Source organism: Mustela putorius, unplaced genomic scaffold, assembly GCF_011764305.1.
Source record: "Mustela putorius furo isolate JIRA1106 unplaced genomic scaffold, ASM1176430v1.1 tig00003962_pilon_pilon_pilon, whole genome shotgun sequence".
Lineage (NCBI taxonomy): Eukaryota > Metazoa > Chordata > Mammalia > Carnivora > Mustelidae > Mustela > Mustela putorius.
The window spans coordinates 1,481,700-1,619,849 of NW_025422106.1; the positions used below are offsets into that span (position 1 = coordinate 1,481,700).

The window sequence follows — 138,150 nt, forward strand, 5'->3', positions numbered from 1 at the left end:
AGTGTTTGTCAAATTGCCTCTTGCTGTTACATACCACCACATAGCATTGCTTTTGTTAATATCCCCTAAACAACTTGGGCAAATTGTCACTGCCAAATGTTTGGAATAAGTAAATACTGTCATTTTCTCCTGGCAGTGTGGTTGGTGGTGCCAAAAAAAAAAAAAAAAGTTTTGCAGTTGAGTTTTTATTATAAAATGTCATGCGGAGAGAGCAGAAAAGCGAACTACTGGTAAACTTAAAAGTTTGTTCCATAAGAATTTTGCTCTCAAAGGTGTGGTTTCTAATGATAATGCATCCTAGAATTGTAGAATTTTCAATGGAAAGGGAAATTTTAAAATTAAAACTAAGTTAAAATTTAATAAATAATAGCATAATAAATAAGTAACAATTTTCTAGTCCAACTCTTTCATTTGTCAGAATAAACAGAAGCCCTGAAGGTTAAGTGACTTATTGAAGGTCATTCGTTACCAAGACAATGCTTCTAGAGCAGTGTTTTTCCTTGGCCAGAATTTTAAAATGCAAGTTTCCATTTTAATTGGATCATATGTTGTAGTGCCTCCATTTTACTTTTTTTTAAGACATGGAAATTGAATACAATATCATAAATCAAAACTCTTAAGTTAATCTTTCTCTTTGTTTATTTGTAAGCTAGCAAGGAAAGTCAAACGTAGAACAGTTACGATGGACTTTTCACGGGAACAGGAACCACAGATTTGGGGCCCAAATCTACTCTGGATTCCACAATATATGGTTCCTTCAACCCTAATCAGACCCCTTCAAAAAAAAAAAAAATATATATATATATATATATATATATATATATATTGAAAGTTTTTTCCCCCCCAGACGAGGAACATTTGACAATATAAAAGACATTTATTTGGGAGTGAGAGACAGATTCCCCCCCCCCCAATAACAAGTAAGATGAGGTATAGCTACCCTATTTCAACAATTTATAATTCAGCCAGTCACAAAGAATGAGGACTATATATATATAACTATTTCTCTCTTGAAATGAGAAGCTGGGCCACAAATGGTATGGAGTGGGGGGAAAAAATGATAAATCTTAAAAATTCAAACGACAATTTCCTTCTTGCTGGGGAGCAAGACAAGGGCCACCACACAAGCTCACACTGCGGTCTGTAAAGACAGTGTCAAAGTGACTATTTCAGAGATGAAGATATACAATGTGCTCTTGAACTTACAAGGGGCCCCCTGCCTGTGAGAGGGAAAGGAAAGAACATATTTTAGCATCATCTGTTGCATTTACACCTAAAGAAAGGCTGTCACGATGAGTATCTGAGCAGTTCTCCATGGTAACTTTAATGAGTCTACATTTCAGCTAGGTGTCCTCAACACCCTCTATCCACAGCTGGAACGCACACAGCATCTGCCAGGCGTGCCCACGAATTCCTGAGGTCCCCACGGAGGGCCTCTGCGTCGGAGCTCAAAAAGCCCCTTGCTCGACAGTGGTTAACCATATCCGGAAAGCTCTGGAAGAGGTCTGCCGGGTAGCAGGACCGGTGCTGCTGCTAAGAGGCCTCTGGTTGGACTGGAGACCAGGAGCTGCAGGAAACCCAGAAACAGGGCTCAGATGGGAATACCCAGGACGCTCTCAGCAACCCCGTATTGGCTACGGATGAACAAATGAATGCGTTCCTCTCTCCTCGCCACCAAACCCCACAGCTGGAAAGAACTGACGTCTTCCCCCAGACCCCACACCCAAGTACATTTCATTAGCTACTTCATCTTCCGGTGAAAATGAGACACTAATTAATTAATGCAACTATGAGAGCTTAATTGCAAACCACTCTGCCGACATATAAAGATGTGTTTTACCTTTAATTACCAAGGGGGATGGGGTGGGAACAACAGACAGCTTGGAGTCCGAGCACCTACTAGGAGATAATAGTCCCCACCCCCCCGCACCCCCCTCCCAATCCATTCTCTCTAAAAATGCTTTGCATTGTGGGTTTTATGTTTCATTGTAAAAGCTTGTTATTTTAAATTAGGTCTCAAAGAAAGAAGTTGGCATTTCTTATTCTTTGCAGAGTGGTCTGAGAAAGGCTATAGGAATGCATCGGAGGGGGGCAAAATAGGATAATAAGATCTCTTTCAATTTTGTTTTTGAATCAATACCCGGAATAACGACCAGAAGCAAATATCCACCGGTGCGTCAGCAAAGCAGGATGCTCGGGCGGTCAGCTTCATCCTGCGCTGGGTTCAGAGGGCTCCCCGCCGCAGCTGCAGGCCCCTAGAGCAGATAGATAATGTAGGACAGAATGACCAGGCCTATGATGGCAAAGAACATCAGGATGAAAATATCCAGCATTATGGAGTCCTTGGCTGGGGAAGCCTCTGGATTCCGGGCAAACGTGAGCTGTGACCACGGAGGTTGCAGCCCGGGGAGAGAAATGGCTCCCTCTTCCCTCCACGGCTCCGTCTTTTCCCTTCCCCCTCCCAGGGCCGGAGACGAAGGGATGCTGCCGCTCCATCAGCAGCCTCCCTCCCCTCCAACCCCCCGCCGCCCCCCAGCCAACCAATCACGAAGCCCGGCAGCGGGTAACCAAGGCACTGCTCGATTTAGAGCCGGCCGAAGCGCAGAGGCTCAATTTCTCCGCAGGAACCCAATCCCAGCCCTTCGTATCTAAATGGAGCCGGCATGATAGGGACGGAGGGGGAGATCTGATCTCTATCCGGATCCCCCAGGAATGCATCCTCCTGGCTGCTCTCCTTCTGCCTTTGTCCTCTAACACGTTGGTGGCCAATTATCTCGGAAAAATAATGGCTGGACGTCGGGCCAGGGGGGGCCATGGGCGGGTTGTAAAGGTCGCGGTGTGAAGGGACATAGACAGGGGTCTCGTGGGAGTCCCAGTTGGCCTCTCTGGGGTTGGATTCCTTTACCGCACCCCGGTTGTTAAGTTCAGCCTCCCTACAACTCTTGCACAGATGAGGCTCAGAGTCGGTCAGGAACTTGACTGATGTTTCACTGGGGGGGGGGGGTTAGTGGTCCAAGATGGAAAAGGAGGCTTACACACTCTGGAGTCCATATTCCTCTCTCGCCTCCGCCCCTTCCCGCACTGGCCCACCTTTGGTGTCCGACATGCCCCTCGGCCCTCCCGACGCTGCTCAAATCCCTCCGTGCACAGTGGGAGCCCCGGAGTCTCTCCAGCTAACTCCGTCTCTCTTCGTGGTCCTGACCCTCGTCCTCGTTCTCGTCTGTGTCCTGTTCCGAGAGCTCCGCGCAGTGTTCTACCCAAAGAGCGCGGTGTGGGCTCCTAGGCCTGTCCCTGGGCGGGGAGAGAGTCTAGGTAGGCAAATCAAGTGATGCCTTCTGAGGAGAGAGGGGAACAAATGTTTTATTTTTTTTAACTGGATGGTGGGTACTCAGTTCTGTCTTGTGTTGTTTTTATGTCTTTTTATATCTTAATTATTCCCTAGTAAACTGAAAACACTCCCCGTGTCATCTCTGAGGCCTGGTGTCCTCAGTTCCACCCTAAAGAGTTGTTTTGAAGGCCCCCAGGGTGGGGTCAGGGGAATGAGGGCATTAGGGACCCTTTGCACAGGCTCTGCGGAGGGAACTGAGGCCCCTTCTGGAAGGGGGTCTGGAAACTGCTCTCACCAGCCTGTGCCTAGAAGGTAGAGCCCAGAGCTTTCTGTGAGCAGGGAGTGGGGTCACCCCTTCCAGGCAGACTGCCCCCTCCGATGGCTCTGGTGAATGAAGCCTCCTGAGAGGGAGGACTGCAGCTCCGCACACGAGAGAGGGCAGGCCAACAGGAGGCCAGATTTGTCAACTCATAACCCCTCTGCTGGGAGAATATTAGTCGGCCTGCTCCTTTGGAGAGGGAGTGGGTGTCCATCCTGTCTTTAACGAGCCGACCCCCGCCTCCAACACTCCCTACACCTCTCCAGCCCTGCAGACCCACTTTTGTCCTTCTCCCTGTGACCAAGGCTCAGGAAGGGCCCTTCCAACTCCGCCATGGCTCTCCCAAAGCCAGAGCGCCCTCCTGCCGTGCCCACAGTGGGAAATGCCCCTTTCCACAAGGCAGCTGGATGGCTTCCTTCTCTACCACGGTCCCCTTCCCAACGCCACAGAAGGGAGGCCACCGGGCCTTCTGATGGGGGATCAGACCCAGGGCACCTGGAGCAAAGGACAGAGTGGCGGGGGAGTGGGTGGGGACAAAGATGTGAGGTGCGGAGAGCAGGGGCGCAAGGCCCACTGTGGCAAGGCAGAATGGAGTGAGGCTGCGGGTCCTGAGACCTTGGGCCCAGCAACATGCTATACAACTTGTGCCAAATCACAGCCCCCCTGGGCTTCAGAACCCCATCCGTCGGTACCCAGCTGATGAATACTGCTTTGGGCTGGTAAGATGGCTTCATCTAGTCTTATCCCACCCAGATGGTCCCTCCATCATTTCCATCCTCACACAGCACCAAGCTCTTTCCAGATGCTGGGCAGTGGCAGAGGGCACAGTGCCCCGGGGCTGAGCTGCTGCATTAGGGCAACAAAGATTTGTTGAGCAGCAATGGGTCTGGCCCAGGACAGACCCTGGGGCTTTAGAGGAATTAGATCCATCCCCTGCCCCAGGAAGGCACTGGCTCGTGCAGAGACAGGTGCGTAACTCAGGAGGTCAGACAGGAAGAGGGAAATAACAGCTCAGGGATGTTTTGGGAGTGTCACCAAGCTGGGCAGAGAGATACAGCCAGGAGCCAACTGGCTGGAAAATTCTGCACGAGAAGCAGGTGCCAAGTCCCCATCCCAGAACCGACTGCCGCGCCAGGCTGACAGCTTTCAAACCAGTCATCCCCTCCCTGAAGGGCATCAGGATTCTCAGGAGGGTGCCAGGCTAAGGCCCTGAACACTTGGCACACGTGCACATGCACACACACACCTGCACGTGCACACACAGCAACACTTCAGAGCCAGAGAGAAAACCAAGTCCACAGGTAAAAATTATACTTTTATTATTTGAGTCACCAGGAGAAAGATTCACTTGTTGTGGTCCAAGTCAAATGTTGAGAATCGTTAATAGGCCAGAAAGAGTTGATCCCAAGCACAAGCCCACGAGGGAGGGGACCAGAACAGACCAAGAAAAGACAACCACCCCATATAAAAAGATGAACGGACGGCTTCACACACATACACACACATACATACAAACACACACACACACGGATGAAATGTTTGGACAGAGGCAAATTTCACATGGTCATTTGTTTCTTTTTAAATACAGGCTTGTGGGGTGGTATTTTTTTTTTTCCAGCTATTTAAAAAAAAAAAAAAAGGCCCAAAAGTGCATATGTGAGAGGATAAAGGCAGAAATGAAGCAATAAAGTCGTTTTCCCTGGAGGGACATGAGGAAGAAAATAGGAAGCAGTATGACAGAATTCACTTTTCTCACCAATGGACTTCCTGCATTTTCTTATTGGTCCACTACAGTTATATTCACATTCTAGCTTTGATGCATCTTCTTTCCTGGGATTAGGTTGGCCAAAGACCTTTGGAAACTGTACGAGAAGGCCAGGGACTTGACCCAGCCACCGGCTCTGTGCTATAGTAGGGGTGGATGGTTCTGGAAAGGAGCAAGGATGCCTTAGCAGCCCCTGGTCCCTCAGCACCAGTATGACAGTCCTTCTCTCTGGGGGTGTGTAAGAAAAGGTCCCCTATTTTTAGGGCGGGGGGAGCAGGGGGGCTGGCAGCGAGATTCCAGGGGCTGGCCTGCCTTGTTGTGGAAGGAAAACGAAGCAAAGGGAGAACAGGCTGCTTCTTGCTCCTCTAGGCTTTCCTCCCCTCTCTCCCTGCACAGGTCCTCCAACGACAGGACGCGTCTCCGACCTTGGTCCCCAAATCCAAGCTGTGCTTTGAGATCAAGAGGAAAGGTAATGGGCGGCTCCCTCATCCCCCCAGATCGCCCAACATAGACCCTCCAACTGCCTTCACCTCGGCTGGGGCCACAGAGAGAGAGAGAGACGGGTCAGGCAGGGCTCTCCCCACCCCCAATGGTCATTTCTTCATTGTTCCGATTTGGGGAAGATATTCCAACGTCAACCCCCACGCACTGAGGACCTGACTGCTGAAATTTGCCTGTAGGGTCCCCCCTCCCCTGAAGGAACAAGGAGGCGAAGATGTCAACTGTGGAGCCTGAGGGGAAGACAGGAGGGGGAGACCCAGGATGTGTAGAGAAGAGCCCAGAAGAGATGAATGAAGCCAAGCAAGGGTCATCACAGCTGCCAACGAGCGAGAGAAGGGACTTGGAAATAGCACCATCTTTCCCTTCCTCATCCCGGGGTCTGTGCTTCCAGTTTTGAAGCCCTGGGACCTTCTCCTTTTGCTTCAAGGGGGCCTGAGGTTAGTAAGGGGGAGGGCACGGGGGTAGCGAGGCACCCCCGGTAGGGGTGACAGAGATGGGAGGGGAAGAAGAGGCCTAGAGCCATGGAGCCTGCCCCCACCCTCACCCCAGCAAGCTGCCGGCCCCCGCATCAGCCCGGCCAGCTCCACAACTACCCCCCTCCCTGACCTCTGCCCAGCACCCTGGAAAGGGGGCAGGTGGGCTTCCACCGTTTGGCAATTGAAGGAAAGGAGGAATTTTCATGCCAAAGAAGACACCAGGGACTTCTCCCCCACTGGGGTCCTCCCAGAGACTCCCACAGGCCTGGACCCTGACTGCCGCAGATACAGAAATGCTCCTTCCCCCACAGGCGGAGTCTTGGAGAGGCGCAAAGGCTCTGTGGCTTTGCACAGTTCCAGTCCACTTGGCTTTGGGCCGAGGACGGGCGGCTGCAGGGAGGCCTGAGACATCTTCCCATGGGGAGGAGGGGGTAGGACCCACCTAACCCAGAGCTCAGGGGGGCTGGCTCTCGGTGCAGGAGCCAGCCAGGGCGCCTGGGGACTGAGGGGAGGAGGAAGGCAAAGGGCTCTGGGAGAGAACACCCTGCCCCCCGCCTTCCCGCAGCTGTCCCTGAAAGTAAGAAAGGCGAGCACTTGACCCAAGCCATGCTTCCTAGGGAGCTCCTCGCCCCCGCCCCTGTGCGTGGGCAGGAGAGCGAAATCACAGTGTGAGAAGGAACACATGCAGGGAGGGATGAATGAACCCCGAAGCGGGAACGCTCCCCTCCTCTGTGGTCCTTGAGAGTGGGAGAGGGTGGTGAGGGGCCCCCTCAGAGGGCTGGCAGCCCTGTCTTTGAGAAGCAGAGGCAAAGCCCATCCCAGGGACAGGGGTGGTGGGGTCCCATCTCGGAATGTACGGAGCCCCTCCCCTGGGAGTCCTGGAAAGTTGGGGTGTGTGAGGAGGGCAGGAAGGTCTGGGTGGAGGGGCGGGCAGAAAAGAGAGAAGGCAGAGGCCTGGGAGCCAATGGGTCTGCCATTCCAGACCAGCTCCCCAGGCCTCAGCCTCCCCCAGAGAGGTCCACACCTGTTCCGTCCAGAGAGAACACCAAGAAGTTGGTCAAGGGAAAAACCTGCCAGAGAAGAACCCGCGAAAGTGGCAGAACAAGGCTTCAGTTGGCAAAAGAAGCTGGAGGAGGGTGAGAATAAACAAGCTGTCGCAGATTTAAAAAAACAGACACTGAAGGGTGGACAGGTCCGCCCAGGACAGATGTGATGCAGTGGAATGCACTGAAGACGGGCGGGTTGGGTGGGGGGTTCAGATGGCCTCCACGTAGTTGGCCGGCAGCATCCCCGTGTCGCCAGTGCGCTCCACGGTCCCGTACATCCAGCCATCGTCGATCTGCTGCACGTTCACGATGGTGTCCCCATCCTGGAAGGAGACCTCGTCCTCGTCCGCGGCGCTGTAGTCATACACAGCGCGGTACCGCTTCTGCAAGAGTGGGGATGCGGTCAGCCTGGGGCCCGGCCCTTCTTTCTAACCCCATACGGCCCAGGCCTCTGATCTGTTCATCCACTGTGATCTCAGGGGGAACTTTCCAAACTGCAGACCTGATCATGTGACTCCCCGGCTTTAAGTCCTTCAGCGGTGTTCCACCTCCTTCAGCACCAGATTTTTCTTTTTTTAAAGATTTTATTTTTAAGCAATCTCTACACCTAACGTAGACCCCGAGATCTGGAGTTCTATGCTCTATGGACCCAGCCAGCCAGCACCAAATTGCAAACTTTCTTTCAAGCCACAGAAAATAGCTCCCATCAGCACCGAAGTCTGTATGTGGGGTAAGAGGTTACACCCTGCCCCACAAAGTGACCTTGGTCTCTTATCACCAACTCCGCCTCTGCCTCTATCTCTTGGGCTGAATTGCTGCCAGCTACGCCTGCATCCCGCGACAGCCTCCTCCCTAGTCTCCCTGCTTCCGCCCTCAACATTCTGCTGCCACTTCTCAAGAGCCACCCGTGAGCCTTTAAAAACAGAAATCAAAAACGTCCCTCTGCATAGCTCACCAATCACAAAGGCCTTCCTGTGGCCTACAAGTCCCTGCCTGATCTGACCTTATCTCCTACCTTTTTCCCCTCTAATTGCCTTGGCCTTCCTGCTGGCCCCAGGGCCTTTGCAGTTGCTGCTCTCCTTAAACCACTCACTCTCTCATCTTACTGAGGACTTTGGGGCTCTCCCTCCCAACATCCTGCTTTTTCTTCCCAGCATGTGCCACTATCCGACCTTATATGATTTACCTACTTATTTATTGCCTCCTTATTTGTCTTCCTGACTGAAATATAAGCTCCAAGACAGCAGGAAGGTGGTCTTTTATTCAGTGCCAAATCCCTAGTGTCCAAAACAGGTTTAGCTAGTATTAGAAGGACTGGCTGGTCTATCTGGAATCTTACCCTGCAGGTGACTTCTCAGTCCTGCCCAGCAGCCCCGTGGCATGGACACTCCCTTGTTTATCCCCTTAGGTCCAGGGCATGAGGCTCCAGGAGGACAGGTATCTCAGGGCTATTTTACTTCTCTAAGTAGAGTGTCTCCTACTTCTTCCTCCATGAACTACTTCCAATTCCCAGGAACCCAGCACAGAGGAGCTGAACGCAGCCAGGAGCTCAGGCTGGGGGTTCCAGCAGCCCCCTCAGTGGGACAGGCAGCAGAACTTACAGACCAGGGACTTTAACTCTAAGCACAGTAAGCCTGGTCCTGCCCCAGTTCCTATTTTGCTCATCACTGACTTGGCAGCATCGTTGAGCGCTGGCTCTGCACCTGGTTCAGAGCCGCTGAACCAAGAGGACACGGCCTTGCCCGCACAGAGCTGCAAACCCAGCAGGGGATACAGACACAAGTTAACAAACAGAACATTCTGAGTTGCCAAAAGTGCTCTGAAGAGAACCAGTGGTGGGGAGTGACAGATGTGTCAGGGGAGACCCATGTGACATTGGGGGGTTTAGGAGGACCCTTTGGAGACAGGACTGAGATCTAAAGAATGTGGTCGGGCTTGGGGGTCATCCTCATGGGGAGTGGGGAGCAGGAGGCAGGAAACTGAGCAGGGGAGGTGACTTGTGCAATGTACACCCAGAGCTGGAGCGCTGGGCCCCAACCCCAGCCCAGGGCTCGGTGCATTGACCACATAGGTCTCTATCACCTGCAGAGGGCAAAAGGAGCTGGGGTCAAAGATCTGGGGAAACCAGGCCTCCAGGTTGGGTTTCTAAGGAGAATCTAGGAGCTGTGACCACGAAGGCCTTCTCTGGGCCCATCCACCTTTGGCTTCCCCAGACTTCTGACCCCCATTCCACCTCGCGGCTCCAGGACCTCTCCCACTTGGCCACAGCTACTTACCCCGCCCCCGCCTGGGGCCCTGCATGGTATGGAGACCGGGGCAGCAGGCTCCTTGTAGCCACCATAGGACTGTGCCACTGGCTGCTGCTGGGGCTGCTGGTAAACTGCAAGATGGGAGAGACAAGGCTCAGAAATCCGATCCCTCCCTCGGCCCCCTCCCTTCCCCCAAGAAGCCCCTATCATGCATTTCCACCCCCCACAACCTTACTCAGACACCACTTCTCAAAGGTTCATCTGTCTGCACATGTACATCTGCTGGTGTTGCACACTCTACAACAGGGGCTATACCTCTGCCAACATGCTGGCACCCGGCATGGACCCTGACCCGGGTGCTCATTGCCCCACTGGCAGGCGGCCTGAGGGTGTGTGTGTGTGTGTGTGTGTGTGTATGTCTGTGTGTGCGTGCGTGTGTGTGTGTGTGTGTGTGTGTGTATAGAGAGGAATTCTTGCCAACCTCCTCCCCATCCCAAAGCTGGCCTGGTCTCAGGCCCTCTGCCTAAATAGGGGCACTGGCTTGCTCACCTGGGGCGCTGGCTGGGATGTGGTGGGGCGGCTGCTGCTGCTCCTGGGTGTCTCGGCGCTCAGACTCCATGCCCTCGCCTCCGCTGGGGGCCATGCGGCTCTTCTCAAACTCCTCATGGTATTTTATCTGCAGTGGCAGAGAGCGCTGGGTAAAGGACTCACAGCAAACCAACCAAAGCTCCTTTCCTGTGGCCACTTAAGATCTCCCAGGACAGGAGAGACTCCCCAAGGGCTATAGGCAGACGGGACCAGATTCCTGTGGCTACTTAACCTTGCTGGGCCTCAGTTTCCACCTCTGTAAAATAGGACATTGGAGCCCACCTCTGGTGTTGCCGCAGGACGACAAGAATGTCTGCTCACTGGTACCTGTTGGGTGGCAGGCACTGTGCTGGGTTCTACCTCCCAGGCCCATTTTAGCCTGTCGGCACCTGGGAGAGGGATATACGACAGTCCCTGTCTAACCGACAAGAAGGAAACGAAGGCACTGACAAGCTAAATGAGGGAGGAGAGCAAACCCTGCCCTGTTCTCTGGAGCAGAAGGAACCAGTGACTGTGAACCCCAAGGCCTGATGGGAGCTGTCCCGGCCCAGGGCAGTCCCTTTTGGCCATCCTCTCCCACTTGCTCTGCTCCCTTCTCTTCTACTCAGTGGCATTCGCTTTGCCAGGAGGGCAAGAACTGACACTTGGTCAGGCAGGGCTTACGTTTACTAGACCCAGGCTAAAGGTCTAGAGGTGTGGCCGAGGAGAACAGGGCACAGCATCTGTGGCTCACTGCAGGCCCGGCTGGGAGGCCCAGCTGGGAAGACGGGCAGGGCGGGGGTAACATCTCACCTAGGAGTCTGGGTCCTGATGAGCCCCTCCTTTCTCTGCCCCTTCCCTTCGAGCCAGAGCAGGGACTCACCCCCAAATGGTGAGATGGGCTGAGTGTATTATGGGCTGACCATATTACTTAGGGGAAAGCAGCCAACCCTGGCCAGACTAAATACCGACAGGCTCCCTCAACTCCTGCTCAGAAGGGCACCCAGGAGGGAAGTTTTCAGACCTAAGGCCAGTGCCTTGCTCTAACATTCTGAAGACAAGAGCCAAAGCCGAGTGTCCCCGAGCCCCACTCCCTCGGTGACTCCTGTCCACTGGCTGGAGAGAGGGCGCGGCGACAAGGAGCGAGGCCACCCCTCCTGAGGTCTTGAGGCTCACAAGGCAACTGCCCTTCCGACTTTTGTCCTAGGGGTTAGAAGGGTGAGCTTCCTGTGTTTACTTTCTGTGGAAGAAAAGAGACCTGACCCCGGGAGCCAGTAACCAGGGGAGGGAGAGCACATGCGTAGAAGCAGACAAAGGCCTGCACTGGGGGGACACCTGTCCCTAATGCTGGGGGCCCAGCTTCCCTGCATGGCAGCCGCCTTCTCTGGGTGTGAAGGGGTGACAGAGAGCCCTGGGGGAGAGGGTACGTCCGTCCCAATTCCTCTGCCATACTCAGAAGCCAACACCTAGAGCTATTCCCAGTCAGTGTCCTACAGACTCGGTCCCTCAGCACAAGAGTGGTGCCCCTCCCACGCCTCATCCCTGGAAGGTCATCAGCTTTTTGCTTACTCATGTGACCCTGGGAGACTCCCCACCGCTCTGGGCCTCACTTTCCTGATCTGTAAACTGTACCAGCTGTTCCCAGGAGGTCCTGAGGCTCCAGACCAGGTCCAGCAACCAAACGAGACTCCAGAGCTAAAAGCAAGTAGGGACATGCGTGCAGTTCCATGAGCGGCTGCTAAAATCGCTCTTGGTGCTTAGAAAACCACTACCCAGGATAAATATTTCTAAATGAGGGCCAGCTGCCCCAGGTGGATGGAGTCGTGGCAGCCTGAAAATAGCAGAAGCCTGCCCACCACCACCGATGTACACACCACCTGTTAGTGTGAATACCAAGAACCTTCCCATTTGCTCAGCGACTCACGCAGAGTGCTTGAAGGCTCTTTCCACCATCATCTCCCCTGGCCCTGGTGATAATCCCCGCTTCACACTGGGCAGGTACACTTTCGTTCCCACTTTACAGAAGATGGACATGAGCTCAGAATTTCAATGAGTTCCCAAGACAGAGCTTTCACTACTCAGGAAGGGCCGAGACTGGTGACACAGGGACAGAGTCACAGGGGACAGGCCCGCACCCAGGGGCAGGTGCGGAGCTGGGGGGCCACGTGCCCAAGGCCACCCCTCACCCCACTTCACAGCTTCGGTTTGGGCATAAATGTGAGTGGTGCACCTCTCACTTGAGTGGGGGTGATGACCCCAAGGTCACCCTAACTTTGAGGGGAGACGAGGCAGCGTGGCAGGGAAAGTGGGGTGCAGCTCCTCTGCCTGGGCCCACTGGGAGAAGACGCCACCACTCTCCACAACCTCTCCCTCCCTTCCCCAGCAAATGAGAAAACTGTGTGCTGTCTTTGCCGGCCTACCGAATGGCATGAGAAGCCAAAAGGCACGCTGAAGGGAGTTAGCCTATCCGAAAGGGAAAGAACATTTTCCAGACTCCAAGCATCTGGCTCGTCCCTGTTCCACATCAGCAGAATTTAATCTTCCAAGAGCCCTGAATGGGGGTCACCATAAACCCAGAGATGTCACCTAGGGCCTCAGCTTAAGAACTGTCACAGGCAACAGGGTGGCTCAGTCAGTTAAGCATCCCACTCTTGGTTTTGGGTCAGGTCATGACCTCATGGGTCACTGGATCAAGCCCCGTGTCGGGCTTTGCGCTCAGCATGGAATCTGCTTAAAAGCTTCTCTCCCTCTGCCCTTCCCCCCAACTCTCTCTCTCGATCGGTCTCTCTCAAATAAGTAAATCTTTTAAAAAATAAGGAACTATCATGGGCCCCCAAGCACTCTGTTCTATGCCCAGAAGATCCAAGTGCACGTGGGTTGAGAGGCTAGGACTCGGGGGTGACCAGTGGAGGGTCCATTCCATGGCTAAATACAGAACCCCATTTTCTCTGCTAGCCCACAATCTGTTTTCTGAACCCCTGCTCCTGATTGTGGTAGAAAACGGAGGTCTGACACCACACCGCACTCTCACATGACTCTACATCACAGGCCACAAGGGAACACAGACTCTGGATGGAATCATCAACTCACCAACCAGAGTCTATTTTTTTTTAATAATTTTTTTTTTTAATGTCTCCCACTCTCTGATTGTGTGTCCTTACATGGATTACTCATTTCCTTTTCTCAGCCAGCCCTACGACTGTGCATCACTATCACCCCCCCCCCCAGTTTTCTAGATGGGGAAACCACGTAACAGGTGGAGTTAGCAGAATCCAGCTCTCACATCGCATCCTTACTTCTCAACTACCATGCAATACTGCTCCCTACTACAGACTAACAGTATTTTGTTTTTAAAACAAATGTGAATCTGTGTTCACCTTCATTAGTCATCAGAGAAATCACTGCAGGTTAAAACCACAGTAAGATGCCACTACACACAATCAAAATGGCTAAAGTGAGCAAGTCTAAGTGAGGAGGCAAAGCAATGGGAACTCATCACTGCTGGCTGGAGGGAAAATCAGTACCCACTTGAAAAACAGATCGGCATTATCTGATAAAGTGAAGGATCATAAACTCTAAGACCCAGCAATTCCACTCCACAGGAACCCCAAGAAATATGTATGCGGATGTCCAGAGCATGTGGAAGCAATCTCAAATCCTACACCAGTATCAATAAAATGTATTAAGCTTTAAATGGAATATTATATAGCAAAGAAAAAGAATGGCACGTTAGCTACATGCAAGTATGTCCATGAATTTTTTTTTTTTTAAAGATTTTATTTATTTATTTGACGAGAGAAATCACAAGTAGATGGAGAGGCAGGCAGAGAGAGAGAGAGAGGGAAGCAGGCTCCCTGCTGAGCAGAGAGCCCGATGCGGGACTCGATCCCAGGACCCTGAGATCATGACCTGAGCCGAAGGCAGCGACTTAATCCACTGAGCCACCCAGGCGCCCATGTCCATGAATTTTTAAGCATAATGTTGACCAAAGGAAGGAAGACACAAAAAGAATACCTAGTATATGTTCAGAAACAGGAAAAACAAAACTATAGCATTTAGTAATACACAGTAACATATTAAAATTAGAAAAAAGAGGGGCGCCTGGGTGGTTCAGTCTGTTAAGCTGAGTGTCTGCCTTCAGCTCAGGTCATGATCCCAGGGTCCTGGGGATCGAGCTCTACATCGGGCTCCCTGCTCTGCAAGGAGCCTGCTTCTCCCTCTCCTTTCTGCCTGCCGCTCCCCCTGCTTGTGCTCTGTCAAATAAGTAAAATCTTAAGAATAAAATAAAATTTAACTAGAAAAAATAAATCACAGCAACACTCTCAAAAATTATACTCCCGTTGTTCCACAAGCCTGTGTCCAGGTCATCTGACCCTGGGCATGGAATTTCTGTTTGATGTTACTACTTAACTACTGACTAGGCCCAGCCCTTAAAGAGTGAAGCCAACTTAACCAGAATATGCGCTGCTCATTATTTTTCTTTTTTTTTTTTTAAGGATTTTATTTATTTGACAGAGATCACAAGTAGGCAGAGAGGCAGGCAGAGAGAGAGGAAGGGAAACAGGCTCCCCGCTGAGCAGAGAGCCCAATGTGGTGCTTGATCCCAGGACCCTTGGATCATGACTAGAGCCGAAGTCAGAGGTTTTAACCCACTGAGCCACCCAGGCGCCCTGCTCATTATTTTTCACTGATATAAACGCAAAGCATTTCTTCCTATGGCAAAGATATTCCTGAAGTTTATGGTTTTATGGTCCTGTAGAACATTACCGAGTTCTGCAGATAACAGTAGAGTACTAACCAGTTCCAGTCTCATTGTATCCAGCACTTTCTTTCACTGACTAGGCAGCACATCTGCCTGTCCTAACCTCCAGCATAATTAGTTAAGTGAAATATAAGAGAGGTGCTCACTGTATGAGAGCTAGGTTTTTAGCACTTTAAAAACTCTATTCTGGGGCACCTGGGTGGCTCTGTGGGTTAAACCTCTACCTCTGGCTCAAGTCATGACCTCAGGGTCCTGGGACCTGTGGGTAGGGAGCCTGGTTCCCCCTTTATCTCTACCTACTTGTGATCTCTCTCTCTCTCTCTGTGTCAAATAAATAAAATCTTAAAAGAAAAAAAAAAAACACAAAACTCTATTCTAAGAGGAGTTCAGGTTGTGGCGGGCGGGGGGAGTTCAGGAATGTTTCTTGACTTGCACAGTGAGCACAGGTGTTCCCTCAGTGTTACTGGGTGTTACGTTTCACAGAAAAAGACCCAGGGTTGTATACAGAAAATCAATATATAAGAAGATACGGAGATAAACAAAACCAGAACTCCCCCACTGTTTAGCAGGGGCTCAGCCGTGAAAATTTCCCAGTGCATTAGAGCCACTGGCGTTTGGGACCAAAGGTCCTTCCAGAAGGATACGCTGCATCCCAGAGCACACAGCCCTGACCTCCCAACCCTTCCCATGCCTTTAACCAAGACACAGTTCCCCCAAAAGTACAACTTACTGGACCCCGCCTCAAAAGCTTTCACACATTCTCAGTACCAGACAATGGCCCAACTTTTCAACCAAACTTTATCCCCTACCTCTTCCTGAGCCACAGTGAGGAAAGTGGACAGGTCTGCCTTTACAGAGATGGTAACTGTACTGACCACACTGATCTGACAGATGACAGACCGCACACATCCAAGGCCTTTAACCATTATTCCTCTGGGGATGCAATCTCATCCCTTCACAAGATGGTCTGACCTCTCCGGGAGCAGCTGGAGGTCACCGGGTGCTAACCTGGGAAGTGAGTGACCAGCTACACAGAGGACATTGTTTTGGATACTAAGCAAAAGGTGTGGCTCTCTTCTAAACACTATCTTTACGCCCAACTCTTCTGGAGGTTGGGACAACCTCACAATGGCTCTCAGCATGGTTTCGAGCTCCCTGAGAGTTCGGGGATGTGGCCAGGCCTGGCAATCCCTGACTTAAGGCTTGAGAAAGCACTTTTTTTTTTTTTTTTAAAGATTTTATTTATTTATTTGCCAGGGAGAGACACAGGCGAGAGAGGGAACATAAGCAGGGGAAGTAAGAGAGGGAGAAGCAGGCTTCCCATGGAGCAGGGAGCCTGATGTGGGGCTCGATCCCAGGACTCTGGGATCATGACCTGAGCCAAAGGCAGTCGCTCAATGACCAAGCTACCCAGGCACCCTGAGAAAGCTTTTTCAAGCTTTTTAAGGAACAGCTCTTAAACTTCACTGAGCATCCCCAGAATGCAGCTTCTCCCCAGAACGTTGCTTAAAATGCTGGTTCCTTAACTGCGGCTCAGGTCATGATCTCAGAGTCATGGGATGGAGCCGCGTCGGGCTCCCCACTCAGCCAGGAGTCTGCTTGGGATTCTCTCCCTCTCCCTCTGCCCCTCCCCCTGCACTCTCTCTCAAATAAATAAATCTTAAAATAATAATAATGAAACAAAATAAAATGCTGGTTCCTGGGTCGGGCTCCCAGAGACGCTGAGTTAGGCAGCCTATGAGGAGCCGGCCTATGGGCCTGCATTGTCAATAAACCTTTCCACATCGGGACATCTGGGTGGTTTAGCTGGTTAAGTGCCTGACTCTTGGTCTGGGCTCAGGTCATGATCTCAAGGTTGTGAGATTGAGCCCCACATCGGGCTCTGTGCTCAGTCCAGGACTCTGCCACAGATTCTCTCTCTCTGCTCCTCTTCCCCTGTGTGTGCACTCTCTCTCTCTCTAATAAATAAATAAAATCTTTAAAACAAAACAAGACCAAAAAAACCTCTCCCATGTGATTTTAGTACAGTCATTTACTGAGGCCACATCTGACAGACTAACTGGGTTCACTAAAACTGAGAGCCCTCCAGCTTTGTGGTCACACCTCAGACATCCCAGCTAAAGCTGCAAAAAGCAGAACCCCGTCAGGTTCAAGCCACCTCCCCCACCTCCGAGCAGAGGGCAATCAGCTAATGGCAGCCCTGTGGTTAATGATAAGATGGTTATCACCTTAGGTGTAGATGTCTTGGCCACAGTGAGTTCAGTTACCAGAGCTCCTCACATGTTAACACCTCCAATAACTGGGTATGGAATATTCTGGAAGCCTTCCAGTAAGGGAGGCAGGGATGACTGGGCTCGCTTGTCTTCTGCCTCTAAAAGCCACAGGCTGGAAGAAATGAGTAAATGTGCCGGGGAACTGGGGTTGTAGATGAGAGCATGTGTCCTTGCAATGGAAACACCACAGAGGCCTGGAGAGTCAAGACTCCAGCTTTGCGAGCCATTCCACGTTTTCCCCACTGCCCAAGGCTTTCCCCCTCCCTCCCACTTGTCATGTGGAGAGCTGGAAGACAGACCTTTAACCCTCTTTACCCTTCAAAGAGTCTGGGCAGCATCCTTGGGGAAACTCTAGGGTACGAGGCCAGACCCTGGCTTATAAAGCAACTGAAACAGGTTTTACTAGAGAGAGAGAGAGAGAGAGAGTGTGTGTGTCTGGGTGGTGGGGGGGTGAATTTGAGCTCTTCTAGCCCAAGGGAAGCTCTCCATTTCCTCAAGCCACAAATTTCAAACCGTAGGTCAACGGCCTTGTTGCAAAACCCACTTAGTTACTCATTTAGTTAAGTCTGCAGCAAGCATCTTTACAAGATAAAATAGAACAGAAAATATCTGAATCCTCTCCAAGGACTCTTCAAGGAAAGCTCTGAGTCGGTTTTCTCTCTAAATAAATAAGCAAGCCTGTTTGGTGGGTCATCATGTGAAATGTATGTTGTATCGTAGGTTGCAAAGTCTAAAAGCCACTGACTTGGACCTGACTGGTTCTCCTGGCCCTAAGCCCCTGCCCTGGAACCCATGCGAGCCACTGCAGAGTCACTCTAAGCACAGTGCCACCAAGGAGGCTGGGAGGGGGGGGCGGGGAGATGGGTGCCCCAGGGGAGCCTGCCTGAATCCCAGACCCTCCACCCCAAGTGACCTCGGGCAACCTGCCGACTCCTTTCTGTTCTAGTCATAAAGACAACCGTTTGCCCAGGCCTTCATTTGTAGGACCGCCGCCACCACCCCCCCCGCCCGCCCCAACGAGACTGGCTGGGCACACACTGCTATTCTGTGCCCTGGGACCCTGGGCCATGGGGCCCCGCAGCCCAGGTTCATAGCATGTGCCCCAACCCCCCCACCCCCGCCCCAGGCAGCTTCCCTGCAAACTCAGATACACAGACTGCAGGTCTGTGGCTCTGCAAGGCAGGATACCAATGCCTATTCCCCGGCCACAGGTGCCACGGCCCCGAGAGATCGACCACCCACGCTCTATACCCAGTGCCGCCACCTCCAGACACGCCGACCATCTCTAGCCCGGGGGACCGGCCAGCCAACAAAGCCAGCTGGGGTTTTTACACAGGAAGGAAGAGCAAGCCGAGGTGGGGGTGGAGGCCGAGGGAGGGAGGAAATACTGCAGTATCAGCACCCAGAGACAGACGAAAGGGGGGCCGGCCCCTCCCCACCTAGCCAGCCACCCAGTTATGACCTTTGTGCTCTGACAAACAGTCTGTCTGGACCCTGACGCCCACCATAGCCGCGGTGGGGGGGCACTTTAGAGAGGGTGGGGAGAGCTTCAGCACACAGGCCCTCCCTGTACAAAAGCTGAGTGCTTTTCCAGTAGAAGTGCCATGTGGGCCCAGGGTGGGATGGGGGAATATGGGGGTGCACAGAAAAAAGGCAAGTGGGAAGCCTAGACCCTTCCTTCCTTCGTGACAGCTGTCACCCAGGTGGGCCGGGGGACGCGAGGCAGTGGGGGTCCCACAGCAGGCAAGGGAGCATACGTTACTGATCTGGTCCTGGGTTTTCTTGATTCTCTGGAGCTCGGGCGTGTCCGCCACCACGCTGAACCCTTTGCCCTTGTTCTTCTCGAACTCCTCCTTGTAGCGCACCTGGAGGACCAAGTTGGGGAGAAAAATTAGCGTCAAGACAGGGGCAGCAGAGGACTCCTGCCCACGGCCACCTCTGACGGAACAACCAGCCAGGATGGAGACCCTGACCAGAAATTCCCTGCAGTGACGTTCACCGCCCCCGCACCCCGAAGTCAAAGCAGGAGGCTTAGCCAAAAAGTGTTTGACTACTAACAATAACCCATGGAAATGTATTCAGTGCCTTCTGAGTGCCAAGTGCTTTACATGAATTATCACAAGTAAGTCTGCAAGCTCCGTTTTGCAGATAAAGAAACTAAGCCGGAGAGAGGCAAAACCCCCTGCCAAGGTCATACAGCTTGGAAATCAAGTCCAGAATCACCAGGGTGCAAACTCTTGGCTGCCTGACTCCTGACCTCTCCCCGCTAACCTATCTTATGTGAAAGCTATAGGAAGAAGGTACTTTCCAGAGCTCCAAAGGCTGCCCCAGCCCTCACCCTAGCCAGAATATGGCCCGACCCACCAAGAACCCGGAGAAGTCTTGGAAGCGCCCAGCTGAGCAAAGGCTGTGCCAAGTGACAAAGCCGGCACCCGGAAGGGAGGGCGGAGAGACAGCCACTCGGAAGGACTCCATCAATGAGCCTTTGACGGGCCCGGCGGCTTCCTGGAGCCTGCCCGGCCTGCTTCTAAGGTCAATGCCACATGAGTAGATGACATCGGTGGGGGCAGAGACAGGACTTCGGAACAGGGTTCCAAGCTCTGGGAAAGAACCCTACCCTCCAACACTGCCTTCCTCTCCTGAGAAATTCATGGAAACTCAAGTACCAGAGGGACTCGAGTCAGACCTAAGAAAGGACTTCCCGAACGCTAATGGAATTGAAATATGAAAAATATCTCATTCTCCCCAGGGGGTTTTAAAGAATGGAATGGAGGCTAGAAACACCCATGGGACACAGAACAGTTCCTTGGTTTCCAGAGACTTCACTGTCCGCTCCTGAGCCACCAGCTGTTCCAGCCCCACCAGCTGCCTGGATTGCCTCCGGGTGTGTGTGTGTGTGTGTGTGTGTGTGTGTGTGTGTGCGCGCGCGCGCACTGTCCTAGAAGCAGGTCAGCCCAGGACACGAAGCCTAGGGCCTCGGGAGTTTCCAGGATAGGATGCCCAGGCAGCTCGCAGGCGTGGAGTCAGGAGTCACCTGCCCACACCGCTGAGCTGCACCCTGACCCAACCCAGGACAACACTCTCGGGTTCATCCGGCCACACCCACGAGTTCCTCGGCACACCGCCCAGGGGTCAGAGGTCCTTGTTCATCCTCTGGAGCCCAGCTTATCCACCCAAGGTGTTCTCGATCCTACAAGGTCTCAGAAGCGCCCCTGTTTATTTATTTATTTTAAACAAGCCCCTTCATTCTAATCCAGACTGCAAGTTAACACAGTAATACATGGACTGACCCACCCCCAAGGGCCCAGAACTGCCCCCAGCATCAACTCTTCCAGAAAGCCCTGGAACAGCGTGGTGACCTTTAGTGCTGAGGGCAGGGAGACTCTTTGGGAAAGGAGCATCAGGGAGAAGGTGGCACTGGAGTCAGAAAAATACAGCTCCTGATGCACAAGCCCCAAATCCAAGGCCTCTGGCCTCGGTTTCCCCATCCATAAAAGAGCTGTAAGAGGAATCAGTTAAAATATGGGGAGGAGGCTTCCCATGCCAAGCATGGGCAAACAGCTAGAGGGAGTTGGTCCTAATCGGTGCTCAGTCTCGCACTTGCCAGGCGGTCTTGGGCAAATGACTTCACCTTTCGAGCCTCCATTTGCAATCTGTAAAATGGGGATAGCACCACCCATTCCAGTCAGTGGCGCCAACTACAGACAGTGGCTTGAACACAGTCAATGAGTCCTGGAGCATCCTGAAGCAAGGCCGGGCTCCACATCTGCTGCTGAGGGCAAGTGTGGAAGTGCTTTGTCAACATTCAAGTGCTGACCACGTGCCAGACCCCCACTCCTTCCTCCACTTCCTGGCCCTGTAAGGGTCAGGTCCCTAATCCAGGGGAATAATTGCCATGGCGACACTACAATGATGTCAGCTAGTTCCCAGGCTCAGGAACTGCCTCTCCCTCCCTGCTGGGGAAGGAGAATGTGTTTCACTCCTGGCACAGGCCACCAGATAGGGCGGAGCTGGGGTGGAAGCGGGATGCAGAAGGGCTGAAGGGAGGTCAGCCCCTCAGGGCTGTGTGTCACTAGGCAAATCCGTCCCCCTCTCTGGACTGAGCTGGGGGGGGGACGACTGTCCAGCTGATCTCTAAACACCTACCCAGCTCTGGAGTTTGTGATCATGTTTAAGTACCTGCAGATCTCAACTATGAAGATCAAGGTGAGGAAGATTCTCTGTGAGGCCTTTTGGGGCTGGAGTGGGTGGCAAAAGTGAAAGGTAGACAGCCAGGGAGTGTAGGGGAGGCCCCTGCCCAGAGCCCCTCTCTCAGGGTTCTCTGGTCTCCCAAGCAGGAGTGTTTGCCTTCACCTGGGATGGCTCAGCAGGATGTGGTGGGGGCTGGTCTCTCAGGGAGGAAACCTGCCTAAGGTCATTCAACCCAGTTGTGGGTAGGGACAGGGGGCAACTCTGCTCTGGGGACAGATGACTCTATGTCTGGGAGCTGCCTGGGCCGCCCATTCTGGAAATTCCCCACGCAGGGCCAGGTCTGAGGCCGAGGCTCCTCCCACCCACCAAACAGGGCCCTGGAGGCTCCACTTTCTCTACACGTGTTTATTAATAACTCCCTGGGTCTATCTTGTACATTATTTATCCCAGCAAAGTAGGTACAAGTAAGTGTTTGTGGCATGCATGATGGGGGACTTGAATAGACACAAAATATCAAACAGACAGCACAATTTAGAAAGTCACTGTTTTGCTGACCCAACATAAGAGCAAAGATCATGACTTGAACAAAAAATTTTTTCTCCTAAATAAACCAGTATAGGGGCGCCTGGGTGGCTCAGTGGGTTAAGCCGCTGCCTTCGGCTCAGGTCATGATCTCGGGGTCCTGGGATCGAGTCCCACATCGGGCTCTCTGCTCAGCGGGGAGCCTGCTTCCCTCTCTCTCTCTCTCTGCCTGCCTCTCCGTCTACTTGTGATTTCTCTCTGTCAAATAAATAAATAAAATCTTTAAAAAAAAATAAAAATAAAAATAAATAAACCAGTATAAAACAAAACAAAACCAGAAAATTTGGGTGGGGGGGGATACAGTGCCATTTCTTTTTTGGGAAAAAAAGAAAATACAGTGCTTACTGTGTGTCTACTATATGCCAGGCCCACATACTGTGTAACTTACCTCCTTCTAACAGAAAAGAAACCAGCTTGAAAATTAAGACACAGATGGGGAGGAGAGCGAATGAAGAAGATCAGTTGGAAGCAATCATCAAAAGGTCAGTGTCTACTCCCCAGCTTCACTGAGCCCAGGCTCTACTTCCTCCCCTTTCTAAGATAATAGTTAACTAGTGAACACTGATTGAGTACTGACTCTAGCCAGGAACTGCTCTAAATGCTTACTCCACACTAAAATCCTCTATATCCTAATGATGTTATAGGTCCTTCATAACATCTGCTATATCCTCACAACAACTTTTGGAAAAAGGTAACCCCCATTTTACAGATGAAGGCACTGAGGCTCAGGAAGGTGAAACAGTGTCCCCCCCCAAGGTCACACAGCTAGGGTGGCGGACCCAGGATCTGACCTTTAGCAGGCTCAGGTCAGAGTAACACCAAGTATGCTGGACAGACCACACTGTCCAATGCCTGGGACTGTACAGCACCACAGGGGGGACGATGGGGGCAAGAAAACAAGAAAGAGAGATTTATTCTCCCTGAATTTCTGCCTGGGTTCTGGGGGCCACATGGATGTTGCCTCTACTCAGCTGGGAGCTGGGGGAGGGAGAGCTGCCTTGGGGAGGGGATGCAGCTGGGGCCCCAGCCTACGCTTCCCTGCCTCAGCCAGGCCTGGGCAGGACCACCCACAGGGTCATTTCTGGTCAGTTCTGTGGTTACCTCCCCCACAGGGGAGGCTCCAGGTGTCCTAGACACCCAAAGTACCACTTTGGGAACCAATCTAGATACAGGAAAACAAATAAAGTTGAACTAGCACTGGCAGCTTCCAGAGACTGAGGAGGGCTGGGACACACGCATACAGGTCAGGAAGGGGCCCTGGAAAGAGCCCAAGTGACACCCTGGTGGGGTGGGGCACGGTAGGCAGAGGAGGCTCCCACTTCCCTTCCCGCCAGCCACAAGCTGCTCTAGCCAGCCCTGCCCCCACAGGAGCCACAGGAACTAGAACCTGTCACCACCCCCGGACAGGCCCACTCAGCTCTTCCAAACCTCAGTGCCATCAGCACAGCCCCCAACCACTAGGCAACTGGGGTTCGCTGTCTCCATTTTACCAGGGAGTTCTGAAAAAAGCTAGGAGAGGAAAGCAGCCAGGCTCAGACCACAGACCCACGCTTGCAAAGAAGACAGGGCCCCCGCCTCTATCCTTGCTGCCTACCCCAGCTTCCAGGCCCAGGAGCCCAATGCAGGTTAGAGGCCAACGCAGGTTAGAGCCGTGTCCTCAGTGCAGAGCCCTGACTCCCTAACGCCCCCACCCCTCTGCTCAGAGCAGAAGCAAGGTGAGCCCCAGCTTCCTGCCTGCCCCTCTCAAATCTGGCTCTAAGTCTCACAAAGTAAGTCCAAAAGGCTCATGAGAATCACCAGGGCAGTCAAAATGCAGATTCCTGGGCACTGCCCAAAATTGCCAACCAGAGACAGGGGCCTGGAGGCCCAGGAAGCAAGCAGAAGTCCAGACCCCGGGGAGCAGCGAGCAGAGGTGGGGCAGAGAGGGCCTGAGGAGCACAGGGGAGCCTGAGCTCCTGCTGCTTCCTCCTACATACCCCGCCCCTCAGGGATCTGGTTCCAGGGCCAGAAAAGGGCTACAGCCGTGCCTTTGTGGGACTGACAAAAGCTAAGGGAATTAACAGGGTTTGAATTTCTCCTCTTGAGAGTAGGGGTGTGTGTGTGTGTGTGTGTGTGTGTGCGCGCGCGCCTCTGCCTGAGTGTGTGCACACACTCTCACACACCTCTGGGAGCTGCACCTTTCCAAACACCTGACAGCCCCTCCCACATCTCTTCTTCCAGGTTCCCCTGTTGGGGCCCCCACCACTTGGGGGTCTGACTGCCCCTCTCAAGCTGTGGAGTGAGTCCAGGTTACCCTAGATGCTGTGGCCTGCACACTCCCCAAAGCCCCCTCCACCTCTGGCCCCAGGGGGTCCCTCTCCAGGATGAGGGGGCGCCTCTCCAGGATGAGGGAGTCCCGGGTGGTCGTCAGCAGCCAGCTAGAGTCTGGCCAAAATCTTCCCTGTGCAGACCCGGTCCAGGCCCCAGGGCTGCCTCAGCCCCTCTTCCTGCCAGCTGGACCACCCGTGCCCTTCTCTGCAGGCAAGGTCTGGTGTCCATACCAGCTCCCCGCCAACTGTGGGTTTCACGCCCGGCAGGGTCAGCATCCGGGCTGGCAGCTGCAAGCTGCCGCCTAGGGAAAAACCAGCTTCCCCTACTTGCTCCCAGCTATTGTGGGACACGCACGAGGCTTACGCCTCACACCTCACCGGGACTGTACATGGTCAATATCACTGTACTTGGGAGTGGAAAAACCAGAGTCCGGATCCTGAAACTTCACTCACTGTGCGTGTCAACAGGCAAAGCCTGCATTCCCCCATCTGATGGTTACCCAGAGTGGGGTCAAGGATAAATGAGGCAAAAAGTAACTATAAGCACTGTACTAAGCTATAATTCTCAGCAGCACCAGGAACTAACGTGTTTATTATCAAGGTAGAGATAAGTTCTCCTGAGGGAGTTGGGTGGAAAACTGGAAAGAACGCAAGTCTCAGGATTCGACAAACCGGCCTTCAAAGTCCGTAGGATCCCTTCCTTCTTCCTTGGAGTGGGGGTGATCCTGCCAAGGTCTCAGGCTCGTGAGAACTAAGGGCACTCAGATGCCCAAGGCATTTGGCACTCAAGACCGGAGCAGTCAACAGTCTTCCCACCCGTGCTGCTACCCCGTATGATCTTAGCAAGTCCTCTCATGTCTCTGGGCTGTTTCCTCATCTGTACCACAGAAACAGCACCTTCCTCCCAGCTGCCAGAGGACACAGGTAAAGCCCTAGAGAGCACAGGGCTGGTTCTCTTTCACAGGACCTCCTGGGACACAGGGACCTAGAGAGGTCCTGTAAACGCCAGAGAGCAGGAAGCCCACTCCAGGGGGATCAGGAGAGATTCTCCCCTGTGGCCCCAGAGGGATCCTCTGCCAGCAACATTTTCCTGGCCCTGGGCACCCTGCCCACTTGGCTAAGTCCCTCAAGGGGTCTTTGTAGAAGCCCCATTCCCTCGAAAGTCCAGGCCAGGTTGGTCCCAGAAGCCCTCCCAGACCTCCAGATAGAATGTCCTGTTCAGGGCTCAGGGCTCTGGATTCTTTGCTTATTCCTCACTGTCCCCTAAATTCAGAGTCTTGCCTGGACAAGAACCCATCTCCCCCCCAACACAGCGGCATGTACCCCACTCCCCACAAAGCACAGGCTCCAAAAATCAGGCCCAAGGAGACAAAGGTAGGACAAGTCCCCAGGGGAGACCCTCTTTGCAGCCTGCCCTCTGAGGGGCTTTGGAGACATGGCCATAAAGGGAGGGCGGACCTCCGATGGCATGAGCCTGGAGAGGTGAGTCCTCTCCTTTGAGGAGGGGTATGAGTGGAAAGGAGGGAGAAGGGAACAGCTTCTTGAAGGAGACGGGCTTCAGAGGCCCCACAAGAAATTTCTGGAGCAGAGAGAGTCAGACACCCATACCTCCCGAACCCACTTCCTCCACTCCTTTGATAAGGTCAGGAAATATGAAGTAACCAGGAGCAGGGGTGGGGGCAGGGAGACATGGCAAATGCCAGGATTTCAGCACCTCGGCCCTGCTGAGTAACCACAGCAGGGAGAAGGAAGCAGCCCTTGCCAAACCCAGGGGTTACAACACCCCACGCTCCCCGCCAGGCCGTAGGGCCTGCCCCGCCCCCTCACCTGACTCTGGAGCTCACTCTGTTGCTTGAGGCGGAGGTTTTCCGGGGTGTCAGCCACCATGGTGAAGGACTGCTTGGGGTAGTGTCTGAGGAACAGAAAGAAAGAGTGAAGGTCACTCTGGGGAAGGGGTAGGAACCTCTGGGCTTCTCACAGGCCTGAGTCTCCTGGAAACTTCCTCTTATCCATGGGCAGCCCCTGCCCTGTTCAGCAACAGGACCACGATGTGTACCAGCCTTGGCTGAGGGGGGGCAAGCATGTCTCAGACTTGGCCGGGGCCGAACCAGGAAAACATATCAGACCTGAGGGGCTGGCTGGCCATGGAGAGCTGTCCTGAGCCAATGGAAGGCCCTGGGGACAGTGTCTGAGGGTTTCAGATGGCCCTTGTTTGGAGAGAATCCATGTCTTAGAATCTAGCATCCAGCAGGGTTGAGAGGCCTGGGCTGCCCAGGACAGCCCCACCAGCCGGCAGCCAGAACAAAGCATCCAGCTAAAGGTAGAAATGGAGACCAACCAAGCAGAGGAAGGGCAGGAGGGATGTGGAGACAGAAGTAAAGGAGAAAGGAAATGAAACAGAACGAGCAAAGGGGAAAAAGAGAGAGACAAGCCAAGAAACAGACTCTTAACTCCAGAGAACAAACTTATGGCTAGCTAACCAGGGGGCAGGTGGTTGGGAGACGGGTGAAAAACATGATGGGGACTAAAGAGTGCCCTTGTGATGAGCACTGGGTGATTAAAATAAAAACTTAGTGGCGCCTGGATGGCTCAGTCGGTTAAGCCTCTGCCTTCAGCTCAGGTCATGATCTCAGGGTCCTGGGATCAAACCCTACCCACATCGTGCTCTCTGCTCAGTGGGGAGCCTGCTTTCCCCTCTCTCTGCCTGCCTCTCTGCCTACTTGTGATCTCTCTCAAATAAATAACACCTTTAAAAAAATAAATAAAATAAAATAAAAACTTAAAAAAAATAGTAGTAAAAGGGAATGGGACATGCATATCCGGGGGGCGGAGGGGATGTGGGGGAGCTTCCTGGAGGAGGTGGTAAGAGAGAAAAAGCACACAGTCCAGAGTGGTATTATGAAGGGCTAACGTGGTCTTACTTAACTGGAAGGTAGGTGAGACATTGGTTTGACATCAGAAAATTAGCCTGAGGCCCTCAAGTGACAGGTAACGCTCTAACAATGGTTGATCTGTGCCCAGTGTCTCAGTTCATCAAATCCCCACAAATGCCCTTTTTTCCTGCTTTGACAGAAGGGAGAACTGAGGTTCAGACAAGTTAAACAATGTGGCCAAAGCACGGGGCCAGTAAGTCATGGCGTCTAAATTTGTACCCCATGTCCCCAGGGCCCAGCATCCTGAACCAAACCCTCCTGATCCCAGACACAGGGCAGAGCAGGAGCCTGTGCCCCAGAAAGAGGACTGGCTTGGAGGTAACAGGAGCTAGGGCAGCCCTTAGAGGGAAACCCACAGTGACCTCCAGGATCAGGCAGGTCGTGTCCCCTCAATTCCCAGAAGAGGAAACAGTGTTGTGATGCAAGGCACTTAGCACTTAGCTGATTTCATAATTCATTTATTTATCACTGGTTTCTTGTCTTCTCTCTACTTCTCCATGATGTGAGGGGTTCTGGTCTCTTTTGTCCACAGATTTATCCCAAACTCCTTCAAACAGAACCTGGTGTTAACAAACGTGTGTTGGATAAATGATTTTCCACCAGGCACTAAAGCTGGGTCAAGACTAGAACTCAAGTCTCTCATGTCCCCCTTGGTCATGCCAAAGGTCCCCAGCAAACCAGCTAGAGGAACGGCAGCCCTGAGTCACTGCTCTGTGGGAATGTGCTGGAATGGGAAACGGCTGCGGGTCCACATGGGCTCCAGATACCTCAAGGGTTGGCTAGCGGCTTCTCTGAGCAGGAGCTGAGGTCTGGCCATTTGCAGCCCTGGGTGACGGACACCTCACCACAACCGTGACCACCTGCAGATCGCCGCGTCACAGACTGTCCTCAGGTAAGCAATGGAGCACCTCCTTCCAGGTAAGTTCAACCCTGGCTGGTCTGGCCGACAGGCCCTAGAGGTGGCCTCCTACTGTGTGCTCACCAAAGCTGGAAGATTCCTGGGGGGAGAGGGGAGGCGCCCTGAGCAAGAGCTACCTGTGAACTCATGACTTCCCCGAGCCACCACTTGTGAAGGGCAGGACTGGGGTTTGCAGAACTAAACCAAGGTCAGTGGTGGGGGGGGTGACTAGAATGGACACAGAGCTGGGCTCTGGCCCTGCCGCGGACTCGCTGGGTGAGTTCAGCATTCCTTTTTCTTCCTGGGCTAGTTTCACTGTCCAGGACCCAGGTGCTCCCAGCTGTGCCCCTCCCCCAGCCTCCACTGCTCCACCTGGGTCCTGCCTCCCAGTTAGGCTGAGCCCTCTGCTCCTCCAGCAGCGAGGGAGGGAGAGGACAGAAAAGTAAACACAGGTGCCTACAGCTGGCGGGGCTAAGGCTACCGCAGGAAAGCTCGGCCACCCACAGCACAAGTGCTCCCTTCAAAATTCCTCCGCAGTTCCAGAAAAAGGGAGGGCCCACTGGGAGTCTGTTTCTGGAGATTAGAAAGAGACCGGCAGGAGGGATCCAAGTTCGGATCTCTAGCAGAACTGGCTGGCCCTGATGGCCTAGGAGGGAAGCCTCGAGACAGGACCCTCCCACCACATCGGGGCCCTTTAGAAGGTGGAAGGTGTCCGCAGGTACTGCAGGTGTCACGGGGTAGGGAGTGTGGAGAGGAGAGCATCACTGGCAGAGAAGAGAGGTGGGCTCCTAAAGCAGGGGGACCAAGGGGAAGACCTCCCGGGCAGCTCTGGTCAGTTTCCAGATGATGTCACTCAGCTCTGGGTGGGGAAGGGTGGCGGGCAGCAAACACACGTGCTCCCAAGCCAGTCTACACACCTGGGCTTTCCCATCTGCCTGAATGTCCAAGGTTAACATGGAGTGCCAGTTCTGGTGGCCCAAGGACAGCCCGACACAGGCGGATGACATGCCCCCCCCCAATCTGCAGTTATGAGGTTCCTTTGTTCCTCACACCCACAGAATACAGAGACGGGCCCTTCGCAGTGGCACATGTCTCTGAGATACAGGGGCCAGTGGGTCCCTTGTCTCTGACGCTGCACCAGAGCAGTATCAGGACAGTCTCCCACCCCTGCAACATGCAGCAAGGGCCTCTGGATGGGACAGTCAGGTGTTTAACCTTCACTTTGGAACCACCATGACCCCCAGATCTCAGCCCCCCACAGCCAACCCCATCAGAAGGGAAGAGGAGACCAGCCTAGATGCTCACGCAGCTTAATCTGGAGGGAAGGTAGGGGGAAAGATGGGGAAGATTTTAATCCTGCACCAGATTAAATAGATTAAAGAGGAGCTCCAGAACCTCTAATCTCTTAGCCCACCGCCTCCTGGACCCCAACCCTGGACCAGAGGAGGGCAGGCAGATATTTCCTCCTCCTGCTGGGTCAAACCTGTCCCCTCCCCACAGCCCTGGGCCCCTGACGAGACAACCCTGCCTTTCCCTTCCCCTGCTCACTGCGCTTCAGGTTCCCATGGCAACCCCATCCTCAGCTCCAGGCAGGAGAGCGGAGCAGAAGCAGACAGAGAGAGGCTGTGGGGGTGGGGGGTAGAGGCGCAGACGCGAGGGTGGCTGAGGACACCCAGGAGGGCAACACCAGGAGGCTGCAAACTCAGGATCCTCGCAGACAGTGTCAGTGAGGAAGACAGGTGCCACGAGTGTGTTTTGGGGTGGGGGTGAGGATGCACAAATGTGGATGCTGTGCCCTTCCCCCACCCACACAACTGCCTTCCAAGAAGCCTGCAACTGATCTGACCTGCTTCCAGAGATAATTGCTGGAAATTCTACCTTATCCATCCCTCTCTCAGGGATTCCCATCTTCTCAGGTTGGAGCTCTTCCCACCCATCACCCGCAGATCCCAGTCAGGATGAACAGATGTGCGTGGAAGCCAGTGCAGGGCGCTGAGGCCACTGAGGTCATGAGGGGTTACCACCTCAGCTAGTGACCCTGCTGGGACCCCAGCCCCACCAACAGCCCGGGGCCAGGGTGGGAAGAACTGGGTGTTCCAACCCTACCTGGAGCTCGGCACAGAGTGCAGCTGTTCTTTGTCCCTTCTGTGGGCCAGGCTGCACCCAGCCCCTTGTTTCTTTCTCCCAGCAGTGGGCCCTCAGTTATGTCCCTCCCCACTTCTGACAACTGCCATCAGCTGCTCTGGGGAGGAGAAGTGCATGGAGACAGCCCAAGTCCACTAGGAGGGGAAGCTTTGGGGGTAGAGCGGGAGACCACGGAAAGGGATCTAGCAGCTATGAGGGCAAGGACAGGGAACAGCAGGCCAATCAGGCAGCGGCTGGCAGCAGCGAGGACCTCTAGGAGAATTGACAGGCACACCAAGTGACTTCTTGATAAGACTATGTCCTGTGCCCCGTCTCTCTTGAAATCCGCCACAAGGCTTTGGGCTAGAAAAGGCAGGCATTATCATCGTGCCCATTTAACAGATAAAGAAACTGATGCTCAGTGTCAAGGACAAAGACCTTGCCTAGGGCACTCCCCCTCCCCACAAGGGCCCCAGCCATCTAGGGGGAGGCTGACATCTCTCTCAGATGGACCCTAGACCGCTAGCTCCCAGAGCTCTGGGGAAAGATGCACTTGGCAGGGTGGGTCTTGAGCAAAGTACTTTATCTTTCAAGCCCAACCAGTTCCTAAGCTTGGTCATTATGAGACCCTCTGGGAGTCAGAAGGCTGGTGGACAGTCAGAAGCCACTTACTCAATACTTTTCTAAAGCAGGAGCGCCTGGGTGGCTCAATGGGTTAAGCCTCTGCCTTCAGCTCAGGTCATGATCTCAGGGTCCTTGGATCAAGCCCCGCATCAGAGGGAGCCTGCTTCCCCCACCTCCTCTGCCTGCCTCTGCCTACTTGTGATCTGTCAAATAAATAAATAAAAATCTTTTAAAAAAAAAAAAAAAACTTTTCTAAAGCAGGTGTCTCAAGAGGGGAGAGTGACCTGCATGGTTGTGGGTCCTCTGCCTCTCCTGGGTTTGCCCTAAGGACCTCTGAGTCAGCTTCCTGTTCAGAAGGGCAAGGAAGGCAGGGAGGATGCTGAGAAGTGGTGAGGCTCCCGCTATAGACACACTGGTGACAGGGATAGCTTACAGGACACAGCCCTGCTCCGCTCCTGCCCTCAGCCGCATTCCAGAGGCAGAGCCAGAACCAGAATAGACCAGAGATCCTGAAAGCCCGCTCCCCCTTTCTACAAGCAACCTGGCCCCTTCCAGCCTTACACCCCTTCAAAAACCACAGCTTTTTGTTCAGGGAGGAACAAAAATACATCAACAAAAGCAACAAGGAGCCTTTGGTTTTACCAAAAGAAAAAAAAAAAAAAAAACCAGCCCCTACATCCTGCCTGTGGAAGGAGCTGCTGATTCCCCTGCTGGGAAAACTGCCCATGTTGGGGGGGGAGCTCCTTTCTAACCCAGTTTCTCACCCGTCCCCCAGGCCTGAGGGGCTGAAATGGTCGGGACAGGAAGCAACAAGGAAGCATTGTTTGACCAGAGGGGGAAAAAAAAAAAAAAGAGCAGCCAGAAAGATCAAGGCCAGACATGAAGAAGAACTTACCAGTCCTCAGGCATGAGAGACTGGATGAAAACTCAAAGCTGGTACCCATCCCTGATGGCAGAGTACATTAAGAGAAATGATTCTGCCAAGGTGGGGAAGGCATGCAAACACTGGGCCTCAGTTTCCTCATCTCTAAAATGGGCGGTTAGGAAACAATCCCTGAGGTCCCTGAAGGCCCCGACCTCTCTGAGTGGTACTGGCCCTTTGAGTCTGCCTTCTCCATTCCAAACACACATCACACACACCCCTCTCACTCCCGCTCCCAGTCAGCGCTGCACCTGCTCCCTGGGACGTCTGATCCCACTGTTCCCAATCAGAGGCAGGAAAAAGGGAAGTAGAAAACTCCAGGCCCTAGTCCCCGATTTACCCACTAATGCCCCCTCCCTAAGTGTAGCTGGGATTCCGGACAGTTTGTTAGAACCCAGAGACATTCTGAGCCAGCAACCCCAGGAGCACAGGCCCACACTCGGACACCGGAGGGAAGGAGCAGGGCGACAGTCCCTTGTTCTCCAGAGTCAGCCATCTCCATCCACCCTCTTCAGCCCCTCACCTTACAGCTCAAGGAAACTGACAGAAGGATCTGGAAATCTGCAGTCAGTGAAGAGGTGGGGAAGGTGCTTCTGAGTGTCCTCCCTTCCTTCCCCGGCCCATGTCCACTCCCACACTCAACACCCCCCAAAGCTGGTTCCCCTCTCTGCCTGGCGTGTGCGGCCTCCGTGAACTCCTGGCTCCCAAGGAGGAGCACCCCACCCACCCATGACCTCCACATTCCGGGACTATGTGCATGGAGACAAAGGGGCAGGTTTGTGGGTGTGGACACATCAGCCCCCCTTACACAAAACATAGTTTACAAAACAAATAACCGAGGGCATAAATAATCCTTTAATCAAGGGAGCCAGCAGGCTCACCCCACCTACCTAAAAGTTTCGCAAAAGCATTTGAGGGTGGTTCTTGTACCTACAGCCACTGTGCAAAAGCAGAAAGGCACACCTCTCCCTTGCCACAGCAGTGGCTGTGCCTGGGAGCTGTGAACACACACGCCGCCCATTCCATCTGACTCCTTGGCATTTCTCCCCGGCCCCACACCCAAGCATGTGTGTCTGTATACGCATGAGGCACGTGTTTATTAAGGCCCCATCTGTAGGGGCCCCTGACCGCCCAGCAGGCTGGCTGTAAGCTCTCGCCTGAGTTCTCTTTCCTGTCTAACCCTGAAACAAGTCTGGTGCAGGGAGAGAAACAGAAGAGGCCTTTTTGCTGCTCACAGTCACTTTATGGAACATTTTAAAATCTCAGTCTTGAGAAGCCACCAGGGAATGACAGCCAGCCTTCTTCTCTCTTGACCACCTCCCCCTGCAAGATTCTGGCTCAGGGACTGGCCAAAAATAGGCACACCATAGAAGCCTCCCTGCACGCCAAAGTCACACCCTCACCCACTGAGGGGGCACGGTCCCACTCCCTGGCCAAGTGCCAGGAGAGATCAGCAGCCCCTCTGGGGAAGACCCAGAGGAGCTGAGAAGGAAGGAAGCCAGGCCCGAGGTCTACAAGGCAAAGCTGGGAGCGGGGTGAGAGCACAGCTACCCCCTGGGAAACCCCAAGATTTAGAAACCTGAATGCCACTGAAGGATGGGGCCAGAGGCAGAAAGGAAACAGGAGGGAATGAGAGGGGATGTCAGCACAGGGCCTGGCCCGTGGCAGGGGCTCGCCCTCTTTGGTCTAGGGGCCAGCATCCCTGAGACATCCCTAAGACACCTGGCATCCATAACAGAGGAGAAACTGAAGGTCAGACAGGTGCAGAGGGTACTTCCTGCAGGCCAGGCCTACTACATTTGGCTTCTCCTGGACTCACCAGATCAGGTGTGTGGGCCAGACCCACTGCTCAGCATATGCCCTCCCAGCTGAAGTGAGAAAGGACTGGGGGAATGAGGGGCCAACCTGCTTCTCAGGCAGGGTGGGGAGGGGGGTGGCAAGAACCTCGGGGAAATAGCACCCAGGAAGAGATTCAACTTCTGCCCCTCCCTGGAGACCCCAACACCTGCAGGAGCCCTCACCCCACTTACTGCGACCTCTCTGGGAGAGGGTAGAACAGCTAAGCTGGGACTCTGGCACTAGGCTGAGAAGATACGGAGAGAACAAGGACAAGCCTCTGATTTCTCTCACCAACTCCCATCGCTCACTGAATTCTAGGCTACTAGAGTCTGAGCCAGAGACATGAGAAAGCATCAATCCCTGCCACCCACGCCAGGCTTGGGGCTCTGCCACACTTCGGCCATGGAGGGGCAGAGGCTCAGCAGATGCCCCCAAAGGAGCCTTGGGGCCCAGAATCCAGCTTCATGTGGTCCAGCCACGAAGGGGTTAAACTGCCCCTGGCCTCTGGCTTCACTGAACCCCACCCCACTCCCCATCGGAGGGAGGAAGTGGCAGAGAATCAGGGCTTGTGTGAGCCCTTAAGAATTCTAAGAATGTCCCATTTCCCTTGGGGGGGTGTGGGGGGGAGAGGATCCGTGGAAGCTAATAGAAAAGCAGAGGCAGCTGCAGAAGAGCCAGGACCAGGCTGTGACCCTCCTTCTACCCAGGGGCAACCTTCCCAGTGCCCCAGTCTCACCCAGAAGGGACAGTGTCCAAGCTGCCCAGGGACAAGACACGGTGGGGTTAAGAGGCGACTGGGGTGCTATAAGCAAGAGACAGCCTTTCAAAGGGGTTTCAGCCCCCCAGACCTTTTAGCCAAGTCCCATGGTTCCCCTCCTTAGCGAACTTGAGTTGCGAAGAGCCTCCTGACTGAGAAAAAGCCAGGACTCAAGTCAGATCCTGGCTTTTTCTGAATTTTCACTTTGCCACTACTTAGTGACTTGACCTTCTAAAGCCCTCATCTGCCAAGGGTGCCGTGAGGTCACACACACGTGGCAGCCCCCACGCGGAGTTTACACTTGCTACACAGGGGGTCAACTTGAAGGCGGTAAATTTTCTGGAACTGCCCAGGGTGGGAAGAGGGTGTCCCGGATAGAGTCATACCCCACCTCTCCCTACCTCCCTGCAGCAGGACGGGTGGCAGGACCCAGTAGGTCCCAGTGCAGCAGGAACAGAGCCCCAGCCAACTCCGATGGGAAGGACAAGGATTCTATAGCCAGGAGGGAAGAGATCTGCCCCTGGGGCCACGGCCCCTGCAGGCTGCCCCCAGTTCTCAGGGGGCGAACATCAGAAAGGGCTACAGCCAGAAGCCCCCAAAGCCTAGGGTGCTGACCTTCTGACAGGGGGCAGGGGAGAGAAAGAAATGAGGGAAGGCAAACACAACAGGGCAGAGCACCATGTCCTCAAGAGCCCCTCTCTCGCAGTAGGGTGCAGTGGAGGGAACACACTTGCCTGGCAGAGAGCAGCATGGTTACTGGGTCTGAACCAGCCTCTCACTGGCCATGTCATTGTGGGCAAGTCCATTCCCTTCCCCAGCCTCAGTTTCCCTCCCTGTAAAACGGGCCTATGAGCTGCCCTTACTTCATCCTGCCCAGGTGAGGACTAAAGGTGATGAGTGCTTATTCCTGCGGTAGTGCTGGGCAATATCCCCGAACAGGAGGGAGGATGGGGGAGGGGGGGGAGACTCACACATGCAGTAGGGGGTGGGGGGGGGAACTCACGCGTTGCAGTAGGGGGTCTTCTCGTAGCCCTTGTAGTTCTTCATGTTGAGTGTCATCTTGCAGGTCTCGCAGTGGAAGCATGCTTTGTGCCAGAACTGGGGACAGAGGCAGAGGGAGCACAGCTGTGAGACACTGGGACTCAGAGAAGGGGGACTCGGGCCCTAGAAGGAGCACTCCGTCCCAGGGACTGGATCACAGCCTCGGGTCACAGGCTCCGGCAGACATGCTGGGTGAGTGGGGGGGGAAGGCCCCCAGAAGGTTGGTTCCACCTCCCCCAGACCACTTCTGCTGCCCCCACTCCCCCCGCAAGCTGGAGAAGCCTCATTGCTGATGCAAAGTTGCACCAGAGTTGCTAAGAAGCCATCACTGCTGAACTTGAAGGGGCAGCTCCGTGGCCTTGACAAGGTCTAAAGAAGCCAATGGGGGCGGGCCCGGTGGCCATGTCCTGGGCAGGAAGCCTTACTCCCACTCCAGCCCCACCCCCACCACAAGGCTGTTCCTGCTGTCACCTCCCACCTCCTTGGGGCTCCCTGTGACCACAGTGGGGTGAGTGCCCCAAGCTCTGGTCACCACACCCATGCCCTTTCTACCTTCCCTCACCCTTCTCCCAGCCCCAGCCAGGGAACTGGTAGGAGAGGCCCCCACAGGGGCTCGCTCTCCCTGGAGGCACTACAGAGCTCTGCTTGGAGGCTTATGCCACAGTGGGGACATCAAATCAGGGCCCAGGCCTCTAAGCCATTTCCATGTCTGTAGAGTGAGAACAGTAACAATGAGGAGTCAATGAGAAATCACCTATACAGGGGCATCTGGGTGGCTCAGTGGGTTAAGCCTCTGCCTTCAGCTCAGGTCATGATCTCAGGGTCCTGGGATCGAGCCCCACATCGGGCTCCCTGCTTGGCAGGGAGTCTGCATCCCTCCCTCTCTGTCTGCCTCTCTGCCTACTTGTGATCACTCTGTCAAATAAATAAATAAAATGTTAAAAAAAAAAAAGAGATCACCTATAGAGCACTCAGCACAAGCACTCAGCTTGGCCCCTCTGGAACATTAGGTGCTGGGCACTGTGACAGGTATAAACCCACCCCCAGGGGCTCATCAGCTCCCAGTGGAGGTCTGTGTGTGCTGGGGAGCAGGCAGGGGGTGGGGTGCCTCTACTGGCCCAACCACAGCTACAGCGCATGTGCATGTGCGAATGAAGGGAGCAAACCATGGGGTGGGACAATCGAGGGGAGCAACCGGTGCAACAGAAGTGCCCCCATCCTGAGAAATGTTGATCCTCACTGGCAGGCAATCCCCTGCCAGGGAAATAGAGATCCTGCCCCAGGTAGCCCAGAAAGAGATCAATACCAACCTGGAGTCCAGCTTTCAGGATCCCAGAATCTAGGCTATCTGCTGACCTGGCTGGCCCCTCTCTGCCCCATTTCCTAGTGGTCAGAGGAAGGCACTCCTGACCCCTCAGAGAAGGAAGCCGGAAGCCAGGGAAAGGCCTAGGGGGAGACTTCTGGAGGTGCTCAGCACAGAGCTGACTCTCAGCCCTGTGTCAAGGAAATCCCCCTAGTCAGTGCTCTTCAAAATGTGCTGCCCTGCCAAGGGGTGCTCCTGGGTCACTCTGGAGGAGGGGGCAGAAAAATGGAAGCTGAGAGGCTAGGATACCACCTCCTCAACCCTGGCCCCCCTCAACCGGAGACCGGGGATAATCTGGGGGTAAGAGCCACTTTCCCTATCAAGGAGACTGGCCCAAGGTGGAGGAGTAAATGAAGTGGTAGGAGATCCACTCTTTAGGGAAGAAGGCCAACAGGAAGTCTGGAAGCAAAGGCATGGCTGCTGTCAGATTGGCCTTTACCCCCACCTGGGCCTATCCCAGAGCCCAGCCCTGACTCCTCCCAGTACGAAACCCATACACACACAACCTGGCTGGAAAACGAGACCGGGGTAGTCCCGGCCCCCCATCAGTGCCCCCAAGTGACAGCCCCCCTCTCTCCCCCAGTGCCTGGGAGGTGCTGGCAGAGTGCCCCAGCCCTGTCACCACCCAGTCTGCTGGCCTCTGCCTGCCTAGCGGCACAGGCCCCTTGCCTGGGCCTCTACCTCCCCGCCACCCCCTCAGGGGCCTGCCAGGAAAAACATTCTCTGGAATCCGGACCATGACCCACTTTCACACACACACATACGCAGGAATATGCACTGTCCTAGGACTGGGGACCTCCAAAGCTGCCTCCTGACTGACTTGGGGGAGACACAGGGCAAGAAGGAGATGGCCAGGTCCCCGCGGGGGGGGGGGGGCGGGGAACCCCTCAGGAAGGGGGCAGGGCATACTGGAGAGGCTGGGGGTACAGGACTGCCACAAGAAACCTCCCAGCTGTCTTCTGGAGGAAGGGGAGCCCCCAGGAGGGGAAGGCGCCCATTTCCATAGACGGTTCATCCCCCCTCACCCTCAGAGACCCCATACTCCGTCACTGGAGAAGCAGTGGGGGGCTCAGGAGCGGGATCATGGAAAGGAGGGTGGACTGACGGCCTCCAGCAGCGCTACTGATCTCAGGCTCCCCGTCCACAGAGTGGTCTCACAGAGGTGCGCGACGGGGGCATGTGAGGGACAGGGTGACCCAGATGCAGGCTCCAAGCCCAGCAGGGAGAGCCGCTTCCAGTCATTTCCCTCCTCCCTCTAGGGGAGGACTCCAAGGTTAAAGAAAATCCAGTAGCTCCGACTACTGTGTCCTCTTTGGACAGGGGAGGGGAGAAGTGGAAGGGGGAACAGACGATGGCCCTTGGGGGCCAAGTTGGGGCTGCGGACCCCAAGGGGATCCCAAGATGAAGGGGACCCCATCCCTGTTTCCATCAGGTCTGGTGAAGGACGCAGGGAAATCAGTCAGTACAGCCCCACGATGACCTAACTGCCTCCCTCCCCTGCTCCGACTGCCCTGGCCCAGAGCCAGAGATCCCCCACCCTTTCCTGGAGGCCCCAGGTAAGATTTCAGAGAGGCATGCCTGAGACTCTAGCCTCAGGGGAGCAAAGTACACCTCTGGGTACTGCTCTAATCCTTCCTGCTGCCTGCAGGAAGTGTACTGTTTCCCTTGTCACAAAAACCAGAGCTGGGGGGGGCCAGTTAGAAGCCTCTCACCCCCTCTCCAGGCTCCGGAGGTGCCCACGACGCTCCTCCACCTGCACCTCCAAAGCTGCCATCCGTTCCACTGCAGACCCATTCCACAGGAAGGCAAATGGAGGCTGATGCGGGCAGAAGCCAAATCTCCCACACTGGTGGAGGCTTGGGCCAGCCTCTCTCTCTGGAAGCACCATGCAGGGGCGGAAGGGTTTCTCACAGCTCTGGGGGAGCGGGACGTGGCGAACCTCAGATCACTGTGCCTGCAGCCTGGCACCTTGCCCTCTGCGCCCAGCCCAGGCTACCCGGGGTGGCCATGAGTCAGGGTTAGAGGGTGAAGCCGTCCCCTCCCTTCCTGTTGCCAAGGGTTACAGAGCCTCCCTCCTCTGGGAGCAACACCAGCTATACCCTGGCCAGGCTGGGGTCACCACCCTAGCTCTGCTGGCCACCTGGGCTACTGGCTTAAAGGCACAGACCCTCGCTGTACCTCCCCAATTCTTGAGGGGGAGATTACCATTCCCAGTGCTCCAGCTCCACACAGGAGCCCAGGCCCAGAACATTCCTCAGGCCGGGGTCAGGAAGTGGACCACTAAGGACATTAGGAGACGGTGTAAATCAAAGTACCTTTTGCGAACACAGAACAGACAGAAAAGCTGAGCACAAAGAACTTTAGATTTGAATTCCAGCTCTGGCTGAGGGGGAACAGCCACATGATGTCGGAGCCTCCATGGACAGGGTTCATAATTTATAGGAGCAATCACATCTGTTTTGTGAAGACGGAACCTGGCACGTCAGTCAGTAGTAGCTACTATGAACGGATGGTCACGAAGATCGTGGGGTGCGCTGAGCTAGGAAAGTGGGGCACCACGGCTATTTGACTTGTCCTCTCTCACATCTAGCCCAGCCACCTTCTACCTTGCTGCCCCCTGTGGTGGGGTGGCTCAGACCACCAGAGCAGAGCTCCCTCTGGCCAAGGTATTCCAAGTGGACCCAACAGTCCACCAATCCTCTACCCCTCCTGAATGTCTCCACCAGTTTTCAGGGTCCTGGCAAAGTAAGCCAGGGGACAGCATCCTCCACAGTACAGATCCCTAGATATAAATGCTTCCCCAGCAGGGTCCAGGACAAAACTCCAACCTTCTCCAAACGTCGAGGACGTTCTGAGTCACAGACTCCTCTCCTCCCCAAAGGCCCCACAGCAACCATTCAGAGAGCCCGGCACAAAGCAGGTGCTCAATAAATATTTGCTGAATGAATGAGTGAATGAGGTCACCCCATTTCTCCCCCAACCCTAAGCCTAGAAGTCCTCTGGGAAAGCACATTCTGACCTCCCTCCTCAAATGCCATCATCAGCAATGCATATTTATTCAGCATGCAAAGCATGCTGGAAGCTGCAGGTTGGGGACAGGTTGGGGGCAGGGTGGCCATTAGAGGTGACACAGCCTTTACCCACCTAAGCCTTTGAGAGATAAAGCTCAGGGAGAAGAAAAAGATAACAGCAAGGACGTTGCTTGTGCTCTGGGTCACAAGGTGAGCTATGTACCATAGGGAAATCATAGTGAAATGCGTCTAATTTGACTCTCTCCTATAGTAAATGGGAGGCCTTGGGAAATTGGTTAGCAACCACACCTATGAGACGGAATGCTTCCCCCTGCCAAGTCTGTCATCTGGGCACCAGGTCCCTAGTCCAAGCTCCTGTCCTTACTGCATAGAGAGAGTTGGGAGGATTAAGTCTTAAACCTGAATATTCTAGGCCTGCTGCTCAGTGGAGGTGGGGGCCTTGGTCTCCCCAAGGCCATCACCTGTAAGGAGGGCTCTAAAAAGGAGGAAGAACCAAATTCCACTTCCCAGGGCAACCCAACCTGAAAGTCTTCTTCTAGGTAGGGCAAGAGAACCCCTGGAGAAGCACCTTATAGAATCCCTACCCCCTCACCTCTGGCACCCAGCACCAAAAGACTTTATAAGGGAGATGGATGTCGGGCTGGACCGAGTATCCCAGAAAGACAGGCAGGACACAGAGTGCATGCACCACATCCCCTGCAGGCACTTTAGTACACTGCTCCACCTCCAACGAAATGACATCATTCATACCCGTAAGACAGATGGTGAATACTGAGGCCTAAAGCCATTCATAAAGCTGGTGGGAGCAGACCCAGAACTAAGACCAAGTTTCCCAACTTCCGGCCTAGCAATCCCTCCACTATATATAGCTTCTGCCTTATAAAGGTGAAAGAGCCTACAGCCTCTTCCCAGTTCATGACTATGGAGAGAATAGGGGGGAAGGGGGATTTGCGGCACATGGAATGCAGAGGCCAAAATGCAAGATGCAGAGGCCAAAGTAGGCGAAACCCCAGTGTGCAAGGACAGTTAGCTCTTCAGCCTGTGCCTCCAAGCTTAAGTCCTGCCCCCCAGAAGCTGGCAGGGTCTTTGGGAAGCTCAACACCCCCACTGTTTATGCCCACAATATGGCCCTCCTCTTCTGCCCAGCCAAATCCAGGAAAGACAATGAAACAGCAGAAACACATACATATGCCCATGTATCCCATATGCCCATGTATCTCCTTCCTCCAAGAGCAAGTTCAAAATTATTTCAGGCCTACTCCCACTGCCCTGACTCAGAGGCTAAAGATCATGGGGGAAGCTCCAATCCCAAGGGGGAGAGAAGAGACAGAAAGAAGCCAATGAACTATCCTTTCCCAAACAAAACCTTGGCTCCAGGTGCTCAATGAAGTTGGCCCCAGGGTTCTGCACCCCTCTTCCATCCCATGCCCCTCAACCCCTACCAGTTCAGACAAATCAGAGGGGTATCTGGATCTGGGGTCAGCTTTGGGAGGTGAGTGAAAGGCCTGCCAAGGAAGGAGACAAAATCAGAGAGACTTCTCCTGCAGAGTGGAAAGAATATGCAAAGGGGAGGCATCGCCTTAGGATCTTAGGGAGCTCACAAGACCAGATCCTACCCCAAACTGCTGGAAACACCCAGTTCTACTCTTCACCCCCCTCCAGAAGTATAATAGCAACCAGATGAACAAGTCCAACATGGATGAGGGGGGCAACGCGTAAGAGCCCCTAGGGGACTGTGAATTTCTAGAAGGCCACCTTTCCCTCTCCCTAACACCTCCCCCTTTTCTTGGCTTCCCCTGAACTCAGCCAACCCCACCCTCCATTGGGGAAACCTGCTTTGAAAAGTTAGCTCTTTGTTCTACACGCCGGTCTCAGGCTCTGAGCACAATTTCAGGAGATCTCTGCAAAGCACCCTCCACCCACCCTACTCCAGCACCCGACCCCGCCCCGCTCTGGCTGGGCGGCCCAACCCCGGGAGTTGGCTTCTAATTTGAGGTGGGGGCTGGGAAGCTATGGAGGAGGTCCGCTAATCCATTAAGCGCGGAACCACCGAGGGGGGTGCAAGTCGTCCAAAAAAGAGGGGTCTCGCAGTGGGGCTTGGGTCCTTATTCAAAGCCCAGTTCACCAGATGCAACACTCGCCGCGGATAGCCCCCGCCCCCGGTCTCCAGGCCCTGAAGTCCGGCCATTTGCGGCCAGAGCTGACGGTTTCGCTGAGCCCCCCAGCCTCTGCCCCGCCCCCCCGTCGCCCCCTCCCCCAGCGCCCCGCGCTTCCGCCTACTTGGCGCTCAGCGCGGCGGGGAGAGGGAGCGGCCGTCTCCTCTCACTCTCCCGGCCTGGGGGCGGGACTGCACCCCTAACCTTCCCCCACCCCCCAGCCCCCACCCCGGGGCCTGGCCACCCTACTCCTCTTCCGTCCTCCCAGCTTCAGGGCACAGAGCTCTACTATTCGCCACTAGTGGCTGCCGCCACGCGTGGACTCCTTGCCGCGCCGCAGATCTCCCGGTTTCCAGGCTGGGGTCTGTCCCCACACCCCATGACACCGCCCTCCGTCCCTCCTCCCGGGATCGTGGGGATGAGGCGGCACAGACCCGGCCCTTCTCTCCTCCCCTAATCCGAAGCAGTGCTCGGGGACTGCAACGACGTGCCTCCCGATCCTGGGGCTCACCTTATCCAGACAGTTCACCTTCTCCGTGGGGTACACGATCTTGCCGCACCGGGCGCAGTTGGGATTCATGGCTCCGGGAAGGGTTGGGGCGGGGACGCCCGAGCTCGCGCGCGTTCTCTTTCCCCGGAGCGAGCTGGCGGGAGGCGGCCGCGGGTGCAACTACTCAGTGAGCGGCGACGGCGGCTGGAGCTAGGAACTGGCCTCCGCCTCCGCCCTCCTTCCCCTAATAAACACAGCGGGGAGGAGGGGCTGCACCGGGGCGGGGACGCGCCGCGGCCGCGGGCAGGGGCGCGCACGGGCAGCGCGCTTCCCGGGCGACGTGGGGCTGCGCGGGGGCGGATTCCGGGGAGGGCGGCGGGGCCCGGGGCGCGCGCCTAGGTGCGTCTTGAGGGTCCCCAGTCCGCGGGCGCTCTCTAGCAGAAGATGCCCGCGAGAAGCGCGCCCGGAGGCCAGGGACCCGTTGGCGCTGGAGGCGGCGCGCAGCCGGTGTGGCTGCACATCTGGGGCGCCCGGGCTGCGAGAGGCGGGCCAATTCCTCGCACCCGTCGAGGGTGGGGGCTGGAACCCTTCCGAACGCGGGATTGGATTCACCAGATTCGGGGACTTTCCTTTGTGCTGGTCGATACCTGGCGTGAACCTGCGGACGGAACGGAAAGCCCCTACCCCGCCCCTCCTTTAGCCTCCCTTCCCCCACATCCTTTCTCACATTTGTAGGGCGGAACCCGTCCCTACAGCCCGGACGCGGCGCGGGGCAGCCCTGGCCGGTTCTTCCTTCCCTGCGCTCTGCCTTGCGCTCTCCTGGGGTTCTCCGGGTCCCGATACCTTCTGTTTTCCGCCTGGCCCTCCTTCCTTCATTCCTTTCTCCTTGGTCTTACTCCCTACTCTCTCCCGTGTAGCAGTGTTTTAGTACCCAAAAGAGCCGTGTCCGGGCGCAGCATCGGCGTGGGGGTATAGCTCAGTGGTAGAGCATTTGACTGCAGATCAAGAGGTCCCTGGTTCAAATCCGGGTGCCCCCTTCCTGGCTTTTCCTTCACCTTGAGATGAACATTTCGCGAATTGGATTTACTGTTGAATTAGATCCTAGGTTGAAAAAAAAAACCCAAAATTGACTTAATTTACAAATGCCTTCCTCATTTTCCTAACCTTAGCAGAAAGCTTTCGATTTTGCTTTGTATCCAGCTGAAGGAGTGCGTGCGCGCACAAATCGTTCAAAACCTGCAGCTCCCTATTATCCGCGCCGGACTTGTCACGATCTCTGCGGCAGCCGCCTGCAGCCTCAAGTGTGTCAGGCAGTTCGAGGCACCCGGGTCGGAGGACAGGATTACTCCCCCAACTTGGCTTTCCGTTTCCGATGGGGGAGGTGTATGATCAAAAGAGGGAAACCCGCAAACACAACCTTTCCCCAACTTCAAGTTTCTTTCTTAAAGTAAGGTGTCATGGACCTGCTGTATTCACCCCTCCCTATTGTTCTTGACACAGGCAGAGGGAACGCGCTTCAAGAATGTTAAAACGGCGAATGCACACCCACCGGCTCATTTTAATTTACAAAAATAGTTACGTCCGGATGCAAACGGATATATACGGATGCGGTGACTCTCAAACTCCAGCGTGAGCCAGAATTACCAGAAGACCTTGTTGAGTCCCGTTTCTGAGCCTGGAGGGGTACTTCAAAGAATTTGCATTTGTAACCAGTTCCTGGGGGCTCCCGCCGCTGGTGGTCAGGGGCCACACTTTTGAGAACCACTGAACTAGTACTAGGAGGCAATGGAGTTTCACAACCTGAAGGTAGGCCATGTATCTCCGTTGGCTTCCTGACTGAGAGTTAACCATTGTTGGGTCACGGGGAACGATGTGTGAAAGCAGCAAGGGTGGCCCCCTCGACTAGGTTTTGCCCAAAAAAAGGAAAAATAAAGGAGAAAGGGAGAGACATGCTGCCTGGGTCAGGGGGCAGCTGTGATATTTTAAACCCGGAATCTGATTGTGTCATCCTTGGGAGCCCCTGGGGAATCCTCCGTTGCATTTTTCCCCATGGCTCTCATAACTGTGGGAGGCGTTAAAAGCCAGGACATGGAGACTGAGCAGAGGCCAATCCCAAGGAATAGCCAGCTTTTCACCCCTTTTCTGGACACCAGGCCTCAGGCTTACCACCTGCACTTTTGTCAGACCAAAGCCCTCCCTTTGAATAATATAAAGAAGAAGAAAACCATATACTTTTGACCTGTCTTCTGTCTGCGCTGGGACTTAAACTTCTCAAGCACGTAAATGAACCTTCTGAATGTAGATTCTGTTCTCCGAGTCTCCTCTGTCAGAATATGAATAAGGCTAAATAATATTACCTTCCTCACCGGGCACTCCGCTGTTTGCCCCGCCCTGCCCCCCAAAACAACCTGTAATTAACATTAAACCAATAGATCTCAGTCTTAGAGATGAAAATAGTTTGATCCCATCTTTCACCCACAAGTGGGGTTCTTGGCACTGCGTTGAGTTATATCATAAGACTGGACAGAGTAATAATCACTGTTCAACCTCTGGGATGTTAACTGCTTGCTTCTCAGGTACAAGGAAGAGGTAGCTGCCAGGAGAAATCAGCCAAGTGGAAGAGACGGGGATTCCAAATAGTTTTGTATTCAGAACCTGCTGATATTGGGGTCACACAGCTATTCAGAACCTACAGATATTGGGGTCACACCTGAACAACTGTGAAAAACAGTAAAGGTAACCAAGGGGGCACCCGGATTTGAACCGGGGACCTCTTGATCTGCAGTCAAATGCTCTACCACTGAGCTATACCCCCTCTGCTGGCAAGAACTTGTTAAATTCTCTTTACTGCAATCCTAAATTTTTCATCTTGAAAATTCTTTGTTGGAAGTTTGTTTCTTCCTGCTAGGTAATACTGAATTTTCTAGTAAGAGGAACAGAGCTAAAATACCAATTGAAGATGTGACATTTTGAAAACATGTGAAGTCAGGTACCAATCTGCCTTTTCCAAAACAGACTCCATCTCTTTACCCAAAGAAGTCAGAAAACAATCTTTTGCAAAACTAGATAGGGAATCCTTTTCTCTGGTCTCTCTAAGAAAAATACAAACAACAGCTAGCAGGACATCACTGGGAGACGTCCCCTGGCTATACTTTCTAGTGGTCGCTCTCTCTTTTTATGGAGCAACTATTCCCCTTTAGATGCAGAATATATTTTCCATTCTCACTCACACCGAATTAAAAATCTAATGAAGACAAACCAGAAACTGGAGAGTTAGGATCTGAAAGACATGAAAGGGACACTTGGCTACCTGGGAAGACATGCTTTCTAAGTAGCAAGACTAATGCCATGTCCCTAGAGCCAGAGTGGGAGGAGAGGTGGACAGGGGAAGGACAATTCAAAAGAGCTGGACAGGTAGCCAGGGCCAGTGAGGGCCTTGTAACCCAAGGTAAGGAGTTTGGATTTTATTCCAAATAGATTAAAAGGCAGCCATCGGATGGTTTTGGGGGGGGGTTGAAATCATCACCCACACTTCTGGATGTATAGGGATCCAAGAAGGGACATAAAGAATACATACAATGGAATACTACTATGCCTTGAAAAGGCAGGAAATTTTACAGTATTTGACGACATGGGACATTATGCTAAGTGAAATGAGCCAATCACAGAAGGACAAACACTGAATAATTCACCTAGATGAGGTATCTAAACAGTCAAATTCATAGAAGCAGAGAGTATAGAATGGTGGTGGCCAGGGATGAGGAAAGAAATATGGGGAGTTGCTAAGCAATGGGTATGAAGTTTCAGGTATACAAGAGGAGTAAGTTCTAGAGCTCTGCTCTACAATATTGTGCCTATAGTTAACAATATTGTATTGTACGCTTAAAAATCTACGAAGGGACATCTGGGTGGCTCAGTCATTGAGCGTTCAGCTCTTGGTTCCGTTTCTGCTCAGGTCATGATCCCAGGGTCGTGAGATTGAGCCCCACCTCAGAGTCCAAGCTCAGAAGAGAGTTTGCTTTAGATTCTCGGGCTCTCCCTCTCCGCCTCCCCCTCCTGACACCCACACGCGTGCGCACACACACATACAGTCTCTCTCTCATAAATAAACAAACAAACAAATAAATAAAATCTTTTAAAAATCTGTGAAGAGAGTAAATCTTATGTTAAGTGTTCTTACCACAAAGGAGAAGAAAAAGATGGACACGGAGAGACAGGTTAGGATTCTCTTGCATAGTGGAGGTGAGAGACGGCACAAAAATATTATCTTAAACTTCTGCAGGTCAGAATTCCAAGATCAAATGTACGGGGCTAAACTCAAGGTGTTGACGTGTCTGTATTCTTTTGGAGGCTTTAGGAGAGCCTCAGTTCCCTTGGCTTTCACAACTTCCAGAAGTCACCTGCATTTCTGGGTTCATGGCCCCTTCTTCCATGTCCAGGGTAGTATCTTCTCGCCCTCTGATCCCCACCACATCCATCCTTACATCTTCTCTCTGTCTCTGACTCTGATCCTTCCGCTTCTCTCTTAGAAGGACCCTTGTGATTCCATTGAGCTTATCCACATTGCCCAGAATAATCTCCCCAACTCAAGATTCTTAACTGCAACCACATCTGTCTTTTATAAGCTAACAGATGCACAAGGGGTTGGGGACATGGACATATCTGGAGGGCCATTATTTAGCCTACTGCCATGGGAACAGCAGAGCTGGAGAGGAGTGTGGGCCTCCAAATGGGCCACAGGAGGGGGGTTACATGCTTCCTCTACTTTGGATGGCTTGAGGAAGAAGAGCGAAAGAGAAGAATTGAGAGCGACTCTTCTTTTTTGTCCCCCATCTGGGTGGATGGTGGTGTGGTTTCCTGAGATAAAGAACACTGGGAAAGGAGGAAGCTTAGAGGAGAAAAAAAAAATTAAGTTTCTTTTTAAAACTCTTACACACAAAGTAAGACAGTATCACGCCCTGCCCTCATGGACCTCACATGCTCGTATGGCTCCACATGTTAAGGGTGAGATGCCCCATAGATATCGAAGACGGGATGGTAAGCATGCAGTTGAAGACCCAGTGAATTCTGGGGGCCAGGGAGAGGTCTGGGCTGGAAATGTAATTCCGTGTGTTGTCAGTATACAGTGGAGTGTTGAGGAAGAAGGAAGTCAATCCCAGAAGTGTGCTAGACTTGGCTCATGCTGCTTCTGAGAACTGATGACTGGATTTTCAGGAATTTTAAAAGCCAGTTGACTTCCCTGTGGTAGCTTGAAATTGGCAGGTGGGGATATTTGCATCATGGGAATTAGCAAATGCTATAAACCATGTCCTTTGAAGCCAGTTAGTTGTTAGCCATTTACCAGCACACCACTGCTTCCGACTGACTCCGATTTTCTCCAAAATGGAAGAAAGAGGCCAGCTCTTTGGCAAAGCGAGTGAAGAGAGATAAGATGTGGGAGGTTGGAGACAGGAGAAAATATGTGAAATAGACATTTTGGAGACTGAGAACATGAACCTAGTCAGCCAGTGGTGTAGGAATACTAGACGGGGAAGCCTAGCCTGTTTGAGATTGATGAGTTGATGCGGGCCTTGTGAGCTCTTGTCCAGCAAAATTCAGTGGCTTGGGTGCTAGCTGGGTGTAATGTGATGGTTGAGTTTAATCAGGACTGATTTGGTTTGCCAAGTACCAACTAGGGCGTGTAATGAACCAGGCAACAGTGCCAGCTACTCTGGGAAAACAAAGAGGAATGCAAAGTGATCCCTGCCCTCAAGGAACTTACAATCCAGTTGGGGAACCAAGATATGTAGTCCGGGCGGGGGGTGGGGGTGGGGGGTAGGGGGGATTGCTGACAGGAAGGGAAATGTCGAGTAGCAGAATGCAGAGATAGGTCGACGATGTTGAAAGAAATGAAGTCACTGGCTTTCTTAAAAATGGGTAGCAAGAAAGAAATGTGCAGGCGACCACAGCTATACAAAGCAACAGAAGGGCTTTCCGATGTAGGGGAAACCTGTTGATGTTTGAAGAAACCAAGGGAGAGGAAGTGACTGAAGAAGATGCAGAGAATGGGGACAAGAGAGGTTCTTCTGGTACAGGAGCAGAGAGGGTCTGAAGAAGAACAGGGGAAGCGTTTTCTCTCTTGCACAAAGCACTGGGCTGGGGATTTAGGACAGCTTGGGATGCAGGCAATGCACAGAAGAATTCCCAGACGCCATAGGTAAGAAAAGCCTATAGTTGATGGAAAGAGGGAATCCCGTCCACATGCACCTACACAGAACCTTCAAGCCTGGGTCAGAGCAGGCCTCACATTCCTCCCCTGCCACTTGCGTCCAGAATCCCTCTGAAATCTCATTTTGGATCTTTGCATCACCCCGGGAAGCCTGAAACAGTCAATCACAGGTACTAAACTATTATTAATCACTGAAGGACTGGTCAGCAAACACTACAATTAAAGTATAATCCCTCTTTTTCCAGCAGAGGGGGTATAGCTCAGGGGTAGAGCATTTGACTGCAGATCAAGAGGTCCCCGGTTCAAATCCGGGTGCCCCCTACTGTATTCACTTTTAAGCCCTACCACCCTCCAGACCAGGAGAGAGAAGAGATGCTGATGCTAACCAAGCAAGCATCCTCCTGTCTGTTCTGCAGAGTGTTAAGCTGCAGCACCAAGGATTCCAGGTTCTGACACCTGAGTCAATGTGAAAACAGTGCAGTTACTCTATAGGTGAGAATGTCTGCAACCATTCCAGGGTTCTCTGTCCGGGTCAATTCCCGAATATGGTCTGGGGGGATTTCTTCTAGACCTCTCCGAGACCCTTTGTAGCAAGAGAAGAGCTCATTTCATAAGACTACACGATCTGTTTCTTGTTTTTTCATGAGTACACAATAGAACTTTCCTAAGGCTGCCACAGTGTGTGCTATCACGACAGATTAAGAGTGGGAACATGGGGGCCCCTGGGTGGCTCAGCGGGTTAAGGCCTCTGCCTTCAGCCCAGGTCGTGATCCCAGGGTCCTGGGATTGAGCCCCACATCGGGCTCTCTGCTCAATGCAGAGCCTGCTTCTCTCTCTTTCTCTCTCTCTCTCTGCCTGCCTCTCTGCCTACTTGTGTTCTCTGTCAAATAAATAAATAAAATCTTAAAAAAAAAAAAAAAAAGAGTGGGAACATGAAAATCCAGGTGTCTTCCATTAAGCCAGACATTAAAGGGATCTCCAAAAACATGTAAAGCAAAGTCATTCTTCTCATTAAATTATTTTTGTTTGGAAACATGTATTTTTCATGTTAAGATGTTATGTATTTTTTAATAGGCAGTGGACTTATTATCCTCAGTGAATTAACAAATGCTTAAATATTTCACAGTTTGTTTTTTAAAGGATTTTATTTATTTATTTGACAGACAGAGATCACAAGTAGGCAGAGAGGCAGGCAGAGAAGGGGAAGCAGGATCCCTGCTGAGCAGAGAGCCCGACACGGACCAGATCCATCCTAGGACCCTGAGATCATGACCTGAGCTGAAGACAGAGGCTTTAACCCACTGAGCCACCCAGGCACCCCAACATTTCAGTTTTCATGGCTAGTCTGGTCAATGTGAGTAGATACAACCTACATAAACAAAAACTCTTTGGGGTTCCCAATAATTTAAGAATGTTAAGGGGGCTTCAGATGAATATTTGAGAACCTCTACTCTTAAGTAAAGAGATGGCTCAGGAGAGAGCATCCTGGGGTTGCAAAATGGCACAGGGAAGACATGACATTTGAGTACAATGTTGAAGAACAGAAGGATAAAGCGAGTCCTGAAATCCTAAGTAGCTTGGTGTTTCTGAAGAATGAAGTATAAGAGGAAAGGTGATTGAAGATGAGGCCAGAGAGAAAGTAAGCCATTTCAGGAAGAGATGCCCATACTGTGCTAAGGAGCTTAGATTTTATTCTATAAGCACTAGAAGGCCAGCACAGGGTTTTAAGCAATGGAATGTTATGGTCAGACACTGGTGGTAGCACCAACTGAGAAGACTAATATAGGGGAACCTGGGTGGCTCAGTTGGTAGAGAATACAATCATTGATCTTGGGGTTGTGAGTTTGAGCCCTGTGTGGGGCCCATTGTTTACTTTAAAAAGTAAAAAAGAAGAAAAAATAAATAAATACAGTCAGAAGAGCAGATTTCCTGGTAAAATGAGGATTTATATTTTGGACATGCCAGGTTTGAAGTGCCTGTGGGGTGGTTTCCCAATCACCATTTCCATACATTGGTGAGAGCTACGCAGAAATGGCTGGGCTGGAGATAGAGACAGGGGAGTGGTTAGCAAAAAGACAACTGAAGCCATCTGGTTGGATGTGATCACCCAGGGAAATACAGGAGGAAAGAGCATAGTGGCTTAGAGACTGTGCTTGGGAATCAGCCAGGTTTGGAGTGGCATTCCAGCTCTGCCTTGCACAACCTGGGTGATCTTGGACACATGACTTCACCTTTTCATTTCTCCATTTTCTTATTGGTAAAATGAGAATGATAATAATACCTATATCACAGGTTTGTTGGGGGGATCCAAGAAGTCACATTCTTTTTTTTTTTTTAAGATTTTATTTATTTATTTGACAGAGAGAAATCACAAATAGATGGAGAGGCAGGCAGAGAGAGAGGAGAGAGAGAAGGAAGCAGGCTCCCTGCTGAGCTGAGAGCCTGACCTGGGGCTCGATCCCAGGACCCTGAGATCATCCCAGGACCCTGAGATCATGACCTGAGCAGAAGGCAGAGGCTTTAACCCACTGAGCCACCCAGGTGCCCCAAGACATTTGGATTTTGAAAATGAGTAGGTCATGGTGACCTTTTTAGTAAAAATTTTCAATATATATCATTTCTAGTATAATTTCAGTCATAAGCTACAGAGAAGGAATGTGTACATGTAGGAAATAAGGAAGTAGAGACCAATGATTTCCCATTGAAATGACCAAAAAAACAATAGCATTGGAAGGATGGGCAGCCAATAAGAGCGCTGTAGGGAACATTTTTTTCTTTTAAAGATCTTATTTATTCATTTGACAGACAGAGATCACAAGTATACAGAGAGGCAGGCAGAGAGAGAGGAGGAAGGACGCTCCCCGCTGAGCAGAGAGCCCAACTCGGAGCTCGATCTCAGGACCCTGAGATCATGACCTGAGCTGAAAGCAGAGGCTTTAACCCACTGAGCCACCCAGGCGCCCCTGTAGGGAACATTTTTAACACCAAAAAAGATGAAAGAAGATAATTCCAGAATAATAAGCAGTCCTTTAAATTGAGCAAATGTAGCTTTATAAGAAATGCTGTATTTTCCAAATATTTCTAATTTTGCCATAAGCGAAGGAAAGCTTCTTCATGAAAGGATGCTGACATATGGAGATGATCAAGATTGATTTCTTAAAAAAAAATTGATTTCTTCATTTGTTCAGCAACAATTCAACATGTATTTATTGAGCAAGACTCCGTGCAAAGAGCTAGGGATATACTGTTGAACAAAAGGATGTGGACCCAACCTTTATGAAGCTTATAGACTAGTTATAGACTATTTGGGGGGGGGGCTGATTCAACAAACAATCTTCAAATATATATTTATGAACTGTAATAAGTAGTATGAAAGATATGAGAGAAAAATGCCGTGTGTTAAGACTTATGACGTAGAAAGAGAGTCAGGGTAGATTTCCCTTAGAGACAGTTAAGCTGAAATCTAAAAAAATCAGTAGACATGTTGTACATGACAAGGGTAGGCAGGGTAGAGTACTCCAAGCATGCATGAGGCCTGTGGGTAGTCAGGAGCATGGGCATCAGGCTAAGAAAAGTCGACAAAAAAGTTAACTCACGGGATGCCTGGGTGGCTCAGCAAGTTAAGCCTCTGCCTTTTGGTCTGGTCATGATCTCAGGGTCCTGGGATTGAGCCCTGCATCAGGCTCTCTGCTCAGCAGGGAGTCTTCTCCCCCACCCCACCCCACCATGCTTTCTCTGCCTGCTTGTGATCTCTGTCTGTCAAATAAATAAATAAAATCTTTAAAAAAAAAAAAAAGTTAGCTCATGAGAACAAGAGCAAATGTGGTGTAAGGCAAGGCTGACAAGATAGGGCAATACCAGATCAGGGCCTAGCAGGCCATGATAGGGATTTTAACCGTTGATTCTATGAGCCCTAGAACCACTGGAGGATTTTCAGGAGGGCAGCGTTGTAATGTTTGTATTTCAGAAAAATTATTCCTGGCCATTGTATGAATAGTCAGTAGGTAGAGGGAGAAACAGAGGTCAGGAGGTATGCTGGGAGGCTTCTGAAGTAACTTAGGTAAGACATGGACCAGAGCAGTATTAGAGAAGATAAAAGAGGATAGATATGACAGGCTTTTTATTTTTTAAGTAATCTCCATGCCCAACATGGGACTCAACCCTGAGATCAAGAGTCACATCTCGGGGTGTCTGGGTGGCTCAGTGGGTTAAACCTCTGCCTTCGGCTCAGGTCATGATGTCAGGGTCCTGGGTTAGAGCCCCACATCGGGCTCTCTGCTTGGTGGGGACCCTGCTTCCTCCTCTCTCTCTGCCTGCCTCTCTGCCTACTTGTGATCTCTCTCTCTCTGTGTCAAATAAATAAATAAAATCTTTAAAAAAAAAAAAAAAAAGAGTCACATCTCTACCCACTGAGCCAGCCAGACACCCTTGTAATGTTTAGGAGACGAACTGAAACGAACTTGGACAAGAGGCTCCGATGGGACACCCGGATGGATGGCAGTTCCATTTACCAAGAGAGACTAATTTGGTAAAGAAATCACATATTGAGAAACACATGGAATTTGGTTGAGAAGTGAAGGAGCGTGAAAAACTGGTAGCTAGAGAAGCTGGCAGGATCAAGTGAAGGCATGTTAAGAGTGGTAAGGGAGGTTGATAAATGTACAGATTTATAGACGTCTTAATGTTGAGGTGCCCCAGAGCTTAGCTCGTGGTCTTTATTTGCCCTTACTTTTTTTTCTTTTTTAGATTTTTCTTTTTTTTATTTTTTAAAAATATTTTTCAGTGTTTTTTTGTCTTGCATTTTTTAAAAAGTTTACTTATTTGTCAGAAAGAGAGAAAGAGCGAGTGAGCACAAGGGGGGAGAGCGGCAGGCAGAGGGAGAAGTAGGCTCCTTGCTGAGCCGGGAGTCTGATGTGGGACTCAACTCCAGAGTCCTGGGATCATGACTGGAGCCAAAGGCACCCACTTAATCGGCTGAGCCACCCAGGCATCCCTAGAATTTTTTAAAAAAAGGTTTAAAAAATTTACTTATTTTACAGAGAGAGAGAGAGAAAGAAGGATCACATGTAGGCAGAGAGGCAGGCAGAGAGAGAGGGGTAACAGGCTCCCTGCCTAGCAGAGAGCCCAATGTGGGGCTCGATCCCAGGATCCTGATATCATGACTCGAATTGAAGGCAGAGGCCTAACCCACTGAGCCACCCAGGTGCCACTAGATTTTTTATTTTTAATTTCTACACCCAACATTGGACTCAAACCCACAACCCTGCAATTAAGAGTTCCACCCTCCACATAGGGGTGCCAGGCACCCCTACCCTTACTTCTTTTTTTTTTTTTTAAGATTTTATTTATTTATTTGACAGAGATCACAAGTAGGCAGAGAGGCAGGCAGAGAGGAGGAAGCAGGCTCCCTGCTGAGCAGAGAGCCCGATGCGGGGCTCGATCCCAGGACACTGGGATCATGACCTGAGCCGAAGGCAGAGGCTTTAACCCACTGAGCCACCCAGGCACCCCAACTTATGTCCTATTCTTAACCACAAATCTGTTCCTTCCATAGTTTTCCCTATCCCAGTTGATAGCAATGACATCTTCAACTCAGACCTAAAACCTTGGAGACATCTGACTCCTTCATTTTTTTCCACACCTTGCCTTTTGTTGGCTCTACTTCCAAAACATATCCAGAATCTGACCATATCACATTTCCTCCACTGCTACCACTGTAGTCTGAAGCACCATCATTCCTTTCCTGGGTATTTCAAGAGCTTCCTAACACATCTCCTTATCTGCAACTTTGCATCCTCTCCCACACTCTAGTCTCAATTAGAGTGACCCTTCTGAAATATTAGATCATGTCCCTCTGCTTACCCTGGGGCAACGGTTCTTCATTCCAGTCCCAAAATGCTGAAGTCCACAGTACAAAGCCATACACAATCTCATTCCATTACTTCTGACCTTCTCACCCGAGACTCTTCCCTTCACTTACTCTGTCCCGTCACATCCACTTCCTTGCTGGTCTTCATATTGCTTAGGCACACTTCCACCTTGGGCCAGATAATTGGCTGATGACTCTCTCCCCTGTTCTTCCCAGACATTCATATTGTTAACTCCCTCACCTAAAGTCTTTGCTTTAATATCGACTTCGTCCATGAAGCCCACCCTGACCATATTGTTTCAAATCGCAATTCGCCCCTATTCCGACTTCCTGATACCTGATACTTTTACTTTTCGATAGTACACATCATCGTCTTATCTGATACACTGCAGTTATTGTATCTATTTAGTGCGGAATATCCACTATCATTGCCACCCTTGCAGAATCCTTAAGGGCAAAAATGTTGATCTGGCGTTTTTCCCTGATGCAGTCTAATGTATACCCATGATAGTACCTGGCATAAAGTAGGCACCCAATAAATAAATAAATGTATGGGAGGCGAGAATTATACCACTGAACCACCAATGCAATAAATGTATGTTTGAATGAATGCATCGGCAAAAGCAAAAAAGCCAGAAGAGGAGGTTGAAGCCGCGAAACGGTAACTGATAAACAAAGATATCTGAAATACAAATGAGTCTGGGACCAAACATACATAAATGGAATTATCTGTAGTGCTAAAATGGCACTTACTCAAAACCACATCCTTTTTTGGGGTGGGGGTTGTTGATTTTTATTCTTAATCTTTTTCAACACAATTTTTTTCCAATACCACATCCTAAAGATACCATTCAGAGCTCTTTCTCGCTCGATACCCCACTCTCTTGTGTTCTTTGAGGCTCCTACACAGGCCCTTTTAATCATTTCTTAATTTCGAGTGTCCAGCGAAGTTCCTGACACATACTACGTGCTCAGTAGACGTTATTGGGTAAATTAACCAATGTTTCTGTATCCCCTACAACTTTAGAGCTCGTAAAGAAGAGACTCCGGGCGTCATTTCCTCCAGCAGCCCTCAACACCCACACCTCCCACTTCCCAACGAGAACTCAACCCGACGTCCACGACTTACTACGTGATAAGACAGCGTGCTTGCGGAGGGCGGGGCGGGGGTGGGGGGGGAAGAGGAGGATTGCGCAAACTCTGGGTCACGTGACGAGGCTGGGCGGGGCATCAAAGTTCATATCCCAGAATCCTTTGTACCTACTTCCTTTTTGTCTCTTTCCGGCGTCCAAGATGTCGAAGCGAGGTGAGGGTTTGACTTTTGAGTATCCTTTGCCATCTGTCGCGGGGTGACTGCGGGCCTCTCCCGGAGCGGTGGCCATGGGCAGCTGGGGCGCTTTGCTCTTCTCTGGGGCGGAGAGGGAGAGGAGGGCGCTGTGAGAGCACTGGAAGGGCCGCCGAAAGTGGCGGCGGGGGGGTGCTTGGAGAGTTGAGTTGGCAGCATCCGGACAGGAGTTTAGACCAAACCGACGGGATCCCTCTGCGCCTAGCACTCCAGTAATGGTGTTGAAGTGAGACTGGCTGAGGCCCCAGAGTGGACGACTTGTGCGATCTCCCGCCTTGCAGGGAGAACTACGTGGTGCAAAAGGTGGAGTGAGGGTTGAGTAGCTCAGGCCCCTTAACCGTAACGTAAGGGCGGTAACAGTGAGGAATTGGCTGTTCGCTATGGGGAACCGGGTGACTCGTGGGGAGGGGTAGGCGGAGTCCCAGAGAAAGGGACTGGAGGATACCGTTGCCCAAAGCATGTGCGAGTGTGAGGGGAAACTCGGAACCATGGCTAGTCAGTGACCCCTATCCTGTTTTCCTTCCTACCCACAGGACGTGGTGGGTCCTCCGGTGCGAAATTCCGGATTTCCCTGGGTCTTCCGGTGGGCGCCGTGATCAACTGTGCTGACAACACAGGTGAGACCTTCAGCTGCACTCCGCCAGGCTCCCCCTTTTAAAAGCACTCGTTGGGCCTTGACTAATGACCCACTGAGCCGTCAAGAAAGGGCAGAGTAAAAACACTGCTTTTGGGTGAAGCAGCAGCGTGCTGTGTTGTTTTGCTTCAATCGGTGGTGTGACAAGGTGTTCCGCCTTGGTTGGGGGGTACTAACTGGGAGTGTGAGCTGAGGGAGAGGCTCTGGAAGTGCCGGGGAAACGTTACACAGGTCCCCACCCCACCCCCCAAAAATCACTGTTTACATTCTCAATAGGAGCCAAAAATCTGTATATCATCTCTGTGAAGGGGATCAAGGGACGATTGAACAGACTTCCTGCTGCGGGTGTGGGTGACATGGTGATGGCCACAGTGAAGAAAGGCAAACCAGAGCTCAGAAAGAAGGGTGAGTAGAAACGCTGAATCTTCCTTAACTGGTGAGCGGTTGAGGGATTTTTCCCTTTATTGGAAAATGGAATCATAATTTTACCATTCTGAAGGCTCAGTTTCCTTGGAGGGGCAGTGTGAGATAAATACCTGCAATCGAAGTTCTGCTGCTTTTGCTGTCTTAAGTGCTCTCCACTACCCGGTCTTGCTGTATTTGTTTCCATTTTTGAGTAATCTCTAAGTCCAAGGAGGGACTTGAACTCCTTACCCTGAGATCAGGAGTCGCATGCTCTACTGACTGGTCCACCAGGCACCCCAGTAAATGGTTTGTTTTTGTTTGTTTGTTTGTTTTGGTAGGCATTTAGAGCTTGACCAGGTGTCAGGCAAGTTTTCTTTTCTGGAACTACTGATTTGAAGGGGAAGAATGATCCTTGAATACTTTCTCAAGTGGTTGTTAGATTCGGGTAATAAACTGAGCATGTAGAGCATTTGGCCTCTGACCTAACACTTTGTAAGTACAGAAAAACCTATGCTTCCTGATTTAAGGAAAAAAAAAATAAGGCTTTATTTGTTTATTTGACAGAGAGAGCACAATTGGGGGAGTGGCAGGCAGAGGCAGACAGAGAAGCGGGCTCCCTGCCAAGAAAGGACCCTGATGTGGGCCTCTATCCAGAGACCCTGACACTGGGACCCAAACTGAAGGGAGCAGCTTAACCCACTCAGGCGTCCCTAAGAATGATTTTTGTTTGTTTTTATAGAAGAGATTAACTCAGAATTATGATTAACTCAGAATTGTGACTTGTCAAAAGTTAAGCATGGTTGCTTCCAAATGTCTTCTGGTAGAAACTAAAGTAGGAGCTGCTCATTACTTAATCCCCCTAGGTGTATGAGTTGATGGGGAGGGTTTTGGGCACTTTGATTTGTCTGTCTGGCTTTAGAGCTCCTGATACTCCATGCACTAAACTTCAGCTCCTGAACTTCCCTCCTGTACCTAAGTAGTCTGTCTCTGATCTAGGGTATCTTGCTCTTCTGAGAAGTCCTAGCCATCTCTTGATGGACAGTGCAAATACAGGTCTTGGCTACATACTGCAGTCTCTCCTTGTAGGCCTGTACAAGCACCCCTGCCACCCGCTGATGATTTGGTGGGGGTGGTCAGAAATCTTTGTTTACATTTAATACCGACTTGAGGGCGTGGAGTACCAAGCATTGTGATTAAGCATTGATTAATTGATGTGTAGATTGGGATCTACATGCAACTGGACAGGCTCTCCTCTTAGAACACTTGCTGGGTCTGGTCTGTGGCCTGGGAAGCTGTCAGAGAAGGGCAGAGCAATCCACTGTCACTGTTGGTGAGATGGCAGCAGGGTGTGTTGTTGGTCTCAATCAGGTTGTGGTGGGACAGACCAGATAGTGAATTGCCAGCTCTTAATTAATCTTACTTGTCCTTGTGTCTGCTGAATGAATACGTTCTCTCACCTTAGACTTGCATATAACAGACAGAAATGTGGAAAGGAGCAATTCTGGAAGTCCAGAGTCTTGGATTTGTGTGTGGCCATATTCATCTGCTAGATTGGTCATTTGTGAGAATTTAAATGGTTATGAGTAAGGGCTCCTGGCTGGCTCAGTCATAAGAGCATGTGACTCTTGATCCCCACGTCATGAGTTCAGGTCCCACATTGGGCATAGAGTTTACATTAAAAAATGTTTTTTCTAGTTAAAAAAATAAATGGTTATTAGTAGATGAGGGTCCAACAGAGAAGGCTCTCAGTAAATACCAGTTACCCCTCAATGTGTATTTCATTCTTTTTTTTTTTTTTTTTTAAAGATTTTTATTTATTTATTTGACAGAGAGATCACAAGTCGGCAGAGAGTCAGGCAGAGAGAGAGAGAGAAGCAGGCTCCCGCTGAGCAAAGAGCCGGATGCGGGGCTCGATCCCAGGACACTGAGATCATGACCTGAGCCCAAGGCAGCGGCTTAATCCACTGAGCCACCCAGGCGCCCCATGTGTATTTCATTCTTAAAAACCTGATCAGGTAGAGCTGCCTGGCTAGCTCAGTCAGTGGAGCATGCAGCTTGATCTCAGGTGGATCGTGAGTTTGAACCCCATGTTGGGTGTGGAGATTTCTTCTGAGGGGGAAAAAAAAACCCTGATCAGAGGCCATCTTACATATAGAAATAATAATGGCCTCAAGGATAGCCAGGATCCCTGTCCTTGTTTAAAAAAAAAAAAATTCTTGTATTTGCAGTGTCTGATGTTGAATGTGGAAATGTAACTGTTATCCCTATTTACAAAAGGAACACTTGAATGTCAGTTTAAGTAACTTGTTCAGAGTCTAAGCTAATGATGGTCATGGTTTGCATGCAGGTGATGTCTGACTTCAGTTCTTTTAAGTGCTGTAGATGAAGGTCTGGAAAGGGTTCATTTTAGTGCTGGTAGGTTTTTTTTTTAAATTTAACTTAAGTTTTGAGGAAAACTGTTCCTCAAAAGTTAAAATTTTATTTTATTTTATTTTATTTTAGTATTTGACAGAGAAAGGTCACAAGTAGGCAGAGAGAGGGGGGAAGCAGGCTCCTTGCTCGATCCCATGGCCTTGAGATCATGACTTGAGCTGAAGGCAGAGGCTTAACCCACTGAGCCACCGAGGCATCCCTAGACATAATTACATAGGAAATAGAAATTAAATTTCTATTATCCAACCTTCAAACTTCCAAGAGATGACCACTGTTAATATTTTGTTGTGTCTTTTTTTTTTTTAAGCTTTTACTTTATTTATTTGAGACCAAATAAGCATACAGGCCCAGGGAAGGGGTAGAGGGAGAAGCATACTCCCCACTGAGCAGAGAGCCCGATGCAGGGCTCCATCCCAGGACCCCAAGATCATGACCTGAGTCAAAGGCAGATGCTTAACTGACCGAGCCACCAGGTGCCCCATCCTTTCTTTTTGAGTTACATGCAAAAAATTAGCTTGTAAACTACTGTTTGAATGGGACCACAGCCTTCCCATAACTCGTTGCTTCACAGATACTGTCCTACATGTGAAAAATTAGATAGACATAATCTTTTTTTTTTCTTTAAGATTTTATTTATTTATTTGACAGAGAGAGATCACAAGTAGGCAGAGAGAGAGGAGGAAGCAGGCTCCCTGCTGAGCAGAGAGCCAGATGCGGGACTCGATCCCAGGACCCTGAGATCATGACCTGAGCTGAAGGCAGTGTGGCTTTACCCACCGAGCCACCCAGGCGCCCCGACATAATCATTTTTAAGTGGTTCTGTTTTGTGTATTTGCCATGAAATACATAGGTTAATTCCAGCTTTTTTTTTTTTTTTTTTTTAAGATTTTATTTATTTATTTGACAGAGAAATCACAAGTAGATGGAGAGGCAGGCAGAGAGAGAGAGGGAAGCAGGCTCCCTGCTGAGCAGAGAGCCCGATGCGGGCCTTGATCCCAGGACCCTGAGATCATGACCTGAGCCGAAGGCAGCGGCTTAACCCACTGAGCCACCCAGGCGCCCTAATTCCAGCTTTTTGCTCTAATACAACAATACATGTGCCCACAGTTAGGCATTTGAGATAAGGTGTAGAGTGTGTGGTCAATATCTTGGATGTACTTCTGGGGTTCAAGGAGTGTGTAGACATATATGCATACCTTGTTGTAGGTTTTCTTTGGTTAAATTGGTGTGTAAATGAACTTCTCTTGTAAAATCTAACACGGTGCATATTTAATGCCAGTAAACTCTGAAAAGCAGTAATTTTTAGATCAAGGTATGTGCTTTCTTGGAGGTTTTGATATATACTGGGATGGAATATATCTAATGAGTTCATTAATAGCTGGGCCTCTACTTACTCCATCCAAGAGGGGGTCCCATTTTGTGATACTAGGATCTTAACAGCATCCACCTGTTGGGTGAAGTGGGAACAACTATAGAATGTGCTTAGCAAGTTTCGTGCTAGTGTTGCTGATTGTTTTAAGAAGAGTACAGATTTATATTTGTAGGAAGTGCAGGCAGTTTTCCCTTGAAGTAAGGTCTTTCCTTAAGGGCTGAGTGGTATTTGCACTGTCTCTCACACTTTAGGAAATGAAAAGCAAATGGTGAGTCTGCATTCTGTTGAAGTGGGAAGTGTTGGGGAACTAGGTGAGATGTAAACTGCTTTCTTGTGGTGGCACTGGGACCTGACAGGTTAGTGACTACTGTCCTGTTTTCCCTCTTAGTACATCCAGCAGTGGTAATTCGACAACGAAAGTCATACCGGAGAAAAGATGGTGTGTTTCTCTATTTTGAAGATAATGCGGGGGTCATAGTAAACAATAAAGGTGAAATGAAAGGTAAGAAAGAAACCCCACAGTGTTGCCTAAGTCTTCCAGATGGGATGATTTAACCTCTGGGTCTATCTGATCTTATCTGTCATCTCACTCTTTTTTTTATGTAGGGTCTGCTATCACAGGACCAGTCGCAAAGGAGTGTGCAGACTTGTGGCCCAGGATTGCATCCAATGCTGGCAGCATTGCATGATTCTTTGGTGTAATTGTTTAAAAAAAAAAATTAAAAATTATTTGCTCCCGAAATTTGTCTTTCTGTTCTTTTCTACCTGTCACTCTTCTTGACAACCCCAAACCTTTTGTAAAATGAAATTGCTTAGTGCAGTACTTGGTTTTGTGATTACAGAAACTTACAGACTTTCCCATTTCTGCTGTGAAAACTTAGTTATTTGTGTTCAGAGTTCTTAAAGTAAATTGCAGGTAGTAGTTACTATTTGAGAGGTTACCCAAGGTAACTGCACTGTGCTTAGTTTAAGATACGGGATGGTGAATGGTCAGATGGTGGACACAAACGGAGTTCACTGAGTGATGTGGGGAAGGCCCAGGTGTGTGAGTGTGTGTGCACACTTGAGTTACAGGTATCCTTCCCGTAAACCACATAAAGGACTGTATTTGTTGTTTGTTTGTTTAAGATTTTTATATTATTTTATTCATTTGACAGAGATCATAATCAGGCAGAGAGAGGAGGAAGCAGGCTCCCTGCCAAGCAAAGAGCCAGATACAGGGCACGATCCCAGACCCTGGGAACATGACCTGAGCTGAAGGCAGAGGCTTTAACCCACTGTGCCACCCAGGCGCCCCATAAATGGCTGTATTTGTAAAACCTAACACATGATTACCATGTTAATTTGCTCTTGTGGAAGGCAATTGAGTTAATAAAAGTATCTGCGTGGTATCAAAACATTTTGATAGGAATCGGGCTCCTTGCTCAGCAGGGAGCCTGCTTCTCCCTCTGACTCTGCCTTCCACTCTGTCTGCCAATGCTTGCTTTCGCTCACTCTCTCTGACAAATAAATAAATAAAATCTTTAAAAAAAAAAAAACATTTTGATAGGATAGCTCTATGTATCTGCAAAACCTTAGTTGGGAATGAAAGGTAATGTAATGAACCAGCACAGTGGGTGTAAACCTTGGCAAATTCTGCCTGAAAGCATTGGACATTGTGCTTTTCTAAACCATGAGAAGTGATGTATGTGAAATTTGGGGTCTGATGGAAAAAATGAGTGCTCAGCAGGTTTGGGTCAATAGTCTGGCCTAAAGATGTTGGAACAGGCTTTTCAGCCTAGATTTGTGTTCACACATCTAGTATCAGAATATACTCTACCTTATGTGTTCTTTGTAAGGCTGAGGATTAGACTATGTGTGGACCCTAGCACATGGTAAGATGACTACCCTTTTGTCCAAGATTCAGAATGGAATGTACTAATCTAATCAGTGGTTCTCAGCCAGAGTGTGTCCAGGCACTATCCCAGACCCAGTTAAGTCAGATTGTGGAGGTAGGACCCACGCATCAGTACTTTCTAAAGACACGCCCCCCTCCCCCCCCCCAAGAAATTTCAAGGTGTAGCCAGGATGGAGAACCAGGGCTGTCTAGAGAGGCTATTTTGGTTTTAGGACCAGGAATCTAAAACAGACATGTCCTCCTACCCTATTTTCCAACCTGGTGAATTTGAAGTTTTTAATGTGACCTGAAGCCCTCGGGTCCTCCATTTAAAATTAATCCTTTTGGGGACACCTGGGTGTCTCGGTTGGACGACTGCCTTTGGCTCAGGTCATGATCCTGGGGTCCTGGGATCGAGTCCCGCATCAGGCTCCCAGCTCCATGGGGAGTCTGCTTCTCTCTCTGACCTTCTCCTCACTCATGATCTCTCTCACTGTCTCTCTCTCAAATAAATAAATAAAATCTTAAAAAAAAAAAAATCCTTTTGGGGGGGTGCCTGGTTGGCTAAGTGGGTTAAGCCTCTGCCTTTGGCTCAGGTCTTGATCTCAGGGTCTTGGGATCGAGCCCCACATCGGGCTCTGCTCAGCAGGAAGCCTGCTTCCTCCTCTCTCTGCCTGCCTCTCTACCTACTTGTGATCTCTGTCTGTCAAAGTCTTTAAAAAAAAAATCCTTTTTGGGGTGCCTAGGTGGTTCAGTGGGTTAAGTATCTGCCTTCAGCTCAGGTCATGATCCCATGACCTCGCTCCCTGCTCTTCCCCAAACCCCCAGCCCCAGCTGTGCTTGCTTTTTTCACTCTCAAAATCTTTTAAAAAGTTAATCATTTTTATCCCCTTGTGTTAACTCTATATATGAAATTTCTCCAAGAGGTACGAGGGCTGAGCCTCCCCTCTACCTCCCCCCCTGCTCCTGCCCCGCGTCTTCTGTCTTCCAAGCTCTGTCCAGGTTCTTTACAAATTTTAATAGAATGGGCTCAAACTATAGACTTAATTTTCTGTAACTTCAGATTCCAAGGAATTTACCTGTTAATGGAATAGAAACATGCTCAGGATTAACTTGCCAGAATTAGTGGGGTTTGTATATACATAGAGGCAACCTTTTTCTAATTAATACATGTGCCTTTGGGGCATCTGGGTGGCTCCATCGGTTAATTGCCTGGCTTTGCTGGGGTCATGATTTCAGGGTCCTGGGATCAAGCCCCACATTGGGCTCCATGTTTATGGAGAGTCTGCTCCATCTCCCTCTGTCCCTGCTCCTGTGCTCTTTCTCACAGTCTCTCTCAAATCTTTAAAAAACAAACATGTGGGGCACCTGGTTGGCTCAGTGGGTTAGGCCTCTGCTTTCGGCTTGGGTCATGATCTCTGGGTCCTGGGATGGAGCTCTGCTGAGCAGAGAGCCTGCTTCCCCTTCTCTCTCTGCCTGCCTCTCTGCCTCTCTGCCTGCCTACTTGTGATCTTTCTCTCTGTCGAATAAATAAAATCTTTAAAAAAAATTAAAATAAAAAAAATGTGCCTTCATGTAATAGTGACTATAAAAGATTTCCTTTATCCTTTTGTCTCATGTTAGGATGATAATAGCACCTCATAGAGTTGGTGTGAGGAGCACTGAGTAAGGCACCTTGATGTGTAAAGCATCTATGTAAGGTTATTCAAGGGGGAAAATTTGGAAATAAAAAGTAAAAATCACCTGTAACTGGTGACTAGAAATTATTGTTCATGGTTTGCTGTGTCCTGACAATTGTACATAAAAAGAGCTAGAGGATGGGGCACCTGGGTGGCTCAGTGGGTTAAAGCCTCTGCCTGCGGCTCAGGTCATGATCCCAGGGTCCTGGGGTCCAGCCCCGAATCCGGCTCTCTGCTTGGCGGGGAGCCTGCTTCCTCCTCTCTCCCTCTGCCTGCCTGTCTGCCTACTTGAGATCTCTGTGTGTCAAATAAATAAAATCTTAAAAAAAAAAAAAAAAAAAAGCTAGAGGAAAGTAATGTGGTAATGTGTTAACCTGCTGGTTTTTGGTTTTAGCTTTTTTTTTTTTTTTTTTTTTTAAAGACTAGAGCACAAGCTGTGAGAAGGGCAGAGGGAGAAGCAGACCCCCTGAGCACACAGCCCCAGTGGGGACTCTGTCCCAGGATCCTGAAATCATGACCTGAGCCTGACAGGGGAGACGCTTAATGACTGAGCCACCCAGGCAACCCTGTTCTGTTTAAAGATTTTATTTTATTTTATTTTATTTTTTTAAAAAGATTTTATTTATTTATTGACAGAGAGAGATCACAAGTAGGCAGAGAGAGAGGCAGGCAGGGGGGGGGGAGCAGGCTCCCTGCTGAGGAGAGAGCCCGATGCGGGACTCGATTCGAGGACCCTGAGATCATGACCTGAGCAGAAGGCAGTGGCTTAACCCACTGAGCCACCCAGGTGCCCTAAAGATTTTATTTTTACATTTTTATTATTTTTTATAACAGAAGGAGGACTAGTATCTCAGTGTTTCTGAGCTTCAACTTAAAATTACTAAAAATGAGAGTTGGAAGTAGATGGTCTCTGAACTCTTTCTGATCCATTCTGGGTACAAGCTTTTCAACGGAGCTGAGTTTGGGAAGGGTAGTACGGTGGGGAGGAGGAGGAGGCTAGCCCAACGCGCACACCACCTGAGTTCCGTAATACCTTCTCCAGTCTCCGGTTCCTCTGGCTTGGTGTCTTAAGTCATCCTTCGCCCCCAGGGCCTTGAGAACAACTTAACCAGGCAGCCCTAAGAGCCTACCCTGTTCAGACACAATACGGTTTGTGTCACTGGAGTCTTTGACAACGTACCACCACGTAACAATGCGACTAATGCGCAGGGGAGCCCCTACCCCATCCCTGCAGTCCCAGCAGAAAGGTCCTTGGGGGCTGCAGTGGTGGGGATGTCGTACTACTGCGAGTGTCCTCTGCGGCTGGAGAAGAGCTTCATCTTGGATGGCGTGGCGGTGAGCTCTGTGGCCCGCGCCCATGAGCGCCTGAGGCCCAAGCTCTGGTCCGCGATTCCGCCCTACAACGCCCAGCAGGACTGCCACGCCCACCGCTACTTCCAGAGCCGCGTGGTTCCACCCATTCTGCGGAAAACCGAACAGGTTATTGGCTAGGGCCCCTATCCCACGGGCTGCCCTGCAAAGCTTGACCCTGATGGTGGGGCCTGACTTCCCAAATCCGGGCATCTTATCTCTAGGGAGGGCTCCCCGCTCCCACCCACCCTCGGCTTGCTTTCTTTTTTAAAGATTTTATCTATCGGGCGCCTGGGTGGCTCAGTGGGTTAAGCTGCTGCCTTCGGCTCGGGTCATGATCTCGGGGTCCTGGGATCGAGTCCCGCGTCGGGCTCTCTGCTCAGCGGGGAGCCTGCTTCCCTCTCTCTCTCTGCCTGCCTCTCCGACTACTTGTGGTTTCTCTCTGTCAAATAAATAAATAAAAATCTTTAAAAAAAAAAAAAAAGATTTTATCTATCTATCTATCTATTTATTTATTTATTTATTTATTTGTCAGAGAGAGTGAGCACAGGCACAGTGGCAGGCAGAGGGAGAGGGAGAAGCAGGCTCCCTGCTGAGCAAGGAACCCGATGCGGGACTCGATTCCAGAAAGCTGGGATCATGACCTGAGCCCAAGGCAGCCGCTTAACTGAGCCACCCAGGCGTCCCCCCCCCTGGGCTTTCTTAATCAAAGCCCAGAACTGGTGCAGGCAGGTGAACTGGTGCAGGCAGGTGACAGGGACTGAGCTCCCTGAGCTCACAGAATCACTTTCCAGCCCTGCGTTTGAGAATGATCTCATTTTGGGTCTCTGCAAGCCTTAGGGAATGGGGCTGGAAGCCTGCCTCTGCCAAACCAGTTTCATTGTCCTTTTTGACGTCACGGACCCACCTTTTGGGGTGATCACATGCCACAGATTCTCTAAAAGCTCGAAAATCCTTGTGACTTAAGCAAACGAAACAAAGCAAAGCCTAGATGCCCCAGGCGGGGTGTCCTCTTTTGGTGATGTCACAATGACAGAGGGGCTCGCTCCATGGGACTTCCTGTGAGCCGATGGGAAGGAAAACTTCCCAGACCTCTGCAGACCTCTCTTCTCTCCCGGCCTTTCCCCTTGTGGGTGTTGCCTCTCCTCCGCAGAGTCCTACCAGCAGTGGGAGATGTGTCAATGTTTGCTGATGACTGCAACTTTTTTCAACACTTTTGCCTCCAGTATTTGTGTACATTTGTCACAGTGGTATGTGGAGGGGACAGGTGGGGTTAATGGGGGTTGTTCTGAGAACAAATCTTGGGTTTTTGTCTTTGTGTGTGTGTGTGTGTGTGTGTGTGGCCTTGGTGTTTGTGTGTGTGCCTGGATGTGCATCGCATGTGCGTGGACACGTCTGTATGTCCCATGCCCATGCTGGAGTGTGTGCGGGCACTCTACTCGCATAATTTTTATGACCGAAGGATCCAGAGTGTGGGAGGAAGAAAGAAAAACTTGAGTATTTAAAAGCTTGAAAATAGGGGCGCCTGGGTGGCTCAGTGGGTTAAAGCCTCTGCCTTCGGCTCAGGTCGTGATGGGACCCGAGCCCCGCATCGGGCTCTTTGCTCAGCAGGGAGCCTGCTTCTTCCCCTCTCTCTCTGCCTGTCTCTCTGCCTGCTTGTAATCTCTGTCTGTCAAATAAAATAAAATAAATAAAATCTTAAAAAATTAAAAAAAAATAAAAGCTTGAAAATAATATGGTATGCACACTTTTGAAACTATGTTCCCTTTTATAAGAGTTTAACCATCACAGCTGTTGGTGGTGGGTATTTTCATTTACATAAAGATAATGATTTTTTTTTTAAGATTTTATTTATTTATTTGACAGGCAGAGATTACAAGTAGGCAGAGAGGCAGGCAGAGAGAGAGAGGAGGAAGCAGCCTCCCTGCCAATGCGGGGCTTGATCCCAGGACCCTGGGATCATGACCTGAGCCGAAGGCAGAGGCTTTAACCCACTGAGCCTCCCAGGCACCCCTTGTTTTTGTTTTTAAGTAAACTCTGCCTCAACGTGGTGCTTGAGCTCAAGACCCCAAGATCAAGAGTGATGCTCTGAGGACTGAGCCAGCCAGCTGCTCCATGATATGCTTTTTTTTTTTTTAAGATTTTATTTATTTATTTGACACAGAGAAAGAGATCACAAGTAGGCAGAGCAGCAGGCAGAGACAGAGGAGAAACAGGCTCCCTGCTGAGCAGAGAGCCCGATGCGGGGTTCGATCCCAGGACCCTGAGATTATGACCTGAGCCGAAGGCAGAGGTTTTAACCCACTGAGCCACCCAGGTGCCCTGATATTGCTTATTTTTAAAATAAATTAGGCACCTGAGTGGCTCAGTTGGTTGAGCACCTGCCTTCAGCTCAGGTCATGATCTTTGGGTCCTGGGATTGAGCCCTACATCGGGCTCCCTGCTCAGCGGGGAGTCTGCTTCTCCCTGTGCTCCCCCTCCCCCTGCTCATTCTCTTAAATAAATAAAACCTTAAAAAAAAAATTAAAGAATCTTTACTATGCCAGGCCCTTTATTTGTCTCAAATCTTATAGCAACACTCCTTTCACTGATGAGGAAATAGAGATCCAGAAAAGCTGTGCCATTGGCCCAGGCTCACACAGCTCGTTAGTGGCAGAGCTGGAATTGTAACCAGTCTGGCAGCAGACACTGAGCCTTGAACTGCCCGCCTACGCTGCCCCTCTCTGAGAGACAATGGGTCAATCCGTGTTTCATATTGATTTTTTTTTTTAAGATTTTTTAAAAAATTTATCAGAGATCACAAGTAGGCAGAGAGGCAGGCAGAGAGATGTGGGTGGGGGAAGCAGGCTCCTTGCTGAGCAGAGAGCCCAATGCGGGGCTCAATCCCAGGACCCTGGGATCATGAACCAAGCCGAAGGCAGAGGCTTTAACCCACTGAGCCACCCAGGCACCCCTGTGTTTCATATTTAATCTGGCCTGGTAACCCCCCCTGCAACAAAACCAAAGGGAGTTTTGAGTGTGCCCCTCTTAGCACGGTAGCGGACCATCTTCTGTTTTCTCTCTCACACTCAGGATCACGGCGGCACAGGAAGAGATGGCTGGATAGTGGATTATTTCCACATCTTTGGAGAAGGACAGAGATACCTGAACAGGAGGAACTGGGCTGGAGCAGGCAAGTGCCCCTGGCTTTCCAGCCTCGGCATGGACCCCGTGGAAGAGTGGTGTGCGGTCCCTGGTTCAGGGAGAGAAATCAGGCCACAGAGACCCTTGGCTTGGGGGGCAGGGGAGAGGCCTTGGGACTGCGTCCCCAGCTTTGCTTCTCAGACGTACGCCAATGGCATCACCATGCTTCTATGTAGTGACTGAGCTAACCGGCTGTAGGTCAGACGGTTTATATGCCCATGCTCCCGCTGCCCTCCAGCTGGGCAAATGAGTGTAGGAAGGTGAAGTGACTGGCCAAGGAGGGCTTGGCGGGGATTGGAATTGCGCTCTTTCCAACTCTAAAGCCCATGTTCCCCTCCCTGCTCCCTGAACAGGCTGTGTCCTCCTGTTCCAGGCCCTGTTGAGCAACAGGAAAGGAAGGGTGGAGAGAGGTTTTTCTGACAGTGTGAACCCTCCTCCCACCCCAATTCCATCACCCTTTGGCCACGCTCTAGTCATGTGACCCTTTGTACCATTTGGCCAAATTGAGCTCATCCATTTCTTCCACATGGGTCCGAAGCAAGGGTGAAATGTTTTCAGTCTTCCTGGGAGTGAGGCAAGTTCAGCCAAGCCCAGAAGTTTTTGGCCCCTCCTGTCTTAGCACATAGCATTCACGCTCCTCCCGGTATACAGTTTGGTTTCCAGAAAGCTGTCTCCTGGACTTTATCAACCCTTGGCTTTTAATCAAGAGGCTTGAGACGTTTGAAGATGGGTTCAGCTGGGGCATGGGGAGTACATTATATACCAGCCCCGTGGGAGCAGGGGAAAAGCAAGAGGGGCTGAATGGGGGCTCAGGCCTCTCTTTCTACCCCCCAAGGGCATTCTCTCCAGCAGGTGACCGGCCACGACCACTACAATGCTGAACTGAAAACGATCAAGGGGTTCAACGGTCGGTTTGGCTATCGCCGGAACACGCCAGCCCTCCGTCAGCACCCGTCTGTCTTTGGAGAGGTCACCCCATTCCCTCTCTTCTAACAGCGTCTCTTCCCTTCCCACCCCTTGACCTGAATAGAGGACAGATGTTTAAAGCTATTTTTATATAAGCAGTGATGTTATTTGTGCCTCCGAGTGTGTTTCTTCCCTGAGGTTGGGAGGGGACTGGCTAGTTTGTCTACCTCAGCTTCTCTAGCCTTTGGAGAGGAGGTGGGAGGAGAGAGGGCGTCCTCAGGCTCCCTTACACTCCATGCCCACCAGTGCCATGCTTGAAAGGAAACCTCCGTTCCCCCATGCCCCTGCCAGAAGAAGGACGACACTGCACACCTTGGCCTCCACAAAGCTCCGCCCTGGGCAGCACCCAGGCTAGAAGCTGGCTATGTTTGCCCATCAAGAATGGAGCGGGTGCGTTAGTCCCAAGAGATTGTGCTTGGTTGCCCTGAGAAGGATTTCCTGATTTTCCTAAGTCATCCCATTCCAAATAACTGACATCTTGCTTCTCCTTCCCATCCTACAGTCCATCAAGAGGGAGTGAACAAGGGGATATCTGGGGTTGCCGTTTAGCCTCTGGATTCTGCCATAGTACTTCTGACACGGTACTTGTGAACACTTTCCCTGTTGGCGCTCTGTCAATTTCCTTTTCAGCTAGTTTCCAGGATGTCATTTTTCAAGTGTCCCCACCCAGTTTATTGGTGGCCAAGAGAAAAGCCAAAGCAGATGATGGATATAAAAGAAGGTGGAGCTTTAGAACACAAAGCTCGCCAGAGCTCTAGCATGGGTGGAACCTGATGCTACTGAGTCACCTCAAGTGGACAAGGAAGAGAAGGACAGTAGGGTGTTGGGGGTATAGCTCAGGGGTAGAGCATTTGACTGCAGATCAAGAGGTTCCCGGTTCAAATCCGGGTGCCCCCTTACTCCTACATTTTTTGTTTGTTTGTTTCCATTGAATAGAATCAAGGAAATGCACTGTACCTCTTAACTCCCAGCCAGAGTTACTAGAGAGGACAAGGAACTCTCAACTCATTCTTGTACTGAAACACTACTAGTTTTCCCTATATTTCAAATGACTCTTAGCTGAAATCCCTGGAGGACCCAGCTTGGCTTCAATGAAGCCAAAGTCCCTAAAGAAACTATAAATCTAAAATTAGGTGTGGGGTGCCTGGCTGGCTCAGTCATTAAGTGTCTGCCTTCAGCTCAGGTCATGATCCCAGGGTCCTGGGATCAAGTCCCACATTGGGCTCCCCACTGCAGGAAGCCTGCTTCTCCCTCTCCCACTCCCCCTAGTTGTGTTCCCTCTCTTCCTGTGTCTGTCAAATAAATAAATAAAATCTTAAAAAAAAATTAGGTGTGAGGGGGGATCTGGGTGGCTCAGTTGGTTAAGCTTCTGCCTTTGGCTCAGGTCATGATCCCAGAGTCCTGGGATTGAGTCTGCTCAGTGGGAATTCTGCTTCTCCCTCTCCCTCTGTCCCTCACCCCTGCTTGTGCTCTCTCAAAACTCTTTAATAATGAAATAAGATAAAAAATTAGGTGTCAGAGCTATGAACCCAAATTTAGCAATCTGATGTATGAGAGTACAGATAAAGAGGTTCATACAACATGTATTTTTGAGAACTTAGTATAATACAAGGCAGCTGTGCATGAAAACCTGAAACCAGGCCCCTGTCCTTAGGGAATTCTGTGTCCGCTAGAAACTGGCATGTTCACACACAGCAGTCAGGGGGGGACAAGTTTGTAACTCGAAGAAGAAATGTCTTTTAAAAATACCTACTCACCTTATCTAGACTAATTTCTAACTGAAGCTTTCCTACAATTTGAAGGGACATTCAGCCTGATCTGAAGAATACTATTTATGACACTGAGCAATTTTCTCTCTCTCGAAGGTTAGGGGCACTTTTTTTCCTCTTAGTATTTTTTTAAAATTTTTTATTTTTAAAGATTTTATTTTAGAGAGAGAGAGAGAATGAGAGAAGCGGATTCCCGGCTGAACAAGGTGCCCGATGCAGGACTTGATCAGAGGACCCAGAGATCATGACCCGAGCTGAAGGCAGACACCTAATGGACTGAGCCACCCAGGCGTCTCACTCCTCTTAGTAGTTTATGGTGCAAGTCAGGGTTCTTGGAATGGAACCGATATCCTCTCTGGCCAGGCAAAGCAGGAATGCAGGTATGGTGGACACTTGCAGAGCCGATAGAGGGTTGGAGAACTTAATTCACAAAGCAGTTAACTATGAAGGGCGGCTGAGGAGGGAAATCCAGCTCAGGTCTCATCTCGGGAGCGTCCACCACTGGTGCCCCCAGCTCAGGGCACTCATCACCAGGCGTAACTATTGTTCCAGCTGCACCTGCATCTCAAGGACAGTTCCTCCGCTTTCCCAATGCCAAGTGGAGGAGGCATCTGATTGGCTGAACCGTGGTCTGACGCATGTGCAGTGTTGCACCAGGATGGGGAGGGGGTCGCTTTGCCTCACCGCGTTTGAAGACCCAAGATACTCCCCCAGAACTGGAGGGGTGTTTGGGTGCAAAAATTTCCAGTTCTGTCGAGGATTTGCCTTGTCATACCCCTTGACTTCCCATTTGCTAAAATTAGATCAAAATGTTGTTTTAAATCGGTTATGTCCACATTATGTCACATTATTATATTCATGATCCGGGAAATACTATTTAGAATTGAGTTTATATATACTACAATAGCATTGGTTTCTTGAAAACTTTTTTTCTCTGGAAGATAATTACCTCATTTTTTCACACGTGTATTTTTCTTTCTGTTCAATCCTTTAACAGCCTCACAGCACAATTGTTCCCCTGGTCCAAACTTTTCAAGTGAATTTTTATTATTTTTATTTTTTAAGATTTTATTTTATATTGAAGATTTTACTTTTTTATTTGACAGAGAGAGATCACAAGTAGGCAGAGAGGCAGGCAGAGAGAGAGAGAGGGAAGCAGGCTCCCTGCTGAGCAGAGAGCCCGATGCGGGACTCGATCCCAGGATCCTGAGATCATGACCCAAACTGAAGGCAGCGGCTTAACCCACTGAGCCACCCAGGCGCCCCAAAGATTTTATTTATTTATTTGACAGACAGATCACAAGTAGGCAGAGAGGGAGAGAGAGAAAAGGAAGCAGGCTCCCCACTGAGCAGAGAGCCGGATGTGGGGCTTGATCCCAGGACCCCAGAATCATTACCCAAGCCGAAGGCAGAGGCTTTAACCCACTGAGCCACCCAGGCGCCCTCAAATGAAGTTTTTCAAGGCAGTCTTCCCGACACCCTCCCTGCTTCCGCTTCAGGCAGGCTGTTGAGACCTGTCGCCCACCTGTTGCCTTGGGAATTCGCTTTCCCTCTCCTTGGTGTGGGATTCCAGGTTTCCTGGGTAACGTCTCCCTTTCTCTTGGTTTCCTCCTTTATACGGTGGAGAATAACCCTGAGATGCTTCCTGAGAAAAAATATATGCCAGGTAAGATGCTTGAGTTCTGGCAGATCTGAAAATACATTTTGTCTGAACACTTGAGAGATAGTTTGAGAACATAATTTTTTGCTGAGAATTTTGTTTTCAGAAGTTTGAAAATCATGGTCTTCTAACTTCTCTTGGTAAGTTTGATGTCACTCTTATTCCTGTATGTGATCCGTTTCTCTCTGTAAAATCTTAGGTTCTTTGTTCCTGGTGTTCTGGGTTTTTTTGTTTTGTTTTGTTTTGTTTTTTGTTTTTTGTTTTTCCCCATGACTTACTCGGTGATCTCTTCCAATCTAGATATTCATTTCCTACCTTAAGTTTTATTATGTCTAATAATTTCTTCTCCGTCATTTGCTCATGTAAGGACTTATCTTTTCCCTCCTCCTGTTCATTTGTCTTTTTGTTGTACTTTTAAGATTTCCTCACACTATCTTTCCACTTAAAAAAAATATTTTATTTATTTATTCATGAGAGACAGAGAGAAGCAGAGGTAGAGGGAGAAGCAGGCTCCCTGCTGAGCAAGGAGCCTGATGCCAGCACTGGATCCCAGGACTCTGGGACCACAACTTGAGCCAAAGGCAGATGCCCAACCGAGTCTTTCCACTTTTTTATTGGCTTTTGGATTTTCATTTTCTCGTGTGCCCCAATTGCTTTTTTTTTTTAAATTACATCCTGTTCTATTTTTATGGATACCATTTTTTCCTCTTGTTTCTTTAAAATTGCGGTTGTTTCTGAAGTGTTCTAATCCAAGTATTGCCTTTCCCCCCTTCTTTTTGCCACTGTTTCCTTTGGTTTTGGACTGGTGTTGAGGGCATTCACCAAAAAACTGGACCTCCAATAGGTTAAGGCCATTGGAAGCTCTGTTCTTAGGGCTTGTTGACTGGTGAACTCCCTTGTAGGTTCTCCAACAGTGAGCTAGCCTTTTCATTTAGGAACTTCCCAATGTCTATATCTGTGGGTCACCATCCTTCCTGACTCCTTGGGCCATTTAGTTTCTCCATAGGAAAATGCTGAGATCTGGGGCGCCGGGTGGCTCAGTCGTTAACAGTCTGCCTTCAGCTCAGGTCGTGATCCCAGAGTCTTGGGATTGAGTCCCTTGAGTCCTGCCAAATCCCACATCAGGCTCCTTGCTCAGCGGGGAGCCTGCTTCTCCCTCTCCCACTCCTCCTGCTTGTGTTCCCTCTCTTGCTGTGTGTCTCTCTCTGTCAAATAAAATCTTAAAAAAAAACCCCAAAACCCTGAGGTCTACTGCCTGAGATATCTCCTTGATGCTGGCATTTTGGGAGCAAAACAAGGAAAAAGAAGGGAATTGGTGACTTCACTTTTCAATATGCAGATTTACATTGCATCCCCACTGCTATTCTGAAAGCCCCTGGCTATCCAGTTAGAAGTAGAGGGGCTTCACAGATCCAGTCTCTTTAACGGATCTTTCACCCATAGGACTGGAGATAAAGATTGAAGATCTTAACTGTTCTGTATACAGACTTTTACCAAAATTCCTTATTTGCAGGACGCCTGGGTGGCTTAAGGCCTCTGCCTTCGTCTCAGGTCATGATCCCGGGGTCCTGGGATCGAGCCCCGAATCCGGCTCTCTGTTCAGCGGGGAGCCTGCTTTCTCCTCTCTCTCTGCCTGCCTCTCTGCCTACTTGTGATCTCTCTCTGTCAAATAAATAAATCTTTTTAAAAAATTTCCTTTTGCTCCTCACTCTTCTGCCCTTCCTGGTGATGCCAAATTTTCTTCTCAGGAAGTCCACTTCCCCAGGATTCCTCACGCATAAATCAGTTCTCTTCTGTGTTCCTTTCCATAGCTCTCACTATTGAAAACCAACCACTTTCTATGAATTTGACTACTCTAGGTACCTCATGTAAGTAGAATCCTACAATATTTGGTTTTTGTGTCTGGCTTATTTTACTTATAAGGTTTTCCAAGTTCCTAGTAGGGAAGCACATCAGAATCTCCTTCCTTGTTATGGCTGAATAATGTTCCGTTGTATGGATATATCCCATTTTGTTTATCCATCCATTGATGGACCCTTAGGTTGCTTCCTCCTTGGCTATTGTGAATAATGTTTCTAGGAACACAGGTATACAAATAACTTTTGTGTCTCTACTTTAAATTCTTTGGGGTGTATACCCAGAAGTGGAACTGTTGGATCATATATAATTCTTATGTTTAATTTTTTTTAAAGATTTTATTTATTGGGGCGCCTGGGTGGCTCAGTGGGTTAAAGCCTCTGCTTTCGGCTCAGGTCATGATCCCAGGGTCCTGGGATCGAGCCCCACATCGGGCTCTCTGCTCAGCAGGGAGCCTGCTTCCACTTCTCTCTCTGCCTGCCTCTGGAGTCATGGGATCAAGTCCTGCATCAGGCTTCCTGCTCAGCGGGGAGTCTGCTTCTCCCTCTGCACCCCTGCCACCTCGCTCTCTCTCTCTCAAAAATAAATATAGATTTTATTTATTTATTTGAGGGGGGAGGGGTCGAGGGAGAGGGAGAGAAATCCTCAAGCAGATACTGAGCAGGAAGCCTGACACGGGGCTTGATCCATGGAGATCATGACCTGAGCCAAAATATCTGGAGAGATTTTTTTTTTTTTTTAAGATTTTATTTGTTTATTTGACACAGAGAGAATGAGCACAAGTAGGGGGAGCAGTAGGCAGAGGGAGAGGGAGAAGCAGTCTCCCTGAGCAGGGAGCCTGATGTGGGCCTCTATCCAGGACCCTGGGACCATGACCTGAGCTGAAGGCAGACACTTAACAACTGAGCCACTTAGGCGCCCTGCTGGGAGGCATTTTTTAAACTACTAATGCCTAGTGGGACCTAGACCTTCTGATTTGTTTCTCTCCTAGGTGACATTAATGTGCACCTCGGTTTGGGAACCCCTGCCTCAGCTAACACTTGGGTTTCAGCTTCCTCTGCTCTGCTGAAGTCACCCACCACTCCGCCTTTCCATCTTTGAAAACTGTTGGGCATTCTCCTTATGTTCCTTCTTCTGTCTTCTCTTTATCTTTAAGAGTTATACACTTTAAGAGTTTTGGGAGGGAGTGGTTATAAATACCTAATGATCCATAGAGACTCATTGCTCTGTGAGAATTATTTATATATGAATTTTCTAATGTGTATGCATGTAGCTTATCTCTTGGGCTGAAATTTCTTAGGAGAGAGCACTTTGGCATATATGCTCTCTCTTTACAGTAGCCAGGAAAGAATTTTCTTGCATTCTTGTATTCCTTCACTCATTTGTCCATAGTAGCTGATATACAGGATGCCTACCACGTGCTTGACACATACCAGGAGCTCTATTTAGGGTGGCGGTTGTCCGGGGTGCCTGGGGGCCTCCATCGGTTAAGCATCCAACTCTTTTTTTTTTTTTTTTTAAGCATCCAACTCTTGATTTCGGCTCAGGACATGATCTCAGGGTTGTGACATCAAGTCTAGCATCAGGCTCCGTGCTCAGTGGGGAGTCTGCTGGAGATTCTCTCCCTCTGTCTCTCCCTAGCACTTTCTCACTCTCAAATAATACATACATAAATTTTCTAAAAAAAGGATGGCGGTTGTCAGTGACACAAGAGACATAATTCTACCAATACACACATTTGGTCAAATGAAAGCTGTCTTCAGTTTCTTGCCCTCTTTATGGTGTCCCTGTTTTGACAAACACATGCCCGGACGATATTTGACGTTGCCTTTTTTTTTTTTTTTTTAATTTTATTTATCCACTTGACAGAGATCACAAGGAGGCAGAGAGGAAGGCAGAGAGAGAGGAAGGGAAGCAGGCTCCCCGCTGAGCAGAGAGCCCAATACAGGGCTCGATCCCAGGACCCTGGGACCAGAGCCCGAGCAGAAGGCAGAGGCTTTAACCCACTGAGCCACTTAGGCGCCCCTTGACATTGCTTTTAACACACCTGGCCACCGCCGCCTTCTCACCCTTGTAATTAAAAGGCCATGTTTTAAAGTTAGTATTGCAACAGTGAACACAAGGTGACCTTTTTAGAACAGGAGTAGAAGCTTTCGTTGCTCGGCAGGTAACTCTGGTTAAGCCTGCAGTGGACTATGACTGCAGGGACATCCTGAAGCCTATACTATGAAAGGCTCTTTAGAATACAGGAAGGCTCACTTCTTAGTAACCAGGGAACCAGCCAGATGCTCTGGGCTAATGATCCAGACACAGAAAGTGCAGGTCAGTGAATGGGAGGCTAGCATGCTCTGCAGCTCCCTCTTTGTTTCCTAAATATTTTGATTGGCGTGACAGCCTCTTCCTGGTTGTGTGTGGCCTGGAGTAGAGTTGCCATGAGTACTGATGCCTGTGACAACCACCTACACACATTTGTACCTACAGGTTTCCCCTTTTCAAATGGTCTTGCCCTGCCCAATACTTAAATGATTGTCTCAACACAATTCAAGAAGGATCACAGACAAGCTAAGGGAAAACATAGGAAAATAGCTTTCTGTCTTGAGGGTTGGCAAAGGCATCTTAGTGAGTGACCAAGAGATTCTCTCCACGATCAAACTTTGGACGGGCTCTCCTGAGCTCTTTTTCAACTAGGCCCTGACTTTAGGACTTCTGAGTTCCTGTCTGCCTTGTCCAGTTTGTTTTTTTTTTTTCCATCAGCGAAGACCAGCAGAAGAGATGAGTTATTGTACCCACGTTACATTCAGCCACAAATGAAAGCATTAAGTCCTGAAAGTCACAGGTCCAGGACAAAGGACCAAAAGGGACTTGTTCTGGTTCCAATTTTAGTATATGTTGCTGTGGAGGCCAGCACAGAATGTTTTGGAACGAGCAAGGTGGGTCTCTCAAAGGTGGTCATTGAGATCAGATGGGGAAGGGCAGTCTCTACCCATTAGGTCAAGCTCTAGAAAGTAGGCGTATAGTCCATCAATTGATGGACTGTTTCTGGCCTCTTGCTTTCCTTATTTCTGCTCCTATGGCTCGAAGGGTGCGCAAGCGAGCAGTCTCCTGGACCTCTGCCTCATCTTCTCCTATGCTTAAGCTCATTTGCCTCTTCCTCCAGTTGGCTGTCATGGCGCAGAGGTTTCCAAGAAGATGGTGATGAGGCCAAGGGCTGCATTGTCCAATGTTTGCAGAAATCTTGCTAAGTCAGTTCAGCCAGGATCAGATCTGATCATGCTCAGTATCTGATCCGGTTCCTTACACCCCACCGTCCTGTAGGCGAAGTCTGATTGTCTTGGCCTGCCATCAGTCACTATCCTGTAAAGTCACTTTAGCCAGAAGTTCGTGCTCGCTTCGGCAGCACATATACTTTAGCCAGAAGTTCCCTCCCCTTGCCCCTGATGTTTCCTCTGAGTAATTTTCCACCCACTCCACCCAACCCCTCTGCCCTGCTGCTTGGCTATAAATGGCCATGCTGTTCTCAGAGTTGAGGTCCCTCTCTCCCCTCCTGGTAAGGCCCCACTGGTACTTATGCAATAGTCTCCCCCCAACCTAAATAAAGTCTTCCTTACCCTGTTCTTTAATTAGTGTTATGTGTAGTATTTTTCTTTAGTAAGAGGATGCAAAAAGCATAAAGGAATATATTAATGAATGAGACTTCACTAAGTCTGCTTGTCAAAAGACCCTTTTGAGAACAGGCAAGCCACAGACTGAGAGAAATGATTTGGAAAACACAGATCTGGCAGAGAACTGGTGTCCAGAATATATAAAGAAGTCTTGCAACTCAAAAGTAAAAAGGCTGTAAACAACCCAGTTAAGAAATGGGGTAAAGGCGGGGTGCCCGGGTGGCTCAGTGGGTTAAGCCTCTGCCTTTGGCTCAGGTCATGATCCCAGCGTCCTGGGATGGAGCCCCTGCATAGGGCTCTCTGCTCAGCAAGGAGCCTGCTTCCCCGCTCCCTCCCCCCGCCTACTTGAGATCTCTGTCCAATAAATAAATACAATCTTTTATTTTTTTATTTTTTTTTTAAGATTTTTTATTTATTTATCAGAGGGAGAGAGGGGGAGAGAGCGAGCACAGGCAGACAGAATGGCAGGCAGAGGCAGAGGGAGAAGCAGGCTCCCTGCTGAGCAAGGAGCCCGATGTGGGACTCGATCCCAGGACGCTGGGATCATGACCTGAGCTGAAGGCAGCTGCTCAACCAACTGAGCCACCCAGGCGTCCCTAAATACAATCTTTTAAAAAAAGAAAGAAAGAAATGGGATAAAGGCCCCGCACACAGGGGTGGTAGGGTGGCTTTTCTGGTCTCCCCCACAGATGGGCTCTGTGGTCCAGTTTCCCTGGCACCTGGGATCACGCACCGAGGCCCGCGAAGGTTCCCTGCAGAGGTTTCCACCAGCCCACAAGGTACAGCATGGCAGCCATCCCCTCCAGCGGCTTGCTTGTGGCCATCCGCGACTGTTCCCTATGACACCCAGGGCTCCACTTCCAGTAACAGGTCTTATGCGAGTGCAGACGATCCTGGGGAAGCCATACCCCACCACGCAGGTCTCTCCAAGGTGCACCCAGGGCAATGGGACACTGGCGGCTTTTGCAGGAAGTCCACTCTCCCATCCATGGCCACCATGTTGGAGTTCCCAGAATGGTGTGTCCACCCTCCTCGGGGCTAGTGTGGGTGATGGGGGCAGGTCAAGCAACCTCTGACCACAAGCTTACCCCCAGCGGGGACTCTCCCTAGGCCTTCAGTGGCAGGGTCACCTGTAACTTGGCTCTGGAGACCCTGAGAAGCAGCCTGGTGGCCAACCTGGCAAAGCCAACAATGGGTCCCAGTCCTGAGCGGCCACTGCCATGCTTCAAGGGGTGCTGGGCTCATCAGAGATCCTCCCCTCCCATAGACTCCAGGCTGCAGCAAGTGGAACCAGCTGGGTTCTTTTAGAGCAAAACAGCAAAACACCAAAAAGGAAGTTGAGAGAATCCCCATCCCCTTTACTATCCAAGCCCCACGTAAGTCTTTGTGACACCCTGTAACCATGTGCCTTGCACCAAGTGGAAATCAAACTCCAAGTGGCCAATAAGAAAGAAAGAAAAGGAAAAAGAGGAAATGGAGTAAAGATTTGAGGAGACATTTTACAAAGGAAGAGATACAAAGGAAGAGATACATATATCCATGAATAATAATCACGGATAGGGGCGCCTGGGTGGCTCAGTGGGTTAAAGCCTCTGCTTTCGGCTCGGGTCATGATCCCAGGGTCCTGGGATCGAGCCCCACATCGGGCTCTCTGCTCAGCAGGGAGCCTGCTTCCTCCTCTCTCTCTGCCTGCCTCTCTGCCTACTTGTGATCTCTCTCTGTCAAATAAATAAATAAAATCTTAAAAAAAAAAATCACGGATAAACCCATGAAAAAGTATTTGACATCGTTAGTCATCAGAGAAATGCAAACTGAAATCACATTGTTACACATTGGCATCAGCATGACTAAAACTATAAAGGCTGACAACACCAGACTCTTAATTGGTGGGAATGTGAAATGGTATGCCATTTCAGGAAAAGATCTGGCAGTTTGTACAAAACTAAAGTAGACTGACCTTCCGGCCCAGCAATTCCATTCCCAGGATTTTACTCAGGATAAATGAAAACACATGCTTACCAAAAGACGTATATAGAAATGTTCATGGAGACTTTATTCATAATAGGCAAAACTAAAAACGGACAAGGGCCCGCTATTAGGAAAATGATTTTTTAAATCTGTGGTTTATTCATACAATGAAATATTACCCATCCATAACAAGGAATGTATTACTGATAGAAGATGAATGAATGTCACAAACATCATGCTGATAAAAACCTTATAGAAAAGAGTGAAGGGGCACCTGGGTTGCTCTAGAACAGTGAATAAGGAGTAGGAAGTCTTTTTTTTTTTTTTCTTTAAAGGTTAGTCTTTTTTTTTTTTTTTTTCTTTAAAGGTTTTATTTGTCAGAGAGATGGCATGAGTGCACAAGAAGGGGGAGCAGCAGGCAGAGGAGGAGCAGGCTTCCTGCCAAAGAAGGAACCTGATGCAGGGCTTGAACCCAGGACCCCAGGACCATGACTTAAGCCAAAAGCAGATACTTAACCAACTGAGCCACCCAGGAACCCTAGGGGCAGGGAATCTTATGAAGCTGGAGAGTTAAGAAGGCCAGGTCCTGAAGGGCCTAGATATGTTAAAATGTGGCCTTTATAGTAGGAATAATGTGGAAGTATTACGGGTTTTAGGGCACGGGGATTAATTTGCATTTGAGAGAGATCACTCTTAGCTATAAAGGAGTACATAGATGGGTAAGGGATTCAACTGAAAGTGAGGAAATGACACTTCCAAGAGAAGGGATGATGGAACCTGAACCAGGCTTGTGGTGAATAGTGACAGAGAAGTGGGTAGTCGTTAGACTTTTAGCAGCGGGGATCTTGTTGACTGATTGGATGTTGGAGGTGAGGGAGAGGTCTTGAATGATGTTGAAATGGAGAAACAGTGGTAACAGGGGAGAAAAGAGCTGCATTGGGGGAATACGGTTAGGTTAGACAATGAGTTCAGTTTCCGTGCCTCCCAGATGTCCAGCTGGGAACATCTACTAGTTAGGTTTAAAACCCTGGAGCTTGAGAGAGAAATATGACTGGAGATAATGAATTTGGGATCCATCAGTATATAGATGGTAACTGAAGCCCTATGAGTAGATGAGATCACCCAGGGAGAGCATTTAGTGTGAAAAGACCCAAGACAGAACCTAGAGCAAGATGAAGAGGCAAAATGAAGTAGAAACAAAATGTTCCCTGAGGAGGGACTAGAGAATAAAACAATAATCTAAAGAGTGGTACAGAGAAGTCACATGTAAAGTGTTTTGAAGAGGGGAGTGTGGTCCTCAATACCTTCAAAGGTTAGGGGAGGTCAAATGAGTATTGGATGTGGCTTTTTTTTTTTTAAGATTTTATTCATTTATTTGACAGAGAGAGGTCACAAGTAGACAGAGAGGCAGGCAGAGAGAGAGAGAGAGGGAAGAAGGCTCTCTGCTGAGCAGAGAGCCCAATGCGGGACTCGATTCCAAAACCCTGAGGTCATGACCTGAGCCAAAGGCAGCGGCTTAATCCACTGAGCCACCCAGGCGCCCTGCAATGTGGTTTTTGATTTAAGTATGGGGAGGGGGATTACTCAAGATCATGGGGGAAAAATAGCTGAGTGGAGGACTGAGTTTAAGCAGAAGATGAAGTGGAGGGAGGCATCTTGTCTCCTGAGTGGAGGCAGCCAATTTAGAGTTTGGTTAAGAGAGAGAGTGGAGTAGCTGGGGGAAAGACATGGTTGTTTAACCAAATTCTTTTTTTTTAGACGGTCAGTTGAGTGCATCTAAAATGCTGAAAACAGGGGTGCCTGAGTGGATGGTTGGTTAAGCTACTGTCTATGGCTTGGGTCATGATCCTGGAGTCCTGGGATCCAGTCCTACACCCGGCTCCCTGCTCGACAGGGAGTCTGCTTCTCCCTCGAACCTCTCCCCTCTCACACTTTCTCTCTCTCTCAAATAAATATAATCTTTAAAAAAAAAATAAAATGCTGAAAACAGGGACTCCTGGGTGGCCCAGATGACTGGGCAGCCGACTTGGTTTCAGCTCAGGTCATGATCTCAGAGTCCTGAGATCCAGCCCCATGCTGGGCATCTCAGGGTCTGCTTGTCCCTCTCTGCCTCCTCGAGCTCACTCTCTCTCTCTCTAAAAAATAAATGAAATCATTAAAAAAAAAAATGCTGATGACAAAGGACCAGTCCGGAAGGCGCCACGGGATAGAGGAAGGTATCTGTAATCCCAGATGTAAGGGGTCGGATCCAGAGCTGATGAAGCGTCAGGACTTAAGAAGGACGCCTCTTCCAGCATAAGTGAAGGGAAAGGAAAAGGAGAGGCTGGAAGATTCTAAAGGTTTGGTGCAGGAAGGAGCGCCTGGCTGATTCAGTGCGTAGAGCAGGCTCTTGATCTCAGGGTCGTGAGTTTGAGCCCCGCCTTTTGGATAGAAAAAGTCTAATGTGGGTGGGCCTCAGCCAATAAAAAAAATAATAAAGGTTTGGTGCAGGGACGCCGATGGAATTTCTGCGGGACGCTTTCTACTTCCCTCGATAAGCTAGGCTGGGAGTAAGAGCGGACGCTGAGTGGAGCTGGCACAGGAGTGTGGGTTTGAAAAGCGTTTCTTACAGGCGGGTGTGGGCGGGAAGGGCTGGGTGGAGGCGAACTAGGCAAATTGGCAGTGGCGCCTAGGGGGTGCGGGGTGAACGTCGTGGCGCGCTGCCATGGCAACAGGCCGGCGGGGCGGAGCCCCAGTCGACTCGAAGTGGCCCGGGCAGCCCGGTTTCAACACAGCGTTCCGGAAACCCGGTGAGGTGCCAACAGAGGTGCCCAAAACCGGACCGCAGGCGCCGCGAGATCTGGGCCCCACGCTGTGAGACTAGCCGTGACGCTAACACCGCACTGCGCGACAAAGTGCTGAACGTCATCGTCCTGCGACGCCGACGCAGTAATAGGACGCCCTCCCGGAAGTGGGCTCTGGATCGGGCAGTAAAAGTGGCAGCCAGGTAGCAGCTGAGCTGTTTCTCTGCGTTTCCTCTCGATCCCTCCTGATCCCTGCAGGTCCGCGTAGAGACGAAACTTCTCCGCTGTCATGGGGGGCGGAGATCTGGTAAGTGAGGGAGACCTGGGCGGGGGAGGACGGAACCAGGGACCGACCCGGATTGGGGACGGAAATTGGAGGGTGTGGAAGTGGGTGACCATGGCTACACGGCCGTGCTTTCGTACGAAGGGAGCTGTAGCCTCGGAGAGGGGCCCGATCTCTGGGGTCACGGAGGGACCAGGCAGAGGCCTGGGAAGGTGTGCGACGTGTGTCGCCAACGGTGGCGACTGGTGTTTGTGTGTTTGTTGCTGGGGCCCTTCCCGGCTGGAAATTCTGGGAAGGCCCGGGAGGAGGTGGAGGTGGTGGAACCATGCCTATGAAAGGAGGCAGATACCAAGTCACGCGGGCTTTGTTTTGTTTATCTTGTCTTGGGACACTTCTCTCTTCCTCAGCTGGGAGTTTAGTCATGTTTTGGGCTGTAGTAGGAGTGGTCGTACCCCATTGTCTTTGCCCCTGAGCCATATCTATTTTATTTTATTTTTGAGTCATACCTATTTTAAACCTGAAGTTATTTTTTCACATCCATGTCTCTGACTTCCACTCCTCCTTCAGTGCTCTGTAGTGACAGAGCTGTATTCTGAATTATAGAAGTTTTTTTTTTTAAGATTTTATTTATTTATTTGACAGACAGAGATTACAAGTAGGCCGAGAGGCAGGCAGAGAGAGGAGGAAGCAGGCTCCCTGCTGAGCAGAGAGCCCGTGGCGGGCTCGATCCCAGAACCCTGGGATCATGACCTGAGCTGAAGGCAGAGGCTTTAACCCACTGAGCCACCCAGGCGCCCTGTATTCTGAATTATAGCACTTAATATAAGTTACGTGGGAATTTCTCTTGAACTGTATAGTAGTTCATTTGTAGGGTGCTGAGCTCCAGATAGGGCAAAGGAGCTACAAGAGCATGGTGCAAGATCAGAAAAACGCTAACCCCTTTAAAGTGTTGCTGACTGAATCAGCAAACAAATTTTGCCACCCGTCCAGGATCTGTATTGGAATTTGTCAGGTGTTGTTGGTTAGAATGTTTTCCAAGACTCCAGGATTCATACAGTTTAGTGTATTCTTTTTGTTTATTTATTTATGAGAGAGAGAGAGAAAAAGAGATTGAGTGAGCACGAGTGGAGGTGGGGCAAGGGGAAAGGGAGAAGCAGGACCCCCCCCCCCCAAAGGAGGGATTTCGAAAACTCTATCCCAGGACCCTGAGATCATGACCTGAGCTAAAGGCAGACGCTTAACTGACTGAGACACCCAGGGGCCCCAATTTAGTGTATTCTTCAGGTAATGGCAGTTAGGGACAGGAAAGCTCTAGTTCAGGGTTTCTCAGCCTTGGTGCTGTTGACACTTTGGGTGGGATAACTCTTTGTTCTGCTTTTGGGTGGTGGGTGGGTAGGTGGGGGGTCCTGTGCATTGTAGGATGTTCAGCAGCATCCTTGGCCACTAGCCACCGGATGCCACTAGCACCTTTCTCCTTCAGTTGGGACAACCAAAAATCTCTCTAAACACTGCCAAATGTTTCCTGGGGGGCAGAATTACCTGTGTTGAAGGAGGGAGAGGGAGACCAGTAGTACAAGGCCAGAGACGGGGTAGGGGTAGTGGACTGAGCAACCTGATAAAGAGAAAAGAAGGACAAGGTGGAAAAGAAAGAAAGGACAGCTCTCATTGCCTGAATACCTTCTATATGACAGGAACTTTGTGTATGTTTTCTCATTTAGGCCTCTTAACTGATCTCCTGGTCCTCAGTCTCTGCCCTCTCCAGTGCATTCTGTTTGTTTGTTTGTTTTCCCCTTAAAGGTTTTATTTATTTGTTTGTCAGAGAGAGAGAGAGAGAGCGAGAGCACACAAGCAGGGGGAGTGGAAGAGGAAGAGGGAGAAGCATGCTCTCTGCTGAGCAAGCAGCCTGATGCAGGACTCGATCCCAGGACCCTGGGATCATGACCTGAGCCAAAGGCAGACACTTAATTGACTGGGCCATCCAGGCGCCCCCTCCAGTGCATTCTAAACACGATAGCTAGTTATGCCTGTCACCTGCATGTGACTGTTTAGTGTTTCTTACTGTCCACAGGATAAAGCCCACTCCCTTAACATGCTTTATAAGGCTCTTAGTCTGTTCCTTTCTTAGATGGCTTAGTTGGCTTCATCTTCGACCCCCCTCCTCACCAGCTTGCATGCCTTCTTTAGCCCCACAGAATCACTTGTGCTATGTTCTTTCTCACCGCTGGGCCTGTAGATGTGTGTGCTGTTCCCTCTGGAAATCTACTCCTACTCCTCCCTGCTTCCTACATCACTGGGCTAAATCGTAATTGTCATGAGATGTCACTTCTTCCAGGAAACCTTCCCTGGTTGGCAGCTGAACCAGAACAGTGGCTTATGGGGAGAGGGGAGAGGAGAAGCATTCTTGAGGTGCTTCAGGGTGCCCTGTGAAGGGGAAATTGGAACTGAGGGGAGATTCCTGGGAAGGAAGGTTGAAAGAGGTACTTGATGGGGAGGTAAAACACATAAGGTGAAGGCCGGCTAACCGGACTCAAGGAGCAGAAGATGTGTTCATAAAAATGAACATCTCCTGCCAAACGCACTAGAGTTCTGTTGCCTTTCAGAGTTTACCTTCCCACCTCTCTGCCCGTTCCCCCTGTACTGTCACCACTGCCCCTTATTTCAGGCATGGCCAGTTGAAGTCTGATCCATAAGCATTTCAAGCTGAAAGTGTTCAAAGGGAATCCAGGCCTGTTCTATCCTGAAGCTTTGTAATTTTTTTAAGATTTTATTTATTTATTTGACTTAGAGAGACAAGGGAGAGAGGGAACACAAGCAGGGGGAGTGGGAGAAGGAGACGTGGGCCCCCCGCCGAGCAGGGAGCCCAGTGTGGGGCTCGATCGCAGGCCCCTGGGATCATGACCTGAGCTGTAGGCAGACTCTTAACGACTGAGCCACCCAGGAGCCCCTATCTTGAAGCTTTATATACTTGAACAAACGCCCCAGATGTGTGAGAGATTATTGGGTGTCAACCTCGCCATTGTGCAGGACATCTTGCCTTTAGATGTCTGCTTGGGCATGAGTAGGGAATGGGGGGGGGCATACCCCCTTCACCCGCCCACCGCCTGTCTTGTGTTCTCCCCCCTTCGTCCACCACAGAATCTGAAGAAGAGCTGGCACCCACAGACCCTTCGCAATGTGGAGAAGGTGTGGAAGGCCGAGCAGAAGCATGAGGCTGAGCGGAAGAAGATTGAGGAGCTGCAGCGGGAGCTGCGGGAGGAGCGGGCCCGGGAGGAGATGCAGCGCTATGCTGAGGACGTCGGGGCTGTCAAGTGAGTGAGAGGCTGAGGCTGCAGCCGGGTGGTGGGGCTGAGGCTGGCCCGCACCCGCTTGCTTAGAGCTGCTGGCTGGGAGCTTGGGTTTTGGAGTCAGCCTGACCTGGGCTCAGTCAGTCCGACCTCAGGCTGGCTTTGCATGTACTAGCCTAACTGTGTCCCCTGGGAGCAAGTTTGGGGGCTCAGTTACCTCAGAGGAGCCAGCGGAGCGAGGGTACCTGATTCCCAAGGTTTGTGGGGGAAACAGACCAGAGAGCGTGGAAAGGGCTTAGTGTAGGCCTGGCGCATGCCTGGTGGTTCATAAGCAGGCCTGAGGACGATTGCTTCCATCCTACCTCTCCGAGTGTGACTGGGCCTCAGTCCTGCTTCTGTTTGTTCATGGACTCAGTGAGGTCTCGTGGAAGCTGGTGCATCATGCCTATCAGTAAAAGTTGTATGACGGTGGACCGTCCCACTCCATTTCACCCTACTTCAGTTTCCTCATGTAGAATATAGGCTAGGGACAGCAGGGGACCGTCATCCTATCCATCTCCTACAATAAGGTGGCAGCAGATGTATTCTGAGAAAGATGAAAAGTATAAAATGTATATATAGTGCATTTTAAAAAAAGGATTTTATTAATTTATTTTCCAGAGAGAGAGAGAGAGCACACAAGTTGGGGGAGAGGGAGAAGGAAGCTCCCTGCTCAACAGGGAGCCTGACATGGGGCTTCATCCCACGACCCTGGGACCATGACCTGAGCCGAAGGCAGACGCTTAACTGACCTGGTCCCCAGGTGCCCCATACAGTACATTATTAAATTTAATGAAAACAACACATAGACTAAAATCAAAGAAATCGATACTGTCCTTCTCTTTGTTCATGTCCTTGTGGGTAAGTCTCCTGGGTGGTGTGTGGCATACTGTCCCCATTGGGCATCTAGGGCTTTTCCTTAATACTTATGACAGGAGGATCGGTGGCATTCAGGGTGGTGTGTATATGTACAACTTACACATGGAAGTGGCATTATGGAACTTAGGCATGGTGACAGTCACATTCTTTCAGGACACTGGATTGGGGAGAAGGCCACTCTGACTCAAGCGTGAAACTTGGAATGTTTTAAAATAGTTTTAGGATTGGAGCGCCTGGGTGGCTCAGTGGGTTAAGCCTCTGCCTTTGGCTTGGGTCATGATCCCAGGGTTCTGGGATCAAGCCCTGCATTGGGCTTTCTGCTCAGTGGGGAGCCTGCTTCCTCCTCTGTCTCTCTGCCTCCCTCTCCCACCTACTTGAGATCTCTGTCTGTCAAATAAATAAATAAAATCTTTAAAAAAAAATAAAAAAAAATAGTTTTAGGATTTTTATTTTTATTTTATATATTTAATTTATTTATTTGACAGAGATCACAAGTAGGCAGAGAGTCAGGAAGAGAGAGAGAGGAGGAAGCAGGCTGCCTGCGGAGCAGAGACCCCGATGCGGGCGCCCCAGTTTTAGGATTTTTAAATAGAACAAAATAAATTTATGACATTAATACATCAAGTGAGATAAGGGAATGAAATTTTGTTTTCTAGTACCATAGACTACGTTAAATGTATAGACATACATTATATGTTTTATGTAAATTACATATTTTACATTTTTAAAAATGTGTTGTTTTTTATTTTAAAGTAAACTCTGTCCCCAACATGGGGCTCAAACTCATTAACTCCAAGATCAGGAATTGCATTCTCTAGCCAGGTGCCTACATTATAATTTAATGTCAATAAATTTCACATATTCAGGGGTGCCTGGGTGGTTCAGTGGGTTAAGCCTCTGCCTTCGGCTCAGGTTATAATCCCAGAGTCCTGGGATCGAGCCCCGCATTGGGCTCTCCGCTCAGCTGGGAGCCTGCTTCCCCCTGCCTCTGCCTGTCTCTGCCTACTTGTGATCGATCTCTCTCTCTCTCTCTCTCTCTCTGTCAAATAAATAAATAAAATTAGAAAAAAAAAAAAAAGTAATCTGTATGCTAATGGTGGGGCTCGAACTCACAGTCCCAAGATCAAGAGTCACATGCTCTTCTGACTCTTATTCAGCAAAGTATTACACATCTTGCTTGATTTTACACAGCATGCCTGATGTATCAGAAATGTGGGCTTTGCAGATTCTAGTTAATGAGATGGGACTATAGACAAACAGCTTCAGAGCTGGGAGTGAAGCATTTATCCTTTGCTGACCCTCAGGCCTGCTTATCTGTTGTGAATAGGAGGAAGTTTATTTTATTTTATAAAATATTTTACTTTTTTATTTGACAGAGAGAGACACAGCAAGAGAGGGAGTGGGAGAGGGACAAGCAGGCTTCCTGCTGGGCAGGGAGCCCAGTGTGGGGCTCGATCCCAGGATGCTGGGATCATGACCTGAGCTGAAGGCAGACACTTAATGACTGAGCCACCCAGGCACCAGAAGTTGATTTTATATTCTTTTGATTTTTTTTTTTTTTTTTGGCCCCCTCACATACCCTCCAACATAAAACACAAAGGTCAGCACGGATGTCCTTCTTTTTGGGTGTTTACTTGCAGATGTCTTTAATCATCTGCTTGTCTGTCTCATGCTTGTATCGGTCTTTGCACAGTGGGATGCTTTTACTTTATCCTATAAAATGCCAGTAGAATCCTTTTACTATGTAATGATTCATTTTCATGGGTTAGATAATCTTTTCTATGTTTATAACGCATCACTCGGAACAAATAGAAACCTCAGTACATGTATTATCCTGGATGTCCAAATTCCTCTTCGCAATAGAGTGTTGCTTTAGTATTTACTGAAATGCTAGAAAATTACATGTTCTAGACTGCAGTCTATACCAGTGTTTCTCAACCTTTGCACTTTAGAATGTTCTTGGAAGATTAAAGATGAGAGTGGTTCCCTAAGAATAGCAGGGGGTACATAAGGCAAGGGCATCTGCATCTTTTAAGAGCTCTCGGGGATCCTAATGGGCAGCCTCCATTGAGAACCGGGTCTATATCTTTAATGATAGCAACAATAAAAATTCTATATATCATCTTGCTTCCCCCCCCCCCCCCTAAGATTTGGGATTTATTTATTTGAGAGAGAGAGACAGCATGAGTGGTAGGGGCAGGGGCTGGGGGAGAGAGAGAGAGAGAAAGAATATCTCAAGCAGACTCCACGCTGAGCATGGAGCCCTATGGGCTTGATCCCAGGACCTGGAGATCATGATCTGAGCCAAAACCAAGAGTCGTTTGCTCAACCAACTGTGCCACCCAGATACCCCAAGATCATTTTGATTTTACCTGGCTTTCCCCCCAAGTATCTTTTCATCTAAAAACTCAGAGTTGGGGTGCCCAAGTGGCTTAGTCATTGAGTGTCTGCCTTTAGCTCAGGTCATGATCCCAGGATCCTGGGATCAAGTCCCGCATCAGGTTCCCTGCTCTGTGAGCCTGCTTCTCCCTCTCCTTCTGCTACTCCTGCTGTGCTCTCTCTCTGTCAGATAAATAAAATCTGTAAAAATAAAAATTAAGGGCGCCTGGGTGGCTCAGTGGGTTAGAACCTCTGCCTTTGGTTCAGGTCATGATCCTGGGGTCCTGGGATTGAAGCCTGTGTCAGGCTCTCTGCTCAGTGGGGGCCCTGCTTCCCCCCCACCCTGCCTGCCTCTCTGCCTACTTGTGATCTCTCTCTCTCTCCCTCTCTGTCAAATAAATAAATGTTTTTTTAAAGATTTTATTTATTTAGGGGCGCCTGGGTGGCTCAGTGGGTTAAGCCTCTGCCTTTGGCTCGGGTCATGATCTCAGGGTCCTGGGATTGAACCCCGCATTGGGATCTCTGCTCAGCTGGGAGCCTGTTTCCCCCTCTCTCTGCCTGCCTCTCTGCCTACTTGTGATCTCTCTGTTAAATAAATAAATAAATAATCTAAAAAAAAAAACTTAAAGAAAAAGATTTTATTTATTTATTTGTCACAGAGAGAGATCACAAGCAGGCAGAGAGTCAGGCTGAGAGAGAGGAGGAAGCAGGCTCCCCGCTGAGCAGAGTCCAATGCGGGGCTCGATCCCAGGACCCTGAGATCATGACCCGAGCCGAAGGCAGAGGCTTAACCCACTGAGCCACCCAGGTGCCCCTCAGTTCTTTTTTTTTTTTTAAGATTTTATTTATTTATTTGACAGACACAGATCACAAATAGGCAGAGAGGCAGGCAGAGAGAGAGAGAGAGGAGAAAGCAGGCTCCCTGCCAAGCAGAGAGCCCGATGCGGGGCTCGATCCCAGGACCCTGAGATCATGACCTGAGCCGAAGGCAGCGGCTTTAACCCACTGAGCCACCCAGGTGCCCCTGCCCCCTCAGTTCTTAATTCTATAGTGTTTCTGAGCCACCCAGGTGCCCCTCAGTTCTTAATTCTATAGCGTTTCTCAAACCGATCATTTTAATAGGAAAAAAAAAAAAAAACCCAACAAACTAAAACTAAAGGGTTATGCCCCCCAGTTATTGGTTTAAAATATTATTTTTTTGAAGATTTTATTTATTTATTTTAGAGAGCGAGAGTGTGGGGAGGGAAGGAGGGAGAGAGACAGTCTCCAGCAGACTCTCGGCTGAGTACAGAGCCTGATGCAGGGCTTGATCCCACACCCTGAGATCATGACCTGAGCCAAAATCAAGTGTCAGACACTTAACTGATGGAGCCACTGAGCCACCCCTGGACATTATTATTAAGAATATTTTAAACCAGGGTACCTGGGTGGCTCTGTCAATTAGTGTCTGTCTTTCGGGTCAGGTCATGATCTCCGAGTCCTGGGAACAAGGCCCATGTAGCTCTCCCTGCTCAGTGGGGAGTCTGCTTCTCCTATCTCTGTTCCTCCCCTATCCTACCCCCTGCCCCATGTGCACTCTGCCTTTCTCTCTCAAATAAATAAAATCTTAAAAAATGTCCAGGTGTCTGGGTAGCTCAGAGGGTTAAAGCCTCTGCCTTTGGCTCAGGTCATGATCCCAGGGTCCTGGGATTGAGCCCCGCGTTGGGCTCTCTGCTAAGCTGGGAGCCTGCTTCCCTTCCTCTCTCTCTGCCTGCTTCTCTGCCTACTTGTGATCTCTGTCAAATAAATAAATCTTTAAAAGAAAAAAAAAGTCCAAAGACATAGCTTAGGAAAACATTCTTTATGCTTACAGTTGTTGTAGAATCCTAAGTGAAAATAAATAAACAAATGTTAAGAAGCCATATTCAAAGAACATTGAATTTAATGTTACAGATAATACTGTTTTGATGAAACTACTTTGCCTCTTGCAGCGTGAGTGTGCTTTCAGCCCTTCCACACAGGCACTTGTCAGTCAGTCAGCCGCAGTTGGTCAGCCTTTACTGTCTGTTGTGTGAGGTTCCTTCGATTTTCCGACCACTTTTTTCTCTCAGAACCCCAGGGCAATATTTGTTTGGCAAACATTGGACATAAGTTGGCCCCCCCTCTTTTGGCTTGAAAGCATAGTTAACTTATTCAGTCACCTCTGGTCTTTTCTCATTACCTTCCCAAGTGAAGAATTACTGCTTGTGCCCATGTGACAACCCGCAGCCAAACACACCCCACACAAATGCGTATGCGGTCACTGATATCATTCTAGGTAATGAGGTGATCCAGAATCTGTGTATCGTTTCCAATTTGCCTCAGAATAAAAGCATAACCTATAGTCTACGTAAAGGAGGCTTGAGAAGCCCTGAGCAAATGTCCACGCCCCAGGTTGAGGGATAATTTTCTCCACAGAAATGGCATCAAGCGTGTGGAAACAATCTGTCCACTGAATGGTGAGCTCCATGCCGACCAGCCCCGGGTCTTCCCGTGCGCCACATGGAGCACAGGATGTAGCCCTGCGAGGCACCTGGAGAGCGGGTCCGGCTCCTACCAGCTGGAGTCCTCTGTCCCTCATGCTCAGTGGTATGTGTAGGTCTGTAAGAGTTGACATTTCCTTTGATTGTGTTTTTTTGTCTTGAACCAGGAAAAAAGAGGAAAAACTGGACTGGATGTATCAGGGTCCTGGCGGGATGGTGAACCGCGATGAGTACTTGCTGGGGCGCCCCATCGACAAGTATGTTTTTGAGAAGATGGAGGAGAAGGAGGCAGGCTGTTCTTCGGAGACAGGACTGCTCCCAGGCTCCATTTTTGCCCCTTCTGGTGCCAATTCCCTTCTTGACATGGCCAGCAAAATCCGGGAAGACCCACTCTTCATCATCAGGTACTGATGACGGGCTAGGAAGGGTTTGCTTTTTTTTTTCCCCCAGTGTTGCTTGACTTCGCAGTTGGTTTCCTCTTGGCTTTTTCTGCCCTGTAAAAGGCTTTGTCTCCATTGGTGGTTCCTGTGATGTTGGGAAGGAGGATCCTTCAAGGGCTTCTTATGTAGGCCACATGATAAGAGATGGCAAGTGGACCAGACCAGACCAGATTGGCCTTTGAACAAAAATAGGAGTTAGAAGCATGGTGAGAAAGGCTGGCAGCTTCTTGGGAATTTGGGGCTATGTACAGAGCGGGGTAGGTGGGTGAGCAGGCCTTCTAACTTCCCAACCCCTTTTTTTGGTACAGCACAATGCTTTAAGAAGAAACCTTAGAATCTTCCTTAAAACTCTTAATATGTAATATTGAAGTAGAGATGCGTTTTGGGAGCCATCTCATGCTGTGCCTCTTAATTTTTTTGGTTTAATTTGCAGCATTTTATTTCAGATGTATAAGGTTGAACATCAAAAAACATTTGTCGCTTATAGTTCTAATTTTGAAAAAATTTAAAAGTTATTTACATGGTAAAAATACCACATAGATGTATGTAATGATACTGTGTATGTATGTGCAAATTTTTTCTCCCATTTTTTTAGCTTTTTTTTTTTTTTTTTTTAAGATTTTATTTATTTATTTGTCAGGGAGAGAGAGGGAGAGAGAGCGAGCACAGGCAGACAGAGTGGCAGGCAGAGTCAGAGGGAGAAGCAGGCTCCCTGCAGAGCAAGGAGCCTGATGTGGGACTCGATCCCAGGACGCTGGGATCATGACCTGAGCCGAAGGCAGCTGCTTAACCAACTGAGCCACCCAGGCATCCCATTTTGTTAGCTTCTTAATTAGTTAAATCGTGGTTCATAAAGCCTAACATAAAATATACAGTCTTTTTTTTTTTATGATTTTGTTTATTTATCTGAAAGAGAGAGAATGAGAGCGAGAGCATGAGATGGGGAGGGTCAGAGGGAGAAGCAGACACCCTGCTGAGTGGGGAGCCCGATGAGGGACTCCAACCTGGGACTCCAACCCGGGATTCCAGGATTATGACCTGAACCGAAGGCAGTCACTTAACCAAATGAGCCACCCAGGCACCCTGTAAAATTTATAGTCTTAACCACCTGTAAGTGTACAGCCCAGTGGCAATAAGTACATTCATCCTGTTGGGCAGCCATCAGCACCACCCATTTTCAGGAGTTTTTCACCTTGCAAAACCGAAAACTCTTTACCCATGAAACAAGAAGTCCGTGTTTCCCCTCCCTCAGCCCCTGGGAACACCATACCACTTCCTGTGTCTGTGAGCTTGACTCATCTAGGAATCGCACATAAGGGAAATCGCACAGTGATTATCTTTTTGTGGGACTGGCTTATTCACTCAGCATAAGGTCTTCACAGGTTCATCCGCCATATAGCATGTATCAGAATTTCTTCCACCCCTCCTTTTTTTTTTTGAGACTTTATGTATTTTAGAGAGTGCAGGAGAGCAGGGCCAGGGCCAGAGGGAGAGAGGGAACCTCAAGCAGACTCTCTGCTGAGTGGGGAGCCCAACGAAGAGCCCAAACCCACAACCCGAGCCAAAGTCTATAGTCAGTCACTCAGCCGACTGAGCCACCCAGGCGCCCTCCTCCCTCCTTAAGGCCGAATAATACTCTGTCATACAGATCCCGTTTGTCTCTTCATCTGTCAATGGACGTTTGGCCCCCCCCCCTTTTGGCTGTTGTGAATAATGTTTGTTCTGAACATTGATGTATAGATATTATGCGTATTATTTTATAAACTCCTTTTTTTCACCAAGTTAAATATAGGAGACATCTTTCTATGTCATTAACTGTGCTTTTATAGTACTATTTTTTTATGTCTGCATTGTGTGGATATACCATAATTTATTGATTAATATTCTCTTATTGGGCCCTAACTTGTTTCCAAATTTTCATTGTTATAATATGGACAGCTTTGTAGAGACCTTCCTGGATTATATCCTTACAGTAACAAATTCTTTGTTTTTTTTTTTTAAGATTTTATTTATTTAATTGACAAAGATCACAAGTAGGCAGAGAGGCAGGCAGAGAGAGAAGGGGAGGCAGGCTCCCTGCTGAGCAGAGAGCCTGATGCAGGGCTCTATCCCAGGACCCTGGGATCATGACCTGAGCCAAAGGCAGAGGCTTTAACCCACTGAGACACCCAAGTGCCCCAGAAATTCTCAAGAATTTATAGGATTAAAGAGCACACAGGCTGTGATAAGTGTTGCCAAATTATCTTCCATGGACGCCGACCAGTTTACCCTCATGAACAATAAATGAGAGTAAGAACTTTCTTTTTTTAAGGATTTTATTTATTTATTTGATAGAAAGAGAGAGAGAGAGTGCACAGGCAGGGGGAGTGACAGGCAGAGGGAGAAGCAGGTTTCCCTGGGATCATGACCTGAGCCAAAGGCAGACATGTAACCTACTGAGCCACCCAGGGGCCCAAATTTTTGTTTGTTTGTTTCTTTCTTTATTTATTTTAATTTGACAGAGATCACAGGTAGGCAGAGAGGCAGGCAGAGAGAGAGGAAGGGAAGCAGGCTTCCCAGTGAGAAGAGAGCCCGATGCAGGGCTTGATCCTAGGACCCTAGGACTGAGACCAGAGCCGAAGGCAGAGGCTTTAACCCACTGAGCCACCCAGGCGCCCCTTTTTTTTCTTTTTTAAAGACTGATTTTATTTATTTTAGAGAGGTGGGAAAAGGGCAGAGGAAGAGGGGGAGAGAGAGAGAATCTCAAGCAGGTTCCCCACTGAGCGTGGAGCCGGACTCAAGGTACTCTCTCACGACGCTGAGATCACAACCTGAGCTGAGATCAAGAGTCGGACACTCAACCAACCAACTGAGCCACCCAGGCGCCCCTAGAGTAAGACTTCTTGAAAGAGGAATCCATTCTCTTTGTTTCCCAGCTGGTTGTCGTGCTAAGTAGTATAGGTGGCATTGAAATGCTGCGGCCAGTTGATACACAGGATGCCCCTATTTACTCAACCAGCTGGGAAGCCCTGAGCATAAAGCCTACCAAGGAATAGCCCACACACGCTCTTCTCTACCAGAGGGACGTAGCGTGGCCTTGCCCCCCAGCATTCAGTCCCTTCTGTAGGTTTGAGGAATAAGCCCGAAGGCTTCCACACCACGATGCAGCTTTCCACCCAGAGCCTTTCTATGTGCATTTGGAAAAAAAGATCGCTGTGTAGACTTGGTGGAGATTAGAGTAAATGACTTAATTCCCTTGCCAAAAGAGAGAGTCGTGATTTTTTATCATTTCCTTTTTTTTTTTAGGAAGAAGGAGGAGGAGAAAAAAAGAGAGGTGTTGAATAATCCTGTGAAAATGAAGAAAATCAAAGAATTGGTAAGTAGTGCGTCAAATAAGCACTAATAGGATCCTGTAGGTACTTAACCTGAGAACTTCTCACATTTCACTCTCACTTCATGAGCGGGAAGGCAGAACGATTCCCTCCTTTATGTTACTTGGTTGGAAAAGCAGCATGTGAGGTCAATTTTTTTTAGAAATGAGGTGTATGGGACATGCTGTGGGAATCCTGGACATTAGGTGTGTTCAAGAGATCACGTGATGTCAACCCCCTAGGGCCCATTTATCATTCACGGACGGACCGTGTGATTGTGTTTTGGGTTATTTGGTAAGGAAAATGTAAAAATTGATCTTGCAGTCCCTGATGGCTTTCAGTGGAGTTGGAGTTCTTCTGACCAATTGGAAATTTTGAGGCCTGGGCTCTGGGGATGGTTTACGAAGAGCTCCCTGGCCCTGCCCCCGAGATTCCGCCCCAGGGTCCAGGGGGTGCTCATGCACTGCCTGGTTAGCTCTTGCCCTCCTCCTGTTGACAGGAAGCTCTGCTGGCATCCCGGACCGCCATAAAGCCAGAGGTAGAGTCAGGTAGTGTGGGTGTGAACCAGGCCCCTCAGGGCCCTCCCTGATCTTGCCTGTCTATGTTTTGCCGTTTTCTAGTTGCAGATGAGTCTGGAAAAAAAGGAGAAGAAGAAAAAGAAGGAGAAGAAGAAGAAGCACAAGAAACATAAGCACAGAAGCTCCAGTAGTGATGGTTGCAGTAGCGAGGAGGAGCGCAGCCGGGGGAGGTGAGCACGTGGAGGCAGGCCCTCCGCTGTGACTCACTGACTCATTCATTCTTTGGATAGTCACGGACTGTGCTTTGTGTGGGGAGCTGCCAGGCACTGGGGTTTTAGGGGTGAGCACTCGCATGTGGGCCCCCTGGCCCACAGAACTCATCACCCAGCACCCACGCGCATTGGAGGTCTGGGTGAGGCCCCTCATGGAGCTGACTGTGACCTTGTAGGCCTCAGCATAGCCCTCCTAGATGTGACTTTCATTTGGGCTGGTGACTTTTCCCAGACGGAAGTGGATTTTATGTAGCCTTCTCTTCTTTCCTTTTTTTAAAAAAATGCATTAATGGGCCCATCTGGGCCCATTCTGTGTGTCTTCTCTGTGGGAGCAGTGAGCACTGTCACTGCTGACTCACTCTTAGTCCCCGGAATAGCAGCATGAGGCGAGAGGAGAACGTGTTCAGGCTTTGGGGCTGAAAAGCCAGGCCCACGGGTTTTCACAGGAAAAACATGACTGTGCTGACGCGTCCTCCAGCAGACAGTGCAGATAGACAGCCACGCTGCCGAGTGACTGCACCGGTGGGAAAGGTCATGGCCAGAGCAGGAAGCACACTTCAGTGTGAGATTGAAACTGGGCCTTGAGGCGTTTTCTGTATAGGTGACACACAATCTATGTGTTTCAATCGTTTAGATCTCAAAAGAAGGTGGCAGATTCTTCCCCTGTGCTGTCCAGAGCCCCGGGATATGGCTTACAGGTAAGGCTGTGAGCATCTCAGAGGGTGACAACTGGTTGTAGAATGTGTTTGCTTGAGAGCCTGTTTGGACAGAGAGCATCTCCCGCAGCCCGCCCGACATCACGAGGGAAGGCAGGAGTTTGGGCCGCCAGGGTGGAGGCTGCCGGGGAGCTGGCCCATTCCTTATCTCCGAGCCTCTGGCTGGGGCTCAGGGTCCTCTGAGCAGAGACCCTATACCACCAGTGGGGCCTTAGGCATTTGGCCTCTCCCTCTGCCGATAATTTCCATGTAACGCAGGCATTTTAGGCTTCTAGGTTGATGGCTTTTGACAGGTGGATGTCCCTCTAGATTCCTCTTCCCCTTAGTAGGTTTAACCTTAGGTCCCGATCTCCGTGCTGTCTCTTGTGGCTGCCCGGGCTCTGGTGAAGAGTCAGGCCATGCAGGTGGCTGCCGGGACCCATGCTCTGAGGGGATTCTGCAGAGAACTTTGCTAAGTTCGAGTGCTTCTCTGGGGTAACTGTATGGTGGGCGCAGTACACCCGCTTGGCTTCTTACAGAACCACAGTGCTCATTGATTTCCTTGTTTCACTGCATTTTCTCTGGAGCTTCTATGAATACCTTCTCTTCCTTTCCTTGATGCTACAGATCAGGGACTCCTACCATAGCCAGGGAGCGCAGAGTTCTCTGATGGCCAAGCAAAAGGGAACGCACGGGTTGAAGAATTATTCCAGGTCCAGAAGCTCCTCCCACTCACCTCCCAGACATGCTAACAAGAAGAGCACTCGGGACAGGAGTTCTCGATCCCCAGGCAGAAGGTCACGGTCCCCGAGGCCAAGCAAAGCGTGAGTGTGGGAATTCGCTGGGAATGGCCTATAAATGTGGGGCTGGTAACAGCAGGTATTTGCTTTTACTGATGTCTGCTCATTAATTTTTCCAAATGTCTTTGCTTTATCTCCTTTATATTGTGTATCTGTCCACCCCCGCCCTCCTTCCACCAGCCGCCTCAGTGTAAATCTCAGGTCCTTAGAACTACAGATTTATCTATGTAGAATCTTTGCAGTAAGTCTAATATCAAATCTTATGTATCTTTATGTGTTTGCTTTTCTTCTACTTCTGCCCTCTGTTCTCTTCAGTTTGGATTATAATTCTAAGACCGTTAGCTTTTCTCCCATTATTTGAGGGACATGATAAAAGCCCCTGTGTTGAAAAGGCTTTTCTCCTGTCTGCCCTCTGTGCGTCTGTCACAGGCACAACTCTAAGGTCAATAGAAGAGAGAGAGGCCGAACTAAGAGCCCATCGCCTAAAAAGGAGGTCTACCAAAGGCGGCACGCCCCTGGATACACCAGGTGAGTCAGGAGGCCCAGACCTGAACTGCAGACTCTCTGGGCCCGAGTCTAGGAGTGGCTTAAACCAGGGCAGGTGGATAATCTACTTTTATTCTTCTTGTCATAACAGTCTTGACCTCCCACTTCCCTTCCCCGCAAGGCACATTGAAAGGACAAAGTAATAGTTATACCTTGATGAACAATTGATTAAGTGACTGTCTCTGAACATCTGTAAACATGTTGATTCTCACAAGAGATTTCCACAGAGAAGCTTTTCCCTAGAGAGTGTTCCTTTCCTGAGGCATCAGCTGAGGGGGAAGCAGGGTGCTGTCCTTGAGGGCAGACACCCTAAGATGGACTCTGTGTTGGAGCCGGGTGTGGAGTGGGTCAGACAGAACAGGGGCCTGCGGCCCTGGGACCTGAGGGGAGTTGGCTCCTCCCACGAAAGACTGTCTGTAGGGGTCTTTCTCTTTATAGAAGTCAAGAGGAGCCGGGCAACTTTTGTGAACTTCCTTTTACTGCCCAAACAAGTTGGCTGCACAGTAGAATTATCTGGGCAGCTTAAAAAAAGTTCCATTACCTGGCTACAGCCCAGCCCTATGACATCATGATCTTTGGTGGTGGGGGCAGACGACAGTATTTTTAAGGCTCCCCAGTGACTTCAACAGGCAGTCAATGTTGAGGACAGCTGAGAGTCTGCACCACCTCTTGTATTCACTATGTTAAAAAAGAGGCAGACCCTACAAGTCCCTTTTAACTCTTGATTGCCTGATTCCTGAAGTTTCTTTTTCTTTTTCTTTTTTTGAAATTTATTTATTTATTTGACAGAGAGACACAGTGAGAGAGGAAACACAAGCAGGGGGAGAAAGAATAGCATGAGAGAGGGAGAAACAGGCTTCCCGCTGAGCAGGGAGCCCGATGTGGGGCTCCATCCCAGGACCCTGGGATCATGACCTGAGCTAAAGGTCGACACTTAACGACTGAGCCACCCAGGCGCCCCTGATTCCTGAAGTTTCTAAGAAACAGAAACTTTCTTAAATGTTTTCATCTTGACTGACAACTTTATAAAATATGTTATATATTTCCTTGCCTCACCAGAGTATGTTTTGTAGAATTTCATCTTTCTTTGGTGACAGTTTTTCAGCTGGGCTGGAGGTCATTCTGCTCCTCCAGTCAATGCTCATGAACGTGTGTATTTGTTTCTGTGTTTTAAGGCTCTTGGTCAGCGTGTGACTATGCTTTTTCAGATCCTGCTTTGTCGTTCTGTCCCTTTTGCCATCTGTCATCACTTTAGTTGGTCATACTTTATCAGCCTTTTTTATCCCCCTTAGAATTTGTATTGAATTTTGTGATTTAAATGGGTTAGAACCCTCAAGACCTCTCTCTCCCAGCAGTAAAAGCACAGAAACTTTAGTCCATAGATTTTGTGATCTCATTGTCCATTTTGGTTTGGTGTTCCAGGTGGTTGAGGTTGCTTTATGTAATTAAGATGATGGTGAATTAAGATAAAAAGAAAAATTATGGCTGTAATGGGGAATTTTGTCAGAATTTTTTTTTTTTAATTCTATTTATTTATTTGACAGAGAGAAATCACAAGTAGATGGAGAGGCAGGCAGAGAGAGAGAGAAAGAGGGAAGCAGGCTCCCTGCTGAGCAGAGAGCCCAACGCGGGACTCGATCCCAGGACCCTGAGATCATGACCTGAGCCGAAGGCAGCGGCTTAACCCACTGAGCCACCCAGGCGCCCCTTGTCAGAATTTTTAAATGCGTGTGTTTTCTTTTGTGTGTATGTTTTCTTTTAATTGGTGGTCGAAAACGACTCTAAACAGCTGAAAAGATGAAGCTTCTCTTTTGTGCTAAGGTGCTTGATTTAAAGCAGTTTTGGGGGCACCAAAATTTGGTGGGGTGGCTCAGTTGGTTAATTGTCCAACTCTTGATTTCAGCTCAGGTCATGGTCTCACAGTCCTGGGATTGAGCCCCAGATAGGGCTTCATCCTCAGTGGGAAGTCCTTGAGGTTCTCACTTTTGCCCTCTGCCCTGCTCCCTGCTTCTGAGCTCTCTTTCTCTCAAAATGATTAAATAAAGGGGCACCTGGGTGGCTCAGTGGTTTAAGCCTCTGCCTTTGGCTCAAGGTCCTGAGATCAAGCCATGCCTTGGGCTCTCTGCTCAGCAGGGAGCCTGCTCTAAGCCTCTGCCTTTGGCTCAAGGTCCTGAGATCAAGCCCTGCCTTGGGCTCTCTGCTCAGCAGGGAGCCTGCTCCCCGCCCCCACATCTGCCTGCCTCTCTGCCTACTTGTGATCTTCTCTCTCTGTCAAATAAATAAAATAAAATAAAATAAAATAATTAAATAAGATCTTTTTTTATAAAAAAAAAAGCAATTTTTACAGGATAAGACTTTTTTCTTTTTTCTTTTTTAAAAGATTTTATTTATTTATTTGACAGAGAGAGATCACAAGTAGGCAGAGAGGCAGGCAGAGAGAGAGGAGGAAGCAGGCTCCCTGCTGAGCAGAGAGCCGGTGTGGGACTCGATCCCAGGACCCTGAGATCATGACCCGAGCCCAAGGCAGCGGCTTAACCCACTGAGCCACCCAGGCGCCCAAGACTTTTTTTCTTGTAAAATTTTTTTGGGGTCTTGTGGGATTCCCATTTAATATTTTCCATTGCTTTTGAAATTAAAAAATTTTTTACAGGCAACACAGCACTTTTATAATTTTTAAAAGACTTTATTTACTTATTTTAGAGAAATTTATTTATTTTGGGGGCGGGGGTTAGAGGGAGAGAACCTCCAGCAGATTCCCTGTTTAGCCAGAGCCCGCAGGCTCACTTGAAACCAAGAGTAAGGCAGGCACTCAATGGACAGAGCCACCCAGGAGCTCCTTCCCTAATGGAGCTCTTTTATGTTTGATTGTTCCATTTTAAAAACTTTCCTCGGGCACCTGGGTGGCTCAGTTGGCTAAGGGACTGCCTTTGGGTTAGGTTGGGATTCCAGGGTTCTGGGATCAAGTTGCACATTGGGCTGCCTGCTCAGCGGGGTGTCTGCTTCTCCCTCTCCCTCTGCCACCCCCCCTGCTTGTACTTTCCCTGTCAAGTAAATAAATAAAAGCTTTAAAAATAAATAAATAAAAACCTTTCTCATTTTATCATTGTAATATCGTTCATTATCTCTGAGTGACATTTTTAATTGTAAACTTTCAATAAGTTTTGTGCTTTATCTTAGTCCATTTACTTTTCCTTTGGTCTCTTTCCTGTGAGAGGCTCTTCTGAAAAATGTTTGGTGATACTTCACTGTCTATTCATATGTAAGAGTAAGGAATTAAAGCTGAGATCACTGTATTGTGTGTGGGCAGCACTTACCTACTGGTGGGAGTTTGGGTTTGAACTGGTTTTTATTTATTTATTTATTTATTTATAAAGATTTTATTTATTTATTTGACACAGGGAGAAAGAGAGAGAGATCCCAAGCAGGCAGAGAGAGAGAGAGAGGCAGAAGCAGGCTCCCTGCCGAGCAGAGAGCCCGATGCGGGGCTCGATCCCAGGACCCTGAGATCATGACCTGGGCTGAAGGCAGAGGCTTAATCCACTGAGCCACCCAGGCGCCCCTTGAACTGGTTTTTAGCTGGGGATACGCATATCAGTATCTTTGGTTTTCTTGTCAGGAACCAATAAATTTCTTCTCCTTTTTTCTTTTTTTAAATATCTTATTGATTTACTTGACAAAGAGAGAGCGCATAAGCAGGGGGAGCAGCAGGCAGAGGAGAAGCAGACGCCCTGCTGAGCGGGGAGTCTGACACAGGGCTCCATCCCAGGACCCTGGGATCATGACCTGAGCTAAAGGTAGATGCTTAACTGACTGAGCCACTCAGGCCAAGAACCATTAAATTTCTATAGATGGGGGTGCCTGGGTGACTCGGTTGAATGTCTGACTCTTGAATATGCTCATGGGGTTGTGGGATCAAGCCTCATGTTGGGCTCCACACTCAGTGAGGGATCTGTGGGAGATTCTTTCTTCCCTTATCCCTGTTTGCATTCTCTCTCTCTCTCAAATAAATAAATACATCCTAAAAAAATTTTGGGGGGGCTCTGGGGTGGCTCAGTGAGTTAAAGCATCTGTCTTTGGCTCATGTCATGATCCCAGAGTTCTGGGATGGAGCCCGCATTGCGCTCTCTGCTCAGCGGGGAGCCTGCTTCCTCCTCTCTCTTTCTGCCTGCCTCTGCTTACTTGTGATCTCTCTCTCTCTCACTGTCAAATAAATAAATAAATAAATAAATAAATAAATAAAATTTTTAAAAGAAATTTTTTTTCTATAGAAAGAAAAAACCCTCTGGCTCCCTGACAATGGCTCTAACTCTGGCTTCTGGCATTTTGGGAGACATTCTTTTTACCCCTGGTGGCCCTGCCAGCTTCCTTTGCTGTGCCCAATGTGCCTGCAACTCCTAATTTCCTGTTTGGCTTAGTTCTTTAGAAACTACCAGAAGGGTCTCCTTTCTGGAGGGTCTCCTGTCATTGTTTGGGAGAACAATCACTGGCTTCCCCAAGTTAGGAATGAGGACCCAGGGTGTCTTGATTGCTCTTCATATAGACTTGAAATCAGTCCCTTTGTTTTCAACTTTACCGCCATCTGCTACTTGGTGCCTGCAGTCTCTGAACCTTTCCTGGATTTTGCTTCTGATTAGTATTGGGCACTTAAAGAGACTAAGTTTTCTCTAATTTGTGAAAAGTAGTTGCTACCCCTTCATCTGCTTCCCTCTTCCAACAATTTTTTTTTTTTTTAAAGAGTTTTAAATTTATTTCACAAACAGAGATCACAAGTAGGCAGAGAGGCAGGCGGGGGTGGGGGGGGTGGGGGAGGTGGGGAAGCAGGCTCCTTGCTGAGCAGAGAGCCCGGTGCGGGGCTCCATCCTAGGACCCTGAGATTATGACCTGAGCTGAAGGCAGAGGTTTTAACCCACTGAGCCACCCAGGCGCCTCTCCAACAATTTTTAGACATCTCTTATCCAATGTCCTCTCCTCTCCCATTCTCTTTGTGGTTTTATATATTTTATTTAATGGGTTTTTTAAATGAAGCATTGTCATTTCACTATAGACAACTAAATGTTAAGTTTTAGTGTCTTAAGGTTCTGTGTCAAAATTGAGCTCCCCTCCCTAATGAGACGCCACCAAATATTTTTCCTCTTAAAAGGGGATCTTTTAAATGGGCTTATCACATCCATTTGAGAAGCAATGGATTTGAATTTCTGACCTTGTTAAATAGTGATTGAGCTAGTTTCACCACCTCCTTTTTTCCTCTGACTTCATTTGCCATGAGTGTCAGGAAAGAAGACTTATCTACTCTCTGAGATTAAGTTGAATTGACCTGAATTCTTCTGGCATCTGCATTCTAACTTATTCCTAAAGTGGTGTACTTCTGGGCTATGTCCATGGATTTCTAAGCATTTCCAGTAGGTAGATGGTAGATGTCAGCAGTCACATGGCTAACTTAGTTTTATGTTCTTCAGTAAGTTGTTGAGCAAACAATTGGAATATTTTGTATTTTATGTTTAGAAATACCACTCCAGAGATTACTAAGAGAGAGTATGAAAGTCTTTGAAATTTGGATGAAACCACCTGCCCAAGGTATTAGGAAAGAAGGAGACCCATGCTGAGGGTGGCCCCGGGTTGAGCATTTCCATAGAGAGAGCAGGGCGGTGGAGAGCCTGGGGTCCTACCTAACTTGTTGTCCCTGTAGTGTATGGGTGTTTTTGCTGGGAGAGAAGTAGACCTGATAGGATGGTTTTTGTGTTCAACAGAAAGCTCTCATCAGAGGAACTAGAGCGAAAACGTCAAGAGATGATGGAAAATGCTAAGTGGCGGGAGGAAGAGAGGCTGACCATCCTCAAGAGGCACGCCAAGGATGATGAACGGGAGCAGAGGCTGGAGAAGCTGGGCTCCCGGGATGGGAAGTTTATCCAGTGAGTGCATCTTTTTTTTTTTCTAAGATTTCATTTATTTATTGGGCAGACAGATCACAGACAGGCAGAGAGGCAGGCAGAGAGAGAGGCAGAGAGAGAGGAGGAAGCAGGCTCCCTGCTGAGCAGAGAGCCCGATGCGGGGCTCGATCCCAGGACCCTAGGATCATGACCCAAGCTGAAGGCAGAGGCTTTAACCCACTGAGCCACCCAGGCCCCCCCAGTGAGTGCATCTTCTTGCTGCCTGATGGCTTTCATGGCTGTGGTCCCAAGGAGGCAACTGGGCAGCGGACTCATTCATTGTGTTCCTGGTGTTTCGGTGTCCGTGCAGTGAGAATGGGGAGATCAGCCTCCAGGCCACCTTTGTTACTACTCCCAGCATCTAGCTAGACACTGGGGTATTTCGGATTTGAAGGAAGGAGAAGTGGATTGGTATTTTCATTGAATCTCCTTGCTTTCTATTTAAGTAAGAATTCATGGCTCAGGAGGCTTTTTTCCAATGAGGCTTTACCTGGTTTTTCAAAACAGGTAACTTTCCCCTGTTGGACGTTGGTTTAAAAAAATTAATTCCAATTGGAGTCCACTCCAAAGTTACCTATGAGTTTAAAAGAGCTTAAGTTTCTACATCTGCTTTATGTTTGGCAACCTCTTTCTTCTAAGTCTGCCAGATAGGTGACCACTTGACAAATATGTTACTCACAGATATTCTCCTGTCTTCCTAGCCGCATGAAGCTGGAGAGTGCATCTTCCTCCTCCCTGGAGGATAGGGTGAAACGGAACATCTACTCTCTACAGAGAACCTCAATGGCTCTGGAGAAGAACTTTATGAAAAGATGAAAGCTATCCCCTCTCTTGCTGGCTTTCCTGAATTTTCCAGGGAGGCTGCTGATCCCTTAAAAATTCTCTTTATAAGAGTTCAAGTGACTTCTTGCACAGTTGTCAAAGCACCACTGTTCAAAGTGACTCTCTTCCGGTGATTCCTGAAACAGCTTACTTCCTTTGAGAACCAGTGCAACGCACTTTATGGGACACTCAGTAACTTTTGCTGAGTGCCTTGTAGGTTTTAATTGGTGGGCACTAGACACTCTAGGTGTGAGCACTCACCCTGCTCTGGAAGGCTGTTTCCTGTGGTCATGATACTTCTTATGCCACTTTCTTCCCTGCTGTGAGAACTGTGTGCCTCAGTGTAGACTGGACCTTGCAGAAACCTCTCTCCGGAGTTGCGCAGATAGACTGTGCTTAGTGGGGTAAATGAACATCTTTCTTGATTTAGTAGATCATGTGACAGAATGCTGTCAGCTTAGGGCAGATCCAAGGAGAGACAAAGAATCTGGAAGGGGACACAATCCAAAAAAGCACTAAATGAGCTGTTGAACTATTTGGACTGTCTTTTGAACTGTAAAAAGTGTAGTGTGTATGTGTACAAATGTATAATTTTTACATGCTTTTTAAAAAAGTTAGCTTTGTGAGAACATCTTGTTTGGTAAGTGACTTTACTACATAATGGAACCATATTGTATCTTGTTACCGAGTAATACATTAATGCAGGTCAGCTTTTTTCCCCCTCTGAATTCAGCTAGTTTAGGAGGAGCCTGGGTTTGTAGATAGGATCCAGGGGATCTATCCTGTACACTGCTTACAGGCTCCCATGTGGGCAGTGCAGCTGTGAAGTCAAATGATTTTAGGAGTTAGGACCAAATTACCAGTGTGCTCCCACCCTGGCTCTTAAAATAAAATGGAAGCTGTTTTATTTCATGGCTTCCTTTTAATCATGTAGTAATCTTATTACAATTCTAGATTTCCAGGAGTTTGCTACTATTTTTTAGTCAGGTATTAAAAACCCCCAAAACTCATGGAACCAGTCTCTTGCTTTTACTCCTTTCCCTTTTCTATTCTTTTACCAGAAGCCCTCATTTGACCCATGAACTCCTCAGGCCCTCTTGACCCACATATTAGCGGGGCTAGTTCCTTGTTCTGCTAATCCCTAATTCTGTTTAAAACGAATTTGGGTTTATATTTCTGTGCACTTAGATGCCAGGCACTGTAATACTTAAAACCCAGTCTCTCCCCAGAGAGAAGTAACACACACTTGTTATTCATTTAACCACCTCATCCTCCTTCTCTATGCTAATTATGTCTTTTATTTTATTACTTGGTAATAAAGGCTACATTTATTTTTGTAACTGTTTAAAGAACAACCACGTGCTGAGTACTGAATTTATGAATTCCCATACAGAACAATACTGACCCGTAATTTGTGTCGAATCTTTGGAAATCCGAATCTTTGGAGATCCTTCTTCCAAGAGGAATTACATAACAAAGCGTGGGCAATTCACTCACAGATGTCTTGAAGTGTGCCAGAGAATAAGACGATTACAATTTTCTGCTGCAGGATAGGTGTCTTAACGTGCCGCAGGTCTCTTAACTCGACCCTTTGAAGGGAGGAGGCCAATCGGCAGCTGGGTGGGTGCAGGACCCATTCATAAAATCCAGGGCTCCGGGCCCGCGGCTCTCATTGGCCCCGGGGGAAGGGGGCGTGACCCGCGGGTGGAGCGCGCGCCAGGCCCAGGGGAGTGGGAAGATCCACACTTGGGTGGAGCGAGGGGGCGTTCCTTGGTTTTCCCGGCAGGACTTCCTTTTCCCCTCGCAGGGTTCCTCCTCTCTCCCCCGGGATGGGATGGTACGTCCCACCCTCCTCGCATTCCCGCCCCTCCTCCCCTTCGGAGCCTGGGCGCCGCCGCCATCTTGGCACGTCAGGTTGAGGGAAAGAGCCAAACCCTGGCTTTGGGAGGGGGCGGACAGAGGGACCCTCCCGCGGTGGACGGCGAGCCCTACCCCCAGCCCACCTCCCCCTTCCGTTCCGGTGCGGGACTCTGAGTTGTCCCCAAGCCAGCCCGGTTCCTGTCAGGCCCGGGGAGGAGGGGCGGAAAGGGCCGCCGCTACCTCCCCGGGACGGGCGCTACCACCTGGGCGGGGAGGAGAACGCCTGGTGACAGCGGGGCGGTGGCGGCGGCGCCCGGGGGCGGGGTTCGGAGCGAGCCGGCCGGCTCCCTGGAGCGGCGCGGGGCGGGGCGGGGCGTGGGGGCGGGGCGTGGGGCGGACGGAACCACCGGGGCGGGGTGGGGAGGTAACGGGACGGGCGCGACCATGGCGCGTTGAGGGAGCGGGGGTGGGGATCGGTCCCGGGGAGGCCTGGGGCCGCTGGCTTGTGCGCCGTCTCGACCGCCCCCCCCTTTCGCCGCCGCCGCCGCCGCCGCCGCCCCGGGCATGTCGTCCAACTGCACCAGCACCACGGCGGTGGCGGTGGCGCCGCTCAGCGCCAGCAAGACCAAGACCAAGAAGAAGCATTTCGTGTGCCAGAAAGTGAAGCTATTCCGGGCCAGCGAGCCGATCCTCAGCGTCCTGATGTGGGGGGTGAACCACACGGTAACCAGCTCCCCCGCGCGCGCCCCTCCGAGCGCGGCCCCGCGCGCTCCCACGCCCCCCCGCAGGCCCGGCCCTCACCCCGCGGGTCCTGCTGAGGACGCCCGCAGCCTCTCGCCAAGCCACTTGCACGCCCACCCCACCCTTGCTCGCCGTCCCGGCCGGGTGTGCACTCCCCGCGCGCCACGCGAGGCCTGGTGTCTCCGACAGTGGTATGCCGACGCCCCCTCCCTCTCCTCCAGCCCCTCTGGCTTCCTACGTTGGGCTTGCTCGCTTCGGGCACTCCCTGGAGCGCAGGGGGAAGGCCTGGGTGCGGCAGAATCGCTCTCATCCCCTCTCCCTGTTTGTTGCATGTGTTTCCCCCCTTGTTCGTTCAACTGGCTGCCAGCTCCCTGTCCAGTTGACAGGGCAAGTGGCCTTGGCCTGCCTGAATATTCCTCTATTTCTGGTTATTTGGTTGGTGCGACTGCTTGAAGTTTCCCATCCTCCAGACCTCCTCACCCCTGACTCTGGAAATCCTCCCTGGGTTTCCTTTTTTTCTTCACGAACAAGATGTATCAACTGGAGAAGCACAGGCTTCCTTGAATCACAGACACTTTACCAGGGTCTTCCTGGGTTAGGGAGAAGAGAGAATGTAACCATTTGAGAGAAGGTGAGGCCTGATTATAAGGAAGACTTTTCATAGTAGAAATAATGTGCCTTCCTGCATTCTCCTGTGATGTTCATGTCAAAGACGCTGACTTCTCTTTTACTGAGCTTTCTGTTGTAAGGTCATGAAAGGTGTGATAATGGTCGGAGGTTAGGATGAGAGAGTGGTCCCCTGGACCCTTGGGGTGCTTTGAGATTGTCCTATCAGGAATTTGGAGCCCAGCTTTGGTGCTTAAGCTGGAGGACTTTGTGCCCTGTTTGTTTAGGGTCTTTCTTTTTTCTTTTACAACCACTTGTTCCTTGCGTTCTGACCATTTGCACTGTGACTCCCTACACCAGGAATGATTAAAGGAAGTAAAAGGACCTGAAACACCCAACTTCACCAACTACAAGTTTGGAATGAGGAAGATGAAACTATTGGCTTGGGTTTCCTGTGCATTTCAGTTCTTCAGGCACCCTGACTTTTCAGAGCATTTGAAATAGCCCACAAGACCAAATGATAACAGAGGGGCCTGGGGCCAGCAAGGCTTTTTGCTTTTCTTTGTAAAGGAGCAAACCTCTGGAGAGGGTTGGCTGGAGATCCATGAACCTTAGTCTGAGTCAGAGAGTGAAGAGCTTCAATCTAATACGGAAAAGTGCACGTTTATGGTGAGGTCTTTGTTGGTGTTTTGGTCTCAGACAGGTTACTGTTTTCAGGAACCTCCCTCAGGTGAGAGTCCTGGCCAGGGTAAGGGAGTAGCGTGGGTTTAGTACCTAGACCCCTGGAAGCGACTTTGGGGTAGTAGTCCAGTAGACTTTGTTTCTTCTGCTTCCTGCTGCCTCAGGGGTCATCTGACAACATTTCGAGGGAAACTGGGTCATCAAAATGTGGACCTTGTATCCCTGCCTGGAAGTCAATCCTTGATTTTGTCCTGCAGCCTGCTTCTCACTAGAAAGCATCCTGTCTATATAGAGAATTGGTGGAGAATCTTACAGCTCCTGCCTTGGAATATTGCCACTAACTACCTTGGGTCCCTGATTCTATACATGGAGAAATGGAGGCTCCAGCTGGAGGATTAGCTCCCCCATGCCTGCAGCAGAAGAGGCAGCTCACAGTCTGGGACGTCGGGCTGTGTGATTCGTGGTGGTGCTTGAATGGCAGGTGTCGCTTTCTGTGCCTCCTGGTCCCTAGTCCGTTTCTCAGCCAGGTGCCATGATAGTAGGGATGATGGTCTTGTTATGTACGCTCGGGTGTGGACGCAGCTCAGTTGGCCCCAAGCATTAGTGCTTCATTAGGGCCTGGTGTAAAGTCTGGTACTTTAGAGTCCTGCATTTGGGAAATGGAGGCATGTCCCTGAAAGAAGAGTGGTATAAAATCTTGCAGTTCTCAAGGGGGTCAGGACTACATAGTTCTTGGTGTATTGCCAGGCTTCCTGGGAGGTTGCCTTCCTTCAGAAGCCCACTTTTGCCACTTTTTGCAGTCTGAGGCTTCAGATAGCACATTTTTTTGATTCTTTAGTTGCTCACCCCTTTAAGTGTTTAGGGCATGATAGTCTATGGCTGATGGTGGATGGATATGTCTTTATGGAGGGCAGAAGTCAGTGACTCTCCTGACATGGTTGACTGACCACCATGTCATCCCAGGAGCTCCTCTTGTGGCCAAGAGGTGCAGCCAGTGGACTTTGTGGAGGGAGACTGCAGGAAACAGGCGAAGAAGTCAGAAGTCTTTGGATCGGGGTGCCTGGCTGGCTCAATCAGAGTAGCACGCGGCTCTTGGTCTGTGGGTGGTGAGTTTGAGCCCCATGTTGGATTTAGAGTTTACTTAAACAAATAAAACTAAAAAAAAAAAAGAAGAAGAAGAAGAAGACGAAGACTTTAGATCTGTCAGGGGAGAACTAGTAAAGAGAGAACACCAGTGTTTTAGTGGATGAAATACAGTTTAGGGGCTCTGGAGTTAGAGAAAAGATTGCCTCTGAGAGGGGTGTGGAGACCAGAGGAGGCAGACCTGCCTTGCTGACCTGTTGGCGGGGTTAGGAACCAGGTATGCGTGAACCTTCACTCAGGTCATCACAAGGATTAGGAGCAGCTGGCAGTAACTGTATCTAACCAATAGGAACCTACTAGACTGTTCTTCAAAGTAACGACACTATTGTACATTTCTACCAGCAGCAGGGTGCTTGTTCCATGCTTATGCACCTAGCACAATGACTGCCATAGAGTAGGTGCACGGTGAATGTTGGCTAGAGGGACAGATGGCTAGAAAATGGGACTGAAGTATGGCTAACACCAGGATAAAGACCAGGTTTCATTTTCTCCACATCCTTGCCAACACTTGGAATTGTCTGTCTTTGTCATAGCCTCCCTAGTGGGTGCAAAGTGTTACCTCATTGTGGTTATGATTTGTGTTTCCTTGATAACAAATGGTTTTGAGTACCTTTTCATGTACTTATACTTATTGGCCATTTATGTATTTTCTTTTTTAAAAAAATATTTTATTTATTTATTTGATTGAGAGCGAGAGCACGAGCAGGGGGTAGGTCAGAGGTAGGAGAAGCAGGCGTCCTGTGGAGCAGGGAGCCACACATGGGGCTCAGTCCCAGGACCCCAGGATCATGACCTGAGGCAAAGGCTCATGCTCAACTGACTGAGCCACCCAGGCGCTCCGGTCATTTATATATTTTCGTCATAGAAATGTCTGTCAAGATCTTTGTCCAATTTTTTAAAAACATTTTTTGCTCATTTTTAATTAGGTTGACTTTTCATTATTGAGTTACAAGAGTTCTTTTTTAGAGAGAGAGAGCTTGAGCTCGGATGGAGGGATCAGGGTGAAGGGCAGAGGGAGAAGGAGGTGGAGAAGCAGACTCCCCACTGAGCAGGGAGGCTGGGAGTGTGATGCGGGGCTTGATCCCTGGACCCTGAAATCATGACCTGAGCTGAAGGCAGATGCTTAGTTGACTGAGCCACCCAGGCACCCCTTGATTTATGAGTTCTTTGTGTATTTTAGGTACAAGTCCCTTATCAGATAATGATTTGTAAGTATTTTCTCCCATTTTTTGGATTATCTTTTACATTTTCTTGATGGTATCTTTTGAAGCTCAGCTTTTAATTTTGACAAAGTCCAATTTGTGTGTTTTCTTTGTTTGCTTGCTTTTTTGGTGTCATATCTAAGAAGACTTTGCCTCACGCAAGGTCATGAAAATTTACTCCTGTACTTTCTTCTAAGAAAAACTCTTACAGTTTTTGTTTTTTAAAGATTTTATTTATTTATTTGAAAGAGAATGAGAGAGCGAGCCATCAGGAGAGGGGAGAAGGTCAGAGGGAAAAGCAGACTCCCCTCTGAGCAGGGAACCCGATGCGATGCGGGACTCAATCTTAGCACTCCAGGATCATGACCTGAGCTGTCAGATGCTTAACCAACTGAGCCACCCAGGTGCCCTATTTTTTTTTTAAGATTTTATTGATTTATGGAGATAGAAAGCCCGGGGTATGGGGAACCTGATGCAGGGCTCTGTCCCAGGACAGGGAAATCATGACGTGAGCCAAAGGCAGACGTTTAACCAACTGAACCACCCAGGCGTCCCTAACTCACAGTTTTAGTGCTTACAGTTAGGTCTGTAATCCATTTTCAACTAATTTTTGTGTATGGTGTAAGGAACAGATTCATTCTTAAGTCTGCTCACTTCTCTCCCACACTCCACCCCCCATGCTGTCCATGCATTTTCTTTGCATAGTGCAGACTCAGAACCTCTTTTACCTGCCTTTTTCTCTTGCTCTGCGACTTTAAAAATCTTCAGTAAATATTCCTGCTCTAGTGGGCCGCCCTTCGCCAGGCCTTTCCACCTCACGGAGAACAGGAAGAGAAGAAAAACTGTGGTGTGAAAAAGGAGGAATAAACGCAGGACTGAATTTGTTGGCACCTGTGGCTCTGTTCTTGCCCTTTTCCTCTCTAGTTTGAGCTCTTACTTGGACTTCTTTGGTCTTGGGGATTTTCAAGACATTGTGTTTCCCGATGGGGGCAGGTAACACCTGACTGTTAGTGCTAGCCAGCCTGCCGCTGAGCCGCCCACAGAACCGTAGGACAAGTCAGGGAACCTGCATGCCTGGCCCACGCCTCCTGGGTGCCTATGAAGGTCAGACACGGAAGTAGAAGTTTCTGGAATCAGAAGTTCAGCAGACTAGAACTAGTGACTGAATTTTCATCTCTAGTAGGATCAGCGTAGAGTGAATTCTGGGCTCCTAAATTTCTCACTCAGCTTGGTCAGCCTCCTTATTATTTATGCTGATGGCTCCTGGAGTTAATCATGTGGATAATCCAAAAACCACTTACGTGATGTGAAACCGAACAGATTTCCCATCCGAATATGTTGTATTTAATGTGATCCTTAGATGAATATGCATTCCACAAGGGCACTGTGCTGAAGGGGAGGGGGGCTGGCCCAGGATTGTGCTAGATAGTAGAGGACAGGCACGTCTTCCTGGAACATCGCTTTAGTCATGAACTTTCATGCTTCGAAACTCTTAGTTACTCCCCTTTGTCTACCAAATAAAGTTTCTTCTTTCTCCCTGCGGTTTCAGACTCTTTCTAGGGCACCTGGGTTGGCTCAATCAGCTAAGTGCCTGCTTTTTGCTCAGGTCATGATCCCAGGGTCCTGGGATTTGAGCCCCACGTTGGGCTCCCTGCTCAGCAGAGAGCCTGCTTCTCCCTGTTCTTCTCCCCCTGCTTGTGTTCCTGCTCTCGTGGTCCCTATCGCTGTCAAATAAATAAGTAAAATCTTTTTTTTTTTTTTTTAAGATTTTATTTATTTATTTGACAGAGAAATCACAAGTAGGCAGAGAGGCAGGCAGAGAGAGAAGGGGAAGCAGGCTCGCCGCTGAGCAGAGAGCCCGATTCGGGGCTCGATCCCAGGACCCTGAGAGCACGACCTGAGCCGAAGGCAGAGGCTTTTAACCCACTGAGCCACCCAGGTGGCCCAGTAAGTAAAATCTTTAAAAAAAAAAAAAAAAAAAAAAAAGTCAGGTCTTAGCCTCCACAGCCAACTTAACCTTTGTTCTCACCCTTCAGAGTATGAGTCTTTGGCATGGTCACAACAGCTTTGCTGTCTCTTTTCTCCTTATCCTGGTGTTAGCCATACTTCAGTCCCATTTTTCTAGCCATCTGTCCCTCTAGCCAACATTGATTATGCACCTACTATATGCCAGTCATTGTGCTAGGGGCACAAGCCTGGATAAGATCATGTCTTCTTTCTGGAGGCTCATAGCCTCATGCAACAGTGAAATATGTGAGCAAACCATTACCCCAGTGAATGTGCTGTTTGGGATATAAAGATGCACAGAGGAAGACAGGGTTGCTGTGACAGAGGAGGTGTTGTTTAGGCAGATCTTGAAGGATTCTCTTAGCTTTATCCTTTCTTCTGTCCCTGCTGCCACAGTCTGTCACCTTAGCTATTTTATAATGGCCGCATAAATGGTCTTAGTGCTGCTTCTTTTGCCTTGTCCAGTCCTTGCTTGATTTTGATTCCAGGATGCCTTTCTAAAGCATCCATTTGATCATGTGAGGTCCCAGATTTGAACCTGAGAGCACTTCCCATTTCTTGTGCAGTTAAGTCTAGATTTTTATAGTGGACAGATCTAAGTTCACATCCAGGCTCTGCCCCTTCTTGTAGCTTTGGAACTTCATTTTCCTGTTCTATAAAATGAGCAAAATCACTTTCCTTGCAGATTATTAGGAGAGAGGCAAGGAAGGGGGAACACTTCCTTAGTCAAGGTAGCTATCCAGAAGAAGGCTCACACAGCATAGTACGCAGAGCCAAGCTGTGGGTACCAGACAGACCTGGGAGCAAACCCTGACTCAGCACATCCTGTCTGTGTGACCTTGAGCAAGGTATCCTAAACTTTTTTTGCAAAATCAGATTAATAACAGTTTGTGTGGCAGTTAAGCATTAGAAATAATAGCACAGAATATGTGTTCTCTGTGATATATATAGTAATGTGAAAGCCCCAGCCACTTTCAGGTATTCAATAAAAAGAAGCAGCTGTTATTTATTAATATTGATAGTAGACTAGGCCATTCACTGCTCTTCCTGTGTCCTCTTCGTCCACCCCCTAGCACTTCTGTCCTGCCCTGCCACCCCCCAGACTGCCCTCACACACTGTACTTAAGCTGGGCAGTATACTTTCACAGCTGTGAGGCTTGGTTCTGACTGTTCCCGCTGCCTGGGATTTCCTTCATGTCTTTTTCCCTTTTTTTGAGAACTACCATCCTAGGCCTTTCTCACGTGTGTTTATTTCTCTTCAGCTTCCTCTAGCAAGCGGCTCTCTGACGCCCACCCCCCGGCAGCACCAATTTCTTCATCTGTTTCTCCCCCTCCCTGTACTCTAACTCCATAGCACTCGTCGCGCTGTATTTTTTGCTGTTTTCCCAGCTGGACAGAGCCCATGTCTTCCCGTTTCTGGATCCCCGGCCCTGGCACTGTCCTGGCATGTGTAGAGTAAGGCCCTCACTACCCTGAGTAGAAGTAAACTCAATAGAGTTCGGCGGTGCCTGAGCCAGGTCAGGAGGGGCCTTCCATGCCAGGCTTAGGAGGTAAAACTTTACCCCAAGGTTGATGACTTGAGCCACGGGCCTTAAGTGGGGGTGTAACATGATCTTGTTGTAGATTCGTCCAGTGTCAGGTGCTCTTGGCAATACCAGGAGAGGCATGAGGTGCCCTGTTTCTAGCCTGATGTGTGAGAGCCAGGAGTCTGTGTGACTCTGTTAACCTCACCATCTGAGCCTCTGTTGCTCTGGATGTGTCTGTCCCCGTGTTCGCACTACATGTTTACCACTTGACTTTGAGTTTCTGTGTGTCATGGGTTTGTCTCATCTCCCCGATAAGAGGATAAGCCTCCTATTCCTCTTGTGTGCACCGCCCGCCATGTACCTCCTCCTCCCTAACATGAACTAAAGCCTGTGGTAGGTATCTCAGTAAGTGCTTGTTCAGTTAAAATCGAATAAAACTCTTTGGGGCTATAAAAGTTAGCACAGCTAAAAAAAAAAATAGTACAGCTAATCCCTAGAGTGAATCATCTGCATGGGGCCCTGTAGAAATGAGGGACAAGGCTACATAGTTCATATATATGGATTGTTCACCAAAAATTCTCTCAGAAATTTCCTGCTTTTGGGCTGTGTAGTCAAGAAGAGAGATGGAGGGAAATCTAAAAATCTGCCAACTTATAACCATTCGAAGTAGGCTGAACCAGAAGTTATAGCAAATTAATGAATGGGGCATTCTTTTTTTTTTTTTTTTTTAAAGATTTTATTTATTTATTTGACAGAGAGAGATCACCAGCAGGCAGATAGGCAGGCAGAGAGAGAGAGAGGGAAGCAGGCTCCCCGCTGAGCAGAGAGCCCGATGCGGGACTCGATGCCAGGACCCTGAGATCATGACCCGAGCCTAAGGCAGCGGCTTAACCCACTAAGCCACTCAGGCGCCCCCGAATGGGGCATTCTTGAATAGAATTTTGCCGTTGGAAAAATTCACCTGGCCCGGCATAGCTGACCCTGTCAGGCAAGGGCTTCCGTCCTGGACGTCCCAGCATTTGGTACTTTTGGCCTTGGCACCAAATCTGGACTGTAGACTCATGCAGAATCAATGAGTAGTACGTCCTGGAACGTTCTGGTATAAAACCATGCACTTCGAGCCAGTGCGGTGTGTTCTTTCTGGTGTGGAGGTGTGAACTGGCAAAGTGGGATGATGACACAAGAGCCGTGAACTTCTTAACTTCTTCAGCTGTCCGAGCCAAGCAAGATATGCCAGGAAAAAGGAAGCGGGACAGCTCCCGTGAATGGTTTCTTTTGGCAGGAAAACCAGGAAGCGGAATGGTTTCCTCCACAGGCACGCACTTCACAGTCGGGTTCCCTTGTAAGCACCCCCTGAAATGGGAGATGGTGTGGCTTTTGTCCTGTGGCCAGTAAGCCAGTGTGGTGGTTGCCACAGACCTAAATGCTGGGGATTTTCAGTGTCCAGTTGGATGAGTTTCAACAAATGTATATCTGATCATGTAATGATCACCCCAAACAAAACAGAACACTTGTGTCACCCCAGAATCGTACCTCTCGTATCTCTTTACAGTCAGCTGCCCCCGGCCAACCCAGGCAGCTTCTTACTGGATTGCTCTCACTGGAGATCCCTCTTCGAGGAATTCATATGCAGGATATACTCTGGTGTCTGTGCCCATCAGTTTTTGCCAGCAGTTTATTGACTCCCTGCCCCACTGGCAGCTTCTGCTGATACCCTGCCACCCTCCTCCCCAGATATATACATGCCTGTGCCTACCTTCATTTCCACGGGAGCAAGTTAGGTTTTTCACCAGTTCTAGGAAAGTGTGGTTCCCCAGCCCAGATCCTGCATTAACTCCCAACTTCTTCCATCCTCTGACATTTCTACCTTAAAAAAAAAAAATGTTTGGAGCATGAAAGGGGCAGCAAATTAAATGCTCTTTCCCCCCATTTATGCTCCTGTGAGTCTCAGTTATTCCCTCCCTGCCACATGGGCCTCATTGAGATAATAGGATTTGTAAGGAAAGTCTCCGGGAGACATAAGGCTGTGCGTCCCCTCCCCCGCATCCATTAAGGCAGACCTAGGGTTTCCTCTGTAAATCCTGAATGCATTAGTGGCCGCTGGGTTGAGGGTCAAATGTCAAATACTCCGCTGTGAAGGGAGAGGACATCTGCGGCTAATTAGACCACTAATTGGCTAAGCTGGGGACAGGGAAGGGCAGGAGACATGCTCTCAGCTCTGTGCCAATGGGAAGCCAGCTCCCTGCCAGCCTCCAGCTCCCCGAAGGGGAATGAAAGCCAATGGGAAGGTTTGTTTGTGGTGGGGCAAGGCACTCTATCCCATCTCGTGCAGTCAGCCAAAGGCAGGACATGGCTTGAGGAGCTGGCCCTGTTTTAATCAGGAGGGGAAAAGTGAGCCAGTGGCCAGATGCCTACCTCTTCTTCTTGCTTTAAATTTAATCCTTTACTTTGGAGATGAGTTATACACCCACACAAACTCATCCAGCTTTTTTCCTACCCCAGCCCAACATCTTGAGTGACCCACAGTTGGTAGGAAAATGTTGAAGGCCTCAGTACCCACATAGGTTGTGTGATATTTATTCATTGATCCACTTACTGCTACATTTGACAAATATTTTTTTTTTTTAAAGATTTTATTTATTTATTTGACAGAGAGAGATCACAAGCAGGCAGAGAGGCAGGCAGAGAGGAGGAAGCAGGCTCCCTGCTGAGCAGAGAGCCTGATGTGGGACTCGATCCCAGGACTCCGAGATCATGACCTGAGCCGAAGGCAGCGGCTTAACCCACTGAGCCACCCAGGCGCCCCCATTTGACAAATATTTATATAATACTTGCCATATGCAGACCATGGGGCCAAGCACCTTGGAGCCTCCAGAGATCAGTTAGATGACCTTGGCTTACAAGGATCAGTAAGTAATACGATCTTGGCCTCACTTAGAGTCTAGCAAGCTTGTGAGGTTGATAAGCATTAATACCACAATGTGAGGGAGGCTGTACGATGGCCAAAGGATGGAGACAAACACGACCTCAGGAATCCCAGGGTCAGAGAGAACATTTATGGTCTAGATAATCATGGAAAGCTTCATGGAGTAGGTGCCTTTTGAGCCGGAGTTTATCAGGTGGGGAGAATCTCTGTACTAGGTAGAGATGAGACTGGGAACTTCTCTGAAGAGAAGGGCAGAAATAAAGACAAGGAGGGAATCCACGGACATACTTTTGGTGAGATGGTGGTGTTCATATTGTAGCATCTTGTGTCTCTGAGGCAGGTGGCCTCCTGGCTGAGAAGCTCTCCCTTTCCCCTTGCTTCACAGATCAATGAGTTGAGCAATGTCCCTGTGCCTGTCATGCTAATGCCAGATGACTTCAAAGCATACAGCAAGATCAAGGTGGACAATCATCTCTTCAATAAGTAAGTGGCTTCCTGAGTGGGCTCAGGTTCTGTGGACAGCCCTTTCCCTCAAGGCAGAGAGCTGCTGAGAACTCACGCATGGCCGTGCCAAGCTGGCACCTGGCAGGGTGTGACAGCGACACCTGGTTCTCCCGGCAGACACACTGGCTGGGAAGATCCATTCATTATGTGCCTCTTCCCTTTGTGTCATTCTGTCATTCTCCTTTATCCGCCCGCCTCCAGGGTCCCTCTGGGCGTGTGTCCCGACCCAGGGTGATTCATCTGGGGCCAGGTTAGGGAGCAGCGAGCTGGTGTCTGGTGGGAGGCTGACAGCGGTGGCCCTATCTTGATCTTCATCTGCGGCAAGAAGCTACCAGACATGTTCCTGGCCGGGGTCCAAGGCTGAGCACGGTGCCCAGGGGCGCCTTCCAAAGTAATTCCTCCCACTTTTGTTCACTGTGGCTTCTGGGACTAACACTGGTGTCTGGAGGGCGACTCTGGGCTGGAGCAGCCATTTTACCTGGAGCAGGTGGGTCCTGCCCTAAGGCCTCGGGAGGCCTTGCTCTGGCAGCCCACCGCAGGCCACCCCGGGGAGGCGCTTGCTGCACACCCCCTCCTTTCTGCGCTCGCATCCCGGCGCCACCTTCCCTGGCCTCATAGTCCCTGGCACCCCTTCAGCTGGGCTCTGTCGCCCCACCACTTCCAGACTGTTAGTCTGAAGGGGAAGCTCGGTTTGAAAACACCCCATAGTGGCCTCTCCCTGCCATAGTATGTAATAATAACATCATATTCCAGAAGCCCTCTGTCCTCAGAGCTAAGCAGCCAGCCACCCGTGTAGAAGAAAAACTCCTGGGTTTGTGCTCTGCTCTCACGGCTCTCGCTACCACGTCGCACTTCCCTGGATTTTCCACACGTGGAGCAGTTGTGTGGGATGGCGGGGTGTCCTGGGCGGGGAGCCGATACTGTGGCTGGCCTCAGCGTTGGGCCCCACAGGCTCAGCCCCACAAAGCTCCCCCTCCCGCACCGTCTTCAGATGCCAATCACAGGTTGAGGTCGTCCCCTGGGTCAGTGACCAGCCTGCAGTGGGTCCCACATTCCCTCAACCTTCCCCCTTGGGTTTGGTTAGTTTGCTACAGCGGCTCACAGAACTTGGAAAAGCAGTTTATTTACTCGCTTACTGGTTTCTTATAAAGGCTACAGCTCAGGAACGCCCTCTCTGGGTGCACCCCCGTCCCCACGCTTGCACCTGTTCGGCAGCCCACAAGTTCCCAGAGCCCTGCCTTTGTTGCGAAGGTGTGATTGATGCGTCATTGGCAATTGGTAATGGGTTCACCCTCCAGCCCCTCTCCCCTCCCTTGCAAGTCAGGGGAGTAGGACTGAATGTTCCAACCAGCACCGAACCTTTGAGGTTTTCCAAAAGTCACCTTTTTTAAAAAAAGTAGATTCCACACCCATTGCGGAGCCCAACACAGGGTTTGAACTCATGACCCTGAGATCAAGACCTGAGCTGAGATTGATCAAGAGGCGGACGCTTAACTGACCGAGCCACCCAAGCACCCCTCCCCTCCGCCAAAAGTCACCTTATTCACATAAACTCAGATGTGGTTGAAAGGGGCTTGTTAGGAATTAAAAAAGACATGTTTATTGCTCTTATGACTTCAGAAATTCGGTTTTAGTTGCTCTGTGCCTCAGACAGGAACAGAGATCAAACACATCACAGTATCGTACCCCCAAGGAAGGAGAGACAGCCCTTGGGCCTGAGGCAGGAAAGGAGGGGGCTCTGTCCCAGGGCTCAGGGCCCTGGGAGGGGACATCGCACCACCGCCTGTTCCAGGGTCCATGGCTTCTGGTGAGGCTCCACCTTGACATCCTGGCCTAAAGCAGAGCATCCTGCCTCTTCTCTGTCTTTCCTTATTCCTTTTGTCCTCCCAACGGCTGTTGATGTGCCAATTATTAGACCACAGTGCCCGTGCCAAGGGGAGGCAGAGGAGGCCCCTGCCTTCAGGAGAAGCCGCGGCTGTTTATTCCCTCCAAGTGTGTCATCCTGGAGTGTAGTCCCTGGAGGGTGTCCCCGAGCAAGGGGACCATTGTAAAGACAGAGGATTTGCAGGAGGCCACTCTTCAGGGCTATCCTCTCCCCTCCTGGAAGTCTGTGGCTTATTGACTAAGGAGCGGGAAGGGTGGCAGTTGGTGCCGGCAGCCCACAGACAAGGCTTCTGGAAAAGCTGGGATCCCAGTCAGCTGACTGAGGACCTCTTCAATCCAAAGCTCTCTCGTCCTCCATCCGGAGGGAAGCCTGGGGCTTCGTGGGTGTAACCATCTTCAGGCCATGTTGGTAGAATCTTCCTCAGAGGAGAAAACTGGTTGAGAAAAGGCACTCCTTTTAGCCATCAGACTGCCAGCTGCCTCACAGCAGCTGTGCACACGCAGCCACTCCCGTGCGTAAGCTCGGCCCTCGGGCAGTGGGGTCCACGCTCCGTCTCACTTCTCAGCAGATGAGGTTTTTCCCCTTTCGTGTAAATTTTGTCAGAAGAGAACGTACACTCAGAAAAAGTACACAAATCCTAAGGATACAGCTCAACTCATTTTTACAAAATGAACACAGGGACGTAAAAATTGAAAAAAAAAATTTTTTTTAAGATTTTATTTATTTATTTATTTGATAGACAGAGATCACAAGTAGGCAGAGAGGCAGGCAGAGAGAGAGGAGGAAGCAGGCTCCCTGCTGAGCAGAGAGCCCGATGCGGGGCTCGATCCCAGGACCCTAGGATCATGACCTGAGCCGAAGGCAGAGGCTTTAACCCACTGAGCCATCCAGGCGCCCCCAAATTTAAAACTCTTAACACACTCAGCATCACCAGGAATGTTTGTTAAAAGTACCGATTTCCAGATTCCTCTCCAGAATTTCTGGGGCCTAGAAACCTACATTCTGAGCGCCACAGACTGTTCCAATCCTGGTGACCTATGGCCCAAACCCAGAAAAGTTCGGATGAAGAATCAGGCGGACGAGGAGGGGTTACAAAGACATTTCTCCGCTCTGCCCTAGGGAGAACCTCCCCAGCCGCTTTAAGTTCAAGGAGTACTGCCCCATGGTGTTCCGGAATCTCCGGGAGAGGTTTGGGATTGATGATCAGGATTACCAGGTATGGGGTGTCTTTGTGGTCGGAGGGGTCAGGGAGTGCAGTGGGGTCTGGAGGCCACAGGACAAGGAGAGGGAAGACTCCCGTTCTTGTGCTCTGTCTTCCTGTCCTGTCCTGCTCCATCCTGGGGGTCTCTCCCCGGTACCAGCGGGCTCCGGGAGGGGGGTTGGGGCCCAGAAGTGCTCTGTCTCCTCTCCCCGGGAGGCAGAGCAGAGGGAGGGGAATGGGCTGTGGAAGCTGCCTCATCTCAGTCTGACGTTCCCCGTCTAAGCCCAGGAACTCTTCTTCTTCTTAAAAGAGAGTATTGTTGCCAGCAAATGATGAGGCCTCTTAAAGCAGTTAAGACAGAGTAGAAAAGGAAGACTTGGAGGGGAGTGTGACCTTGGCAGGTGTGCATGCTGCCTCCCCTGGGGCCCGTGTGGCCAGCGACTGCCCCCTCTCAGGGCTGATGATGCAGCCTTTGGCCTGCTTGGAGCGCTCCTCCCACCCAGTCTTGGGGACATTACCGTCTGACTCCTAGGCTGTGGTTTCTGTCACTGCCCCACCTAGCACCTTCTGCGGACCTTCTTCCACTGGCAGGCAGCCTGCTGGTGACGGTGGGAGAATTCTCCACTTCACCTTGCTAGCAGTGCGAAGTTCGGCTGACCTGCGGTGGTCTGGGAAAGGGGGTGCGGGGGAAGGACCACACGGCCTAGTGCGGTCTAAAACGGGTATCCAAATCTGCAGTACTGTAAAGCATCCCGGCCGGGTCCTAGCAAGCCTTTCACGGAGTAGGTCCCGAGGAGCAGGAGGCACCTGGGTGAGACCCCTCTCCTCTCCCGTCCACTCTGGAGGGGGGCCCGCAAAGATGCTCTCCCCAAGAGGAGGGCACAGGGATGCGGAGGCCGGAAAGCTCAAGAACAGCTGTGCCTGAGAGGTACTGGGAGGTGCCTCCAGTCCCCTCTGTTGGGACCGAACCCGGAGCTAAACCATGACCTGATTGGAGCTGGAGGTTTTCTGATAACCTGTCACTGTTGCAACCCGAGGCTGCTCAGCCGTCTTCTGCTGTGGCTCCTTCCCTCCGCGCTCTCACCACATCCTCTCCGTGTCCGCATTTTTTTCTCTAATAACCTTGTGGGCAAGTGACTGTGCTCCCGACTAAAAGAGGCAGGGCGTGCGGTGTTCAGGCAGGGGATTCTGACCACGTGGAGTGCCGGAGCCCGCTGCCTGGAAACGAGGCAGGGATGGATGGGAGCATGCTTCCCAGCGAGGCTGGGGGCCTGCTCGGCTTTGTGGAAGGAGGACCAGGCTGGGGGAGTGAGGCCCTCCGCTGTAGCGCCTACTCGATCTTTCTGGATGGGGGACACTCAGTTTTGGGGGTGCCCTTTTAGACTTCAGACTTGAGTCTTCCCTGTGAGGGTGGCACTCCCTCTTTTCCCCCAGGGTCTCCTGAGGAGGCACCGGGGGAGGGCAGAGAGTCCGACCCTAGGTAAGAGCCGAGGGAAGGGCTCAGAGAGGAGGCCTTTCTGCGAGCAGATTCCCACATGTGTCTGCTTGGGAACAGGGACAGCTGGGGCTTCCTCTCTGCCTTGCCTTTCAAAGGTCTTCTCCCAGCGTCTGCTTGGTGAACACATCCCTTTGGTTGACTCACACCTCCCCCTCCACCCCCTCTAGAGGCTTCTACTGCTCTCTGAGCCCAGTGGGAATGGGGCCTCGAGGAGGAGCAGTGGCAGAGCCAGAAAAGCTCCCCAGAACTGCCTCATAGCTCTGCACAGACAAGCAAGAGCATGAGGTGAGGGGAGAGGGGCTGGGCAGAGAGGCGAGCAGCACCTGTCTGCTGTGGGAAGGGTTTCCCAGGACCGGGGTACGTCCAGGAAAAAGAGACTACTGTCCATTGCTGCTTTATGCTGGACATCTTGACTAGTCCCTAAGCTTTGTCTTTGTCACCCCAGGAAACTGGGAAAACCATCTTGGACTGCCTCCTTGTGTTCCAGGTCAGGAAATTCAGGAGTGGAGAAGTGAAATGGCTCATGCAAGGTCAGGTTACCTGTGGGCATCAGGGCAGGGCAGGGATCTTGTGGACAGGGTCATTCTCAGGGGTCCGAAGGAAGGAAGTGTTGATGCAGCCAGCCCGCTGCCCCTCCGATCAGGGATCAGGAACAGGTGGTCCGGAGCAACTCTTGTCACCCTTCAGGAAGACCTGTGGGAGAGAAGTGAACTTCCCGTGACACCAGGGGAGGGTCAGGGCCCGCCTGTCTCAACGTGGTTGGCCCAAGTAAAGGTCAGAGCCCTCATTCCTCTCTCAAGATCAGCCCGCTTTTGTCTCCATCCCTCAGAACTCAGTGACGCGCAGCGCCCCCATCAACAGTGACAGCCAGGGCCGCTGTGGCACGCGCTTCCTCACCACCTACGACCGACGCTTTGTCATCAAGACCGTGTCAAGTGAGGATGTGGCCGAGATGCACAACATCCTAAAGAAATACCACCAGGTATGGTGAGTCCCGAGCCTGGGTGGGAGAGGACGGGTGGCTGGGGAGGACAGAGGCCCTGGGGAGGGATCGGGCCCCTTGCTGTGGTCCCTGCCTCCTGAGAATCAAGCACTTGGCCTTCCCCGGGGCTGGGTGTGGAGCTGAAATGCCTGCTTGCAACAGGAGAAAAAGCAAGAGTGAAGGCACATTCTTCACTCACTCAGATCCCGCGGAACAGCTGTTTCTTGTCAGAGTAGGAAAGTGGCTTCCCGTAGCACCTGCCGCATTTCTTCTAAAAGAGGTCCCCAGGGGCTGGGCAGGGTCGCTTCCTTTCTCCGGCCGGCTCTCCGAAAGCCCTGGTCCTAGTGCCTGAGAATGCTGCCTTCTCTCTGGGGCACCAGGAGGTGGTAAAAGGGACTTCTGGTCTTCGGGGCTACAGTGGAACCTCTGGGGTGCCGCATGGCTAAGAACTCTGGCAGAGGGGAAGCCGCTCCTCTTTCCCCTGTAGCCCGCTCACAGGCCTGCCTCACTTTATCTCCGGCAGTAGAATCTGGTTTCACATGGAAGTTTCAGTGGCGGCCCAGGAATAGGAGACCCAAAGCTCTCACTTGGCAGGGCTGGCTGGGGGTGGGGATGGCTGTGGCCTCGTTAAGTCCGAGGAGCCCCCATGACTTCACAGGACCCCTCTGAAAACGACTGGCCCAGAGGCTGGACCTCCCCAGGGGGATTTGAGCCTGGGCAGAGCCCCAGCCGTCCCGCGCCTTCCATCGTTCCTTAGCCGCCGCTCCTTCCTCCCTTTGCTCTAGTTCATAGTGGAGTGTCATGGCAACACGCTCTTGCCACAATTCCTGGGCATGTACCGCTTGACCGTGGACGGCGTGGAGACCTACATGGTGGTCACCAGGAACGTGTTCAGCCACCGCCTCACTGTACACCGCAAGTACGACCTCAAGGTAACGGGCTCTGCCCTCCTGCGCTTTGTCCCCCCCGCCCCCCGCAGGCTTCCCCATGACGGGAAAGCCTGAGAGCAGGGGTTTCAGCACAGGCAGGTGACCCTGGAGTTGATGTGCCCAGTTCCTCTGGGTCAGAGGCTGTTGGAAGTCCAAGTGACAGGGACAAGAGGTTATTTAACATGCCTTATTTATGTCACCGTCGATGTTCTTCAGCTCCTGTGGGGGCGTGTGCTCTCCGAGGGCAGCTGCCGGGGGACAGGCCCTGCGGACTGATAGCACACGCACATTTCTAGACACGGAAAGGAACACACCTGTACCTGGGAGCCACGGCGCTCCACTGTTCTGGAAGCCGGCTTCCTGACTTGTCACCTCACACCCCTGTCTCTCCCCCCACTGCAGCCGCAGTGCTGTCCTTTCCATTCCTGCCCGGTCTGTGCTCTGCGCCTCCCCAGCCCCTCTCACGGCCGCCTGGCCTCTTCCCCTCCCTGTTCTTTTGTCCGTCTCTGCCTTCCGCCACCTGATTTCTTCCTGCTCGGCTCAGATGTCACTTCCTGCCGGAAGCCAGCCTGGACCGCTGCCCGCCCCCAGCCCAGACCCACCCCTGTGCCACCTGCTCTCGTGTGTCCAACCGTTTTCCACCTCGCACCAGTGTGATTAATGGATTAGTTAATCATGTAACCACTTGTTAATGCCGGTCTCCCTTGTTGGAAGGGAGGTCCCTAAGGGCAGGGACTGAGTCTTGGTACAGTCCTGTTTGCAGAGCTCGAGCTCAGGCCTAATCAGAGCTCTGTCAGCGGTCTGTGGCAGAGGACGTGAACAAGCTGCTGCCTCCTGGCCCCTCCAGGGTTCTAACCAGCCTCCTTCAGTTCACGTGCTGCCTCTCCCCAAAGATGGGTGCGTGTTTTCCGCCCAGCGGAGTTTGCCTCAGCTGGATCTCTCCTGACGGCTCTTGTCCTTGCAGGGCTCCACTGTTGCCAGAGAAGCCAGCGACAAAGAGAAGGTATGCTGGGACCGGTACTGATCAAGTGTGGCCTGGGTCGCTTGGAATCAGAAATACCTTCTGTCAGTCTTCTTGGCCCTTCCTCCATCACAGCCCCTAGCCTGGTTCCCACACGCGCCCTTGGTCGGGGCTGTGTCACTGGGCACCCGCCTGGCCTTGGCCTCGGCCTCGAGCTCCAGCCTTGCCGTGTGTCCACAGTCCTGCAGGCCTGGCGGTTTCTGTCTCATTGGCCAGCCTCACTTGGGGTGTGGCTGCCTGGGTCCCGAGGTAGTCCAGGCTCAGCAGGAAGACCTGCTTTGGGCTGTCCTCCCTGCCTGACGTTTGCCACCTAGTTGCCATCCCTGCCTGCCTGAGGCCTGGGACTGCGGCTTCCTGCGCTGACCCATTGATGGGACAGGCTGCCCCTCTGTGCTGTGAGGACCCTTCCTCTTACCTCATGGGGTGAGTGTCTTCGGCCACCCGGCCTCACACTGCTATTGCTCTCCCAGGCCAAGGACTTGCCAACGTTCAAAGACAACGACTTCCTTAATGAAGGGCAGAAGCTGCATGTGGGAGAGGAAAGTAAAAAGAACTTCCTGGAAAAACTGAAACGGGACGTAGAGGTACTTACTAACCCTCATTTTTTTTTTTTAAAGATTTTATTTATTTGACAGAGAGAGATCACAGGTAGGTAGAGAGGCTGGCAGAGAGAGAGAGAGAGAGGGAAGCAGGCTCCCTGCTGAGCAGAGAGCCCGATGTGGGACTCGATCCCAGAACCCTGAGATCATGACCTGAGCCGAAGGCAGCGGCTTAACCCACTGAGCCACCCAGGCGCCCCACTAACCCTCATTTTCACCTTGGTTGAGGAGGGCCCCCTATTGTCCCCAGAGCAGGAGCCTCTTAAACCTTAAGAAAAATTGAATTCATGGGGAGACTGGCTGGCTCAGAAGGCGGAGCATGTGACTCTTGATCTTGGGGGTTGTGAGTTCGAGCCCTGTGTTGGGTATAGAGATTACTTAAAAATGAGATCTTTAAAAAAAAGAAAAGAAAAACTGAATTCACTACTTTCCACACTCCTGGAAAGGAAGGCTGGTGATTTGAAGGCTGGTGTGGGTGCCAGTGAGGGTTCCATCACCAGCAGCACGTTCATAACAGTAGTCTTTGTAGCTCAAGTTGGAACGTTTTCCTTGATCCCTCACTGTTCTATTCCAACGCCTTTTTCAAACACCCCTAAACTTCCTTTCTGCAGGTGTTCCCATCGTTGGGGGCTGGGGGTGTTGGCCATCAGAGCAAAGGGAAGCCAGCCATGAGCGCCACCAACCAGGCCTTTCTCTGGCTCCGGTTCTTCCCTCACCCGGCGGCCTCCTGCTGGAGCGGGACTTGAGGCAGAGAAGTTCTTCTGGGGAGGACAGGTGCTAGATAGCAGATGTGTTACCTGACCACTTGATAACTCGGTGTCTCCTGTTTCCATAAGTTGGGAGGCTGTTCATTAAGGCCAAATCCTACAAACTTTTGGAAGTGTTTTCTTATTTATTCTTATTGGGGTAAAATACACATAACATAAAATTTCCCATCTTAACCATTTGTAAATGCACAGCTCAGTGGCATGGAGTACAGTCACCGTGTTGCGCAGTTGTGACAGCCATCCCTCTCCAGAAACTTTTGTCTTCCCAGACTGAACCTCTGTCCCCATTACACACTGATTCCCCACTTCTCCTTCTCCCTAAGCCCCTGCCAAGAACCATGCTACTTTTCATCTCTGTGAACCGGACTATTCTAGTATTTTATATGTAAGTGGAATCACACAGTACTTATCTCTTGTGTCAGGCTTTTGCACTTACCATAATGTCTGCAAGGTTCATGCGTGTTGTAGCACCTTTCAGAATGGCTGTCCCTTTAAGGCTGAATAATATTGCATCATATGTGTACCCGTTCATCCATCAAAGGGCAACTGGTGTAATAGGTAAGATTTTCTAAAGAAACAGGACCAGTAGATGGTGCCAGTGGATGGATGGGTAAATAGTTAGACAGGTAGCCCCATGTTTAGTATAAGGAATTGGCCCCCACAGTTATGGAGGCTGATAGTCCCCCAGAGCTGCAGTTGGCAGGCTGGAGAGACCCAGGAGAGCAGACAGTGTGGTTTCGGTCTAGAGACCAGCAGGCTCAAGATCTTAGACAGGCCAATGTTTAGTCTGTATCTGAAGGCAGGAGAAAACTAATGTTCCAGCTCCAAGGGACTCAGGCAGGAGGAGTCCCTTTCACTCATAGGAAGGTCACCCTTTTCTTTCCACTCAGGCCTTCGACTGATTGGGTGAGGCCCACCCACACTGGGGAGAGCAATCTGCTTTACTTAGTTTGCTGAGTCACATGTTAATCTCATCTACAGACACCGTCACAGATGCACCCAGATTAATATCTGACCAAATGCGCACCAAAATTTAACCACCGCTCTTGGACTCATTCACTGCGAATGCTGTTGCTGTGTGTAGATTTTGCAAACGGCTTTCTTTTCTAGGAAGCTTTTCCTTCGTCACTGCCTGCTCTGTCTGTGCCTTTATTCTGCCTCTCAGTTTGTTCAGAGTCTTTCTCCTCCCTGTCCTCCCTTTCTCCCTACTCTCCTGAGAGGAAGTTAAGGCAGTTTACACATTTCATTTGTTTTCCCTTGCCTGTTTCTTCCTGAGTCTTCTCAGATGGATAGGAGCGGGTGTGGGTCATAGCCTTTCTCTCTTCTGGGACCTCAGACCCCTCTCCTTGGATCTTGAGAAGGGCTCATCTGGAGGTGCTTGGCATGGTGCTCCCCAACTTTCTCTCTAGAGGAGAGGCTGCAGATCTTCTCCCATCAGGGCTGCTTTTGCTTTTAGAACCCCAGGGGCCTATGTGTGGGGCTGTGCTGGTCACCGTGGTCTGTCTGACAGTTTCCCGGTGACCATGGCAGAGTGCCCAGCATGTGCTGCATGATGGTCACAGGCCGCTTCAATGAGGATTTGACCAGTGACTGCGGCCTCAGTAATCGCTGAGCTGGATTTCTGGCTGGCTGGCTCCGTCTGATCAGCCCCATACTTTCTCGTTCTTCAAGTCACAGAGTCCTAGCCTGGGAATCACAAGACACTGACCCTCATGCAGGTGTGAACCCTGTGCCACAGCCGTTTCGGACCTTCGGGAAAAGGTTCGAGTGTTGCTTGGCTCATCTCAGGGCTGTTCCCTTTCCTTTTTGTTTTTCTCCCTGTTCTTATCCTGACTGGTAAAGGAAGCTGAGTTAGTGGCATTTCGGACTGTGCCTGTGGCCCTCAGTGAGAAGTACGTGTTACCTCCCAGCCTAGCACACACACACAACTGAACCACTGTCCCACCTACTTCACGCGGCGACCTCTCACATATTCTGTTCTATTTCCCACTTCATCATAAAAAAATATCCCGGCTCCAGCCTGCTAGACCGGATCTCGGGCCCCCAGTGGGTGTGATTTATGGCCTGAAGGCCACGGGCCTCTGTGCACTGCAGCCTCCCGTTCCTCACTCAGACTCGCCCCAGCCTCTCTCAATCCCAGACCCCGTGGGCCTCTTCTCTTGGCCTTCCTGCTGCCTTTCCTCCTGCAGCTCCTGCCTGCCGGACCGCTCCTCATCCGTCAGGCGGGCTCACCTCCTCTCCCCAGGGAGACCCCTCCCCCTGCTGCCCTGGGCTCCCACAGCTCCTTGCCCTCGGGAGTGGCCGTCCGCCCCACCAGACACCGAGCCCACGCAAGGCAGAGACTCTGATGGCTTGTTCTCGCCTGTGTTTCAGAATTGGAGAATGGACTTGAAGGGAGTGCCTTTTCTCCCCTTTCCAGGAGCCCCAGGGAAGCCCAGTGTAACCTCTCCTCCCATCTCTCCTTCCGCACCTCCCCTAGTTCCTGGCCCAACTGAAGATCATGGACTACAGCCTACTGGTGGGCATCCACGACGTGGACCGGGCGGAGCAGGAGGAGATGGAGGTGGAGGAGCGGGCCGAGGACGAGGAGTGTGAGAACGACGGGCTGGGGGGCAATCTGCTCTGCTCCTACGGCACGCCTCCCGACAGCCCGGGCAACCTCCTCAGCTTCCCCCGCTTCTTCGGCCCCGGGGAGTTCGACCCCTCTGTTGACGTCTATGCCATGAAAAGCCATGAAAGTAAGTAGGGGCCCGCGTCTGCCCTGCCTAGCCCTGGCCCCCTTGCAATCCCTTCAGGCCCGTTGTTTAGCTGCCTCCCGGGGTGTCTGGACCCCTGCCTCGTTCTCTGCTGACTTTGGCCTTTTCCTGCCCGCAGGCTCTCCTCCTGAGCCACCGCCAGTCACTCTGGCTCCTGGGGCCCTGGGGTCCTTCCCTGTCAGGTTTTCCTTCCCCTCTCTGCTTGTCCTGGATGTCTGAGGCTGAGTTCGGCCCTGGTTCACAGTTCTAAACCTGTAGGAAGACGGTCCACAAACAAGAGAAGAGCTCTGAAGGCTCTGAGAAGGGCTGCAGTAGCATTCCTCTCCTCAGGTCTGGAATGCTCGGGATGGGTCTGGGTCTCAGGTGTGCAGGCTTCCGAAGCTGTCTTCTTTCTGTTGTTCCCCCACCCCCTCCTACCCTGCTTCCCCTCTCCTGCAGGCGCCCCCAAGAAGGAGGTCTATTTCATGGCCATCATTGATATCCTCACGCCGTACGACGCGAAGAAGAAAGCTGCCCACGCCGCCAAGACAGTGAAACACGGGGTGAGTCCCCCTCTGCTGCCCCACACCCCCCACCTCCTGGGCACCCCTGCTGCTCTCCCTGCCAGCTGGTCCACCCCATCCGTTCCCCACTGGTCTGCAGGCCACAGGGGCTGAGCACGCTGGCTCCTCTCCCCAGGGCTGCTGGGTGTCACTGCAGCTAGCAGCTTGGTTCAAGTGCCCACGCTGCTCCCCAAAGAATCCTTTTCCCCCTTGGACTTGAAGCTCCTGTCTCCAAACAGGGACCCTGCCCAGAGATCCCGAGTCTGTCCACCACCTCCCCACCACCTTGCTGCTCCTTCAGTGGGCACAGGCTTGGAGTTGTGAATCAGGAGTCAGGCCACGGCCTCTCTGAGACGGACCCGCTCCTCCGGGCAGCCTGCCAGGCTGGGCTGTAGCCTCGTTCTCACTCCAAGCCAGAGGCTCCTGAATCCCCAGGCCCCTCCCTGCTAGAGCCTCCCAGTAGCCTCCCAGTTAGGGTGGGGAGCTCGACCTGAGTCAGCCTCTATGTGTTACAGGCAGGGGCGGAGATCTCGACCGTGAACCCTGAGCAGTACTCCAAACGCTTCAACGAGTTCATGTCCAACATCCTCACGTAGTTACCTTCTACCTTCAGCCAGAGCCAGAGAGCCGGATGTGGGGTCGGGGTCGGAAAAGGGAGAGGGCGTATTTGGGCTGGATGGGAGGGTGGGGAGCAGAGGGGAGGGCTTTGGTGAGGAGCCGGCACCCAGGACAGAAAGACCAGTGGGGGTGGGGAGGGGAGGTGCTGCGTGGACACGTGCTCTCGCGGTGCACCTCACCTTCCGCTCCTTGATTTTCCCCCCTTCTGACCCAGGTCGAAGAGGGGTTTCCTTTTTGTTCCCTTGTAACCTTTTACAGTACCTTGGGGCTAGAGAGGACTTTGTGGGTTTCTGTGGGTTCCGTCTCTGCGATCTCATTGCTCCAGGTTTGGTGTTTATAATGATGTGTGTCATCACCCCGTCACCCTCCCCATCCCTGCCCTGCTCTGGGTTCCCTTCCGTTAAAGGGGCACCCCACTGGCCCGGCCAAGGGTCCACATGCTCCGTTGCCAGAGGACAGGAGGTCAGACACCTCAGCCCTGCTGCTTTGGATCTTGTCTGGATTAACTTTTGAATGTTATGGAGTATTGTGCACAATGTCCTCCTTTTTGCCTCGGATCCAAGTGAAATGTTACCGGATTCCTCCATGTAAATGCTGTCCTCCCGAAGGAAGGCTCCAGATTAGCACCAGGCATCTTGGATGAGGAGAGATCTCCCAGGGGCGTGAGTTCATCCTCTGGGATGGTCGGGGGTGGGGGTCGCGGCCGGGCTGTCGGACGGCAGGTTCTCACAGAACCCCGTGAACATCATCCATGCCCCTGGCCCCTGGCCTTCACACGTCCTGTCCATAAAGCCCGCCTCCTGTTGGGTCAAGAGGAACTAAGAAGCATCTTTACGGATAACAGGACCCCCAGTCACCACTGGGTGTCAGATGAGACCTGGTGTCCTCCATCCATTTACTTCCCTCTGACCTTGGCCCCGGGGCACCCTCCCTCATAGCTGAGCTTCTCGCTGGGCCACATCTCTGCCTGCCCGGGCCCCTCCCTTCAGAGAAGCCTCTTCAAACACCAGGGCCATGGTGTAGACGATCTGACGCCCCTGAGGCCCCGTGCCTGTGGGTCTGTCGCCCGGACAGTCGTGGCCTGCAGGGGGTGCACCCCACCACCACCTTGGAGGGTGGCATCCAAGCCTGAAGTTATTTCCGAGTCACTTGAGGAGGGAACCCACGAAGTCCAGTCTGGAGGCTTTATTTTGGGATCGCCTGCCCCGGGCTTTGGGGGTGTTTTCCTTCGCAGACCGGCCTCCCCCGGCCTTCCTCAGGAGTGGCGTCCTGAGCGTCCTTCAGGGCCTCTGCCCAGCTGCTGAGTGACCCAGGACTCAGGACTCAGGACTGAGCCACGTGTCCTCCTGTGACGCCGTCAGAGCAGTCTGGTCTGGCTAGGAAGGAAACAGCCCTGTGTCGGAACTGGGGACTTAGGATGAGATATGATGGAACTTGTACATAACCCCACACATGCGAAGCAAGTCTGTGGAAACATTTGGAACAAATGGATTGGTTTCCTGTGGCTCCTTCTAAACCTGGCCAGGCTCAGCTCCTGGAGCAGGAACCAGCACCGTGTCTGGACCCTACCCACAGCTTTCAGGTCAGGGAGGAAGGGAGGCCACATTCTTGGAGCCCACTGGGACTGCTGGAACCTTTCTGGAAGAGGCAGACAGATCAGACAGCCCCGGCCCCACGAAGGGGCGAGACCACCAAGTGACTTGGGCAAGAACTTGGAACAAAGTGGCTCATGGAGAAAACCAGTCAGACTTAGGAAGAGATTATGTAGGAATAACGTCTGGACTTGATTTCCCCACCTCCTAATCAAGAATGAAAATTTGGATCTGCCCCTCAAGAGGCCCAACGTCTTCAGAGCCTGGTGGGCTGTCCCCCCGCCGCGGCCACAGCCTTGGGCTCCCGGCAGCTTCCTGCGCTGGGTCTGCTGATCATGTTGCCATCATGTGTATGAAAAATGTAACACGATCCTTCAGTTAAAGATGAGCTACCAGGTATCTAACTTCTTTAACATTGAGTTTTTGTGTTTTCATGGGTTTCTTTTTTTTTTTTTTCCTGGTATATTGTTTACATTTTGAGAATAGCATTCTGTTTCAAATGCTCTTTTTGTTTTTCTGACAGTATTGTTGTTTGGGTCAAAAACCTGAGCTGTGGTTGGGTGGATTTGAGGTGGGGTTTTTTTGTTTTTTTGTTTTTGGTTTTTAAGGTCATTCTCTGTGCTATCTTCAAAACCTTGGGTTTGGCCCTCTAATTCCTTTGGCATTCAGGTGTTCAAAAACTGTTTATTTTGTTTTATACCAGTTTTCTCTTTTTGTAATGATGCAGGTATATTTGGGTTGTGGTCTGAACGTGGAGAAAGTGAACTGGTCCCCAAGCTTTCGTCTGCCCCCATTCCTTTCTCTGAGCCCCACCTTTCCCCTCTGTAGGCTGTAGAAAGCATCCGAGGGCAAGGGACTAGGCTCAGCCTTTCTCTCTGGAGCCCCAAGGAAAAGCTCCAGCAGTCTCCCAGCACCCCGGAATAGTTTGGGGTCTCCCAAGAACAAGAGTGTAAGAATAGGACAGGACTGCCGGGGTGGAGCCTGGATGGGGAAGCCCGTGTGCAGTTCCTCTCCGTTCCCCACTGACCGCCTAGCCACTCACAGCTTCTCCCGTCCTGAAGCCTATGGCTGAGAAATCCATTTCCCAGGCCTCCCAGCCCAAGCGAGGGTTCTCTGGAAACTCCACTTAGACCACTTGATGAAGGCCTCTGGCCCTTATTCCTTTTAGTGAACCACTGAGTCTTTGTCCCCCAGTGCAAGCTCCTTCCCTGTGCCCTGCGTTTTGGGGGTCCCGGGCAGAAGCCAGCAGTTCCAGGAGCAGCTGAAGCAGCACTCCGTCTCTCCTTATCTAGCTCAGGGGTTACTGGTCTGTGGCGGGTGCCACGAGTCGCCCCTGTGGCTGTTCTCAGTGACACCCCCTAAGTTTCCACCACAGGCAGCTCTTCCTTCCCTCTCCCTTCCTCCTCTTCCTTGCTCTTGCCTGTGCTTTAGGCCTCAAACTGGTCCCCTGGTCATGCTCAGGGCTGGGGACTACAGACTCCTACCCTAATGACGTTCCCCTCTTCAGTCTGCCAGGACCTGCCCCGGGGAGGTGGACCAAAGACCCGGGACTTTTCTCAGCAGCCAATCCCACCCCCCCCACCCCCTGTTGTCTTTTTACTAATTCAGGTTGGGAGGGAAAAAACTTCAGCACTCCCTAGCATTTGAGCTACTCAAGTGTTAGGGACCAGAAGGGACCGTGTGTTTCAACAGCCTTTACAGCTCTGGCCTTAGAGCTGGGGCTCCTCCGAGTCTAGGGACCTCACTTCCTTTTGACAGAAATGTGGGGAGGGTGGGTCCAGCCTGAGCACAGGAATCATAGGGAAAACCCATTGGAACAACTGCCCCCAAATCCACCAGCTGTCTGCAGGGGGCAGGGACGTGGCCCACCTTCCCTCAAGAGACATGCCATGGAGGAATAGTGCCTCCAAAGGGAAGAGGAGACTCAGCTGTCCCCAGTGGGTCATGCTGAGATGCTTGGGAGGCAGGGGAGGAAACTTCCAGAGGACCCCCCTTCCCCTGCACAGAGCTGTTTCTTGAGTTGTGAACCAGCAGCCTTTAGCGGGGGGCCGGAGCTGCTCAGCACACCCGAACATCAGGTCAGATTACTGTCATCAGAAAGTGTGAACAAAGCTTAGACTGACCTCGTGGGGGAGCGGGATACACTAGCACCCGTCATAATTATGTGACTTCTCGGTTTCCTCACTGCGACCTCCATTTTTTAAAAATAGGAATTTTCAGCCCCTCGTGCTTGTCTAATGTCTGCTCGGAACAGTTCGAGACCCTGTTACTGTTTTAAAATGCATGCATGTTAAGATGAATCTCCAGCCCAAGGAACAAATAAAACTCAAAAGGCTTTGTGTATATATCTGTCATGGGTGAGTCCTTTAGAAATGAGCCTTAATTTTTTTTTCCCCCAGAGTTAAAAGGTTTGGGTTCCAGTTTCATAGGTTGCTTGGACAAAATCTGTGTGACTTGAGTTTGGAAAAAGCTTATAGGCTAGGACACTGGCCTCCTACTTTCAGATCAGCCTGGTGAGCAAGGAGCACAGGCACCAGAGCAGAGCGGGTCCGCCATCAAGATCTTACTGTGCCTATCGAGAAGCGGACAAACCGCCTGCCCCTCACTTCTCCAGCTGGGTAAGACCAGCAGTGGTGAGGAGCTACATGCCTACGACACCTATCCCAGCTCTCCCCTAAGTCACCTCTGTGTATCTCCTGTTCTCTAGGTAAACGCTTAGCTTAGAAGCCAGGGGTTCTCCCAGTGTGGTCCTCGACCGGCAGTATAGTATCAGCAGCAGCTGTGAATCAGAAATAGAAACTCCCCAGACCCTCTGCAGGTTCTAACAGAAACGGTTCTAACAGGCCCTCCAGGTGGTTCTGACGGAGGCTCAAGTTCGGAAGCTACCACCCCAGCTTGCAAGCTGGAATCATTTGAAAAGCTCTTAGGAGAGACAGGTGCCCAGGCCTTTAAAAGCTAGTTAGGTCAGAATCTTGAGGGAAGGAATCAAAGTATCTGTGACTAACATGCAGCCAAGGTTAAGAAACACTTAACCACAAGGGTATTACTTGTGGCTACTTGGCCCAGTTTTTTCCTGAAACAATGAAAGATTTAAGTTTTCGAGCAGAGTACAGTGGAAAGGATTCTAGGCTTTGGGGTCAAATGGAATATGGGTTTCCATCGTTGCTCCTAAAGTGGCCTTGAGCAAATTAACTGCCTTAAGTCACCACCATGATTAAATTCTAGGATGTGTGAAGCACTGCCAGGCCTAGCACCCAGCAGGCTAGGTCTACCAGCAGAGGGCGCTGCAAGTCCGTGAGAAAACCCAAGGGCTGCGCGGGGCCCTGAGGAGCTCTTTGTAACTCCCCAGCTGGGGACAAAGATCTCTGGTAGGAGACCCAAACACAAAGAAGCAGAAGTGAAAGAAAAACTATTTATTTAAAAAAAAAAAAAAAGAGGGTTAGTCCATGCGGGCCTTCAGTGTCCTGGTGGTGATTTTGTCCTTCTCACTGCAGGGGGAGAAAGTCACAAAACATCTACATGACTCTAGAATGCAGAACAAAGACCTGTGCTGCCAACTCTAGGTTTAACTGTTTTGCTCCTGATTAATAGCCTGTCTGCTAAGCCTGGGATGAGAAAGGGGAGGAAGGAGAGGAAGGGGAAACAGGGAGTCGAGTGAAGGACCCCCACAGCGGGACCCAACCAGAGCCTAGGTGACTCAGGGCTTGACTGCACAGCCCTCCAGGGAAGGGCAGGAGCCCCTGCCCCCCAAGCTCAGAGAACAAGTCACAGGAAGGAGGTGTGCTGCGTTTCATCCCAAGGAACACAAAGGAGCCCAGTGGTCAATTCTCCGTATCAGCTGCAGTCTGTTTGTCATAATTAAGCAAGCTCTCCCACGACAAAAGGGTCCAAAAGCTTATTTTGGGATGTGCCCCAGAAGAGCTGTTGGGAGGACTTCCACTTCATTGGATCAGGTTCCTGGAGGCAGCTCCAGACAAGTGAGGGGCTATGGGGGATGGCAGAGGTTGGAAACTCTGTTCCGGAAGCTCAGAGTATCACCCTGTTGGGACTCAGGATGTCACCCAGAAACAGGAGCTGGGAGGGGAGGGAGTCGCCTGGAGCTCCCAACAATGCAGTCGCTCTGCTGTGGCTCACCCCCACACAGGCCCCTGAGATTTTGGGGATACTTAAGAAAGCAGTGTCCACTGTGAGCAGGTTGGGGGGAGGACGGAGGACTCAGGGTCATAAAGCCTCGCCTGACTGAGGCCAAGGGAACCAGGGTGG

At 50.4% G+C, this 138,150-nt stretch overlaps 6 protein-coding genes and 5 non-coding genes across 15 annotated transcripts in view; 8 read left to right on the forward strand and 3 right to left on the reverse strand.

Moving 5' to 3' along the window:
• Positions 1-4,943: 4,943 nt before the first annotated feature.
• Positions 4,944-42,775, reverse strand: LASP1 (LIM and SH3 protein 1). Of its 2 annotated transcripts, XM_004764685.3 has the most exons (7): positions 42,569-42,775; positions 35,469-35,563; positions 26,196-26,280; positions 19,044-19,151; positions 10,234-10,360; positions 9,712-9,815; positions 4,944-7,818 (listed from the first exon to the last, which is right to left on the reverse strand). In XM_004764685.3, exons 1-7 carry the CDS (start codon positions 42,635-42,637, stop codon positions 7,645-7,647), a joined length of 762 nt encoding a protein of 253 aa, XP_004764742.1. In that variant the 5' UTR covers positions 42,638-42,775; the 3' UTR covers positions 4,944-7,644. The 2 variants fall into 2 exon arrangements, with proteins under 2 accessions (XP_004764742.1, XP_012917978.1); XM_013062524.2 differs by lacking the exons at positions 26,196-26,280; positions 42,569-42,775 and having other exon boundaries at positions 35,469-35,549.
• A 737-nt stretch (positions 42,776-43,512) lies between these two features.
• TRNAC-GCA lies at positions 43,513-43,584 on the forward strand. The gene has a single exon. It is a non-coding gene; the product is annotated as a tRNA-Cys (tRNA).
• A 1,706-nt stretch (positions 43,585-45,290) lies between these two features.
• On the reverse strand, positions 45,291-45,362 carry TRNAC-GCA. Its single transcript has one exon. It is a non-coding gene; the product is annotated as a tRNA-Cys (tRNA).
• Positions 45,363-49,004: 3,642 nt separating this feature from the next.
• Positions 49,005-49,076, forward strand: TRNAC-GCA. Its single transcript has one exon. It is a non-coding gene; the product is annotated as a tRNA-Cys (tRNA).
• Positions 49,077-55,825: 6,749 nt separating this feature from the next.
• Positions 55,826-61,555, forward strand: RPL23 (ribosomal protein L23). The gene is made up of 5 exons (XM_004764688.3): positions 55,826-55,930; positions 56,503-56,586; positions 56,880-57,008; positions 61,202-61,315; positions 61,420-61,555. The coding sequence occupies exons 1-5, from the start codon at positions 55,918-55,920 to the stop codon at positions 61,500-61,502; spliced, it is 423 nt and encodes a 140-aa protein (XP_004764745.1). The 5' UTR covers positions 55,826-55,917; the 3' UTR covers positions 61,503-61,555.
• Positions 56,618-56,752, forward strand: LOC123389240. Its single transcript, XR_006603832.1, has one exon. It is a non-coding gene; the product is annotated as a small nucleolar RNA SNORA21 (small nucleolar RNA).
• Positions 61,556-65,554: 3,999 nt separating the features above from the next.
• Positions 65,555-69,974, forward strand: CUNH17orf98 (chromosome unknown C17orf98 homolog). The gene is made up of 3 exons (XM_004764686.3): positions 65,555-65,847; positions 68,791-68,890; positions 69,737-69,974. Exons 1-3 carry the CDS (start codon positions 65,641-65,643, stop codon positions 69,892-69,894), a joined length of 465 nt encoding a protein of 154 aa, XP_004764743.1. The 5' UTR covers positions 65,555-65,640; the 3' UTR covers positions 69,895-69,974.
• A 718-nt stretch (positions 69,975-70,692) lies between these two features.
• On the forward strand, positions 70,693-70,764 carry TRNAC-GCA. Its single transcript has one exon. It is a non-coding gene; the product is annotated as a tRNA-Cys (tRNA).
• A 12,789-nt stretch (positions 70,765-83,553) lies between these two features.
• On the forward strand, positions 83,554-107,659 carry CWC25 (CWC25 spliceosome associated protein homolog). Of its 2 annotated transcripts, none has more exons than XM_045070343.1 (10): positions 83,554-83,873; positions 86,985-87,157; positions 93,099-93,335; positions 96,657-96,726; positions 97,342-97,469; positions 98,146-98,209; positions 98,834-99,030; positions 99,436-99,534; positions 105,055-105,126; positions 105,300-105,403. In XM_045070343.1, exons 1-9 carry the CDS (start codon positions 83,856-83,858, stop codon positions 105,098-105,100), a joined length of 1,032 nt encoding a protein of 343 aa, XP_044926278.1. In that variant the 5' UTR covers positions 83,554-83,855; the 3' UTR covers positions 105,101-105,126; positions 105,300-105,403. The 2 variants fall into 2 exon arrangements, with proteins under 2 accessions (XP_044926278.1, XP_004764746.1); XM_004764689.3 differs by lacking the exon at positions 105,055-105,126 and adding an exon at positions 106,181-107,659 and having other exon boundaries at positions 83,564-83,873; positions 105,300-105,461.
• An 892-nt stretch (positions 107,660-108,551) lies between these two features.
• On the forward strand, positions 108,552-136,230 carry PIP4K2B (phosphatidylinositol-5-phosphate 4-kinase type 2 beta). Of its 2 annotated transcripts, XM_045070345.1 has the most exons (11): positions 108,751-108,884; positions 109,434-109,533; positions 119,379-119,476; positions 122,502-122,598; positions 124,911-125,063; positions 125,849-125,995; positions 126,957-126,995; positions 127,484-127,597; positions 130,859-131,117; positions 131,574-131,677; positions 132,193-136,230. In XM_045070345.1, exons 3-11 carry the CDS (start codon positions 119,412-119,414, stop codon positions 132,271-132,273), a joined length of 1,059 nt encoding a protein of 352 aa, XP_044926280.1. In that variant the 5' UTR covers positions 108,751-108,884; positions 109,434-109,533; positions 119,379-119,411; the 3' UTR covers positions 132,274-136,230. The 2 variants fall into 2 exon arrangements, with proteins under 2 accessions (XP_044926279.1, XP_044926280.1); XM_045070344.1 differs by lacking the exon at positions 109,434-109,533 and having other exon boundaries at positions 108,552-108,884.
• PSMB3 (proteasome 20S subunit beta 3) overlaps positions 133,466-138,150 on the reverse strand; it is a 14,215-nt gene continuing 9,530 nt past the window's right edge. The window contains exon 6 of one of the 2 annotated variants that reach the window (XM_045070347.1): positions 133,466-133,671. In XM_045070347.1, coding sequence (XP_044926282.1) covers positions 133,653-133,671 — 19 coding nt within the window. In that variant the 3' untranslated portion in view covers positions 133,466-133,652. Of the gene's footprint in view, positions 133,672-137,285; positions 137,376-138,150 lie in introns of those variants that run through there. The other variant, XM_045070346.1, reaches the window with a different exon arrangement.

What these genes read in the sequence shown, in the direction of transcription:
- PIP4K2B (XM_045070344.1), top strand. Translation starts at nt 108,726, where the DNA reads ATGTCGTCCAACTGCACCAGCACCACGGCGGTGGCGGTGGCGCCGCTC. An exon ending in AAGCCAGCGACAAAGAGAAG is followed by an intron (nt 126,996 to 127,483) that starts GTATGCTGGGAC and finishes TTGCTCTCCCAG; the next exon opens with GCCAAGGACTTGCCAACGTT. An exon ending in AACTGAAACGGGACGTAGAG is followed by an intron (nt 127,598 to 130,858) that starts GTACTTACTAAC and finishes CACCTCCCCTAG; the next exon opens with TTCCTGGCCCAACTGAAGAT.
- LASP1 (XM_004764685.3), bottom strand. Translation starts at nt 42,637, where the DNA reads ATGAATCCCAACTGCGCCCGGTGCGGCAAGATCGTGTACCCCACGGAG. An exon ending in AGGTGAACTGTCTGGATAAG is followed by an intron (nt 35,564 to 42,568) that starts GTGAGCCCCAGG and finishes CTCTGTCCCCAG; the next exon opens with TTCTGGCACAAAGCATGCTT. An exon ending in CCCAGGACCAGATCAGTAAC is followed by an intron (nt 10,361 to 19,043) that starts GTATGCTCCCTT and finishes CTGCCACTGCAG; the next exon opens with ATAAAATACCATGAGGAGTT.
- CUNH17orf98 (XM_004764686.3), top strand. Translation starts at nt 65,641, where the DNA reads ATGTCGTACTACTGCGAGTGTCCTCTGCGGCTGGAGAAGAGCTTCATC. An exon ending in TTCTGCGGAAAACCGAACAG is followed by an intron (nt 65,848 to 68,790) that starts GTTATTGGCTAG and finishes TCTCACACTCAG; the next exon opens with GATCACGGCGGCACAGGAAG. An exon ending in GAGGAACTGGGCTGGAGCAG is followed by an intron (nt 68,891 to 69,736) that starts GCAAGTGCCCCT and finishes CTACCCCCCAAG; the next exon opens with GGCATTCTCTCCAGCAGGTG.
- CWC25 (XM_004764689.3), top strand. An exon ending in GAGGAGCGCAGCCGGGGGAG is followed by an intron (nt 97,470 to 98,145) that starts GTGAGCACGTGG and finishes TCAATCGTTTAG; the next exon opens with ATCTCAAAAGAAGGTGGCAG. An exon ending in TCCCCGAGGCCAAGCAAAGC is followed by an intron (nt 99,031 to 99,435) that starts GTGAGTGTGGGA and finishes CGTCTGTCACAG; the next exon opens with GCACAACTCTAAGGTCAATA.
- RPL23 (XM_004764688.3), top strand. An exon ending in CAACTGTGCTGACAACACAG is followed by an intron (nt 56,587 to 56,879) that starts GTGAGACCTTCA and finishes CATTCTCAATAG; the next exon opens with GAGCCAAAAATCTGTATATC. An exon ending in CAATAAAGGTGAAATGAAAG is followed by an intron (nt 61,316 to 61,419) that starts GTAAGAAAGAAA and finishes TTTTTTATGTAG; the next exon opens with GGTCTGCTATCACAGGACCA.